At 28.8% G+C, this 138,889-nt stretch overlaps 13 protein-coding genes, 1 long non-coding RNA gene and 1 pseudogene across 21 annotated transcripts in view; 3 read left to right on the forward strand and 12 right to left on the reverse strand.

The window, feature by feature from the left end:
* Positions 1–6,943, forward strand: part of LOC145192419 (oxysterol-binding protein-related protein 9-like) — a 10,967-nt gene extending 4,024 nt beyond the window's left edge. Inside the window, exons 7-23 of the mRNA XM_090073571.1 lie at positions 1–148; positions 645–670; positions 1,075–1,119; positions 2,158–2,234; positions 2,515–2,600; positions 2,805–2,886; positions 2,976–3,068; positions 3,157–3,244; positions 3,580–3,690; positions 3,797–3,860; positions 3,957–4,053; positions 4,275–4,318; positions 4,397–4,478; positions 5,196–5,287; positions 6,172–6,241; positions 6,344–6,409; positions 6,526–6,943. The exon at positions 1–148 is cut by the window's left edge and continues 289 nt beyond it. Of these exons, the coding sequence (XP_089929697.1) occupies positions 1–148; positions 645–670; positions 1,075–1,119; positions 2,158–2,234; positions 2,515–2,600; positions 2,805–2,886; positions 2,976–3,068; positions 3,157–3,244; positions 3,580–3,690; positions 3,797–3,860; positions 3,957–4,053; positions 4,275–4,318; positions 4,397–4,478; positions 5,196–5,287; positions 6,172–6,241; positions 6,344–6,409; positions 6,526–6,621 (1,367 nt within the window). The 3' untranslated portion in view covers positions 6,622–6,943. The remainder of the gene's footprint in view (positions 149–644; positions 671–1,074; positions 1,120–2,157; positions 2,235–2,514; positions 2,601–2,804; positions 2,887–2,975; positions 3,069–3,156; positions 3,245–3,579; positions 3,691–3,796; positions 3,861–3,956; positions 4,054–4,274; positions 4,319–4,396; positions 4,479–5,195; positions 5,288–6,171; positions 6,242–6,343; positions 6,410–6,525) is intronic.
* Positions 6,944–9,047: 2,104 nt separating this feature from the next.
* On the reverse strand, positions 9,048–22,503 carry LOC145192194 (uncharacterized). Of its 3 annotated transcripts, none has more exons than XM_090095385.1 (16): positions 22,030–22,503; positions 18,179–18,372; positions 17,515–17,788; positions 17,121–17,420; positions 14,469–16,985; positions 13,970–14,179; positions 13,607–13,809; positions 12,499–12,928; positions 11,985–12,184; positions 11,656–11,833; positions 11,222–11,473; positions 10,749–11,081; positions 10,411–10,610; positions 9,979–10,291; positions 9,412–9,723; positions 9,048–9,274 (listed from the first exon to the last, which is right to left on the reverse strand). In XM_090095385.1, the coding sequence occupies exons 1-16, from the start codon at positions 22,265–22,267 to the stop codon at positions 9,216–9,218; spliced, it is 6,213 nt and encodes a 2,070-aa protein (XP_089951511.1). In that variant the 5' UTR covers positions 22,268–22,503; the 3' UTR covers positions 9,048–9,215. The 3 variants fall into 3 exon arrangements, with proteins under 3 accessions (XP_089951511.1, XP_089951526.1, XP_089951518.1); XM_090095400.1 differs by lacking the exon at positions 22,030–22,503 and adding an exon at positions 20,937–20,994; XM_090095392.1 differs by lacking the exon at positions 22,030–22,503 and adding an exon at positions 20,901–20,994.
* Positions 19,410–20,813, reverse strand: LOC149894819 (methyltransferase-like protein 22). Its single transcript, XM_090095412.1, has one exon. The coding sequence runs from the start codon at positions 20,396–20,398 to the stop codon at positions 19,421–19,423; it is 978 nt and encodes a 325-aa protein (XP_089951538.1). The 5' UTR covers positions 20,399–20,813; the 3' UTR covers positions 19,410–19,420.
* A 3,417-nt stretch (positions 22,504–25,920) lies between the features above and the next one.
* LOC145192195 (disabled homolog 2-like) lies at positions 25,921–32,815 on the reverse strand. Of its 2 annotated transcripts, none has more exons than XM_090100961.1 (9): positions 32,717–32,815; positions 31,613–31,679; positions 31,148–31,203; positions 29,626–29,697; positions 29,386–29,487; positions 28,458–28,589; positions 27,439–27,600; positions 27,270–27,335; positions 25,921–27,163 (listed from the first exon to the last, which is right to left on the reverse strand). In XM_090100961.1, the coding sequence occupies exons 2-9, from the start codon at positions 31,629–31,631 to the stop codon at positions 26,402–26,404; spliced, it is 1,371 nt and encodes a 456-aa protein (XP_089957087.1). In that variant the 5' UTR covers positions 31,632–31,679; positions 32,717–32,815; the 3' UTR covers positions 25,921–26,401. The 2 variants fall into 2 exon arrangements, with proteins under 2 accessions (XP_089957087.1, XP_089957082.1); XM_090100956.1 differs by having other exon boundaries at positions 32,612–32,792.
* A 4,838-nt stretch (positions 32,816–37,653) lies between these two features.
* Positions 37,654–39,728, reverse strand: LOC145192335 (uncharacterized). 2 transcript variants are annotated; one of them, XM_090098752.1, is made up of 2 exons: positions 39,561–39,728; positions 37,654–38,511 (listed from the first exon to the last, which is right to left on the reverse strand). In XM_090098752.1, exon 2 carries the CDS (start codon positions 38,459–38,461, stop codon positions 37,985–37,987), a length of 477 nt encoding a protein of 158 aa, XP_089954878.1. In that variant the 5' UTR covers positions 38,462–38,511; positions 39,561–39,728; the 3' UTR covers positions 37,654–37,984. The 2 variants fall into 2 exon arrangements, with proteins under 2 accessions (XP_089954878.1, XP_089954872.1); XM_090098746.1 differs by having other exon boundaries at positions 37,655–38,511; positions 39,503–39,726.
* A 1,430-nt stretch (positions 39,729–41,158) lies between these two features.
* LOC149894820 (uncharacterized) lies at positions 41,159–42,992 on the reverse strand. Its single transcript, XM_090071177.1, has 2 exons — positions 42,880–42,992; positions 41,159–42,127 (listed from the first exon to the last, which is right to left on the reverse strand). The coding sequence occupies exon 2, from the start codon at positions 42,023–42,025 to the stop codon at positions 41,558–41,560; it is 468 nt and encodes a 155-aa protein (XP_089927303.1). The 5' UTR covers positions 42,026–42,127; positions 42,880–42,992; the 3' UTR covers positions 41,159–41,557.
* On the forward strand, positions 42,334–46,490 carry LOC149894821 (uncharacterized). Its single transcript, XR_016446770.1, has 3 exons — positions 42,334–42,783; positions 43,013–43,074; positions 46,359–46,490. It is a non-coding gene; the product is annotated as an uncharacterized LOC149894821 (long non-coding RNA).
* Positions 46,491–49,455: 2,965 nt separating this feature from the next.
* On the reverse strand, positions 49,456–55,731 carry LOC145192201 (RING finger and CHY zinc finger domain-containing protein 1-like). The gene is made up of 10 exons (XM_090068121.1): positions 55,139–55,731; positions 54,730–54,849; positions 52,505–52,623; positions 51,076–51,154; positions 50,950–50,994; positions 50,648–50,706; positions 50,521–50,550; positions 50,236–50,356; positions 50,076–50,099; positions 49,456–49,914 (listed from the first exon to the last, which is right to left on the reverse strand). The coding sequence occupies exons 1-10, from the start codon at positions 55,196–55,198 to the stop codon at positions 49,600–49,602; spliced, it is 972 nt and encodes a 323-aa protein (XP_089924247.1). The 5' UTR covers positions 55,199–55,731; the 3' UTR covers positions 49,456–49,599.
* Positions 55,732–55,887: 156 nt separating this feature from the next.
* LOC145192232 (DNA-directed RNA polymerase II subunit RPB7) lies at positions 55,888–56,406 on the reverse strand. The gene has a single exon (XM_080069435.2). The coding sequence runs from the start codon at positions 56,404–56,406 to the stop codon at positions 55,888–55,890; it is 519 nt and encodes a 172-aa protein (XP_079925561.2).
* A 5,504-nt stretch (positions 56,407–61,910) lies between these two features.
* LOC145192720 (receptor-type tyrosine-protein phosphatase S-like) lies at positions 61,911–83,356 on the reverse strand. 2 transcript variants are annotated; one of them, XM_090092499.1, is made up of 23 exons: positions 83,199–83,356; positions 82,501–82,770; positions 82,128–82,415; positions 81,691–81,975; positions 81,304–81,597; positions 80,724–81,083; positions 79,612–79,841; positions 75,889–75,958; positions 75,496–75,586; positions 71,563–71,710; positions 71,381–71,471; positions 66,611–66,687; positions 65,993–66,029; positions 65,806–65,903; positions 65,530–65,649; positions 65,146–65,309; positions 64,835–64,970; positions 64,542–64,691; positions 63,958–64,269; positions 63,483–63,611; positions 63,115–63,269; positions 62,867–63,002; positions 61,911–62,777 (listed from the first exon to the last, which is right to left on the reverse strand). In XM_090092499.1, the coding sequence occupies exons 1-23, from the start codon at positions 83,287–83,289 to the stop codon at positions 62,700–62,702; spliced, it is 3,810 nt and encodes a 1,269-aa protein (XP_089948625.1). In that variant the 5' UTR covers positions 83,290–83,356; the 3' UTR covers positions 61,911–62,699. The 2 variants fall into 2 exon arrangements, 1 of the variants encoding a protein (XP_089948625.1); XR_016453984.1 differs by lacking the exons at positions 61,911–62,777; positions 62,867–63,002; positions 63,115–63,269; ... (6 more) ...; positions 65,806–65,903; positions 65,993–66,029 and adding an exon at positions 66,252–66,443 and having other exon boundaries at positions 66,501–66,687.
* A 5,949-nt stretch (positions 83,357–89,305) lies between these two features.
* On the forward strand, positions 89,306–95,733 carry LOC145192433 (PDZ domain-containing protein GIPC2-like). Of its 2 annotated transcripts, none has more exons than XM_090076968.1 (6): positions 89,306–89,442; positions 92,578–92,826; positions 94,050–94,419; positions 94,702–94,811; positions 94,893–94,974; positions 95,386–95,733. In XM_090076968.1, the coding sequence occupies exons 2-6, from the start codon at positions 92,584–92,586 to the stop codon at positions 95,535–95,537; spliced, it is 957 nt and encodes a 318-aa protein (XP_089933094.1). In that variant the 5' UTR covers positions 89,306–89,442; positions 92,578–92,583; the 3' UTR covers positions 95,538–95,733. The 2 variants fall into 2 exon arrangements, with proteins under 2 accessions (XP_089933094.1, XP_089933095.1); XM_090076969.1 differs by lacking the exon at positions 89,306–89,442 and adding an exon at positions 92,132–92,346.
* A 3,977-nt stretch (positions 95,734–99,710) lies between these two features.
* On the reverse strand, positions 99,711–108,056 carry LOC145192280 (pancreatic lipase-related protein 2-like). Its single transcript, XM_090065637.1, has 9 exons — positions 107,548–108,056; positions 102,610–102,834; positions 102,112–102,249; positions 101,777–101,932; positions 101,485–101,688; positions 101,162–101,401; positions 100,677–100,791; positions 99,946–100,098; positions 99,711–99,856 (listed from the first exon to the last, which is right to left on the reverse strand). Exons 1-9 carry the CDS (start codon positions 107,594–107,596, stop codon positions 99,766–99,768), a joined length of 1,371 nt encoding a protein of 456 aa, XP_089921763.1. The 5' UTR covers positions 107,597–108,056; the 3' UTR covers positions 99,711–99,765.
* A 685-nt stretch (positions 108,057–108,741) lies between these two features.
* On the reverse strand, positions 108,742–115,177 carry LOC149894822 (uncharacterized). 2 transcript variants are annotated; one of them, XM_090065646.1, is made up of 8 exons: positions 115,073–115,177; positions 113,027–113,218; positions 112,674–112,781; positions 111,615–111,670; positions 111,372–111,472; positions 109,918–109,995; positions 109,215–109,472; positions 108,742–109,068 (listed from the first exon to the last, which is right to left on the reverse strand). In XM_090065646.1, exons 1-8 carry the CDS (start codon positions 115,127–115,129, stop codon positions 109,019–109,021), a joined length of 900 nt encoding a protein of 299 aa, XP_089921772.1. In that variant the 5' UTR covers positions 115,130–115,177; the 3' UTR covers positions 108,742–109,018. The 2 variants fall into 2 exon arrangements, with proteins under 2 accessions (XP_089921772.1, XP_089921783.1); XM_090065657.1 differs by lacking the exon at positions 115,073–115,177 and adding an exon at positions 113,797–113,937.
* Positions 115,178–117,929: 2,752 nt separating this feature from the next.
* LOC149894823 (uncharacterized) lies at positions 117,930–119,047 on the reverse strand (annotated as a pseudogene).
* Positions 119,048–127,063: 8,016 nt separating this feature from the next.
* Positions 127,064–130,018, reverse strand: LOC145192722 (uncharacterized). Its single transcript, XM_090077625.1, has 7 exons — positions 129,779–130,018; positions 128,965–129,156; positions 128,605–128,712; positions 127,961–128,016; positions 127,771–127,865; positions 127,366–127,449; positions 127,064–127,212 (listed from the first exon to the last, which is right to left on the reverse strand). The coding sequence occupies exons 1-7, from the start codon at positions 129,833–129,835 to the stop codon at positions 127,166–127,168; spliced, it is 639 nt and encodes a 212-aa protein (XP_089933751.1). The 5' UTR covers positions 129,836–130,018; the 3' UTR covers positions 127,064–127,165.
* Positions 130,019–138,889: the final 8,871 nt, after the last annotated feature.

The following is a 138,889-nucleotide window of genomic DNA, read 5'->3' on the forward strand; positions in this document are numbered from 1 at the left end:
AGTTTAGTGAAGTAGCAGTTAGTGATTTTGAAAAAAATCAAATAAACAATGATACTGAAAAAAAACAGTTAAACATTTCCACAGCAGCAACAACAACAACAACAACAAGCATCTTATCTTCTAATCAGAAAGATACTGAAAGTAAAAGGTAGTTTGATTGCTATATTAGGATGTAATAAACGTTTTTTTTGTATGTTTAAATATATCATCTATTTAAATAATCTTTTGAATCTGTATTAAGATATACTATTATGGTTTGTAATAAAAATTAAATATAATTAGAATATGGTTGTCAGTTAAATTGATTTTTCATGAAGAACAAGAATGATAATTTAAATTTAAAAAAAAATGTTTTTTGGCTTTTTTTTGGAACATAAACCAAGTAAATTGTAAGTGCAAATGTTGTTTAATGCCATTCAAATTTAAATTCAAAATTCAAATTTGAACTTCTTTTTGTTTGCTCACTTCAAGTATGTTGTTTGTTATAAGGATATCACCACCAATGAAAATTAAATTTATTTCTTTAGAATGATCCTGAAGTATAAAACTAAAGACAAAACAGAAAATATAATTTATTTACAATGTAAATATTTTTTTACTTAGATCTTTATAATTTGTGCTAACATAGAGAATTACTTTTTTAGAGGAGAAGATAACCTTACTAATCAAGGTCAGTTTGTTATTATAAAAAATTCAAAGTTTTACAGAAAATGATGCAATTTTCATGTTTATATTTTAAAAAATTATAACATGATATAATATAAAAATTTTCTTTTTATTAGATTTGTTTAAAGAAGAAATGAAATATATTTTAAAAAAGCACAAAAATGTTTCATTAAAATTTTGAGCAGTTTTTATATACTCCTGATTTATAACTTATATAAATATAAACAAAAAATTTATATATAAAGACTGTTCACATAACTTTTAAAATAAACGTTGTTATATAATGCTGTATTTACTAGTACTAGAAATTGAGAAGTGTATTCTAGGTGTTCACTTTGATGTATTTCAAATGAATATTAAAATCACATTTTTAGAAATATTTTGAAAAGTTATAACCTTTTTTTATAGAGAGTGATTTCGAAGAAGATGAAGATTCTGAACCAGATGAGACGAGTATTCTTTTTTCTTTTTTCTTTTTTTTTTAAATATCTTTTTTCTTTTTGTTCTATCTATTGTATAATTTAAAAACTTTTAAAAATTTAAAAACTTCTTTTACTTTTTATATATTTGTTAAAAAGACTAATTATCAAAGTGATAATATTATAAGGTATTTAACAAAATATTTAACAATATTTGATTAAATATTGTTAGATATTTAATTAAATATTAAAGGTTTTTGATCAAAGTTTTATTTATGGTATTCATTGATTATTTATGAGATTTATACAATACTAAAAAAATTAAAATAGTTGAATAATGAAAATTAGTATGTAATGAAAATTTATCTCGCTTATCTATGCTTTGATTATTAAAAATAAACCTTTATGTATTAGTTTCAGTTTTATTTGAAACCATTAGAAAAAAGGAAACTAAATTAAATCAGTTATCAAATATGAGTTAATTATTATATTTCTTTGTTATGCTGTTAAATATTTTTGGTGTTATAATTTAATATTTCTTTGTTGTCTTATTTAACATATATATTTCTTTGTTATCTTATTTAACATATATATTTCTTTGTAATGTTGTTCACTTTCTTTATTATATTATTTTGTTTAATATAATAAAGAATGTTATTGCTACACCATTCAATATAAAATATTTCTTTGTTATGTCATTATATTATCACATTATATTATATTGTCATTATATTATCACATATTATTTCTTTATTGTTTTATTTCTTTATTTTTGTCAATATATGTGATATTGGTGATTTCACATATACTTTTTGGTTGAGGGGATTTAGGATCTTTTTATTATCTTCAGATGATTCTTTTTTCCTTTTAAATTCAAATTACAACAAACTTCCTCTGATATTTTATTCCCCTCCCCTTCCCCCCCCCCCCTCCCTTTTTTTTTTTTTTTCCCCCCATACAAGTTTTTAATCAACATATACATTTTCATTCGTTTTTATTCATTCTGATTTTTGCTTGACGAGAAAATAAAAGGCTATTTAAATTAAATATATCTTTTTATTTGTTGTTTTAGACGAAGATATGCAATCTCATGGCTCAGTTATTACACATTTATTATCTCAAGTAAAGATTGGAATGGATCTTACCAAGGTAATGATCAGATGATCAAATAACTTTGTTGTTGCTTTGATCATTCTTACCTTCATTCAAGCCTGTTTTATTCAATTAAAATGCTTCTCAGTGCAGCCAGTTGTAATATAAATCATTTATGAATCAGTTATGATATTAATGTTATTGCCATTTAAAAATATCACCCTTAACAAATCACATCAATTATCTTTTTGTTTTTTACTTTTATATTTACTTTTTATATATATTTTACTTTTATACTTTATTATCTAACTCATTTTTAAAAATTAATTTGTTAAAGGTCACACTTCCTACATTTATACTTGAACGCAGATCACTTCTGGAGATGTATGCAGATTTCTTTGCACACCCTGAATTGTTTAAACAGTAAGTACTAAGTATTTAATTATGATATCTTTATTTGTTATCAAGTCTAACAAAAAACTGGTCAGTTTATTAAGGTTTTTAACAATCTTTAAGCTCTATTTTATATATATTAAATCTTTCCCATTATAACATTTCATAATGATCTATTAGTAATAGCAATTTCAAGATTAATGAGTTTTAAGCAAATAGATTTTTTTTTTTTAGAATTCCTGATATTAAGGATCCAGGTGATCGAATGGTACAAGTTTTAAAATGGTATCTCTCTTCTTTTCATGCTGGTAGAAAGGTAATTTTTTTTACTTTTTGAGAGAAAAATGTTGATAAATGTTTTACTCTGCTATGCATCCTACTTCAATCATATTTGTTTTAATATAGGGTTCTGTTGCAAAGAAACCTTATAACCCAATATTAGGTGAAGTGTTTCAATGTTTTTATAAATGTAGAGATGGAAATGTACCAATTAGTCAGGTAATTTTTCTTATAATGTTCAGAATTCTTTTAAGTTTTGTTAAACAATTTTGATTTTGATGACATTTAACAGAAATGTTTTTTGAAGGATAATTTGGCTACCGATGGTCCAATTCCATGGGCAACTAAAGAAGATGTAACTTTTCTTGCAGAACAAGTATCCCATCATCCCCCAAGTAAAAGTCATTTGTTTTTATTTTTTGTCACATTTGAAATGTTTTAAAAATGGAATAATTTATTACATGCAATCTTAAAAATAAAATGATTTTTTGCATATAATCTTTATAAAACAATTTAGTGTACAAAATTAAACAAATGAAATATTTTTTAATTTGTTATAAAGCATCTTTATGGCTTTTTTGTTATTTTATTGTTTGTTTTATTATTTATACATCTTATTTATCTATTTATTATTTTTAGATTTGTTTGTAATACTTTTGTTTGCTATTCTTATGTACAATTTTGACTTAACATTGACTCATTGCTATTATGTTGGAGGTTTGAATTTTAGTCTCAGCGTTTTATGCTGAGTGTGAGAATAAGAAGATTTGCTTCAATTCCCAGATTTGGACCAAGTCAAAATTTCTTGGCTTATCTATTGGTGTTCATATGATAGGAAGTGGTAAGTCTTTCCCTTCATTTATTCCTCTAAACCTTAAAGTAATCAATCTGAGCACCTTGCATTTTGTCGCTCTATTTTAATATTAAAGGTACTTTATTTTGTCTAGGGAGTGTATTTGTAAGCGATCACAATGAAGAGTATGTTATGACATTCCCAAATGCATATGGGAGGTTGGAATTTTCCTTCTTTCCTAAACTTTTTTTTTTTTTTTGATAAAGTGCAAGTAGATAAACCTTTCTGACTATAATGAGTATCTTGATTATTAGATCAATCTTAACTGTACCATGGGTTGAGCTAGCTGGTCGCACTGAGATCACATGTGCCAAGTCAGGGTATTCATCACAAATTGAACTTCATACTAAGGTAAGTTTATTATTGTTTTAACAGCATACAGCTCTTTTTACTTTGATAAAAATTGAATAATTCTAAGAAATTTTAATCATCGGATGTAAATATTTGTTTGAAAACTTTTATGGTAAAATTAATCTTAAATAACATTCTAAACAACTTGTAGTTTTTAAAAGTTATAAAATATATTTGTAAATAATTTTGACTGTAAATTTATTTGTTGTGTGTATATTTAGCCTTTTTATGGTGGGAAACGAAACCGAATAACTGCTGAAGTTTTGTAAGTTTTTCATATTCTAGCATTCAAGTGTTTTAAATAGTTTATTTTTACTATGTGTAAGTTTTTATGCTGTTGCAGTGCACCAAATCAAAAAAGACCTCTTTTGACTGTTAGTGGAGAATGGAACGGAATTATGTACGCAAAGTTTGCTGATGATAAGGTTTTTACTGCTAATAACCTTTTTATTTTGTTCTTTAATGTACTCTACAATTTTTTTTTTGAAATTCATACACAAAGCATGTATCATGATCATTGTCATCACTTAAAAAACAGAACGACTTATGCTGAATGTTTGTTTCAGAAATTTCCTTTAAATATATAACAACAGGATGTAGTATGTAACAGATGTATGTAACAAAAGTTTTTGAAGTTAAAAAGTTTGCATCGAATTAAGAAAGTAACGAAAAAAAAAGTTTAGTTTAAACCAATTTTAAAGAACCTAAATAACTAGATATGTAATCCTGTTTGTCGTTAGTGGCATGGTTGTTCAGATACCGTTGTTTCAAGTCTTGAGATAATAAATCCAATTGATTTAGTTTGATATTGAAAGAATAAGGCAAGAATATTTCATGAAACTGTTTGTGAGATATAGTTAGTGGTTGATTGAGACAATAAGTTGACACTCCTAAATTACAAAAGCTTGTAATCTATGATTTTACATAAATGTTGTTATTTTTATTGTTATTTTTTTGTTAATTTTTTAAATTTTGTTGTTATTTTACAAAAATTGTAGAAGAGAAACTTAACTGAAATGTTGATAATTAGATTAGGAATGTGTTGAGGTAGAATAATGTTTAACATACAAAAAGCATACTTCAAGTATAGGGATTTTGTTTTTCTAAATTTATTTATTAATGAATTTCTCTTTAAATTTTAGGAGGCTACTCCTTTTGTTGACACTCTTAAAATGCCTGTCACAAAAAAGATTGTGAAGAAAATAGACAAACAAGAAGAATTTGAGTCTCGAAGGTAACTTGAGTTAGTAATATATAAGTGAAATGTTTGAGCGTTCAAATATTTTTCAAAAATGGCAGCATTTTTTTTCAGTTAACATTGCAATTGTTGTTGTAACTGCTGTTGTTGTTGTTGTCGCTGTTATTGCTTTATTATTACTTTGCTATATACCACTCAAAAAAATTGCCCAAAATATTTTTTGTATATATAGAAATAAACAACTAAACTGTTGATACTTTAAGCGTATTTATGAACTACGTAACTAATTACATAGAATAAGTTTTAAACTCGTAATCGTTTATTTCGGATGTTTCACAAAGTTAGCCTTTCCGTTTAGGAGTTTTTTAAATTTGTTCTTTGAAGTTTTAAGCTTCAAATTGTTCCACAAATTTCTTTAAATGATATGGGACCTTTTTCTTACCATTCTATCCAATTCATCCCATAACTTAATTAGGTTCAGACCACGGGGACTGGTGACCATACTATAATTTTGATCAATTCCTCATTAGAAATTTCTCTGAGTATCTGCTTAAACGTGTGTTTGAAAACATCTTGCTGAAACCAAAAGTCCCGCCCATTTGATTTTCCAATCACAACATTGCATCTCGATATTGATTTTCATCATTCCCTCAATCTTGAAAATGTTACCAGCTGCGTTGCCACCAAAACATCACACCATCACATCAATATCATGTCTAGTGAAGCCATCAAATACTAGATGTTTTCTTTCCCGTTGATCTGCCAGCAAAGACTCTTCATTGGGAAACATTTACATTGTATGGCAGTCTTCCAGTATTGAAGCGTCCAATTTTTATATTTTTTTATCCCTTGCCAACCATTGGTGGACAGTTACTTATAAGCGGTAGTGTAATTAGATACAAACTTATTTTTAATTTAAGGATGTGGTCTGACGTCACCGATAGTTTGAAAATCAACGATATCGACAATGCAACTAACAGTAAATTTAAGGTGTTTTTTTTTTGTTTTTTTTTTATCGCTTGATATTTTTTTGATGGCGTTAAACAGTACTTCAGGAATTCTACTGCTGTTTATTGTGCTTCACTTTTTAAGCTGGAAGAAAAACAAAGGTCTGACGCTCGTGTTAGAAAAGAAACAGATTCGAAATGGATTACTAGGGTAAGCTATAAGCGTAATATGTACATAAAGCGTACGTATCATGCGTTGCTGCTATGCGCGATTAGGATTCAAAGATTTATTACAATTGAATTCATAAATTTGTTAATCCTCTTTAGGTCTTTGATGAATGGGAAGAAGGCGAAGAACGGAAATGGTTTTACAAATGGCCATTGTACAAAAGACAAGGTCTACCGAAGCCTGGTTGCACGTGATATTTTTTTGAATCGCTATCTAGTTTATTTCGAATTTATCTATGACATTTATAGTAGTTTTTTACTTCTAATTATTTATCAGAAAATTCGCCATGCAGTAAGATTTACTACGAAAATCAGATTTGATAAAGATGTTATTAATATTGTAGAATAGTTGATGATGTTGGAATGAACAATGAGTAAATATACTAATTGTTCGTCTTGAGTCACTTTTCATGACTTAAACACGAAGTTATATTTTGCAACTTTTATTGTATAAAAAAAAATATGAACCAATCAAGTTATGTTCCTTTTATCAAATTATATACCGAAATATGCACAACATTTTGTTTTTCTATCTTAAAAATCTCGATTCTTTGTTGCTTTCGTGTTTTGTTAAATCTCTTTATTCTTTAGGATAATTTTTATATATAATTTTTGAAAATCCACATGAATTAGACCCCTAAAAGTTTTTTTTTTTTCTCTCTCTCTCTTCCCGTAGTCCTTAATTCTCTGACCAATAATTTTTGTATAATTATTTAAAAAATTGTTTAATCTATTTAATATGACAGATAACTGTTACGCTTGCAGTTACTGCAACTTATTCAGTTTGCTGCATACATTACTCAGTTTGCTGCATTCATTATATATGGTGGAAATTTGAGCCACATCTCCAAAACAAAACTGCATAAATTAGCTGTAAATTTTGACATTATTTTTGTTCTTTCAGTTATTATTTAGGGAGGTTTATTGCTGCAGGCAAGGACACTAAATGAAAGAACGTACAAAGTCGATTTTCTGACTTCGCTAGCAGAAGCCAATATTTTTTTCTTAGTTTCTTAGCTCGTTTATTATTATTTTTGGAGAAAACCAAAAATTTCAATTTGCAAATAAATGTGGAATTGTGATTTGTTAAGGCATTTATAGTAAACGTAGTAACTGTGCTTAGGTTGCCATTTTTTATTAATGCATGTCAGTGTATATGAAGCAAAAATGGATAAATTTTCTTCCCTACGCGAGGACTTTTTTTCATTGAGTCATCTTATATGAAAAACACAAGTCTAAAAAGACAGAAGTGGTTAAGCTGCTCATAGCCTACATTCGCCCAGCGTATTCACGTAGTGTTTTTTAATGTTCCTTCCTGTTAACCGAAGCCAGTGCTTCACCAGTTGAAAAAAACCTGAGGATCAGAAACTAAATTTTTATTTTCTGATGAAAGATCAAATAACTTTTTCTGACTTTTATCCAGAGTTACATAAAAGTATGGCAGCGTAGAAACATCTCGACAAGAAGACAAATTTATGTGCATTTCATGACAAGATTTCAAGGAAAGTTGCATGATGGTATTGTTTTAACAGGTGTACCTTTTACTCACCACTAATTTTTTCTGCTTGTAGAAATCGGATTACCGTTTCATTAAACTAAACTATTGAATCAAAGCAATTTTCTGATATACCACTTAATTCTTAGTTTATAATCGAATCTATTTTTTTTAAAAGGGCGAATTTGACAGGTGTTTTGTGCAAATCTGCCCTTTTAAAAAAACACTGATTCAATTGTAATCTTCATGTGAATGTTATTTAAAAAAATGACGATGACTCTTCAACCTGAAGATTTCTAACTGATGCTAAAAGGCAAAAAAAAAAAAGTTTTAAGAATTTGGTTAAACTTGTGACAAACTCTTCCCAATGCTGATTATTGTTTGTACTGGACCCTAAAATGTCAAGCTCCAATCAATGATCAAGATACTACTTCAATTGAAACATGTATCTATTGAGTGTGTTTTTGGCTGGAGAAAGGATGAACTTTTAGTGATAAATGAAGCTAAAAACCTGATTTTAAAGCTAACTTATTTCTCTTCAATTAAGCTGGTTAGAATTAGTTTACACTTTGTAAAGTAAGACTTAGAAACATTGTAATGGACTCAAGATTTTCGTTCAAAAAGAAATGTCTTTTATACTTAGTTCTTCCCTCGTAATATATTAATCGAGATAAGTCGAGCGTAAAATTATTAGCAAAAGAAAGAGAAGGTTTCATGATAATAATGATGCTGACGTTGTCGATCGTATTGCAGCAAAGACAGCTAAATACAGTGAATCTTGTGAATTTTCTTGCTAGTGACAAAACCTTTTTTAACATAATTAAATTAACAAACCGCTGTTTGTTTATGCTGACTTTTCAGGGTATAGTACAGGTTTAGATGTTTGTTTTTTAAAAAATGGGGGAGGAGGGTCTTGCACACTGTGTTAGTAGCGCCGGTACCGATAATATGAAAAATAAGTGATTAAAAAACAACACCTGTAAATTTTTTTCATAAAATCACTATTAACATTTTGTTTGTTAATTTCAATACAAATATTAATATTAAACATTAATATATATATATATAAAAACAAAGAGCTTCATAACGTTAACTTAACCAAATAACACAAATTAAAAACTTGATATTTAATAAATGTTCGAATTATTCTGAGTTAAGTAAATGTTAGTTAGAAAAGCACTTTCGTTAGGTTCTTGAAATTTCTAGGTCCCAAAGACTGTAATTCTGTCTTGCTTTTTAAGACAGAGCGTCTAAAGATCAGTGTATTTCATTATCAGAAATATTAAACTTGGAGTTAGGGAATCACCAGAGAGTTAGGGTCTTCGCTGCCAACATATTGTGAACTCACAGCACCTTAAAAGGGAAAAAAAAATCTACATTATCGAGAGTTTTTTTGTTGATGCATCGACAATTTTTTATCATCAGACTACACGTCACATGACGTTATTTAAATGAAAAAGCTTAACATGTAAACGAAGCAACAGAAATACCTCGCGGGCCTGCACCATCGCAAATATATTTCACTTCGACATATTTTATAATGCCAGGACACGGATTAACTTTCCACATAGAGTTCTTTGCAACAAGCTCGCAAGAATTTTTACCGTTGCATTCTTTTCGCGCAATATCTATAGAATTTGCTAAAGAGCAATTAGTTTCACGGTGAGTTCCCCAAGAACATGGTCGCTGAGACGTGCGACCATAGTTTGCGAATAATATCTCGATGAACTGATCACTAGGGCACAATATTGTACTACTTTGATATTCACATACAATTACTGTGTCTGGATTTAATGACGAAGCTAAAACATTCCATTGAAAAAAAAAAATAACGCAGGTAACAAGAGTCGTTAACAAATAAGAGCGATTAATGAACGAGAAATTTTAGCGATTAATGAACGAGAAATTTTAGCGATTAATGAACGAGAAATTTTAGCGATTAATGAACGAGAGGGCTCGTTAACAAAAATATAGGCAGTCAATATAAGTTGAAAAAACGTTCATAAAAAGAATTGTCAGTGGGTTTTCAAGTGGAACAACAAAGATTAAAAACTTACAAAAACCTTCATAACTGTTGGCAATGGATCTGCCGATGTAATAAGAAAACAAACGAAAACTTTCACTTCTAGAAGTATACGTCTTCAAGACCGTAAAAGTCGTTACTTGGAACTTAGTAAAGGAATTCGGATGATTAAAAACAGATTTCCCGAGAATAAAAGTTGTCGCTGCTGCCATGTGACTATTATTGTTTACAGACGGTTTAGTAGAGACTGCTCTAATAATTCCATTTATATAAAGAACAACGCCTTGGTCTTTTCGCCATGTTACCAAAACATAAAGCCAATCTTCACTTTCTACAGAAGTGTTAACCTATCCAAAAAAAAAGAAAAAAAAAAGGCAATGTTCAATTTAATACAGCGTTTACTACCTATTTATTGCATATCCAAACATTTTTTTAACTATTAGAAAGGAAAACATTAAATTCATACTTCCCAGGTGGAACTGTTTGTAGATAAAGTACAAAATATTCTTTTATTCATAACATATAACGAAACCCCCTTCCCATGGTAACCACCTGAATCAAGAATAAAATGTGGCGACGTGTAGTAGTCAGAGGTCTTGCTCAACCTAATTTTAACTGCTATTGTTAGACCACTTCTGGCTAATGTTGGATTAGTAATAAAATGAGCTAAAATATAAAGTATAAAATTGGTCTTAAAAACCATCTATAACACTCATTTCACATTCTTATTAATTTGAAAAAAATATATAGTATTAAAGTACAACTGGTAATAATTGTTTTATATTAAAAAGGAATGAATCTTACCTCCCAATTGAAGTTCGCTTGAATTTTGATGAAGTTTCCCTATGCATTGATAGCGAATATCAAGATATTTTACAATGCCAGGACAAGTGTTTCCCCATACCATATTTAATGCCTTCATAGTGCACTCATTTTTTCCATCGCACATCCCCTTTGCTTTTGATAGTGTTCCAACAGATTTGCAATTTGTAATGATATACTTGCGCCTTCCTTGGCAAGGTATATCTGATGTTCTTCCATAATTAGCATAAACTACTTTTATGATTTGGTCAGAGGGGCAACTGATATCTTTTTGGAAGTGCTCACAGATTATTTCTGCTTTTTCTTCTGAGAAGTCTAAAAAAAAAACAGCTCTGGTTTTTTGCTGCTTATTTTGATGGACAATGAGTAGATTATCATGAATTTTCAAAAAATCACTTTAAATATAAAATGAAACAGTAGTGAAAAAAAACTACTAAATTTGTTTAAAGAGAGACCTTCTAATAAATCTGTTTCTACCCATCCACTTTCTCCATCAAATGTTAAACCATTCTCTGTTGATTTAACATCACCAAAAACTCTCAAAGAAGGAGAAGTTAGGGTTCTATTATTTTGTATTAGCAACAAAAACCAATCAAATGTTGGATGCAGAACCAAAGGTGGAGAGATTTTCATAAGTTCATCAATTGAAGTGTAAGTGGGAAATAGTGACACCATTGCAATCTGAAATTTTCCATAACTTGTATCACCTAAATGACAAGTACAACAAAAATACAATAGCTAAATAATATAAAAAATACAAAATAATATAAAAAATACAAAATAGACATTTCTAATCAAGACATTTCTTGTAAAATAAAGAAACCATTTGCAAAAATGTTTACACATGTAGCTACTGAAAATATTCATTACTTGTAAAAAAAAACCAAACCTCTATTCACACTGCAGCCAACTGTAAACTCTTGCAGAGACCTAAGTTCACTGATAAGAAAACGACTTAATTTCTCTTTTGCAACAAGAGCACCATTTAAGTACATATATATTCCCATGTCCTCACGCCATGTTACTAAAACCAGGCACCAGGAGGTAAACACATCTGTGGTTTGTGCCTAAATATTTTTTACTGTTTAAGAAAATTTTACGATGTGAGAAAGTTAACAATATCTTTTTCAATAAAAAAAAATTAATTTTCAAAAATATTTTCATGCATTTATTAAATTAGAAAAAAATTTTTTAAAAAGTAAATTTTCATCGGCCTACCACCCACACACGGCCTTTGCTGCTAACAACTGCTGTTAGCTCACCACCAAGAACAAACAGAGAAACTCCATGACCTAACCATCCACCAGAATCAATTATAAATTTCTCACCACTCTCTTTCATTGCTGAACGGTCGTATTTAAATTTTACAACAAAAGTGAGGCCAGCAGGACTCAAACTTGGAATCATAACAAAGGTATCTGAAAAAGAAACTTTTTATAAACATCAAAGAAAAAAACAAAGTAGAGTCATTAAAGAAAACAGCCATCACTGTCACCATCATTTTTATCATCATTGTTGCTATGATGATGATGATCATGATCATGATCATGATGATCATCATCATTGTCATTGTCATTGTCATCATTGTCATTGTCATCTTCACCATCGTCATCTTCACCATTGTCATCTTTACCATCGTCATCTTCACCATCGTCATCTTCACCATCGTCATCTTTATCATCATCATCATTATATTTAGTTACAGCAAACATAACAGTAGAAATTTTCTAACCATTAAATTCTCCTGTATCATACAAATATGTTTGCATTCCATCAAATACTAAGACACCACGATTTTCAGTAACTGTTCCCACCACTTTAATTCTTGGATGATTTGTTAAGGCACCAGCATTAAGGGTAGAAAATGTTATTACAAAACTATCCTTCAAAACAGGTGCTGCATACTCTATCAGTTGCTTGTTGTCAACATAAACATTCATTATATCAATAGATGATAGGTACATTAAAAGAAAAGACTCTCCATCATGCTTGATGTTAGCGCCAAGGATAATATTGGAAGAAGTAGTATATATTGCATTGGTTAAAGTTGGTGACAGCGATTCACCAACTTTTAGACCATTGATATAAATAAAAAGACCATCTACAGGTTTCCAAGCAACAGACAAGTAGATCCATTCATCAATTGTAAGATTCGAACTTGCCTTAAAGAAAAGTAAAAATAAGTAAAAAAAATAAGAAAAATAGTAAATTAAAACAGAAAAATTTAAAGATTTTTTATGGTACATATAATACTTAAGAATTGGGTCATAATAGATCATGGAATTCACAAGTGCTGTTGATCCTAAAGTTATCATTTTAATATTTGGATATTCTAATACGATTTTTTGAGTTTAAGTAGAACCTTTTTCTTTGGAATTTGATAAAACTTACATTGAAAGTTTCAAAATTATCAGGATATTAAACTTTTTCATTCATGTGAAAGAAATTTTTAAAATTGAATTCATACTTCTTTATTTCATGATCATCTTAATCCTTTCATGCACTAGGTTGTTTTATAACAACAAATTAAACTAAGTTTCCCCAATGCAAATAGTGCATTCTAACCGATTGAAAACAATATTATTTTTTAAAGTAAAGTTGAAAAGGGCTGTAGAAAAAGTCTACTTTAACATTTCATAGTACCACTGACATTTTGTAGATGATTTTTTATGGGTTATGTTAGTTATGGGAAATTAATTGGAGCATCAAAGGGTTAAAATCCAAGTTGTTTGTAATGAGTTACATACTTTTGCTTGTGCACTAATTTTTGTTTTCTATTCTGTTTCTTTAATTGTAACAATTTAAAACAACTAATTTTTTAGGTAGCAAAAAAAATTTACCTCCCATGTTTGAGATGACATAGTCAAAATACTAAACAATGTGCCATTTTCAATAAACAATGTTAGACCTCTCCCATCGACACCACCAGCATCTAAAATATACTTTGGATGCTTGTAATGTTTGATGCTGGAATCAAACATCAATTTTAAACCAATTGCAAACCCATACTCCTTGGACAATGAAGGATCATAAAGAAATGGTGCTTAAAAGGCAAATCAAAAGATAATAATAATGATTAAAAAAGTTAATCAAACATTTTAATTTAAAAATATAAATAGATGAACAAAAATTCCCTTAGAAATATAGTTTTTCTAGCATACTACATAATCCATGACCAAAGTAAATGACTATAAATAGTTTACCATCAATTTTAGTTGCATTAATCCAAGATGTCTTGCCATCAAACTTTAATCCTCCTTGCCATTTTTTCACAGTTCCAAATACTTCAAGTTGTGGTGCTGAAGTAATTGTGTTACCTACAATATCTGTAAACAATATGGTCTTCCCCGAATGACCTGAAAATGTCTCTGCTGTGCCAGCAATAGGTAAATGATTTTCATTTTCAAACTTGTCTGATTAGAAAAAAAAAGAAGTTAAATTTTTTTAAGATTTTTCTCAAAAATTGTAAAAAAACTAAAGTTTAAGATAAAATACTTCATAAGTTGATCTCATGTAAAATTATAACATAAATTCCAAATTATGCATTAGTTATTTTTAAAAAATTCTAAACAATATTTAAAAAAGAAGTCTTCCATTTCTGAAAAAATGTAGAATTGTGAAAAAGAGAAAACTATCTGCCACAAGCAAAAAAGTTAGAAACAAAAATCCACTATTTTAAAAATAGAAATAAAAAGGGTAAACCTTGTTCCATCTGTGGTGCTGTTACGTTAGGCAGTACTTCACCAATAGTAATGATCATAGAATTTCTCCATAGTTTGTTTGGCGTTAACTTGGTGTACTTATTTTCTGTTGATACATCATCAAAAAGTTTTTCATGCTTAAATGGAGTGTCATTTTGTTCAACCATTTTTGAGCGTGTTTTTAAATATTGATTTTTCCAATTGACTACTTGGGGACTACCAATATCTCCAAATGTATTCACTGGATTTAGTGGGTACCCATTGAAAGTTTGTAGATTACTAAGAAATTTTTGATTGTATAAACTGTTTTGATTGTTTGTAATTGGTTGATTATAAAAGTAAGCTTGATTCAATTCAGGCTTTAAAAAAGTTTGTGTCTGAAATTTTGAATTCAATGAAGAGTAAAGATTTTGTGGAGCAGTCAGTGCTGTACTTTGTGGAACTGGCATATTGTATTGAAAATAATTAGGGAGATTGCTATTTTGAAAAAAACCAGACTGATAAAAACTGGACTGAGCTTTCTGCTGCTGCGGTAATACTTTAGGCTGTTTTTTAAGTAAACTAGCTTCATTATACTGCAACTGTGGTTTTGGGAGTGATGCAAAATACTTTTGTTGCTGTAATGATATCAATCTCTGCTTTTGTTGTTGCTTATAGTAAGTCGACAGTAAATTTTGCTGCTGTTTGTAATTTATTGCTGTTGCAAGTTTCAGGCCCTCAGCATTGTTGAATGATACAACAGGACTTTGCATCACATCATATTGGCCATTAACATTTGGAGATAACAAAATTGTTCCCGCTTGACCATAGACCTGTTCTACACAGTTAGGGTAAAAACAAGGTTTACCTGATGGTAACTGATTTCCAGGCTTAACATTTGCAGCACCTGAGACTGGTAAATATGCACCTGCTCTTACTAGTTGTAAGCAGCATGGTAAAATGAAAGCTGTAACTGGTCTACATATGCAGTTATTACTAAGAAACTTAACTGCTGATTTTGTTGGCTTTTTTGTTGTGGTATTAGTGACTTTAACAGCTGGTGAAGTATTAGTAATGTACTTTGTAACAAGAGGTGGTGGACGAGTTATCGGCTCAGTTTGGGGAATTATAACAGGCAAAGACTTAGTTGTCCTTCGATGAAATTTTGTAGTTGGAGTGAAAACTTTAGTAGTTACAGGAGCAGTTGTAATGATAGTTGTTGTTGATGATTTTGTAGTTTGAGGAGGAGGTGTTGATGAACATAGCTCTAAATCTCCATATTTAAAGCATCCAGCATTAGGAGGTTTTGGTGTATCCACAATTTTAAAAGTCCAATGAGAATCTTTATATAAAGGTAGCTGATGTGGAGGTGTCCACCACACATTGTAAAATGGTGTAGTTTTAGTAGGTGGTGGGAAAGGTGTGGTTGTTTGCCAAGGTGGGTATGTTATTTCTTGCTGAGTTAATGTTGTAGATACTGTTGTAGTAGGTATTGATGAAGTAGTAATTGTTGTTGATGTGGTTGTGGTTGGTGTAGTTGAAGTTGTTGTGGTTGTAGATGTTGTTATAGTGGTTGCTGCAGTTGGTGTGGTTGTAGTTGGTGTTGCAGATGTGGTTAGTATTGTTGTTGTTGGTACGTTTGTTATTGTTTTAGTAGTAGTTGGTGCTGTTGCAGATGTTGTAGTTAGTGTTGTGGTTGGTGATGTTACTGTTGTAGTTATGATTTCTGTTGTGTTAACTGTTGTAAAATTACTTCTCAGATCGTTGATTTCTTTGCATTTCTTTAGCCCGTCTGTGATAGAAAACTCGCTGCAATCAATCTTATCATCAAATAAGTTTGTTACATTGCTTGAAGATACATTTATGGAACCTTTAATTGCACTTAAGATCTTTAAGCCATCTAGCATATTTTCAATATTTGTTGCTTGTTCAGTAGAAATAGTGATTTCATCTGGTTTACATGTCTTGCATCCTGTGATATTGCTATTAAATGGAATTGAAAGATTTTCAGTTGATTCCACATGCCAATTATTATTAAAAATAGTAGTGTTTGAATCTAAACTAGTAAGTGAGCTAAAAGTTTCATTTTTGATTTCATTATTTATTTTGGTTTCATTTTCTGCGTGCTGATCTAAATGAAGAGTTAAATCATCAAAAGTTTTGCTCTGATTTTGGGTAAAATTCCGTGACTTCTCATTTACAAAAGTAGAATTTAGTTGTGTCTCAGAACTGTTTAGAAAAATATTACTTGATGGACTTGTCAAGGTATTTGGTGTTAAGGTAAACACTTCCTTGGTAAATTCATTAACAAGAGGAACATTTTCTTGTTTATTTGTATTGCTTTGATCAGCTAAAGTTGCAGACAGATACTTGTGCTCCAAAGACTCCACTGAAGCACTTTTATCTGGGGCAAATGAGCTTGCAGATATGCCATGAACAAGTGTGCTATTTAAACTCAGCTTTTTTGTTCTGCTGGAGTTTTTTAAGTCATAATCTGGCAAGATCCCTTGTGTTGAGTAAACCAGATTATAGATAACATCTAAAAAAAAAATCTTCATTTATCATGTGTTACTTGATGTCAAGATTGCAAGAGTATATTATTCACTCATTCTTGCAAAACTTGATAATTTGCTTCAACCTTGAAGAATGAAAAAAATAAATAAACAAATCGAACCATCGCCAATATTAATTTCCACTAAAACTTGTGAATCATCAGATGCTCCAACATGAATCCAATCTTTTCCATTCATCTGAATCACAGAACCTGTATCATTTTGTTTGACCATGAAATCCATTCCATAGGGTAAAGGTCCTTCACGTAAAACAAACTCTAACAAAGTAGATGTTTTTGGTGCAATTAAATACCCTGAATTCTTTTTAGCACCACGATCAGGAAAGATATGAATAAATTGATGTCCTTGGTTAATAAACCTTGCATTTACATACCTAATATTGCCTTCTGGTTGGTTAGGAGCTAAAAAACAAAATAACAATAAATGTTTTAAAATGATAAAGCAATAAAATAAATGATTTTATTCACAATGTAACTTAATGTTAATAAAACTCACGGCTGTAAGAATACGATAACATAACTTTTCCCTCTGGAACAAATTTGTTAAAAATTGCCACCATTTCTATAGAAAATTGTCCTACGGTTACTTCAAAATCATGGTTTGCTTTGCCTATTGTAATATGGCTTCCTACATCTATGGTAGTCACAGATGATTGACTTTCTCTGGTATTTGCAACAAGAGGACCATCCATAAATAACTTTAAGCCAAAAACTGAAGACCAGGTAAGAAGGATGAAGTGCCATCTTTTTGTTTCAAGTGGAATATTTAACTTTAAAATGAAACACAATAAAGTATTTAAAGTAATTAGAAAACAACCTTACTGTTCAGATTTGAACTGAAAAAAATGTCAATCATATATAGATAAATCATTTTCAAATTTTATGTTTTAGATCTATTTTCATAACTTATTTGCCATTTAAGTTAAACAATTCCAGACAATAAAAGTTGATTATGGTTTGCAAAAATAACATAAATTTGTGTATTAATCTAAAAAAATTTTAAGTGCAAAATCATAATTTGCATTAATACCGCTTATACTTATAAATTTTACTTGTAAAATTTGTAAATGCTATAAAGTTATAACATTTAGATTGAAAGTTATAGTAAATTACTTAGTAGCTCAGAGAAATTATTTTAGGAATAACATAAAAATATTAACCTGCCATAGCTTTTTTGATGAACCAACTTCAAAAAACATTAGTTTATTTTTTACATAAAATGAAACACCATTTCCAAGATGGCCACCACTATCAAAAATAAAAGCTTTATCAGAATTTTGAAAAGGGCTCAACTTTACTCGAAGACCTAATGACAAACCATCTTTGCACAAAGATGGTTGTGCGATGCACTGACCTAAAAAAAAATAACTACAGTTTTCTTAATAATAAAACATAATGATAAAACATTAAACATTTCTGAATAGTCAGCTTACTAATACTTTTATATGTGTACCCACCTATTACCAAGGTGATTTAAGTCTTTATATTTATACATTGTGTAAATTCTTAAAGATTAAACATTTAGGGGTTGCAAATAAAGGTTGTATAGTGTTTACTTACTAGTTCTATACAATACTTTAATTCTATACTTTAAACATGTTCTATACAATAGAACATGTAAAGTAAACAAGTTTAAATGTCTTATTTATTGTCTGATGACTTAAACAATCTTTGCTTACAATTTATATAGTTAATACAGATGTGCAATTCTTACACCTAGAAGACAGTTCTCACTACTTCAAAGTGATTAGTTGATGCATTTAATAAAAACTATAGGGATTGAGTTAAGAGGGCAGAAAATTGCAAGACAGTAAACAATATTAGATTTCAAAAGCAAGCAGCCAAAAATTTATCAAGCATGTAAAAAACATGGTGCTTGCTTAATCATTGTAGATAATAGTAGTTCAGAGAATCAAACTTAACTCCAAATTTATAGTCCCACAGCAGCTGATATCATTTCAGAAAACGATTATTGTAAACAAACAAGTCAAGGGATGTCTTGTTTAAGACTTTAACATGAAGATAAAAAAAAAAAAAAAGTTGCAGTTTTGTTAAGATATAAAGAATTTCCATGTCAAAGATTTATTATGTTAATTATGTTAATATTATTAATATAATTAATTATTTTAATTATGTTAATTATGTTAATATTATAATATTATATCATTATGTTAATACTATCAATTAGTAGCTAGTTTAAATAGAGATTATTAATAATTAAACTGACTATTAACTAATAATATTAACATAATGTAAACAAAATGTTTATGTATGCAACAATGAATTATTCTGATGGGGTAAGCGAATGAAATTTTAAAAATTACAAACACATTTAAGAATATTAACATTTACAACTTAAATTTAATATAAAATAATGAAAACAGACATGTGTTTTAAGAAATTTATTTGAATATATCGATTCTCCATAACTCAAGATATTTTGATCTTTCATAATCGATATAAATTGGAAAGTCAAGTGGGACATTTGCAACATGAATGTTAATTGAGTTACTTAAACTCTGTAAAGTATCATTAAAATGTTCATAAGAAGGAGCAGAAATTTCCAATTTGTCCAGAGTAAAATTTAGTCTTTTTTCAACAGACATGAACACTACAACAGGACTTGCATTTGAGAGGTCTGAGAGTGCAAATATCACATGAAATATTTTCTCAGTGAGAACTTCATCATATATGCAATCTGCAGCTATAATTACATTTGTCTTTTCAATCATCCAATTGTCATTATCTGTCCAGGACAACTCACTATGGTTGTCCTGAGAATTTAAATTTGAAGTAAATAGATTTACACTTTTTTTATCAGATGAATGGTTAACATTAAACCAATTTAACTTTCTGAAAGAAACATTTTCAACAAAGTTTTCTCTTTCTTCTTTGGAAGCATTAAATATAGGTCTAATAAAGGAATTTGTTGTATAGTTTTCTTTTGCTAGACTCAATATTTCCCCATCTTTATCAGTAGAAAATACATGAGAAGCTTTAAAAGAGGCAAGGATAGAGCAAATTCCAACTCCAGCACCAAGCTCGATGCAATAACAATCCTTAAAGACATTACTGTAAATAATGAAGTCTGCCATCAGCAGAGATGCTGCCCAGACTTGTTTGCCAACATCTTTTAAATTAGTACTGTTGCAATGAGTGATGGTTAGTGCTATAATATCATTTAACTCAGCTCTATTAATGTTTATATCTCCATCACAGTCATATTCTAATGCATATTCATTTGAAGAAGGTAACAAAGCTTCTAGCTCTTTACTTTTCAAGCATTTGATACAAAAACGAGTAATATAGTTTTCATCTGTGACTTTATTTTTACTTTTGCAGAGGTGAACTTCTGATAAAACAAGATCATCTTGATTCATTATCTTTTTAAACGTTAAACTATTATTATATGTTAAATAGATTTGTAAATATTGTACAGCAGCAGTATTATTTAACAACACTTGAGTGTTTAGAATTGGTTGTAATTGAATTACGCGTTTATATTAGTCTTTTGAAGTAAATCGAACTGAAGAAATTTTACATACTTAGAAATATTAAGTTATAAAGGTTCATTAAAAAATTTACTTTCATATTCTTTAGTTATGTTTCAACCTTGGAAAATATTGCGTAATAGTATTATTCGATAAATTTATTTTTCTTAAGTAGCATACAAATTTATCGACTGATCTGCATTGAAGGCAACTCATTTTTTACCTTAATTTTTTTTTAATTAAATGATAAAAAACGAAAAAAAAAAAATCGCTTTTATCAAGGAATTCTAAAAAAAGTAAAAGAAAAAAATTTCAGTGAATTTTCGGTTCAACCTCTGTACCAAAATTATTCTTCAATCTACATTTAATCTGATTCACAAATGTCACGTACCATCAATTTAGTTTCTCAATGAAAAAATCTCTTTACCATTTTTTTTTTAAATTTGCATCACAACTCAAAACCAGCCTTACATAAAAAAACATATTAAAAACTGTTAACACAGAAATTAAATGAGAAAATGTGTTTTTGCTTGATTTTAGGGGGTTTGCCTCAATACAATTCAGCTTTTGCATGTTTATGCTAAAGTTCCATTTTGATAAATTTCAGAAAAAATTCTTTTTTAAATGCTGATGTTGAAGTTAACACCTTTTATTAATCGTTATTTAAAAATATAGCAAAAATACTTCACGGCAAAATACTTCACTGCAGCGTTGACATATACAGTATGTAGTAAAAATACCACGTGCGTCTTTCCTATTCGCAACATGGAGTTTTTGGAGTCAAACGCCTATTAATTTTATAGTTCTCACGATTAACAAGACACCGTCGTAAAACATGCGCCAAACCATCATCTAACAAGATTGACGTATTTAAATAGCCAAATAAAAGATGGGACATTTATCATTTTTTAAAATTCAATATTTTTTGAAAGTTCGCTTTTATAACTAGATAGTTGAGCTTTTCTTATTTTTCCTAACGCGTTTTCTATACAACTCTTAAGATGGAAGATACAAAGATAGAAGGCGGCGAGAACTTATTTATCTTAATGTACTTGCACTTACAAGCCGTCTGAGCTCAAAATGTGTATTTTAGGAACCTTGTGTACATTAGGAACCGAGACTTGACCCTCGTTTACAAACGTGTAAAAACTGAAAGAACCCTTCAACAAATCTTATTTTCTAGGTGAGCATTTGTATAATACTAATAAGATTTAAAAATTCTACCAATATTTCAAGTAGTTACGTTATGTACGGATAATGTCAAACGCTTGCGGTATTATTTATTCGGAAAGGTTTGGTTTCGTATCAAGAAGTCATTACTCTCGCTTTTTATTTTAGGAATAATCCATTCATCAAGGGGATTTTACTGAGAGAAATTTAACGCTTTTGCCACTTGTTTTGCAAAGTTAAGAAATAGTTATAGTAAGAAGTATAAGAAATAATTGTAGTATAGTTATAGTTATAGTAAGAAAGGCTGTCGAAGAAAATTAGTGTTTGGTAGTAAGAGTGTATTCTGTTACCTGAAAAATCTCCTGCGTCAATCCAACCAGTCTTTCCATCAAAGTCTAGAGATTGATCTTTACCTTGAGTTACACCGCCATGAACCGCCATAAGAGGCGTTACAGGAACAGTTTCGTTATAAATATACGCCAGCGGCCATAAATAAGCAGGTAACACTGTACTTCTAACTGCTTGCAACATTGACGCTGCAAGAAAGAAATTTATAAATGTCATACTATAGGCGGGTGTAAGTTTCATAAATTAAAACAGAGCTTTTTCTTTATAAAATCTCCTCTGTGTTCTTCTTGCTCACATCATTAAGCAAGCATTTCTTCTTTGTTAATACCATTTATTAGAAAATGCTTTTAAAGTCCAGAAATTTCTTTCCTAACTAAGAAAAAAAAACAATCTCTGCTACTTTTTTGCAATGTAATGTAGTATTTAGCTGAATCGAGGTAATTTTCGCAGCGCATTGCAAATGCGCGTTATAACCTGGTTTTTTATTCGATACCCATGCATTCATAAGTAATTGTGCATAAAACTATGTGTGTTTTGCATAATTGGTTGCACTCAAGTGAAGTGACCTGGTTGCTACTGAAAGGTAAACAGTTAGCTGGGTTGGTTTGCATTATCAAATTTAAATATATTCTTATTAAGAACTTTATTAAAATAAATAGAAAAACTTCAAAAAAAGATTTTACAAATAAGTTTTAAACAATCGACTTTAAAAAAAATAAACAAACAAAAATAAACAAACAAAAATAAACAAACAAAAATAAATAAAAGAATTGATAAAAAAAAAAAAAAAAGTAACCTAACGAACATGTGATTTTTTGGAAAAGTGAACAAGTGATTTTTTGGAAAAGAAACAGTTTTGACAATCATTAATGGAAATTGATAACGGAGATACTGATTATGAGAATCTGCATGTTAAGCTAGTACCCAAATCAAGATCTCCGTGGTTGAACTTCTCAAAGTAAGATTAAATATTATTTGTTAATAAAGCATAATTTGAAGCTATAATATAAAGAACCTAATATGACAGAAATATCAGAAAAAGTTTGGGAATATCGATAAAATTGATTGAAATTGAGCTCAGCTAAATCCCATGTGGGATCTGATCATGGCATATTACGATAACTGTAAGAAACTGATTAAGCTATTTTAGAATAGACGAAACGAAGAGAGGCATAAAGCCTTATTTCAGAGCAATGAAGTACGCAAAACGAAATTCCGGACAGCTTTTTTGCCAATCTACATTTTGACCAATAAATAAAGACCAATGTACATTTTGCAAGTGTAAAAGCACATCGCACAAAGTGACCGACAGCTGAGAAGAAAGTCTAAAAAAGTAGTAAAAATCGTTTTTTTCCGATTGAAAGATTAATGACATTGGATTAAAAGGGGTGAGAAATATCGGAAAATTATAATGATGAAAACGTTTACAAGCCTACATATAAAATTGGAGCGATTGCTGTTCATACAGTGGGTTGTATAAATATAGAGTCACTACTTTTTTATGCGAAATTTTTGTTTTTTTCAAAACTTTCTTTGAAACCAACTAATTAATACGATTAAAAGCGTATTAAATGTGTTAATCAACTGATTCTCTATCGAATGGTATAAAACTCGAAATCGTTAGATTTACCAATCTTGAGTAAATATTAATTCAATTAGAACATACCTGTACTTCTAATGTAGAAAAAATATAGAGTCAGTTAAAATTTAACGACTTAAGTTGAAATATCTCAACGAAATGTAATCCGAACGGTGTAAAATTTGGTGGTTGATTTCTTTCGAACGATATAAGCGTTCTTGCGAAAATAAAATTAAGTTATCATTTTTATGTCTTGAGTTATTCGCCTTAGTAATTATTTGGTAAAGTAAAAAGACAAGAATGGGCAGAAAAGCTGTTTCAGACAACATACGATGACAAAATGTAGGTCTGCTAAAAGATAGAACAAAAAGCCAACGAGAAATTTCTCGAATGTGCAGTATTTCCCTTAAATGTGTACAAACAACGTTGAAAAACCACGAGCACAATGATGTCAAAGATTTACCAAGGCTTGGTAGGTCTTTAAAGCTAACTTTAAGAGACCAAAGTTATCTCTATCGAAAGGTTAGACAAGACCCAAAAATTTCTTACCGTGAACTTGCTGAAAGGTTCACAAATACGCCTGGTAACGTTAGTGTAAGTAGATGGACTGTACAAAGATTCCTAAATAAGAAAGTCTTAGATTGCCATCTCGCTAATCAAAAATTAATCAAAGATTAAAGTGGTGTAGAGAAAGAATTTACTGGTCTGTAGAAAACTGGGCCAAAGTCATCTTTGGCGACGAATCCATTTTGAGATGATAATTCGCAAGTCAAGATTAATCATCATGAGGCTGGCTGGTAAAAAGTTCAATGAGCGTTTTTGTGTACCAAGGATAAAAAGCGGAGCAGGATCAGTCAGAATATGGGGATATAAGACCCTGTCCCTTTATGGGAGAAGTCCCATAAAGGGACAGGGTCATAGAACATTTTTAACGGCAGAATTAACCAGTACAACTAAAAAGAGACCCTTGAAAGTAGACTTTTACCAACAGCCAGAGCTTTTTACGGAAGACAATACCAATGGATTGTTCAGCACGATGGTGCAACGGCTTACACTGTAATCTTGGTTAACCCTTTCATGCACCAATTATTTTTCCATAACTAACATAACCCATAAAAAATCATCTACAAAATGACAGCGGTACTATAAAATGTTAAAGTAGACTTTTTCTACAGTCTTTTTCAACTCTCATTTTTAAAATAATATTGTTTTCAATCGGTTAGAATGCACCAATTTGAATTGGGGAAGCTTAGTTTAATTTGTTGTTATAAAACAACCCAGCGCATGAAAGGGTTAAAGAGTGGCTTGATCGGAAAAACAGTACAGTCATGCCTTAGCCAGCTCATTCTCCAGATCTCAATCCCATCGAGAACATTTGGGCTTGGATAGATAAGAGATTGGTCAAAGAAAACATAACCAATGTTGCACAACTACAGCAGGCTTTGGAAAAGCTTCGGAAAGAATTTCCAAGAGAATTATGCATCGGACAAGTTGAATCTATGCCTAGACGAGTTGGTGCATGTATGAAAGTTCGAAGTGCGCATATAAAATACTACAATGCGCCCTGACTCTAAATTTTTGCTGTTTTTTTTTTTTTTTAAACAGTTGTATATATATATATATATCTCATGAAAAAGTATCTTAAATTTTTTTTTTTTTAAAAAAAAAAAATTTTTTTCTTATTTTGTTTATAATACCACTGTTAATAAAGTTTAAAACAATTTAAATTATTGACTTTTTTTGCTTGCTTTAAATTTTAAAAAAATCGTATTAAAAATCAACTGACTCTATACTTATGCAATCCACTGTAGTTTTGTTTAATTAAAACCGGTAGTTCAACAGGGAATTCTGGTATTTGTAAAACCTATCATCCGACTAGTATGGGTCTCCGCATTAACATCAAAAATGCAAAAAAATATTTAATTTTCTTAATGCACATTTTTGTGCCTTCCATATTTTGTGTCTATAAACTATAATGGTATTTTAAAATCAAATACAATAAATCTGCTCACCTTTTAACAAAATTTTCAACAACTTTACAATTTTTTTTTTGCAAGGAACCTCCATAAATTAGGATTTTTGCAGAAGCTAAAAGCAAGAACAACTGATAAATGGTATTTGCTACTTGTTACGATTTTATAAAAAAGGCGCTACGAGTGCGGTAACTTTAAGGCCACAATAAAATAAAAAAACTTATTTTAAACACTTCTTGACAAATACAAAAACTAAATGTAAAAGTTTTTTTTGTTTTTTTAACCTTAGTAATTTTTAAATTTTTTCACCCAAAATCTGGTTGTAAAAAGAAAAACAATAATAACACAAAAGTAAATCTATTATCTCTTTAAATTCATCAAAACATTTTTGAAAACTTTACGAAATAAAATATAAAATTAAATCGTTGATGAAATAACTTCTTTGTATATTGCGCGAAAAAAAGAACGAAAAACTACGCTATAAATCAAAGAAATCAAAAACGGAAAAAAAACAAAAAAAAAACATAAAAATAAGTAAATCAAAATAGAATTTGTAGGCTAGAAACATCAAAATATTTAAAAAAATATCTATGAGTATATAATTGCTGTAATTTACGCTTTTATATATTACGTTTAATTAAAAATATAATCTATTCTAATTCCTTTTTAAAAAAATATAATCATTAACAAAAAATCTCATAAAATTGTCGACAAAATCGTTTAAAAAATATATATATATAAAAACAAGTTTTGATGCCATGACATTTTGAAACGATAAATTTTTTCGACGGTCAATTTTTAAGATTTCCTAATGCTAAAATCTTAGCCGAGCAAATCAAATAAATCGTTTTTTGGTGTTGAGCTTTCGTTAAGCAGTTTTGGAGATGTTGATGAACCAGACCCTTTTAAACCGGTTTGGTTGTTTAAAAAAGCAAACGGATCTGAAGTATTAAGTTGTGACTTTTTAACATCTTGTCTTGGTGCAGGAGTTGGACGGGTGACTGTCCAGCCAGAATTGTCTTCTTGGGTAAAATTTTGAGATTGCTGGAAAAATGGATTGTTTGTTGCCGGACGATGAGGAGAAACATTGGGGGTACCAAAATTTGCAGTAGCTCCAAACGGATTGTTTACAGCTAATTGAGGCTGCTGGTACAAATTATTTGGAACTGGAACTGGAATACCAGTTTGTTGGTAATGAGTATAAGCGACTTTACCTATAGGAAATGCTCCCTGGTAACCGTATGTGTTTGGTTGTTGATAAAATGTGTGTTGTCTGTGCATTTCGTCAATGTTCTTCTTCAACTCTGCAAACGGATCACTAATTAATAAAGGAGCATCTATGACTTCATCTTGAAAATGTTTTTGAGGAGTAGAAGGTGGCGCTATCAAGGTAAATAAATCATCTGAAGCGCTATTATTTGTCTTTGCTTTTGTTGTGTCTACAAATAAAGGAGGACTTCCAAACAAATCAACACTTTCTTCAGGCTTAAACACAAAGTTGTCATCTTCAAATGGGTTAGGAGTGGGTTTTTGGATTTGAAAATTGGATGATGTGACTAGTGAATCTTCACCAACAAAACTATCCTAAATACAAAATATCACCAAAATAGAAATAATAATAAAAATAAAAAAAAACAAAATTTTTAAAATATTAAAATTTATAATTTAAAATAATTAACAAAAAACATACAGCTTGCATAAATTGGATTTGATCATTAAGTGTGTCCCAGTTCAACAAGGCTCCTTCTGTTCCATTCTAAACAGGCAATGTGATATCAATAGATAATAGATTGCATGTTTAATAAAAATCATTTACTACAAACAAATAATAGGTAAAGTATATTAGAAATCTTACTTACCTCAGTTTTCGCAAAGTTATCATCATGTTCTAGAACTTCATTAACTGGCTCAATAGCCTTTTCTTCTGACGTAGAGCTTTCTGTGCCCGCCTCTTTACTATTTTTGTAGCGATCAAAAACTTCTTGGAATAACTCTTTTAAAGTTTTTGTTATCAATTCAGCCTAACAAGAGAGAAGTTTTTCAATTAATAATCAACAAGATAGGTTTATTGGATATTACAATATATCAAATGATTGTATATTACAATATATCAATTCAGCCTAACAAGAGAGAAGTTTTTCAATTAATAATCAACAAGATAGGTTTATTGGATATTACAATATATCAAATGATTGTATATTACAATATATCAATTCAGCCTAACAAGAGAGAAGTTTTCAATTAATAATCAACAAGACAGTTTTATTGGATATTACAATATATCAAATGATTGTATATTACAATATATCAAATAAATGTATACTGCAATATAACAAACTATTGTATATTACTGAAAGTAACATAAGCATAACTGTAACATAAATTAAAATGACAAATGGTCTGGGTCCAAACTACAAATTATGAAAAGTGCTTTAACAAAAAATTGACACATTGAGATTTTTTTGATCAATATTTATTCAAAATACCATAAAATGAGAAACAATGAAGGTATTAACTTTTATTTGAAAGAAAAATTGTTCTTAGATAGAAGCCTAATTAAGAATATCATGTTAAAATAAATTTCACCAAGTTTCATAAAACTAAAAAGTTTTTTAGAGGCAGAAAAAGAAAACAAACAAAATGAAAAAAATTTTCCTTACTATATTTGATTAATGGCTTAATTTAAGCACTAAACTTTTCCTGTATTTTTTTGTACCTTTTGGGCCCAAATAAACATTGCTGTCACATGTTTTGTTACACGTTTTTAATACATTTCTAAAAATTCTTACAAAATAATAATCTTTTTGCTAAGACTAAAGTTATCCCGCATACCTAAGAATCAATCAAATTACCAAAAAAATTACCAAAAGTAACTCACCTCTTTTGGTGTTCGTATTGCAAATAGCTTATATCCATCTTTTGTGCCTACAATATACCCAAAAGTTCGTTTGTCATCACTGTCATGGCTAATAAATGAGATTCGTTGAATTGGATGTGCATGAATTATTTTCTAAATAATTAAAAGATAAATAGCCAAATTATGATAAAGTAAAGTAATATAACAGAAAAAATATGATTGATAAATTTATAAATCACAAGGAAAATCTGGAAAAGTTTTAAAGATCTGTTGTTGTCTGTATTCATACTTAAAGAACAGTTGTTGAAATTATTTCAGTTCAATATTTATCTATACAAGTAGCATGATATTAAAGTTTTCTACCCCAGTCAATTTTAGCATTGTTACTTTAGAGATAAATTATTTAACTTTTCTTATTGATTAACAGTCTTGGTGATTAACAGTCTTGGTAGATTTTGAAATAGTTTTGTTGAATGGGTAAATTCAGTAACTGTCAATCTGGTTTGACTTGTAACAGAAATAGATGTTAAATGTAAGTCATCAATGTTTTAATAAAGATAAATCTTAATGATAGCATAACTTGATATCTAAACACAATATTTATCTAAATTGTATTGAATAAAAATGCTTCCAGATCAAATGTTCTTCCTGTATTAGCACAAAGGGATTTTTTCTAGTTGTCAAGGGGACACACTTGGCAGTCTTGAGGGGGGTAAACTAATTGAAGTGTTTTTTAATTGAAAATCACTTTGGATATGGATTTGGACTGACACCAGGGCTATACTCCATTTCAAAGCTTAAACCATGAAGCTGGATTGCAATTCTTTTATTCTCTCCAGGCAAATTTCTGATTAAGAATAGGCTTTTTTAATAGGTTAATAAATAACATTTTTTATAATTTTCTAATCAAAGTTCTTGCTTCAAAAAACTTACTAATGATTAGCCTAACCTCAGTTTGCTCATCAAGTAATCGTATTCCTTTCAGTGTGATGTTAACTGTAATACGCTGCTTGTGTTCTCTTTTCTCCTTGTTCATTTTCAATGCATATTGCTTAGAAAGATTAAGTAAACAAAATCACTTTTCTTAAAGCAATAATATAGTAAAAATAAAATAATAAGTAAGCTTCAGCAAAGAAGGATTTAAACGAAATATTTTTAAAGGCAATGAGTATTTAGCAAGAGAAAATACCTTTAATTTATTCATAGCTTGTTGACAAACATCATCACCACGTGATGTTGCAACATCACAAAAACCAATTAACTAAAAGGAAAACTTAAAAATTTAAGCCAACTCCAATGTAAGAATTGCATAAATATATACAATACAGGTTTTAAATTTAGAAATAAAAGGAACACCATTTACACTTTAACTTTTTATTTCATCACTTTTTATAGGTTTTAAAACATTTTTTTGTTCTAAAAAGTTTTATATAAAACTTTTGTATCTATGGATCAGTATGATCTAGTTGCAGCACTTTACTCAGGAGCCTACCAACTAAAGATACAACTGTTAAAAACAATTACTTCTTTGTAGATGATTTTAAATTGAAAAATGCTAACTGTAAACAAATATTATAAAACAATTTACCAACTAAATTGATATAAATTGATCAAAACTTCAATTACTGCACACATTGGCAGTTTGCAACTCTTCATTTTAAACAAAATAAGGTCTAAAAACTAATTAAGTTAATTTCTGACCATTTAAAGCAAAGTATCTTGAAAGTTTAATTACTTCTTTTAGTTGCCTAAAAATGCATTAGGCTCAAATTCTGAAGCTGCAGCAATTTCTTGAAACTTCTTAAATTCTTGAAATTTTTTTGATGGTTGATGCATTAATCTTTGGATGGACCATACACATGAGTACTTGAATACTATTGAGCAACTTTATGCTTTTCCATGTATCTATAACACATAAGTTATGGGCTACACAGTGTTCCTGTGATAGATATGGATTGGTTCTTTTACTTGTAAACATCACCAATTTCTGAAAATCTCTGCAACAATACAAAACTCTCAAGTACAAGGCCATCAAAAAGAGTTTTGAGTACCTTTGAGTTTTTGGGTTTTCACCTAAAAGGCAGGATCAGACCTTTGTTGACACAAAAATATGTATTTTTAGTCATGAAAATCAGCATTGTTTACTTATCATTTCAATAAACTCATATATATATAACTTTTGCCAGCTGCCCAGAAGAGTAATATACTTTGTCATTTAATTATTGAGGTGCTGCACAAAAAATATGAAATTATTTATTTTATTGACTTAAAAATAGTTATCAGCTAACACTTTTACTTTGCCACTATCACTTTCACATCTTTTCTCTAAAGAAAGTTAAATCTTAAAAGATAAATCTTTCCAAAAAAAAGATATTTTTAGCTATTACTTATAGCTTTTTTAGTTTGAGAATGTAAAATAGCTAAATAAAAAAGAGTGAACTTCTCATAGAACACTTAAGCACTAGTAGAATTAAGTCAGAGCAGAGTTATCATGTTTTGAGTATGCTAATACAATAGCCTTATGTGCTCACCTTTTTCATTCTACTCCACTAGAGTTCACATTACAGTAGAAGAACATTCAACAAGTGCATGGAGGCAACCAGTGCATATAACAGCAATTACTTTATAGTTCCCATTTTTAAATGGGAACTTTTAAATAATTTTTTTTCATCTTTTTTTTATATCAGAATGATTAATAAGAACTAAACTACCTTGCATTTGAAATCAACTCCAAAGCCATCAAACTTGCTAATTTCATTAGTTAATTCTATCAAAAAAAAAAATGAAGAGGTTCAATTGTGCTTTTTGGGAACATCAAACATCAAATTTTTATAGTAGTAAAGAACTTAAAATTAGGTAATTTTTTAATCTACTAAAACTTTGTCTAAAAAGCAACCCTTCTGTTATTATGGTTTAAGAAAGGAAAAGATAAAAAAACAACTATGAAACCTAGCTATACATTTCTTTTAATGAAACTATACTTTCTTTATGCCCTGTGCTTTGAATTCATTCAGAGTACACCATATTGTTAAGGTTAGTGAAACTCAATCAATTAGTTACAATATCCAGTAACTCAATGAAAAACAGAAATTAATTCAAGCAATTTACCTTTCTTATCCCTATGCATATACTACCTTGTTGACTTACATTGAAAAATATGTTTTAAAATAAATTACCTTTCTTTGATTTTCCCATTTTTAGCCTTTGAGCTTGATATATCTAGTCAAGTTGTATTTCTTTATTCTAAAATAATATTTATAACTTATGATAAATGAAAAATAATTGCAACAATACATAAGTATAATATTGATAACAAACAATGTAAATAAAAATTGGACCCAAACACTAAATCATTATCATTAAGAAAAACCTATTAATAGAAATTGATTTTTAAGTATTTAGGGTCAAATTGGATTTTTTAATGATTTTAAAGTATTTGGGGTCCACTAAGGGTTAATAATAATTATACAAAAACCAAAATTGGATATTTTTAGTGTTTTAACCAGCTTCTTCTCTCTACCCCTTTTTACCACTATCTCAAAAAAAAGTTATAAAACACAAAAAGTATTTTTTCCTTAAACTGTGCACATATTTCTAATGTATGTTTTATCTCATATTTAGAATATTGGAAATGGTAAATCACTCTCTTCCAAATACGGTGTTTCAATGAGTCATAGAATAGATACTTTATATGAAATTTCCTTGTCCCCTCAGCAATAATATTTTCTTTATTCAAAGCTGATTTTCAGTTTAGCTTATCGGGACTTCATGTTTGGTAGATTTTTTATTATTATTTTTTTTCTGCTCACCTGTTGGTTACTATGCACACACCTAAAAAAAATGAAGGAAAAGGCAACCATATTTATTTATTGATGGTTATATATAAATGGGTTTTTTTCTTATCTTATTACTCAAACATCAGGTTAGATAACAAAACCCGAATTTATTTTTTTCAATTCTATGAATAAACTAACATAATAAATTCTCCTGAGAAGAATAGACCAATGAAGAACAAATATAATTTATAAGAATTGAGATTTTACTAACAAAAGATTTATGCACTGCATATATCACAGTGTAGATTTAATGATTTAGTGAAACGATTGACCATAATAGCATCAGACACAATAAAGAATGATTTAACATAATCACATTACAACATATTGCTAAAGTACCTAACAAATTGTTTTCCGCTATGAAACAGATGTCAGCGATTGTTTTAACTATGGTATAGTATTTTCTTCATTTGGTAGGTATAATATATATGAGAGTTGACTTACATTTATTGTGCAATTTTAGTTACTACACAGATAGAGATCAACGTTGTTTATTTTGGAGCGCGATTCCCACGTGAGTAATTAGAAAATTAGCCTGAACCTGACCTTCAAAACTAACTCTTTGATATTGATATTTTAAATATATTTTAGTCAGTGTGTCCAATTGATTTGAATTTACTTATTTTTAAACTACATGCTCTACTTAATGAAATGGGATACGACTGAAGCAATATACAACACTTAACCGCAAAATTAACGCACCACTTATAAATTCCGATTTATCTAGAAAAAAAATTATGTATTTCCCGATTTATCAATTACAAAGATAATGATGTTTATTGTTGTAACATTCAATAAACCACTTTATATGGAGGCGGCTCTGTGATGCTTTTATGGCGAAATATCTTGAACAGCTCGCATAGAGCTTTTCATTGTTGGTGGTGGGCGTCTAAATTCTGAACGATGCATAGCAGAAATTTTAGAACCTTTTGTGGTGCCTTTTGAACCGTACATTGGAGATGTCTTTCTTCTTATGCAGGATAATACAAGACCACGCCACATACTGTTACTGAATGCTTAAACAATCTTAATATTTAAGTATTTGAGCGACCAGCTTGCAGTTCAGATATGAAACCAATAGAGTGTCTTTTGTCGTAAATAACGTCTTCAAGATTCTAGTAGCGTGTTAACGCGTGTAAGGTGTTAATGTATGTAGGTGTTAATGCATGTAGGTGTTAATGCATGTAAGGTGTTAATGTATTTAATTTGTTGAAATAACGCGATTGTAAAACTATATAAAAAACGAATGGAGTTTGTAAAATGGCAAAGTTAAAATTTAGAGACGGGAAAAATAGTATCGATCTCATAAAGAAAACATAAACTCAGTAGTTGTCTCAGGGAAGGTTAAGAGAATTCCCCAAAGTTTGCGACAAAATGGGACGCCGTGTTAGAAGACAACATCGACCACCTTCGATAAAACTTTATTGCAGCTTATCTAAGCTTAACAGCTTAGATAAGCTGTGATTAAGTTTTATCCGCGTGTAGGAAGAAACGATTAGATCTCGAATTTAAATTATACCATGGCGCTGTCAGGCTGTAACAACATTAAGAGATGGTAGCACTAGTTATTGAGAAGTCAAAAATGTTTCAAATGAAGCTGTATTTGTGTGCATAACAATAATGATCATTTTACTTTACTTTATTAAACGAACCATATTTTTGGGTTTTTTTAGTTGTATATTAATCAGTTAGATAAAGATGAATTGATGATTACCATCAGCGCACTATGGGATAAAATAATAAAAACTGATCACAAAAATCAAAAATCACAATTTTTTTATTTTCAATTTAGATATGATTTTTTATTAACAAGGGATTATAGAAATTTGTAGCTAAACGAACTTTGAAAATATCTCTCACGGTATTCATATTGTAGGTTATCGAAATTGATATTTATTAATGAAAAAAAAAAAAAAAAAAAGAAAATTTCTGATATTTCTTGCAAAAAAATTGCACAAACAAGTAGAAGCTTTTCCCACAACACATATTTAATAGTTACAAATGTGATTCTTAGCAATTGATTGCAACTGATCAGATCTATATTTCTCCACGTATAAAACATTTTAAGAAATATTTAGAGATACGGAATTTGGGGTTATTACCATATTTTGGGCTTTACAAGACCCGCATTCTTTATAGTATCAAAAAGTATCAATTATTTTGGTACCAAATGAAAGATGAATACTCTGGGTTTCAAAAAGGTTAAGGTTATATACCCCTCAAAATCCCCGTTTGAGAGTTATAGAATTTCAAACAGAATGATGGAATTTCACAAAAACCTCAATTTGAGGGGGGTGTAAACTTAATAAAGTCATTAAAGCCGGATCAAAAAGATATTATTGTATCAAATTTGAAATTTGTTGATGAATATAAATAAAGTTTAAAATTAAAAAAGAAATAACAAACTTGACTTATTACCCTCATATTTGGGGCTGGGGGGCTAACATTTTGGGGTTTTTGTTGTTCCCAGTCTCCAATCAACGCAATTTTTTGCGTAGCATCCTCATTCCTTACATACATGAACATACTTAAATATGGAGCTTTCTTCGTGTTTCAAAGTTGCTTAGCTCAAACATCAAAAAATGTTGTCTATGGCCTTGCTAATACATACATGTGATCATCTTTACAATTTGATTTTATATCAAATATTATTTCTGAAAGCCTACATGCACAAAATATTTAAGTATAACTCGTTTTTAAGTAAAAATTCTTGCTGCCCTTAATTGTCACGAACATTTGGACTTTGAAAAATTTGGTTCTTTCTGCCATGAAACATATTCCTTATCAGTAAGTATAAATGGTTCAAAATGCCTGCCTCTCTTCATAAAATTCTTTGTCATTCAAAAAACATTATGAAACTACCATTATCACCTGGATTTTTTGGTGAAGAGGGAGCTGAATCTTGTAATAAGTACTATAGGGAGAGTTGTAGATATCTTCCGATGAACCTAATGCTCAATTAAAAACATCTTTGCTCGATGTTTTTTATTGAGCATTAGATTCATCGGACCCTATAGTGTCTTCAGCAAAACTGGATGTGAGAATGAAAAGGATTAAACATCAGGTATCAGGTGCTGTAAAAAATTTCCTATTATTTAAAAACTATGAACAAGAAGCTGATTGGGGCTCTACAACTGAGGAATCAAATATCATGGATTTAAATTAAGGTTCTCTTATTGACTATTTTGAAGACATGGACTTAGATATTTAGCAGTAAATTTTTCATATTTATTAATTATTAAATAACTGCAATATCTACCTACTTATAATATCTTATAATATAATTCTTAATGCCATAATAAAAAAACCCAAACTATTTTTCATTTACTTTTTATTGAGAACATTTCAAAAAATTGAAAATTGGATGGAGTTATGCAGAAAGGAACCAACCCACAAAATCCTTTCTCAGGACTAAGTCCAATCTCCAAATCTCTAATTTTGCAAATATTCTGATGAAAACCAATATGGGGTTTTTGTGATGACATTTACAGGCATAAACAAAAAAAATAATTATCACAAATATTTTTGTGCAAAATTTGTATATTTTTGTCCCATAGTGCAGCGGCCAGAATTGGCGGTCAACATTTGGTTTTTCCGTTAACAACGAAAAATAAAGAATAAAATTAAAACGTCCATATACCAGTTTTTTTTTTAAATAAATCGAATTTAAAATAATTTACATTATTTAATTTATAAGACAAGATTCCAGAAAAAAAAAAATCCTATATCTTCTAATTAAAACTTCAAAAAAAATTTTTAAGTCTCAGTTGGAAGTTTGTACTTTAATTCGTTATTATTCGCTGTTTTAACGTAAAAACAAAACACCTGTAACGACTTAAGTAAATCCCTTAGCGACAAAAATGTCAGATCGTATTTAATGTAAAACATATTGAAGTAACACATGCGCAAGCAAATGGCATTGTTGGGAGACTTATGCAAGTAATAAGGGGAAAAAAAAACATCTTACTTCATGGAAAGAAACTTCGTTATTATTTACCAAAGATATAAGAAGAAAATCGTCACCTGTAACGGCTGATAAATCACCTTCCGATAAATTTGACTGAAAAACCAAAAAAAAAATAACACAAAAATTAAGTAATATTTTGACAAGAAATATTCTACAAAGACAAAAGATGATTTAACGGAGGAGATGCGGTTTTTGTAAACGCCATGAAAGTGGCGGGGAGAAGCTAGACTCAAAATATTGAAAAATACTTGAATTAAAAGTGGATGAGAAGGTTTAATTACTGCAGATGAAGAAAGAACGAGTTCGCGCGTAGCAGATCTTTCATAAAGAAAATTGTAAAACCTGAAAACGAATTTAAAAGTATATATATACATATACTAAATATTAAGACTTTCCGATTAAGCTTGTTTTAAATCTTCACGAATAGGGAGAACTGTCATAATTCATCAAGCGTTACGTAAGATTACATTAGTGCGTTCATGCAGAACGAAATAAGATTCGTGATTTGGATATTGTTGTTTGCTTTTTATTGTTATTTGTGTTTTTTATAAACCTAACATGAGCCCTGATTCATTTGGAGATTATTTTTGATACCCACCTCTGCCAAAAACATCACTTAACCATAAATTGTTTCGTGCTTTACCAAAAAATACTTTTATAAACAAAAAATTATTTCCGTATCGAAGAATTTTTTAATCAATTTGATTGTTTTGAGGCTTTGATAATGACTTTTTATCTTTATCTTGACGTTCATGACGTGACTTAATGTGAGTTATTATCAGCTAAGGAATGTTTCTCTTGAAAAGCAAAAAGTTTTATATTTTTATTTAGCAGTTGAAATGTTTCAGATGGTTAAGCTGCAATATAATTCAATATCATTTTACATTCAGCACATGTTTTTTTTTGTTATTGTACTAAGTTCTTTTAATAAATTATTTCCTTCTGTAATTTTTTTAGATCTATTGACTGTAAGTGAACATAGAAATAATCTGTAGGGAAATACAATCACAAATAGTGCCCAAAGTCACCCCAGCTGACGTTAATAAATGTATTTTTTTGCTATGTGTAAAGTAAATCTTGTTAGGTTTTAATTGAAATTAAGGTTGCAAGCCCATTGAAACTGGGAGAAGGAGGGAAGAGGGGCAAGTGGCTTCCTAATGATTTTCGGAAACTTTAATGTGCTTTTTATGTTTAATTAACTTGTAATTTTTGTCATGAGAAATTTAAATCTTTTTTTTTTTTTTTTATTATGAAAGGAATTTTTTTTTTTTTTTTTTTCATATTAAATGATTTGCATTTTACAAGACTACTTTTTTAAATATTCAGTTCCTGTTTTATGTTTTAAGAACAAATGTTGCTCCGCCGATTTGGCTGGTTGGTAGTTGAAAAATAAAAAAGTCTGTTATAAATAAGTTGATAACTTGTCATTGGGGGTTCCAAAGCATGTCAAAACGCGTTTGTAAACGCGCGTTTGTCAACACGCGTTTTCTAAGCAAATTAGTTACAATACATGTCCAAAGTTCTCAAAACAACAAAAAAATATATATAAATATTTATTTATAGTTATAAAAAATGTTTTTAAATAATTAAAACACGTATTTTTAAGTGGGAAGTTTCCAATCTGGGAAAACTTTATGAAATATACAGCCCCTTGATTCATCTCGCTTGGTTAAAAAATTTTGGACAGCAAAGCTTGATCCTATCTTCTCAAAGCGCTTTTTTTATTCAACTTTTTCTCTTTTTCTTTAATAATCGCTCAAATAATTATCTATAGGAGAATAAGAGATGTCATAAGGCGGTGGCGCTGGAAAATCGGTCTGCGAACTCTCAACCAACACGTCGGGAAGGTCTTTTTTATATATTTGGTTTAGCTCAGTATAATGATCATTTGGTTTAAGTTCTAACAACACAAAGTCAGTTTTTTTAAAAACTTCACTTCGCTTACTTTTAATTTCCTGTGGCACTTCGTATTCATTCTCTTCCAGATTTTTTGATGAAGGTATCTGGTGGCTCAGTCGTTGTACGACACCAGTGTCAGGTAAAACCTGAGTCTTTAAAGGTATTCTATCACCTCCGGGAACTGACTTTTTTCGTGCAGTTAATGTTTTTATAAATGTTGCATTGATATTACAAACTTGATAAAGGTAAACTACGCCAGATATTATACACATGAATATAATAATTGCTAAGAAAATGTACATCAAAGTGAATGCGATTGACATTTTGTTATTCTTTAATCTAATTATTTAAACTCGGAAAAAATACGGCTGACCTATCAAAAAAAAAAAATCAACTGTAAAGACAATTTATAAGGTTTTATGATTTATTAACAACTGATAAGAAAATGTAAAAGAGAAATAAGAATAGTAAAAAGTCTATAAATATTTTATACATAAAAGAATAAATTATAAATATATATGTAAAAACTTTATTTAGATAAAAACTATTTCACAACTTTTGATTAAATGGCTAATCCTTCTGTTTATAGGTTGATCGGTGTCGTTTTTTAATTGGTACTTTAAAACAGTCTATTAGGTAATATTTTTAAAACGCCTTTTAAAAAGATAAAAATCAAAAAAAAAAGTACAATAAAACGAAGACGTTTAAGGATTTTGATTGTTTATTATCTTACATCTCGTTAATAGATTTTCGTTTAATGTCGTTAACAATTAATTTCATCGTTTATTAAATTTCGTTAAATAATAATATTCGTTGAACTGTGTAATTTTTTAAAGAAGGTGTTCACACACAACCAGTGGTTTCCCGCTAAAATTACTTAGGGATGACTAAAAGGTGTGAGTGAACATCATCTTCACAAACATTCGCCGTCCTTCTGCCAATCAACATCACAAGTGCAGGATTGTACCATACTTAATCTTAGTTTGAAACCAGTCAAATTTCTCGACCAGTTTATAAACCTTTTAAAAATATTTTATTGAAACAAGAAGCCATGACAAGATTTGTTTTGATAATAAAAATCAATTTTTATTTCGGCATCAAATCTTATTTTGAATTTTTACTCTCTAAACACCATTTGACTATTGTTGATGACCAGATTGTTTGCTTTATTGTATTTTTCTAAAATTGGTAACTTTTTCTTGTATAATTTGTAATAAATTTTGCATGTTAGCAATAAATTCTTTATTTATTTTTATAATTCTTTATTTAATTTTACTCGAAGAGAAGTTTAACATAGAAAATTATAAATCAGATAATGGAAATAAATGTGTTTAACCAAAATAGTAACAAACAAAAAGTCATACCAGTAGCTATCATAAACACCAGCGGAAATCTTAGATACCTTTTAATAAACCCGCTCACCTTTTATAATTGTAATGAATGTCTTTTGTAACCGGAAAATGATCTTATTTCTATGTATAAACATTGCCATGAAATGTTGAACCTTTTGTGACGCTCACAAGCCGTTTTTGTGACATAAGGATATTGGCTTTCACTTCAGTTTGTTGCACGTGTCTGGGATTTTAATTTGTTAAAACAAACTAAATGAACGAGTTGAGACTGGATTTAACATTAATAGCATTTCTTTCGTGAGATTAATTAATCTAATCCAAAACTCATTCAACTCTTTGAAAAAAAAGAAAGAAAAAATCACCCTTTATCAGTTAGTACTTAAAATATTTCGCTTACCGTTTCTTTTCAGCTTGAAGTTAAGCCTAATTGGCTTTTTGTTACATCGTAAAAATTTTTTCTATCGTTAATACTCAGAAATAATAAAATCAAGTAAAGCATATAAATGCTTCAGGAAAAGTTCGCAAATCAAAAAGTTTGTTATTTGAAATTACTTCCTTGAACTTTAATTTCTATTTTTAATAAAGAGTGATATATTAATCGAAGAAAAGACTTCTTCCAGAAATAATAAAAAGAAAGAAAAGGAAAGGAAATATTGCACTTTTTTTATTAGGGCGAGTCAATAATAACTAGTTTGAACAGTTATATGACAGGATGCTAAATATTTTGAATTATTTTTGAGATTCGCAGTTAACTACAAGTGAATGATAGGAACAAGAAGCATTTAATGCCTTTAATACCACGTCCTATATTTTAACTTTCGTGAATTTTTAATATGAAGGACTAATCTATTCTTCTTTTTTCTAAATAAAATTTTTCGATTGCAAGAGACCAAAAGAGAGAAGAAAAAAAAATTGATGGTCTATAAATGTTATTATACTGTTACGATTAATATTTTTATTATTATTGTTGTTACTATTGTTATCGCTATTGTTATAATCATTATTTTTATTTGAAATTTAAAAAAAAAATTGGGTCATATTTCAAAAGCAAAGTATTTCAACACATCAATAATTATTTGTTTTTCTTTCATCAACTTTTTGTTTTTAAAAAAAATTACCACACAAATTGACTTTAAAACACTTGTTGCATTTTTTGGAAAGAAACTTTGTTGGGGTTTATGGTTTTAATCTTTGAATGCCACTGTTAGGTCATCCTTCTTCTTCCGCTCTAAAGACTTTGTAACAAACACGCGCTATCGAGTAACATTTGCCAAAAAATCTTATCTTAAATCTTAGGAAACAATTATTAACCCAGATTTGTGCCACTAGATTTGTAAATGATTGTAACATCATGGGTTTTAAATGTTACAACTCTTTTTGGTGACTTACTTGATGGTTGTAAGCTTTATCTCTCGGTATCAATTTGAATGTTTATCGAAGAAACTATTTTATAATTAATCACGACGAGATGCTTTGTTAAGCTGCGCTTCTTTTTGCTATGTGTACGTGCTGTAACTCGATGCATCTTTCAATTTTGTCATTGTTTTGAGTTAACTTTTTATGAATTTAGGTTTTTGTGCTGGAAAACTTGTTTAAAAAAAAATAAATTTTAATATTCATAATAAATACTTAGTGGTACTTCGTAGTCCTTAAAGAAACCTACATCACTTAACGTAACAACCATTTCTCGATTAACCATAATAATGTATGATAAAATAATTAACAAAATTTTATATCAAATAAATAGTTTTTTGTTGCTTTAAATTTGGTTCTTTTCCTAAAAATATAAATAAGTTTATATTTATCATCTAAGTGTTTTTCCATGAAACTGTTTAAACAAAAAAAATTTTATGAGCTTGTCGTCGTTTTTTTGTCGTCGTTTTGGTCTAAAGTTGTTTAAGTCACTTTTCTTTAAAAAGTCCTTCCATTGTTTTCTTGTTTAAAAACTCAGATGCTTAAATTAAGAAGCTTATGGTTGGAAATATTTGAGCAAGTCTTCTACAACCACACAAAAAGTCCGCATAGAAATACTTCAGTTAGCTATCTTTAACAAGTTCCTTTTAGCTTTTAGTAATCGCTCAAATAATTGTCGATTGGAGAATCAGCTGCAATTATTTCTGGCGGAGGCGGTGGAAAGTCAGCTTCTGTCTGAATCTTTTCACTATCTACGTTGACAGGAAGTTCTGTACGTTTCATTGAATAGTTTACTTTAGCATAACAAGCTGCTTTTAGCGAGTTTCGATTGAAAGAAAATTTTTTTTTAATATTTACTACAGGAACATCATTTTGTAACTCTACTGGTTTTTCTGGTTTACTATATTCGACAGTTGTAGACGAAGGAGATCCACTATTACTCTCTTCGAGTGGTATGGTTAAAAACACTGTATCTTCTTGGTGTACCTCTTTTTTTTGTTTTGAGCACGCTTTTAAACAATTTGGAATAAGATAATGGGGAAACTTAAGTAGTTTGTATATGACGGACATAATCACAACTAAGACAATGAAAATGATCACTACAATTAAAGCAGCCGCCATTTTTAAAAAATTTTTCTTTTTTTTTGTTCTTTTTTTTTTTTTTTTACTTCTTGTTGAATGCAGATGCACAATGATCCTTCAAAATAATCTTTCAAAAAATACCTGTAAAAAAAACCAAAAAAAAAAGTTTAAATCAGTCTAAAAAATTAAACAAAAAAAAAAAAAGGAAAATCAAACAATAATAAGGAATAGGTCAATAAAACCAATACATGGATAAATAAGCATAGATAAACACAAATAAGCCTGGGTTATTTAATTTGTAATAATCCATGCTACCCTTCTCCCTTGTATTAACTTGGTTCAACGAAAAAATAATTACAATCAGAAAAGTTACTCTACACTGATAGATGATCTTGAAACAAGAAACTCAAACATCAAATAAAACATCGTTGCGTTTCGAAATACTCAAGATGAATATCTCGCCTTTTGATTTACCATTTCAAAATTTAGCCGGATACGTTTTGTTTTTCATAATAAGCGTCTTCAAGTTTTAAATCTCTTGTGACGCATGTGTTAACGTCGTAAGATGGATGCTTTTTTGCTGGTCGAGGTTTTTTTCCTTCCTGTGTTGATGTCGTTGGTTTAAAAAGTTATTCATCGTCCTTCTACGAAATTGTTTTTGTTAACAATCGCCAAACTACCTTTTTGTTCGCAATGCTAACCGCTATTTTGCTTTCGTCATGTTATCAAATTCATTCAATCCAGTTTAAGGACTTGAAATTAAGCGTTAACTTTTCAACTCGATTGAGTTTAAAAAAGTATGTTACATTATATTTCGTTTATTATAATACGATTTTTAGAAAACTGTTTTTAGAAGTATTTCAGAAAATGCGAAAAATTTAATGAGCTCTTACCTTTAATATTTGCTTACTTTGCTTGAAAATTTAATATCTCTTTTTTTATTGTAAATAGGTTTTTGCTGACACAATTGATATTTCTTGTCACTAGATATTTTTTAAATAAGATATTACAAAATTTTAATCGCAGGACTAAGGAAGCTCATTCCCATTCTTCACATGCGTTAGGGGAAATAATATCCTAGGACAGAGGTTGGTTATTTACGTATTTACAAAAGTTGGAAAAACAAAATTCTCCATAGCAACAAAGTAGTTAGGAATTCAAAGTAATTGTTATCGTTTGTGAAAAGTGGCATCGTTGCGCCGTCGAATATTAATCGATGTTTATTGTTACCCCCCCCCCCACCCCGTTAAAAACACAATAAAAAATTTAAAGCTTTCATAGTTAATTTTGTATAATCTTTTTGACTTAAAACTTTTTTTTAGTTTTTTTAACAACTCGTAAAACAATTTTTTGAAGTTTTTCATCTCCATCGAATGAAGAAATCTAGAAAATTTAGATGGGAATTCGCATGTCAGTTGCTTGAAAGTTTAACAAAGAAAAAAGGCGTATTTTTATATTTAACAATCAAATGGATGAACTTTAACGCAGATTCGATCATCGAAAAATTCATCAAAGAAAGTAACTCCTTTTTTTTATTAGCGATACACTTTAACGCGTTTAATTTAACGCGCTAAGTTATTTAAATGAAGAACTAATAAGCGCGCAATATTTAATGACGAACGCTAACGATTTGTCACGCGTCAGTAACACCAAATCTTGGTTCACATTTCTTGATAAAAAGGATAAATTACACAGTTATTGTCATACTAAACTTATGTTATCATTTGATACATGTTAGATCTTAAAGATTATCATTTTTTAAAACAATAATGATCGACTTTCCTGATTCCAAATGCGAAGTCCGTTTTTGCCCACCAAAGTTTTTTATTGCCTCAAACATTTTCCGATCCATACTATGCATGGCCACACTATACATGGCCACATTAAGCATGGCTACACTATGCATGGCTAGAAGACTTAACAAACTCCTCTTTTCTTGTCTTAACACAAAACCCTAAGATTTTCCCTTATAATAATTAGAATTTTTCCTTGCATCCATTATGCTGATCACAAATGGGCAATCTGCACTGACTTAAGAGTTATTGCTATATTGATGGGGCAACAATTAGGATACACGAAATACGACTGTATTTTCCTTTAGTTGATTGGCAAAATGTCACATTGTCACCTCTACACATAAAACTAGGTTTATTTAGGCAACTGGTAAAGGCCTTTGATAAGGAAAGTACGGTCTTCAAATACCTGATTCAGAATTTTCCTCGATTGAGCTTGGACAAAATCAAAGAGAGAATTTTTGTGAGACCCGACATAAAGCAGCGACTTAATGATTACAACTTCCAGCACACTGCTTTGAAAGTATTCTGTTTAATTTCCGGTGAAAGGTTTCAAAAGAAAGAACCTGCGTTACGCGACTCAGAGCAACTTGATTTTTACAAATTTTTATATGCCTAATGTATAGCTAATGACTTTGTGAAGTATGATATCTTACTTTACATGCAGTTTTAAACGTAAACTATCACACGTTTCCTCGTTCACGATACATTTACGATACGTTTCCTCGTTCTACTGGATTTACGCATTTTACGATTGTAAAGCATAACCAGTGTAACACCGGTAGGCTAGAAATTCACTCGCCCCGTTGATTGTGGCTGTTTTTCTGAAAAACGTTAATTTACCAAAATATGATTAGTGTGTTTTTTTTAAAAAAGGGGAGTAAAAAAAGGGTGGGTAAAAAAAGGCTGAAGGCTCAAAAACGAATTTAGATATGAAATCTGCATAGTCGAGTTACTTTAACACAGACATGGCTTTCATAAAACGCGTTCCTATTTGAGTGATACATTCTAATGCAAGCTACAATATATTCTAGTGTAAGTTACAATATATCACTCAAAAAGGAACAAATTCAAAAAGGTAAGAAAATTTTTAAAATCGTAACTTATTTTACTTTACTCGTAGCTTATCCAAACCGTAAGTACTACAATGAAAATTTTACGACAATTAATCGTGCATAAATTGTTGTAAACAGTAACGGTTGATTGATTTTAAATCTTAAGCACATTTACAGTGTAAAACGTGTTATTTCACATGCATATATGTGTTTTATTTAAATAAAAAAAAAAAAATAGACGCAAACAACTGATATATATATTTTAAGAATTTTAGTTTTCGGCATAGGGTACCGATAATTGAATATTTCATTGATTACATATACCATAACTATTGTTGCATGTTAAGATTTAAATTTATTTTTCATAAATCATCATAAATCATCATAAATCATCGAGTTAAGCGATTATTTGCAACAAAGTTAATTATATAAAATTGTTTTTAGAAAAAATGTCCAAAAAAAAAACTACTAATTTCGAAACGTCGATGCTGCTTTATTAATTAATGGTTCAAAAATCAAATCGATTTTTTGGAAATTTGAAATTGCTCGATCTAATCTTATCTAATTAAAGAAATTCTGATGAACAAAATTTACATGTGAACCTTCAACTGTGGTAACTACCATTTGAGAAGAAACACTGATAAAGCGGTTAATTGACTCTTGTTAAAGAGGATTTCCTGAAAGGCGTGAAGACTTACAAAACAGTGTCAAATTATTTTTAGATGAACAAGAAAAGTCAGCTGCTTTTAAAAATAGCTTACCAAGCAGTTACCTTATATTGTTTTAACACTTAAAAAATAATTAGGTTAAAAAATTTTTTTAATTTAGGAATTGGTTATTAATTTCAGTGACTTTCACTTTTGACCGGTAACTTTAACTTTTGTAAGTATCAGTGTTAACGAACATAATATCAAAAAATAGTTTGGTGATACCCATGATTATCATAAGGAAATTTAGTTAAAGATTTTAAATGATGATTATAGATTCGATTGGAATGAAAAAGGTTTTTAACTTTGTCCGAAAGCTAGATGTGTCTTGGCTCCACAAAGGTCCAAAGGCATAAAAAGGTTAAAGGTAACGGTAAAAAAAACACTGCCGTAATGTTTTCATTAAATGTAGATAGAGTTTCTGAGATAATATTTAAAGAAAAGATTTCCGTAAAATATCTTGGATTCTATCCCTCCTAATTGGGGTTTCAATTGGTCAGACACCGGATGGATAAAATCTGAACTATTTTATTATTACTAGACTAGATTATATAGCTAATATATCTTAACCCTTTGTTGTTTAAAGCGGTATTGAATTACCAGTAATACTTTTTGTTGATACTCATAAAAGTCGTTTTATATCCCTATGCCACAGGGATTTCTCATCCTGCTGATGTTGCACCATTTAAACTCGTAAAAGCGGGTTGGACACAGTTTGATTGGCAGGATGACAATACAAGTAGTACGGTTTAAAGAGAATACAGTGATTTCTAAAGTTTTGATAAATGACTTAAAGCCTTGTGGATTTTTTTTCTAGGAACTTAGACAATATTAACTTTAAAAAGTGTATGGCGAAAAATCCAAGTACAGATGACGATGACTGCAATAATAAGTAATAAAGCCGATGCTGTAGCACTGTGACAATCGAAAAAATTACGAACAAGAAAAATGAAATTTTAAATGAGGAATTTACCCTGAAGAATTTTTTGTATTTCACAGACTAAATAAAAAGTAAGAATAAAAAAAAAAAAGATAAAAATGAAGACCAATTATTAACCGAAAATAAACACGCAACCAGCTCTTTATATTTTTAGGCTCTTCAAATAATCTGAGTCAACCACAAGAGAAAACAATCAATAGTCTAGCAACTACAAAAAGTACAAAAAATCCTGTTGATGGTAAACAGTTGAGTATATCTCCAATTAAATCTATTCTTATATGGGTATTAAGACTTTAGCGTAAAGGATTACTGTAAATGATCGAAAATTATATGAAGGAAAAAAAGGGAGATCTGGTGAAGAAAAAAAAGAAAAGTTAAAAAGCAAACGCTTTAAAAAAATCAAATATTTTGGGAGATAATTTTGAACCTTTAACGTAAAAAAAAAACCCATACAGGCTGCAACTGAAGAGTTAACACAACCATTTATTAAAGAACCTAAGAAAGATTTCAAAGTTCGATGGTTTTTCAAAAATAAACTGAACTTTTTTTAATTGGTGAAAGTGATATATATTTTATCGTTTTATTGATTCTTATAATATTTTATTCTTATGTTAATTTTAAAAATGTTGTCGTTGCTATCGTATTATGTTGTTATTCTTTTCATAAAACGTTAGAAAATCCCTACTTTTGTAACAAAAACCTATAGCTGCCAATAACTGTGGCATATATTGCCGATGATAGAATCAATGTGCCAATATCTGTATTTTTTATTTATTTTGTAAAAAATTAAAATGAAGTATTAGACCTATACCATTGCGGAGATAAGAAAACTCGAAAGATAACAACACTCTTGATCGATAGAATTGTTGAGAGATTTATAACCATGGTAACAAATGAAATATGCTGATTCAAACCTGTGTTTTCTAAATGGGCCAATAACTTTACTTTTTACTCTACAATTAAAAAATATATTTTTTTATTCTGTGAATCAAAGATATTGATAGGACCTTAGACATTTTTTCATTTTTTTCATTATTTTTTTTTTTCGCATTGCAAAGTGTTATTCCTACAACTCATTCTCGACCCCCTCTTGCCGTAAAAATTAATTTGGCACTTTTATCAATAACATTACAAGTAATTTCTCTGATATGCTAAAAGTTTTTACCTAAGTGAATTTAGGAATCTATCAAAGTTACTTTAATTTGAAGGGGAAAAAATGAAAAACAGCATTTCTAGGTTTAATACTCAAAGCTAAATTTTACCCATCCCTTCCTTGATACTAAGAAAGTCAATCATGGCTTGATAAGCAGACAAAAATACTCTGTTACGATATTAGACGTTTTTATCTGTTTGGGCCAAAAGAATGAAAAACATCTAATATCGTATCATTAAATGTTTTCATCAGTTCGGTCCAAACGTCTAAATGAATTTTAACGAATTATATATAAATATATTATATATATATTATAGTATAAATATATTATATATATATATATATATATATATATATATATATATATATATATATATATATATATATATATATGTATATATATATATATATATATATATATATATATATATATATGTATATATATATATATATGTATATATATATATATATATATATATATGTATATATATATATGTATATATATATATATATATATATATATGTGTGTGTGTGTGTGTGTGTATATATATATATATATAAAAATAACGCTTTAAACGAATGAGATCATGTAAATCAGCATGTTTTACTTTTAAAAGTGTGAAATAAAAGTCGTTAAAAATAATTTCATTATATGCCATTTTTAATTCATTTTGATTCATCGATTTCTGATGTGTTTTGATGAGTGCATAAAGAAAAGTATACATAATCCTTTAAAAAAAATTTTTTTTTTCACTTCTTTTGATGCTCTTTTTAAAATTGTTCGCAGACTTTTTCTTGGAGTTTACTCGTTTTGCGTTACCCCCAACTTTGTTTGCGAAATTTATTTAACTATTGGGAAAAAAACTGACAATTTTTTTTCGTTTACTTATTTAAAATAAAATAAATTATTTTCGTTTAAATAGTTTAAATGACATTATTCGAATCACAATATAGTCTGAAAATATTTTAAGATATAATCAATTACCTAGCTATAGTCTAGACAATATATAGAATGTAATTTCAAAAGTACATAATTTTATCTTGGTGCTGACTCAATGTGTTACTCTGCCCTTAGTTAAAAATGTTTTGAGATTTTTTCGAGGTGATTTATTGTGTTTTTTGATGTGCCAGCCGCCGGTTGTCGACGTGGTGAATGGTAAATTATTGGAATACCTTGGTGTCGACCACCGGTGGCTGACACGGCGGTCAACGTGTTAAGAATGTATTGCTTCAACACTTTTTTTGTTTCATTTACACTCACTTTTGAGCAGTCTTAAAGTCTTACTGCTCTTTCGGGAGGACCATTCCCTACATGTAGCTTATAAGTCCAATTCTTAAATAATTTGCTCGAACAAGGACAACTAGGAATATTCGAATCTATGTCTTGCTCTGGGACTTTTGACGATATCTTCTTGAGATTCAGAGTTAAACAGCTTTTTAGCAACACAAAGTTTGTGTTCAAATTTTCCGGTTTTTCTAGGTATGATAAGTTCTCAAAATTCTAAAATGCAAGCCATTCTGAAATACATAAATATATTTACTTTCAAACGCGACTTTTTCACACTAGTAATTATCACTTATATCAGACGGATTTTTATTATGAAACGACCTCTGATCCGTGTAAACGTATCACGCAATTTCGAAAACTTAAAATAAGACACGGATTCATGCAACATGTGGTTGAAAAAAAGATTTTTATCCTATCAGCTTATTTAACGTGCAAAATATCGTGATATAAAATGACTCATTTTTGTTGTCATTTATCACGTGATACATAAAGTCATAATAAATTCCTTAGGCATTAAAAAAATTCCTACCCAATTAATTTCCATTTCATTTTTTACTTTTAATTTTCAGAAGAGAAAAACTTTTAAGCCAAAAAAAAAAAACAAAAATAAAAAAATTTGGCCTCGATGACGAAGTTGAAAGATCAAAACTCGTAAAATATAAAAAGTTCAAAAACCATCACTCGGGTGGAATTTGCGTTATTGAATTTTGTCCATTGGTTGTATAATTATTTTCTGAGGGCTCGTTAACTAAAACGGGTGTTAAAGCGGCGTTTGAAGTATTCGTGGAGTGGTCTCCATTTTCAACTTCTTCGTCGCTAATCGTTTCCCAGGATTGTTCTAATTCTGAAACTTCTAACTGACTTGCTTCGAAAAAAACTTGCGACTGGCTCTGCTCTTCTGGCAGAGGATCATCTCCTCCTATTCTGGTTGTATTGTAGCCTCCGCACTCCATACATTTTAAAGCAATGACATGGAAGGATACCTTGCTTTCCTAAGATAAGAATAACAATAGTAGATCTTAGTAACTGAAAAACACTGAACAAACAAAACAAAAAGCCATCTCGAATGTAAGTTAAATGTAAATTTTGAAACTATATCTCAAATTTGCAACTAATAAATACAATTTAAAATTAATACTAAAAAAATACGAACCTTATGACAATCTCTGCATAAGATCTAAATAAAAGACAAAAGAAATCCACATTACAATTCATTTAATTATAAAGCGTTTTAGTCGCTAAATAGTCTCTTAGATGCAATCACTAACATCTTCCAGTAGAATGTTTATAGATGAAAATACACTGTCACTTACATTAACTTTATAATTTTGATAAACAGCAGGCATGATGGTGAGGTTAACTTCTTCATCTAGTAACTTCCAGTAGTTTGTCATATCGCAGAGTGATTGATAACAAATTGGGCAAGTGCTTAAACTTAACAGAATATTTACGGTTTAAACAAATTTTCATTAATGAAAAAAATAAAGAGCGCGACAATAAATAATTGTTGTTACTTATTGTTGCAAAGTAAAATCATGATCACGAAAAATTTTACTATAGAATGGTTTGACAAAATTTTAAAAGGAAAAGGGACTTACCCATTTTTTAACATCCCATCAAGACACTTACTAAAAAGAACAATACAAATAAAACGTTTAAAAGGAAAGCAAGAAATATTTACACAATTCAAAAAATTCAAAAAAAAACAAAAAAAAAAACAAACACCCGTGAATAAGGTGAGTACACTTGGGAACATGAATAGCCTTTCTGCTGGTATGAATGTCCTGTAAGAAACAAATAGCACATGTTATCATTTGAGAGATATTTCTTATAAAGTCCTATTGGTTGGGATGGTTAATTTTTACTAACTGTGATATTGAGAGGTGATAATATTTGAAACATTTATATTAAGGGGTGAGTTCAAAGAGTTTTACATATACAAAGCCTGATATAAAAAAATCAGAAGGATGTTTTTAACTTTATATTTTAAATCACCAAGAATATTAATGAAAAAAAAACTTATTTACCTCAAGACAAACTGGACAGTTTCGATGAGAAACTTTCTCCAAACACTAAAAAAAGATTCTAAAATACTAAATGTTAATGAGACATTCAAACACTAAAATGTAAGATAAAAAGTAGCAGCCAGTAACCTTGTGATTATTTCTTAAGTTTATCCCCATGCACATATCGCACTTGTCACAATGGTAAAAGTTTTCCCCTCCACCAACCCTAAAAAAAATTTTCATAAAAAAAATCAAAAATCTTTTGACTACAATTTAAATTGGCTTTACTTAAGGAAACATTGCTAAAATACAATCTCTCTAATTCGAATCATTCGAAAACCTCCATGATTCAATTCAATGTAAAAATCACTGTGAAATGCGCTTAAGAAAAGTCAACTTTCTATGACTTGAAAATCTCTCTAATTTGAACTTTTATTTTTCCCCAATAAATTTGAATTAGAGAAATTGAACTGTATAACCAAGAGCCAAAAGTTTTCTGAACTTTAGAATATTTGGTTTTCAGAACAATAGCCTAGAATGGTGTACACAGGACAAAGACTGAACTTCAAATATAACCAAGTTTACACAAGTCAACAAAATTTAACTTCTTTTCTGCTGCTTTTAAGTTTGAAGACTGATTAAATGGACTAATTTCAGAAATGGCATCATTTTAGTGCTATCAAGTCAAGCTTTTATTCTAAAGGTGGGTCTACTCTGGACCTAATTTAACAAAGCTTAAAGAAAAGCAGTACACATGATGTTTTTGTAAACAGTGCATGAAATTTCTATCTAATACTTACTCTTTAATATGCAAATGTAAATGTTACATTGCAAGGAGTTAATTTCCATTACAAAATATGCAAGCAGTCAAATATGCAAATGGAGTGAAACACAATTCACATGTTTGACTGTTAAACTATTGACATAGTCATTAAAGATGTAAAATCATCATTTTAATCATGTTTACTTTTTATTTTTAAATAAAAAAATTAAAACAACACAAATCATATGCATGGCATCAACTCGTAGACAATACTTGAAGCACTTTGATTAAGATATTGTTTTGGAGAAGAGTTATCAAGGCCACTGGTACATACATATGCTTGCAAGTTGGAATAGTCCAGATGAAAAACTCCAGATGGTCTGAATGAAGTGCTTCCAGATGTTCAAGCAAATGAAAATTTGTTCCATGAATAAGTTGTTTAATGAGTAACTTAATCTTTACTACTTTTATTTTTATTATATTATATTTCTTTATAATGGATTTGCTCAATAAATAAAAAAAATGAAATCATAGTTTTTTTTTTGAATCTTTACAAAAAATTTTAAAATAGTTTCTGTTTTGTGAACAGAAAACTTTTGCGATGAATTTCACATTACGATCCTTTATATTTCAGGCAATTAAAGTTCAATCAGAAATTTCAACAAAATTTTCCATCATAGAGATGGAATCTCAGATGAGCTGCAATTTAACTTTAAACTCATGGAAACTAATTTAGGAATTTTAAACTTTACTTAAAAACCATTTTAAAAACGCAACAAGAGAACAAACACATGCACACAACAAGAGATGTACCTGCAAATTCCACAGCCATCACAGTGAAATTGTTTCTTGTCCACATCGTCAAATAACTTGCATTTTAAACAAGAGTACTTCCCAAAAAGAATTCCACAGTTTGAGCAATTTCTTCCAACCTAAATGTTTCATACATTGTTAAATAAAGCACAAAATATGTTTCTTTAAAAAATATCTTCTAAAAAACCAAATAAATTTACACTGCAATAAGGTAGATTAAATATAGTATTAGCTTTGTTGATTTGCTCATGAATAACTTTCTTCTGCTGTGTTGGCATCAATAACAATGCACAAATGCTTAATCAGCAAAGCTTCAGTGCTTTTTAAAATGTCTTTTGAGCTTTTTAAAGGTTATGCCACACAGAAGTAGGCATCCGCACATTCTTTTCATGAAAAGTTTTTTTTTAATCCGAAAATCTCTTCAGAGCTTTCAAAAAACATTAATCAGAAATATAAGTTTGTATGTGCTTTGATCATGCACCTCAAAACCCATATAGACATTAAACCTAATAAAATATCAATGATGCAACTTAGGTATTTCATGTTTGGTATTTATAATAAACTATGTTTGAGTGGTTTCATGTAATTCCAAACTAAATTTTTAGGAATTACCACAGGTTACTACAAAAACTAAAATATTTCATTATTGTAAATGACAGCCAAAAGAAGTGTAAAACTTATTCAAGGCTGCAATTCACATTGTAGTCTTGAATAAGTTACAGAAGATCAAGAGCAGAAACAGTATATTTTGCAAGTAGTTGTTAAATGTTGAAAATTATTTCCAGACACACTGAAATATACCCTCTCAAAACTTTTACTATTTACTTAATTATGTATATTTGGATATTGATTTGTTCCAAACCTCCTGGTTGCCCTCTCCTTCTCAGTTTGAAATAAATATTTTTGGAATGTAAAAAAGTACAATTTAAATGAAAGGGTTTGCTGTAAACTTGCTATATTTTAGTTAATGGAATATTCCATGTTTGCAGGAAATACTTTGGCTTCATTTCTAATTTTCTGTAACTTAATAATCTCCTGTAACTTATTCAAGACTACAATGTGAATTGCAGCCTTGAGTAAGTTTTACACTTCTTTTGGCTGTCATTTACAATAATGAAATATTTTTCAAGTCCTTTTAAAAAAAAATTCAGGCTTTAAAATGTCAATCAACAGCTATAATTCTTAGTTGGGTACTAAAGTAGCAATTCATCAATTTAACTGAGATGAACATTATTGTCATCCATCTGACATGATGCAAGGTACCTGGCGCTCTGTAAGAAATATTTTCCAGAGTAATACAACCTAAAAATATCAAGCACAACTAATTGAATTATTAATTATTGTATTTGGGCTGATGCCATTTCTTTTTTGCAATTGTTCTGAGAGAAAAATTTTTAAGATAATTTGAACTTAATTTAACCTGTTTATCAACAGACCATTTTTATATATATATTTTTTTGTAAATTTTGTAAGACCCTGTATGAAATCTTTTCAAATTCAGGGCCAGTGGAAATGTTTTATAAAACAAAAAAAATGGCTTTCAGCATTACTTCTTAAATATGGTGGTGACATGCTCTAACAATATACAGTTTTTTTCAAACTACTTGTATTGACACTTGTCATGTCGAAATTGATTTCGTTTTTTTCTATCGCATACTTTTATTTTCTTTCCTTTTAATGTTGATTTTCTAACGATTCTGATTCATAACGATGATGTTCCACAAAAAACACTTTATCTTCCAATCTGGTCTTTAATCAACAAACAAAAAAAAAAAAGAAAAAGAATAAAAAGTTTGACAGTGGAAATTTTTAGAATGTCAGGAATATTTTCTAAAAAAAAATAAAAAACAACGATGACTGCTTTTTAATACTTAAGGACGGGCCTGATGAGACATGTTTTAACATTATCCAGTCAAACTAAAAATTTGCTGATCTCATTTTTTCAATAACTTTCAACTTTTTATGGGTTTACACCAACCATTTGAAAAAAAAAAAATTTCTGATAATGTCTTGCAACAACTTTAATGTTCAGAGTTTAATATCACACTAAACCCTCTAACACTAAAAAGTAAGCATTGAGTTACTGAAAGTTTTCTTATAAAATATTAAAAGTTAAAAAAAAAATATTACAAGATTTCTGATGGACATTAATAATAATTTAAGTGAATGCAAAAATGTGGCATTCAGTGAATTTATTTCTTAAAACGTTATTACAGTCATGTTACCTCTTGGCGCTTATCACATTGTAAACAAATTACTTCATTAACAGCATTACGATTAAGAATGTGGTCTTCTGCTTCATCATGACATACTCTACAAATATATGATTTTGAACAGCAAGGAGTCTAAAATGTTTAAAAAAATAAAGAAAAATAATATAAATAGGAACATCAAGTTTTAATACTTAATAACTTTTAATTAATTTTAATAACTTAATAACTTTTAGTTCAACTGTATTTATTTTGACAGCAACTACTTGACATGAGAAAAAAAAAGCATTTGAAAAACAATGGTAATAAGAGAGGCAATAGAAGCTGGCATAAAAAGTCATTATTTTATATTTAATTTTACATTCCAGTTTCCATTGTCTTTTTAAAATTAAAAAACCAGTAAACTTATCAATAATCATCTTACCACAAGGGAACACTTTCTCATGTAATGCGTACAATTGCTACTGTATTCTTTAGAGCTCATCTGAAAACTTTCTTTTTTGTTTAAGTAAAATAATTAAGTATAGAACTCATCAAAACATGTCAATCAAAAACACAAAAAGATCTCCTGATGATTTACTCCAGATTAATGTTTTTTTTTTTTAGCTTTTATTTAAAATAAAATGTAGAATAAAACTAGATCAGGTTAAATGATGGAAACTAGTTTCACCACACCACACAGAAAACTAAAAAAATAAATATGAACTCCTATTCACTAATAGATTTTTCTTTTCTAAAATTTCAGTAAATTAAAAAACCATCAATAAAAAAAAAAAAAAAAAAAAAAAAAAAGATTAATTTTCTAAAATCAAAGTAGCAGAAATACTTTTCTAGCAGGAATAATAATTCCAATGATTCACAATTAAAATAAATGCTTTTTAAATATTACTGTGAAATCTTCTAATCAAAACTATATAAGTTCATTATATACTTAAAGATTTAAGGTTAACTTGAGGTATTTCTTAAAATATTTTAGTATACCATTTTTACTATGCAAAAGAATCTGTTTAAAAAAATATCTGAAAAACAGAATGAGGTTATTTAATACTAACAAGTTTCTAAAAAAAAACAACTTATAACCTTAAAAAAAAACTTATTTCCTATAAGGAAGCTATGAATTTAAGCTATGAGTTTAAAACTAGTATTTATAGGAAACAAAATTCATTCATGTTTCTAGCTCACAAGCCCAAGAAAATCATCCATAAGAGTTCCTATAGCAAATATATCATTAGCGTCCACTCGTGTTCCTACAATTTTTAACCTGATTTCATCATCTTGTTGAATTACTACCTCTTCATCATGAGTTTTGTAACATGGTGGACTTGAATTAGGATCAAACTCCATATCTGTTGGTATTGAATGTCGTGAAATAAAACAAGATAAAGGTCCAACTTCTGTAAATAATCCTGCTTTATTGACTTGAGTAACAACTGCATCTAAAACTTCTCCCTTAAATGGTCGAAAAACAATAGCTTTGTATTTCACTGGATAAACAACAAAGCCACGACTTGGTTGAATATATCCAGCTCCTATATTATCAATTGTAGTAACAGCAATTACAAAGCCATATTTACCTGTGCATGTCCCTTCAACCTCTGTAAAAAGCTTTTGCTTAACAGTTTGAAGAAGGTTGGGACCAAAGTATCGAGGATGAAGTAATATTTCATGTTCAAGAGATATGTGATAAAACATGTTTTTGAAATTAAAAAATCTAAAATAAATGAATTAAATATGAAACTTTTTTTATAAATCCAGAGAATTTACAGACATTATCCAGAATTTAATTGATTATATGTAAACTGAAAAGATAGCTTGCTGAACAAGATTTGGAATATTTGAACTTCAAACCCTATTTTAATGTTTAATTAAAGTGTTCAACCAGTTAACTGTACTTATTATACCACGCTTATTAAATCAAAACTAAAACAAGGAGTGTAAATTTTAAAATCACAACGATTTAAAAAAAGAATTATATTCAATGTCAAAATTATATTCAATGTCAGTAAAACTTATGAACAGTTATAGGTATAAAAGCATATAGTAGATTTTTCTAGTGTTCTTAAACCGGACTGACAGAAGACAATATTTTGATGATTTATAGGACGCTAGTAAATGTAAAGTGGTGACATATTACGTTATCAATATGCGTCAGGGTATCTTAAAATCATTTCTCCGAAGAACGAAAAGTCTTTAGTTCGTACAGGTTCACATAAATTAACACTAAAACAGTGGAAACAAGTATTGTGGTTATATGAGTAGAATTTTAATCTGAAATTTTTAAAAGGTAAATGAAATGTGCGAAGATCAGTTGCCAATCGAGTTAAAAGTCTTTTTAGAATTAGCTCTCCAGAATTGAATCAGAACCTAAAACGATTAAGTTCTGGAGATTCAAATAATAGCTTTTGTAGACAGAAATGTAGACGTTTCAACAGCACAGTGATCCCAAACGCACATCAAAACTCGTTGAGTCATGGTTTGATACAAATAAAATTACTGTGATGCAATGACCTGCACAATTTCCTGACCTAAGTTTATATGAGAACTGATGGAAACAACTTGATTATAAAGTACGTTTGCATAGTAGGTTCAAGGTGAGTTTCCACTCACCCGTTTTTTGCTACGGGAAAGGGGAGGGGATGGGAAAATTAATCTCTTAAGCATGCGCAGTGATTAATTTTCAAAATTATATTAAAAACTGCGCACGCTCACGTGATTAATTTTCCCTTTCCTTTCCTTTTCCCTAAGCAAAAATGAAAGAGTGAAAACTCACCTTTAGAAATGTTGAAGATAAGATCAGAAACTTCAAACTGCCAGTTCACAAATGAAATAAGTTCTCTAGTATTTTTTGATCGACAACGACGATAATCTCGAAATGGTTTATTGAAGTAATGAAGAGACATATCTAATATGAGAGCAAATAATTTAAACTTGTACAATTTTACAGCCTATTTAATGCTGCTTTTAAATTATTTTAGAAACCTCCTAAGATTTCTCAACAAAATCTTAATTTCCCACAGGCTGAAAAGACGTTTAACGATTGTTGTGAATGACGTCATCCATAAACAGTAAACTCTCGTAAGTAAACGACACAAACTGTTTGGATTTTGTTGTTGTGTAAAGAAACTTATGTTAAATTTTTTTCTAACTTTCTAATTTTAGTAACTTGTTGTGCCTGCAAGCATCGGATTGCGTTATTGTTAGGTATAATCTGCATCTTGCGAGCGTGTGATGGATAAAAGGAGAGAGTACGTGCGGAGGTTGAATGCAGATTTCAATGTCAAAGTTTTGTTAAAACACAAAATTGAAAAACGTTGCTTGTGGTTTAATGTAAACGAAGGCAATTTCGTAAGCGGTATTAAAATTTTGCTTTTGAAGCAATCGAGCAACATAAATAAAAAAGTGTTAAAAAGAATTTAAAAAAATAGGAAAAAAAGAGAGATATGAGAAAAACGTGGAGAAAGCCAGAGCTTTCATTACTTGGACAAAAGGCGTCGGGAAACGAATGTTTATTGATGATACCTTTTATATTTTGAATCCGACGGAAAACACAGCTGTAGATGCTGAAACAGAAAAAACCATTCACAGTCGGTTTTTTTACTTTTAAAGAAAAAAATAACGTTTTTTTTTTCATTTTCTTGCTTTCAAATTACAAATACATTCAGCTTACTTTTAAGTGTGAACGAATACGTACAAGGAACTTTTTTAACGACAAATAAAACGTTTAAAGCGAAACGGTGATATCGATAGAAGAAATCAAATTGATAATGATGTGCCATTGTCTCTGTGTTCTCACGCACAGAGACAATGGCACATCATATCGAAATTAGGACATTTGATTGTTTTCAACTAAAAGTCGAAAAAAAGTTTGGAAGCAGATGACACAGGGAGGGGGGGGGGGAGAATTATTGATAGTTTTTGTTATCAGGGCCATTCATTGCAAAAACGCCTAAGAAGAGGGGGGAAAGCAAAGTTTTTAAAATGGTGTATAGTTCGTCTGTTTTTTTTGTGAAGCTGTTAGAGTCTAAGAAAATGAAATGAACCTTTTCATACAATAACATTAACAAGTTTCAAGTTTAAAGATGGACAAAGTGGTTGGTGAGTGGTGGTGTTAAGCGACTTTATGTGTAAATTCGTGACGACAGAATTCTCACCATGATGAGAGTTGCCATTGGCAGCAGAAGAACTTTTACCAACATCCAAAGAGAAAAACGATCAAACCAATCGCTAACCAATATCTTTCAATGACGAAGGAGATGAGGACATACAGCGTTTGCTTTTTTTATAACTTCAAGAACCAGACCAAAGAGAAGAAGCGAAACATTGACGGTTGCTCGCTGATTTAAAAACTTGAACGCCTCAAATAGACAAAAACCCAACATTTACGCTTACGAATGGAACGACAGATCGTGGATCTGAGTGCCCTAGGTTGATACGCTGATGCGAATACAGCTTCAAAAAGCGTATGCTCCATATGGTTCCATTGTTCCGGACTAAATTCGTGCTCGTTTACAGCGGCATGTTTAACAAAGGGTGTTGTTTTTTTTATAGCAGCAATTTGATCACTCACGTGGCTCAAGCGTACAATGTAAAAAACGTGAGAGGTTGGGTTTAAATATGGCTGGAGCACGAAAACTAAAATAAGCTATAATAAGAAGAACAGCGTCGGATCTTGTTAGAGAAAAAAAACACGGACGAAAGTCTTATTTGGAGCTTGTTTTAGAGAGGCATGTTGGAGTTAAAAAAACCATTTGCAAAATTGACTTTGGAAACGTTTGTCGAAATCTCTTCTTATCATACGTCTCCGTCTCATTTTTTTCTTTTTTTTTAAATTTATCTTACATTTATACTTTATACCTTTGCTCTTGATACTGTGAGCTGGGAGAATTAAAATAAAAATAACGATCGGAAAAGACGTACACAAGATGACTCGTCAACTCTACATATAAATAAACGATAAATTGGAAAAGAAGAAAAGTTAAATACAACTGGGAAAAGACAAACACGAAGACGCATAAACGATAAAAAGAACGGAAACGCGTAGACTCATCAACCTACCACATTAATAAATGGTAAATATCGCAACCAAAAAACAACCAAAAAACAAAAAAAGCTCAAAATTTTTAAAAAGAGAGAGAGAAATGTTGTGATTAAAAAGTTATTTGATGAACAAGCAGTTTTATAAGCAGCTTAATAAGCAGTTGAGTAAAAGAGGAAAAGATAAAGAAATGTTTAATAAGCAGTTGAGTAAAAGAGGAAAAGATAAAGAAATGTTGAGTAAAAGAGGAAAAGATAAAGAAATGTTGATTAAAGAAGTATTAAAGCAGTTTAGTAAGCAGTTGAGTAAAAGAGGAAAAGATAAAAAAATGTTGATTAAAGAAGAATAACTAGAAGTTTCAAATAAAGAAGAAAAATTTGTATAAAAAAAGAAATCTCCTCTAAGAAAACTCTTTTTAAAAAAAAAACGTAATACTCCTTAAAACCTTTGCTTAAAACAAAAACCCGAAAACAGAAAAATCCATCATCATCAGAGATGCTGAAACGGTTAAACCATCTCAAATGCTGTTGAATGAATACATTCAAGATATTTTACAATCTATTGAATGTTCACAGTTTAATTTGACATAATTTAAAATGTCACAAGCTTTCTGATGGAGATCATTAAAAATGCCAGTGATGTAATGTCAGCAATATCAATCTATCACCAAACATTTCGGAAATTCTAAATATAGGAGCATTGGCATAATTTTGTGGTGTTCGAAACGATCCCCGTAATCCCCCGTAGGATATGGTTCCTAAAAACCCTTTTCAACTTTTTTTTGTTTTATATTAAACTAAATAAAAATTCATTAACAGATTTCAAATTACATAAAAAACCAATTTTTTTAATTAAAAAATTAATTTAATTTTTCATTTAAAAACTAAAGCCATTTAAAGTTATTTCAGGGGGTATTTTTAAGCTTTAGATGGTTATAAATCTCAAACGAAAAGAGATTTTTTGATGAAATTTGAAATCTGTCGATAAATTTCGATCTAGTTTATAACAGACCAAAAAAAAATTTTATGATTAAAGGAGACTAAGTTCTAGGAAAGGGGTAGTTAGGAGTTGGTTTAGCTCCAATTACCCTAATTTTTTGCGAGTCATCCTCATTCGACACCAGTATCAACATGCTAGAAATTTGGGTATGCCCCATGTCTCTTAGTTATCTATCTTGAACAACAAAATTCCTGGGCACTCCCCTAAAATATGTGATTTCTCCCCAGGCCCCCACTAAAAAAAGCTGTCTTTTACATTTTTTGAAATAGGAAATGTTTTCTGATGATTATCAACAAAAAAACTTCTGGGGATGTGTTGCAAGGTCTTAGAGCATGTTCCTATGCACCGTGTATTCTGAGGGGAAAAAAATTAAAGTCTATAAACATTGTCTGATCCAGCTTAGTTTATCATAATTTATCATAATTAGATAATTCATAACAATTATGCAAATAGTTATGAGTTATCTTTGGTTTAGTTTATTACCTTCCGAAAAAAGCAATATGCTTGATTTAACTATTCAAAAACAATCGAAGTAAAAATGTAATCAAAAGATTGCAGACAGAAGCCATAATTTAGAAATTACTAGAGATGCTTTGATTTCAAAGCATAGACTTTAAACTTTATTAGTTTTATTGATAATCTCCCTGTCTCTGCGACTAAGTACACAAAGAAAAGCAATCCTTGACAGTTTTTTTTTTTGCTTCTTTGCATTTATTTTTCCCTTATAAACCTGTTAATTTCTCCAAAATCTCTTAAACGTTACAAAAAAAACTGGGGAAAAAAAAAAAAAATCACTATAGGTTGAAGAGCATAATAAAGTATAAAAGTTTAATTTATAAAAATAATTATATTCACTTGAAAATATTTAAAATATTAGACTAATTTTAATTTTAAAATAACTTTAAATGTTGTACTTTGAAAGGCCATCGCATTTTTTAAAACAGTACTTAAAAACAAAAACCATACAAGACTTTTCACAGTCACATAGTCCATTATAAAACTAAAAGTTGGGCGAATCTTTTTTACAGAAACTTTGAACAACTTTTAAAATACAACCATCCAATGCAATGACCGCTTCAAAGAAAGACGTCATTTAATATTCATTTTTATTTTACATAAAATCCAATAAATGCAGAAAAATAAAAAGAGCTACAAGGGCACATTTTCAGATCAAATGCCCAAATCAGGGTCAAACGTGAGACTTACAAGTTTTATGCACACAAATAAAAGCATGTAGAAAATATATATATATAAACATTATATACACGAGCTCCAACTCAACGTAAGTTTCAATAAGTTAAATTTTAAGAGAAAGTACAGTTTACTTTTTTTTATTCAGTTTTGCTATCAAATCGAAAGAAAGAAAAGAGCTTTTGAAAGTTTCTATGCACGAGTTTTTTTTATTCAGTGAAAACTGAAAACACATTTTTATACTCTTATACCTTCGTTTATACATAAAAAGACAAAAAAAAAAAAAAAAGAAGAAGAAAAAAAAAGAATGAAGTATTGGACTAAAGCTTGTGAAATTAATTCGACATTTTAATCGATTAAAAACGATATCCACCTGTATGAAGAATATGTCAAATATTTAAAGTGTTCAGATATCATATATGTAAGTTATTTGTTAATAACCTGAAGAGATACAATTAGTCGTTGGCAAACAACTTGAGGTTTTTATTCGTTTTGCACACTCGTACTGTTTTTTTCCCCACTTGTAAATTCACAACATATTTTGATCTACTTTGCTTTACCAAAAGTAGCGTTTTCTAATTTATCAAAAATAAGATTCTCTAACTTTGGCTCAAAAGTGTATGACTCCAGCACGTTTACTTACTTTTACTGTTACTGTCGCATTTTTTCCAAATTAGTAGGAAAGGGCCAGGACCACGTTGATGTTAATTCAAGATAGACATTTTGATCACCGGTTCTCTTCTTTTAAATATATTTCCTATTAGCATTTGGCAACTGCTATTAAGTCAAACGAGTCGAGGTAGTCTCTCAGTGCTTGATAACAAAACATGTACTGATCCTGTAAATAGAAAAAATCTTTTACTCAAGTATCAACAAACGCAGGAGCTATGGACTTATGTTCATAAATCATAATAAAAGTATACAAACCACTGTTTGAACCATAGCTGTCCTTTGCAGTCTCAAGGCTCTAGTTGTTTGGAATATATCTACAACACCTTTTACTTTTAACCTTTCGATTGAATTCAAAACAGCCATAAACACCCCTGTACGCCCAGCTCCACCGCTAAAACAAAAAGGCGTTTTTTAATTTTCTGATAATGCTTTAAAGAAAAAATAGACTTCACTTCGCAACTATCTTCAGCTATCAATTTAAAAAAGTTAAAACTTTAAAAAACCTGCAATGAACAAGTATCGGTCCACTATCTGTGTTTGACTTTTTTGTTTTTTGAACCAAGCCGATGAGTTGTATAAGTTCAGATCCTGATTCTGGCGAGCCATATTCAGGCCATCCCAAGAACCAGAAATGCGTGATAGTCCAAGATCGACCAGTCTATACCAAAAACAAAAAAAAAAAAAAAAAAATGAAAAAAAAAAAAAAAAAGCTAATTTACATTCAATTAGTATTCATGTTTATGCTAACTTAATTTCATGATAGGTGAAGCAACTTAGTAAAGGATTTTGATTGACAAAGCATTTTTATCAATCCATATTTAAATATTAATCATTAGCAATGAATATCTAAAAGTAAAGCTAAAAAACTTACCTCTTGATTTGTTATTCGCAGTTCATGAGTGAGCAGATTATCATCATCATTCCTTACATTCAACAGTTCTACATGTATTGAGCCGTAGGATATTGCACCAGCTTGTGGCCAGTATAAATAGCACTTTTCCTAAAATTGTGTATATAAAGATTATGTAAATAAATTTAAAATTAACATTACTACAACTTTAGTAAAATGCATTTTTAATAGAGGAGCTTAATTATATTAAGCTCCTTTATTAAAGTATCAAAACTTAAAAAGTTGTGATACTTTAAAGAGACTATGAAAAAATTACAGTTAGAGGATTATATACCTTCGCCTATATTTTGAGGTACTATTATAATGGCCCTTTTTTACAATATAAACAAAGCATAGAAAAGATTATTTTTTATCGCTGGCACAATACAATAAATGTAAATAAAAGTCATGCATATAGTTTTATTATCTAAAAAAGATCTTTTATAAAAATTGACACCTGTCCTTTTTCTTCAAGTTTAGTGAGCATTACTATAACAGAGATTTTCTTCTCTAAAATCATCCTCCAAAAATCTTTAACTGTATTTTCAAGAGGGGCCTGTGCAGCAATAAAAGCATTTTTTTGTTGGAATCCATCAATTACACTTGCGTTAATATAGTCAGACTGTCGGCTACCAGCGATTGGGAGAAGCCGAACTCTATTTTTGTCATATGGTAAAATATTAAGGTATCTATTTTTCTGTTTATTATCATGGTGAGCAGCATCACTAAATTGGTTGGTTTCACCAGGTGATATTCCTGATTCCAGACGCTGCAAATGACAAACAAACAAAAAACATTAAAAACTTATATAATTGTAAACAAAAAAATATTAATGTGTATTTAGAGAAAACATCCTCAGTCTTTCTCTGTCAGACATCACTTCTGCTTTCCTAATACTATTTAAGAGTAAAAACTATGAAATATAAAACAAACACAAACTTAAGTAACAGAATATATATATTAAAAAAAAAAAAAAAAAAAAAAAATTATGTTAGAGAAACAATTTGAAAAAAGTCTTTAACAAGAAAAGCTCAAACAAACTTTAAATTCAGAAGCAAAATTTGATGCATTAGTTTCAGGGTCTTGTTCATTAAGAAAGCGTATTTTGGCAGGTAAATCTGCAGGAGCAATCTCTGTGTTTCCACATACAACACTATCTAACAAGGCATCATATATGAAAGTGTATTGTAGCTAAAAGAAAAAAAAAACAATAAATGTAATAATAATAAAAAAAATCTTCTAGCTAAAAAATTTGAACAACTCTCTTCCTTTCAAATTTATAAACGTTTCTCATAGAAATCAATTAAAAATTTAATAATAAAAAAAGAAACTACCTCAGTCTGGACCATAAAGTTACGCTGTGTTCTCATTGAAAACACTGAGCCAAACACATCAACTTTATTTTCTGATTCAAGTTGACGCAAACACATCTCTATAGCAATGAATGTTCCTGTACGCCCAACGCCAGCTCTAAAAAATAATAGCAAAGATTCTCATCATCATAATTACTATTATATTTACAAGTGTTTATAACTACAGATATAATTACATAGCTATCAGTATAAACATCAACTGAAATGTTCAATTTTTTAACCAAAATTTTTCCAGAACTTTTAGGCAATAATAGAATAAAAGTATTGCTTACGAGCAATGAACAACACATTCTGCATTTGACAATGTATCCATATAGCTCATTATATGGCGTGTAAATGAAAGAACTGAGGTAGGGTGAGATGGGACACCATGATCAGGCCAAGTTGTATAATGATATTGGCGCACTTGACGAGATCCAAGTTCAGGGCATTTAAACTTATTTTTAAAAATAAAAAAATTGAAGATAAATATGTCAATAAAAAGTTGAATTACCATTTTCTTTTTAGTTAACAGTCACAGTTTGGTGATTGTTATTGCAATTGCCAAACTGCAACTGTTAAATAATTTTTGATGCTCTTAAAAACTAGTGGCTAGGTGACTAGATTTATCAAAAATCAGTTGCTTAACAATTTATAAAAAGGTTTTAATTTTTTACCTTTTGTATTGTAAACATTCTGACTGTATAATCGGTCATTTCACGAACTGAGTCAACAGTAACAATAATATCTTTATATTGAAGTCCTTTTCCTTCAGGCCAGTATTGTTCACATTTCACCTGGGAAGATTTTTTATAAGTATAAATTTTTATCGACAAAACAAATCATGACAATTTTTACATATAAATTTTTATATACATCACTATACACAATCTTATCAATATAATTCTTATGTATATATACAACTACTGCATAAAAGAAGATTTATAGTGCACCCTGCTATCTTCTACAAGATTTGTAAGCATAACAATGATTGCACTCTTTGTTTCCCAAATCATTCTCCAGAAGTCAATCACAGTTTCAGGTAGTGGACCTAAATAGAAATTGTATTAAAAAGTAACCAATATCATTTTGTATTTAACATTATTTTGATGTTATGAACTTAAAGCATAAATATGATACCTTGAGTAGCTATAAATGCCTTTGGTTTTTTATAACCCTAAAATAACAGAAAGTTACTAAAATAACAAATTGAGCATGTAATAGCTTAGTTTTTAGCAAGAATGAAAGTTAAATTTCAATTAAACTTAAGTTTAATGTCGACAGTTATGAGAAATCCTTGAAAAAGCAACAACATAATTTATCATTAAAATTCCAACTTTTTGCAAAACTCATCAATCTCCTGTCAACACCAAAGGACTTATTTTGTCTTTGAATCTTATTTTTTTTTCTTTCTGAAATGAATGTAACTATATAAAGTTAAGATAAGGAAATAAGCACCATTTTTGTAGATATTTACTCTCCATTCTTTGGTGCACAATACTCAAAACAACATCTTTATCTTGCAGAACTTTTTTTAGATTGTTCAATAAAAAAAACGAAACATTGGAAACTCTTGCCCTAGATTATTATACTCTTTAAGGAATTCCTTGTTTACATAGATTTTCTTAAAGAGTATAATAATCGTCACTTATATTCTTTAACTATAACTCTTTTATCTCACAATAATTGCAACAAGAATAAAACTTGTACTTGACATAGAAAATGCTAAAAAAATAACAAAAACACAAGAGAACTTACATCAATATAACTTGCATTAATGTAAGTTGTACTTAAATCATTATTTAATGCAGACAATATAACACGTGAATGATCATCTAAAAAACAATAACAGGTAATAATACTTGTGTCGCAGAATCTTACAAAGCAAATCAAACTCATTTAAAGTGTTTGCAAAGTATTAGAATAGTAATAATATTTTAAACAAATTAAACTGGTCAACAAAATATATATCTTTTTTTTAACATTTACTTAAATAACTATTTATTGATTCTTTATATAAAAATTTCTTTTTTTTTTACTTTAGAAATTTGCTTCTGCAATTTTTACAACAAGTTTTGGTTTTACTAAGGGTAGGGATGAGGAGGTGAAAAGCAAATGGCATTTCACTTACATCATTCATAGTGCATGCAAATTGTAGCATTACAACCAGGGCTGTGGAGTCGGAGTCGTGGAGTCAGAGCTCATTTTGGCTGGAGTCGGAGTCGGAAAAATTGTACCGACTCTGACTCCGGTTTAAAAAAAATCTTTCTAAGTTTCATAATTTTCATAAGGATTTTATAGATGTTATTCATTAAAATATTTTATTTTCAGTCAGTCTATAGCACAGGTATCAAACTCTAGCCCTCCAGTTGTAACAAAACTACAAATCCCAGGTTGCTCTAAAAGCTAACACAATTGGAGCTGTAGTTTGCAACAACTGGAGGACAAGGAGTTTGACATGTTAATTTAAGGCCTTTAAAACAGGGGTAAGCAATAGGATATTTTGCTGCTTATCACTGAGAATCATAAATCACCTCCCTTGCGCTCTCCTCTACCTTCCCTTTAACTAGATAACTTCATGATCCCCCAACTCCCAACTTAAATTGTCTGGCACTGTGCTACATATTTTTAGTAGAAAGCTAGGAGTGCCACCACCAAGCACCAAAGAGCTGCTCCACAAACAGAAAGACTGTAAATATTCAATTAACTTTGCATTAGAAAAACTGCAAGTATTCAATTAACTTTGTTTCTCTGGAGAGAGAGTATTAGAAAATTAGTGATTGAAGAAGCTGTTAAACAAAAAGAAGAACTTAATGAATCTCTCAAGGGACGCTTTGTGTTTCTTAACATAGTGAACTATTTTGAAATCAATGTCTAATTTTTTTTGAAAAAATGAAGTAGTTACCAAGACATTGGCAGTAAAAGAAAACAAAGCTAATCACATCAGTGAATTTTTCCAGGTCTTAGTAGAAAAGGTTCTTAAAGAGTATGAACCTAAAGAAGAAAAAGTTCTTTCTGTCCAAATGACAGTATTTTAAACATGATTTTGACAAATTCATAATGTTATTAGTGACTGCATAAGAGTTTATTGCATAACAAGAGTTAAGAAAAGTTTTTTGTTTAGAAATTGTTTTCTAATAAATATTGTTTAAAGCCTTAAGTGATTGGATTATTTGTATCGTAGTGATGAAATAGCCAATGTTAACATTTTACTACAGTATATTTGTTGTTACAAATTGGTTACTTATAAAGGAGTCGGTCCATGATAAAATTAAGGAGTCTGAGTCGGAACAGCAGCTTACCGACTCCACAGCCCTGATTACAACACATTTTGTATGATATTGTGAATGAAGACAAAGTGCAAAAAGTTGTAAGCAAATCAACCATAATTGTTAAGTATATTTTGTAATAACGTTTAGAAAACTACATTGAAAGTGTATATATTTTTGGTTTATAGTATCTAACATGCTAAAAAAATATAATTTTTTGTTATTATTACAGACAGTTCTTCTAAAAGCTAAGAAGCGATCATTTTTCAACAATGGAAACTTACTTCTCTTTATTTGACTTATTCCACAATTCTCAAAGTAAATTACGAAAGTGTGACAAAGGTGCTTGAGAGTTTAAAGAATTAAGAGTGGAAAACTGGGTTTTAAAAGAGTTAGGAGGATTTTAAAAGAGGATTTTAAAAGAGGATTAAGAAGAGCTCATTCTCAAAAACTAACATTATCAAAATGCTACAAACCAAATTGGATATTGATCTAGTCAATGCTAAATAGAGATTTTGGAGAAATTCAGGGGGAATAGAGTTCTTCATTCAAAGTTTATGAGTTATTGAAAAGTGCCCATGCTCAGATTTTTTTAAGATATATCTTTGATTTAAAAGGTCCAGTACCTATGATTGCATCAATTATCTTTTTCTGTAAATTTTTTGTACACAATCTAAGCAAGTCCTTCAGAAAAAGCAAAACAATAAATGAAAAATAATCATAACCCCCTCATGTAAATTACATAAGTCAGGCTAAATTTAAAAAAAAGAAGAAAGAAAATACTATGTGCATCTTTTAGAAACAATTGCGGAGATTAACCATGCTTATTTTTTGGTTATTTTATTGCTAAAGCTATTCATCAAGATTTTGAAGCTTTTCAAGCTATTCATCAAGATTTTGAAGCTTTTTAACATTTAAAGAACAGTTTTACAAGTTATCTGAAAACAAAACAAAAGATAGTATTATAATTTAACAACAAATAAAAAAAATAATGGTTAGTGAAAAATTTTAACAGCGGCTCACAAAAGGCAAGCTGGGACAGCTTGATAAAGAGCAGATAATTACAAAAGCTCATTTGAACTATGATTAATAACTTCAAAACCATGGATGGCTAAATATTCCTTAAATTGCATGTTATATGTTCACTAGAACTATTTTAAATGTAACATAAGAGCCAATTTGGAAAAAGCAAGGTGAACATTTTTATCAAGAATTAATGGACTTTAAATGCTATTATTAAGGGGAGATTTTGCGGAATGAGTCCAGAAAATCTAAGAAGAATTATGAAAAATATTTATTTCTAAACTTTTTTTAGATTTAGATAAGAATTTAATAATTCTTAAATAATATGTAACACAATTTTTGTCCTTGGATTCAAAGTGTTATATTTCAATTGGTTACATCTAAAGACTGTTAAAAAACAACTACATTGAGAACAAGCTTTGATTTTATGACCACAGAACAAAGAAAACTTGTTTTTATTGAGATAGAACAAGAAAAATTTTATATAAAAGTTCAGTGGTTATTTGTTTTAAATGGTTTTCTTAGATAAAACTAATTAAATTTCAGCTGACAAAAATTTTTTTAGCTGATATAGGTTTAAGTCTAAAATACAAAACACTGACAGCATCATGAAATAATTGTGCATTCAACCTAGTATACAACTTAATGAAAAGGTTTTTAAAAAGGCAACAAATTAAACTAAATTATAATTAAGCTAAAGTATGTTATCAAACTTACTATCTGCTATTAAACTTACTAAGCATCTGCGTCTTATTATTTTTTTATTTGAGATAAGAAGATGATATCCGGGACACAATTTTTAAATTCAGAGACAAAATTATTGTCCCAATTTATAACTTTATTCTGGGATATTTTTTCTATTGTCTCGCTATTTTTTTCCATTGTCTTATTATTTTATGCTTGCCCTGGTTCATTTTGAGAAAACGATTCCGAAACATAGACCCTTAAAACTTACTATTACTATAAAAAAGGTAATCTTATATTACTATAAAAAAGGTAAAACTAGTTTACTTATTTTCTTAAAGGTTTTCTTTGTTTAGCATAGGAACAAAAGCAGTGTATTTGGGCATTTTAAAAAATCATGCCATTCCTTCAGGAAGTCAGACAATCATTCATTCCTCAAAAAGTTAAAGATCCAAAGCATTTCTCAAAACTTTATAGGAATCGCTTAAATGAATTAGAAAATGATAAAATAGTTAAAAGAATGAGTTGGACTCCCCTATCACCCAATCTTTCCCCTATCAAATTTTTATGGGATGAATTAGACAAAAATGTCAAAAAAATGATGTCTAACAGCGAATAAGATGTGGCAAAACTTAAAAGTGAGTGGCATAAAAAATACTTTCAAAAAAAAAACTTAGGTAGATATATTGGTTAAAAATTATGCATTTAATAAACTTTTTTCATGTAAGCTTACATAATAGTAAAATATTATATGTTTCAAGAAATTTTCTTTTTAAATTCAATTGGTAGGTTAGATATTCTATTTGTCATGAAACAGGTTGTTGACTGCTGACAAAGATGAGTTTATTTATCTGATGTAGTGAATATGATCAAGATGAGTTAAGATGAGTTTATTTAATCTGATATAGTGAATAAAGGGTTTTATCCTAAGCCTAAGCTTTTTCTGTTTCTAATAAGAAAAAAGAAAATTTTTTAAATAACTGATTGGTTCAGTACAGTTGGTTACCTGACATACTACATTACTAATTACTGTTTGTTATTATTAGTATTACAAAAAATACAACAACAAGTAATGCCATGTTTCTAAGTATCATAATAAAAGCTTTTGCTTTAATCAAATGTCTAAATATGTATTTAATTTGCTTTTATCAAATGTCAAAATATATTGCTAACTAGTTACTCTAAAATTAATTTTATTAAAGTTGACTTAACCATTAATATAAGGTACTTTATTTGGGCAACCATAATAAGTTAGAGGTTCTGAATATTTTTCATGAAAGGAACTATCAGTGTTTATCATTATAATTGTTAAATAGCAAAAATTAAACAGATAGTAGCTAAAGAAGTAATTATTAAATTTATGAACCTCATGGATGTTAACACCTTAGAGAAAATTTTATTCTGCTGCATTTAATGATGAGTGAGGTGATACAGACACAGCCCTTTTAAGGTTTTTGATCTGGCCCTGTTGTCTTATACTATCATCATTTATTTATCAGCGCAGTAGCTAAAATACTCCAAAAACAATGACTAAAAATTATAAAACTCTTACATGCTACAATATTACTATATCTGTTCTTTGGTTGATTATAAGGCATTTGACTGTGTTCCCATGTAAAATTATGTGGATACGATTTTAATAGCTAAACAGAATAAGCAACAAAAATATTTATTTGAGTATAAATAAGAGCAGCATAAAAAAATTTGAAAAAAAACAAAAACACAATGCAAAACCTCGTATTCTTGTTGAAAACCATGATCACTGTTTGCATGCTGTTGAATGCAATATTCTTTGAGATATGCTTTTTCAATTGGCTTTGTATGTGTGTAACCGTCAACTTCTATATCATCTGTTCGTACATTTTTGTATTTACGCTGCCTTCTAAATGAATAACAAGAAAAGAAAAATTTAGTGAAAGAAAATATTTTGGAAAAGGAAATATTTCTACATAAAGTGTTTTTTATTAAAAGTCTTCTTCGCTTTATTACATGTTTCTGAACTATTTTGACAGAAAATTAAATTACAGTCATTTAGCATTAATGATTTCATGCAAATTGGCTAATTTAAAAATTTTAATATTTAAATTTTTAGTTCTTTGTTAGAAACAGTTTTTCCTTTCAATAGAAATTTAGAAAAACAAGTTAAAAAAATACTTATCTAAGTAATAAATCAATGAAATTTTGTAATTATCTAAGTAATAACCATTGAAATTTTGTAATTATCTAAGTAATAACCATTGAAATTTTGTAATTATCTAAGTAATAACCATTGAAATTTTATAATTATCTAAGTAATAACCAATGAAATTTTGTAATTATCTAAGTAATAACCATTGAAATTTTGTAATTATCTAAGTAATAACCATTGAAATTTTATAATTATCTAAGTAATAACCATTGAAATTTTGTAATTATCTAAGTAATAACCATTGAAATTTTGTAATTATCTAAGTAATAACCATTGAAATTTTGTAATTATCTAAGTAATAACCATTGAAATTTTGTAATTATCTAAGTAATAACCATTGAAATTTTATAATTATCTAAGTAATAACCATTGAAATTTTGTAATTATCTAAGTAATAACCATTGAAATTTTGTAATTATCTAAGTAATAACCATTGAAATTTTATAATTATCTAAGTAATAACCAATGAAATTTTGTAATTATCTAAGTAATAACCATTGAAATTTTGTAATTATCTAAGTAATAACCATTGAAATTTTATAATTATCTAAGTAATAACCATTGAAATTTTGTAATTATCTAAGTAATAACCATTGAAATTTTATAATTATCTAAGTAATAACCATTGAAATTTTGTAATTATCTAAGTAATAACCATTGAAATTTTGTAATTATCTAAGTAATAACCATTGAAATTTTGTAATTATCTAAGTAATAAATCAATGAAATTTTGTAATTATCTAAGTAATAACCATTGAAATTTTATAATTATCTAAGTAATAGCCATTGAAATTTTGTAATTAGTGCGCAAACCTACAAATAATGAATTTCATGTTCTGAACTCAAATGTAACAAACAAACTTGTCATTTGATTTCATGCTTTTTTATAGTTTCATAGTTTTTGTGTACAGGTGATAACTAAATGCATAAGTAATAACTACAGGTAGTAAAAAAACTTCATATGTATAAACCCATATATTTTTATTAAAAAAGCTACATGTTATTGGTAGCAATAAATGCAATCTATTGTCTATCATGAAAAACTAAGTAAACAAGTTCAAAAGTATAAATTTCTTGTTAATCTTATCTTCAGTTTGTTCCTTCCAAAATATGTGTTGACCAGTGTAAAAAGTTAAAAAACCCATATCAAGCACTTCACAACAGTTTACTTGATAAGAATATGCTGTTTGGATTTCTTCACTTTTTGAAATTAGTTATAGCTTTACTTTCCTCGACAATTTAATTGATAAACTCAGTTTTATATGCTTGATTTCCTGTCAACTATAGGTGTTGGTCACCTCTCATCACTAGTGTCAGCACACTTAAATATCTCATAAGCTTAGTGTTAGTTTTAGTCTTTAGTTGTAAGATGAGAGTATAGCTTGTATATACTACAACTATGAGTACATGTGAATAATGACATGTATTATGATTTCATTAGCCACATGTCACTCACTGCTCCATAATTTGATGGAACATTCTCACTTACTAATCCACAATTTGATAGAAAAAAAGATAAAAATATAGAAAAACAAATTTTTGAAAACATGTTGCAACCAAGAAAACATCTTCGGTGAATTTTTCAACCACTTTTAAAGTGAAGGTGTAGAAGACTCATTCCCAACCAAGCATTGAACAATTCTTGATTTGCATGAATGAAAACAAGTGTGATACTCAAAGATTTGTTTTGGTTCCTAATTTGCAATAAAATTTACAATTTGTAGGCTTTTTAATCACAGTTGTGATTCTTCTTTTTTGTGATGCAAGAGTACTTTCAAAGTCGATATAACTTTATTTACACAGCTTCAAGGCATATTTAAACATAGCATAAAATAGCATTTAACCTTTATCCAGCCATTAAGGGTCCAATGGACCACTTCTGCAATGTATTGTAATGTTGTAGCACGTTCCTGTTGTGTAAAAATTTTGAAAAAATTGGAATTCTACAGCAACATTATAGTGTATATTTTTAGTATATGGCTTCCTCAAGACCACTGACAGACAGACAGATGCAGTGAGCAATACAAAACATTATTGACCATGGTTTGGACAGCAATAATGAGTTACCAGTGAATGATGATATTGACAATGACATTGACACAGATGGTGACGCGGATCATAAAAGTGACGCTTCAGAGGTTAGTGACACTGAAATTGCATCTGAATACAATGATAATTCTAATAGGGATGGGAGTGGCACTGTGAATTACACAGCCAAAAACAGGCAGATGTGGAACAGTCAGCCACCATCCATTGGAAAAACTCGCACCCAAAACATTATCAAGGGCAAAATGCAAAAAGTTATTCTCACACCAGGAAAAGTTGTTGAAGATGTATCTGATGCATTTAGTTTGATTATTGACAATGATATTGTTGAAGAAATCATAATACAAATCAAGAAGTTGAAACTGTCTATAAGGAAAAACAGATCCAGAAAAAGTGGAAGTCATGCGACATTGAAATCAGAGCTTTTATTGGATTGCTCTTGACTGCAGATCACCTGAAATCAAATCATGTAAATATTAATGTGTTGTGTGATGATATTTATGGTCCACTTATTTTTTGCACAACAAGGAATAGGAATAGTTCAAGCCTCTCCTGTGCTTTGTCCAATTTGATGACAAGATAATGCGCCTTGAAAGAAAATCTATAGACAAATTTGCTTACTTTATTGATATCTGGAACAAAATAAACAGAAATCTACAGAAACACTATCTAACTGGAGAAAAGGTCATGGTTGACAAGCAATTAGTGACTATTTTTGGACAATTGCTTTTTGGGGAAAATGTCTTTTCCAGAAATATATCTCATCCAAGCCAGATAAGTATGGCCTGAAAATGTGGTGAGTATGCAATTTAAGACATTTTGGTAAAAATGTCTTAAATTGCATACCCACAACATTTTCGAGAAGGCAAGTGGTCAAAACTTTAGTGGAACCATATGAAAGAAGCAACTGGGATGTTACCTATGATAACTACATATTTTGACATGGCACAGTCACTGATATCTAAAGGTCTCACACTTGTCAGCACAGTTTGCAAGAACAAGGAATTCATCCCACCAGAATTTCTTTACAATAAAAACTGTCCAGAACACTTGTCAGTCTTTGGATCCACAAAGAATGCAACCCCTGTTTCCTATGTACCGAAGAAACTTTTATTGAAATATTGAATCATATTGGTTAGTGTGACAGTTTTCTATTGGTCACAAATACTAACTATTTAATCTATAGTGCAAGTTGCACCGGGCATTTTATAACCATATTTTACAAGCCTTACTTTATTGGGAGCTTATTTCACAAAAACTGAAGTCAATATATATTTTTAAGTGTTAATTTCAATTTGAAACTTATATAGGAACTTTTTACCAGTAGATTTTTTTAACTGATATTATGCAGGTTAATTTGACCTCTTGTATAAAAAAAAAAGGCATATTAAACTCTTTTTGACACTTTCTATGACATTTATTTAAACAATTACCTGGACACAAGCATTATAGTCATGATAAGAGCAATGAGTAAAACAACTGCTAAGAAAGCGATCAAAGCAAACATCCATGGTTTGTCAAAAACTGAAATATAAAAAAAGTAAATTAACTGTAAAATATAAAATTATTGGACTTTTTAATACAAAAACTTAATCATAAATGGCGAAAGTTAATGGTTACAAATGGTTAGGCATGCAAATAGATAATTAGTTTTTCTCTAAAAGTTAATAACATTACTTTCATAAGTATATCAACTCATATTCATTCCAAAGATCAAACTTTACACTCATGTCATTTTGTAGTTTACATTCATGCTATGCTGTATGGGTCTCACTCAACACAAAATGAACTAACATTTTTATATAAGTTTGAAACAAAAGCCTTACTTGCTGGAATCTTTTTGGTGGAAACATTTATAGAACTTAAAAAACCCATGTACTCATTGTCAGCTGCAATCTAAATAACATAAAGTTCAGAAAAGTCAAAGGTTAAAAGCAATTTAAAAAACTTGGCATCTTCATTTAAATTGTTAAGAACAAGCAATACTTCAAATTACTCCTTATTCTTCAATTATCTAATTTTTGAAAGCAAATTTTAATTAGGGTGAAATAGCTTGTTATTATATTAGCTGTTTCTTTATGATATGTTCTAAAAGAGCTTTTTTGGGGTTATAAAAAAACCATCTGTTAACCTACATCCCATTATCCTACATCCTGTTATGCATTCATGCAGATGTGAATACAGGGTATATTACTCTAGGTATAATTGTAGAGTATTTACAGAATAAGTTTTAAGCTTTAACACAATGATCCTTAACATCACAAAAGAATTTGAGAAATAAATACCAAAGCAAGTGAATTGAAGATCTTTCTAATACCTTACACATGAACCTAAGTTTTAAAAATCTGAGTCTCGTTAAAAACTTTGTTCTCATTGGTGAGCAAAGTCCATTCTTGTCTTTTTTTAAATTTAAAGCCAAAGTAACAGTTTAAGACCACAACTCAACCAAAACTTATTTTTGAATTAACTCACTTCAATACAAATTTCTGATTCTTTGAGTCAACTTTTTCAGTTGCTGGTTACAAAAACAAACTGCTCTTAATTTCTTGTTGTAGCTTTAACCTTTCTGACCATGAAAGATCTGGATGAATTCCAATCTGTTTGTAATGCTGTATTACATAACGTAATAATGAAATTCTTTGATATTTTCAGGTTTGCTGCAATAGCGCATTGAGATTTTTTTCATTGTGTAATGTTAAAATAGAAGATCGCTTTTTAAAACTAGTTCCAAAAACTTTCCCCATGTTTGTGATGCCTTTACTTTAAAAAAGTCAATCAAAGACTGTAATAGTGTTTTTAAAAAGTTATATTTATTCTCACTTATGCATTAACACTGATCACATTGACGATTTAAGACATACTTGTATACATATTTTTTTCCAAAATAAAAGAAATCATAAATTCTTACTCAGACAAATTTACTGGCCTAAATAGTTTTACACTACCACTATTTGTAAATAGTTATATACTTATACACATCTAGTGGTCTCAAACATATGGCTGAAATTATCAACCTCATCCTCATAAAAAAATATTTATCCTCTAAGGCTTCTTAAACAAACTAAACAATAAGAACTTGTTAGTGAATATCTGGATCCCAACAAAAACATAACCTGACCCAACCTGAACGAGTAACAGTTGACAAGAGCAAAAAAATATTCTCAACCTCCGATTATCTGACTGAGTATTACCTGATAGCACTGATTTAATTGGGCATTTGAAAATTTTAATTACATACAGCTTTAATAAAAGGGTTTAATGAAAGAAAAGAATGTGCACTGAAATTTTTCTTTAATTTTTCTTTAATTTTTCTTTATTTTAAACATGAGCTAACACTTGAATGTTAACAACTTCTGTTTGAAAAAACATTTGTGTTTATAATTTTAGTTTCACAGCTTTTTCCAAAAAAATGATTTTCGGAATTTTGATTTTTTTTCAATGATTTTTGGGGTAACAATTCCTTTCTCATCTTATAAAACTGCAAAGTTTTTTAATTTAAGAACTCAAAAAAAACTAAAAATTTTTAAAATTGTCCACTTTTTTTGAAAGACAGTAATAGCTGTATAATGTGGACTAGAGTCGCAATAAATCTAATAAAATAATCAATATTTTAGATGTACACACCATTGACGAAGACAAAGAACTTGTCAAAAAATATTAAGAAAATTTTGTTCTTAACTTGTTCCATTTCATTTAATCTTCCTTAGTGTACCTGTAGTACTTTGATGAATGAGGGGCTGTTTATATGAAAAGCAGGCTAGCTTGTTTGCAGGGCTAGCCCATTTACCAAGATCTCAACATCGTCCTTATTTCAATTTAATTTAATTTTGCGTTTATATGAATGAGAGCTGGTCCTATAAGTGAGATCTCACTATTTTTTGCCAAGATCTCGGCAAACGAGTTAGCCTTTGTCCATGTAAACAGCCCCTTAGTTGATTCAATTTGTGTTGTACTTTTGAATATTCAAGAAATAAAGCTCCAAAACCACGTTATTTAAAATTTACTAATATCATATACTCTAGCTAAGTACACATATTCTGGTTTTTATTTCAGCAATGATTACTGCAATTTATACAATTAATTGCAACTTTAGTAGACACTAAACAATTTTAAAAAGCTTAATATAGTTTAATCCACATTTTCAAAAATATAGAAAGCTATTTCTTTTTAGAATTATTGATTATCATTAATGTTTGTTTTATCAAGTACCAAATGAATGGTCATTATGTCCAGTATTAAATGGGTAGCAGAATTTCTGGCATTGAAAAAATTAACACCTAAAAAAATACCCTGTTATATTTTGGTTTCTGGCCCTCATTTGTAATTGGCCACTAATCTGATTGATTATGATTTTGGGTGCTCTGTTTAATAGGTGTTTACTGATTCTTTCACCATTTGGATTGGGATCCTGAAAAAAAAAATTGCTTATTCAGTGGTCTAACAGGATCCAATAACATTCTCTAGGACTTGCCCAAGTGGATCTTGTTGTCTGTAACCTAATTATTAGTAAAAACAACTTAAATCTTTTAATATTCCTTTCTTCAACATAAGAAAATCTTTTCTTCTCTGAGATTTATGTGAAGACAGATCTCCTAGTAGCTTGGAGTAGCATTTTTGACTGCAACTGTGTGATATAATTTACATATTTTTTTCATCAAGTTTACTAAGTTTTCAGCATTTTCCTTAAAACTATCAAAACTTTAAAATGGAGCAATGAAGCAGAAAATCACTTAGATAACTCTGACTGAATGTAATGAAAACATTTTAAAATTAGTTAAAACTTTTCCAAAACAGATCAAATAATGTCCGGTTTGCTACATAGAAAATCACAACCTTTAAAGATGTCCAATAATCAAAATATGATTATAAATTTACCAATTATTTGTTGACTCTGATTAAGTTTTACAATAATATTGCATTAATATTTTTTTGAGACACTTCAAAAAAAACGTATTTAGATGTGTTCATCTATATAAAAATCTCATTAAAAATATAAAATCGCAAACTTGCAATTGGAAATGTGTTTATTTAAAAAACAGAAACAGCTACAATTTTATTGTGAATAATTTTTAACACTCAGATTCATGTTTGTTAGAACTTTAGCCTTATCAAATTAGATAATTCTCAATCCCTTTTTTAAAGTCAAAAGTTATGTTTATTTTTTGTCAACTAGTATTTCAATCAGACAGAAGTAATAAAGCAGTATTTTTTTTTCCTCCCCACAATTTTTTTTCTTTCTTTAAATAGTTTTTTGAAAAATGTCATCACCAATTTACCAATTTATGTTTTTAAAAACCAAAGCAAGATATTCAGGCTGTGTGAAGCCATTTTTGCTTGATTCCCACATGTAAGGAATAATGGGAAATTTGTAGGAGTTATGGAGAATTTATATGGAAATTATAGAGAACTTATGTCAAAATTAAGGAGAACTTATGTTGAAAATTAAAAATTTTTAAAAACGAAATTAACTCTTCTTGAATCAAAGAAAACTTGCTGCATCACTTGTTACTAGATAATTCTAGTTTTTTTAACAAAAATATTCAACTAACCTTAACAATGTATTTTGTTTCACTTTGAAGCTGTGTAACAACCAAACTTAATGTATCAGTAGTGTTAGAAACATAAAATTGGTCCTCTTTTATAAACACTTCATCCACAGAATATAAAAAAACACGGTAAAGCGATATATGACCATTAGCAGATGCAGGTGGAAACCACTTTAGAGTAATTGAATTGTGACTTGAAGTAGTCATGGTTACACCAACAGGGGCTGATGCTTCTAAAAAACAAGAACAATATAAACTAAAGTAGGCTTAAAGGTCATATTGTGTAAATTCATCTATAAAAATATCCATGTGTCTTAAGATCCTAATAATTTCTGGCACAAACACCTAAAATCCTGTGCAGTATCATAAAATCTACAACAACAATTTTTAAACCATGGGATAAGGAGAAAAAAATGGGTGGAGAAAGGGAAAAGAATAGGATGAGAAGGGGAAAAGAATGGGATAAGAAGGGAAAAAGAAGGAGATGTTGCCCAAATCTTTAACCAGCAGGTCACAATGTAAGCAAAATTATTGTAAAGAAAAATAACTATATTTCTTTAAGATTTAGTATTTGTATTTTAACATGAACCAACACTTAAGTAAAACATTTGTGTTTATAATTTTAATTTCACAGCTTTTTCTTACAAAAAAAAAACAAAAAACTTTTTCAAAGTTTTTGGGGTAACATTGCATTTAATGAATCTAAGGACTAAAATAGATTACTATAATTTATAATACTGTCTGATAGATAAACTTTAAATTGATAGTTTAAAATCAGAGAGCATATGAATTGTTTAAAATATGAATTTGCATAAATTAATTTGCACCTGAAACAATTCTTTAAAAAATCAATTCTTTAAATTGTACTTATACTAAAGGCAAAACTGAAAAAGTATTGATTGAACAAAATTTCTATTTATAGTTTAAAAAAAAAAAAAGAAAAAAAAAAAAACAGACTTAATAATCAGAATTATATTTTTATTACTGGTGAACTTTAAATAAGAATGTAAAATGTTTTTTTTTTTTTAAATAATAAAAACATTTTACATTTTTTTGAAAATTAAATGGATAAAAAAAAAAAAAGATAAAAAAACTGCTTTACCAAACATACTTACTGCCAGGTTTTGTCACCATTTTAAATTCTTTGGAAAGCTCGCCCCAACCTGCCTCTGTTTTTTCTTGAACTTGAATCTGATACTCACTGTATGAGTCTAACTTTTTAACAATGTGATGATAGCGCTCTGGTGTATCATTTGAAATGGTATTGGTCTCAGAGTATTTCTCATTTAATTGCATTTCACGCTTGCACTTCTTCTTGGTACATCTAGAAATCTTCCAAAAAACAATTTTATAATGAGTTAGTTTGCCATTAATTGATACTGGAGGATCCCATCGTACAATAATTAGTGGTGAAATTTCGTTATCATGCTTAATAACATTAGATATAATGCTGATATTGGTGGGAGATGACGGCACTTTTCAAAAAAAGAAAGAAAATATTGTTTAGTAATTATTTACTAAAGAGCTCACTTTTTAAATATACTTCAATAGCATAAAATAAAATATGTAACTTGAATTATTGTATTACAAATAAGGAATTACACTTTTTTTAAATATTAAAAAAAAAAAAAAAATTTTTTTCACTAAAAGTTCTTTACATGTGAACATATCAATATTTATAAGCAAAAAAGCTACCTCCTTGAAGTGTATAAAATAATAGCTTAGCAGTTGGACCCCTTGCACCTTCCTTATTTACAGCTTTTAAAGTAACAGAGTAGTTTGTATAAGGTTTTAAGTTTGTCACAGGTCTCTCTATAATTGATGTAGAACTAACATTAACAAATATAGATGGCTCAATTGGTATGAATTCAAGCACATAACCATCAAGATCTCCACCACGTAAATGCAAAGGAATTCCTTTCCATGAAAAAATGACTGATGAGCTTGTTTGATTATAAAAAGAAAATTCTCTAGGAGATATTTGAGGTTCTAAAAAAAATATTTTACTACTTTTTATCTATTCCTACTAAATAAAACATTTAAAAAAATAAAAACAAAAAAAACAAGGTTAGGAAACAATACCTCCTTTTTCAGTTTGTACAAATATGGTGCTAGCCTGCCCATAAACTATTGTTTTGTACCTAACACTGATTTGATACCATACATAAGGAAGTAAGCCAACTATTTCAAATTGAGATAACTCATTTAGCTCTATTTCTGTTGTATTACTGGTGTTACTTACATTGAAAACATAAGTAACAAGGACTTTTGTTATGACCCCATTCAAAAATTTAGGCTTCTTCCATTCAATAATGATAGATTTAGCTGTTTTGGCTATTAATGTAAGAGATTCTGGTGCATCAGGAGCTTTAATAAAGAGTACAAAAAAATGTTTGTAGTTAAATTTCAAAACGTAAAATTAAAAAAATACTGAGTACAGCCGTATTCATTTAAAAATATAGTAGTAAAATAAAAAAGCATACTTAAAGAGTTAAAAGAAGATAATTGTAAATTAAAACCTGACTGGTCAGTTTCTACTGTAATTTTGCTTTCTTGACTATGAACACCATCCTCAAAGTTTTCTCTTACAGTTACAGTATAATTCATATAAGGAATTAGGTTGCTTATTTCATAGCTTGTAGTATCAAATGAAACATTAATACTATGTGATATATTTAAACTATTTGTTTGTTTGTAAGTAATTGAATAATACTTGTTGAATACATTGAATGGACGCTCCTCCCAGCCAATTGTTATACTACTAGAGGTTTTATTCTTTAACATAATTGTTAAAGGATCAGGAAGAGCTAAAAATAATTTAAAAAATATAAAGTACAATAATTAAAAATCTTTACACTCTAATGAAAGAAAAAATAAAAACATTCCTTTTACCTATGACTTTCACATAGATTTTGTGAGATACATTTCCATTCAGATTGATACCAATACACAAATATTCTGTGTCTTTATTGGAGATTACATGTAGCTCACTCACTGAGACATTGTTACCAAGGTCTTTTATTACAATAGCTTCATTAATATCACTATTGCCTGTTTGCCATCTAATTAGAGTAGCAAATCTTATAGAACATTGCAATGTTGAAAACCCACCAGCAAAAACTGATTGATTGGTAGTTGCATTAATGAACAATGGTAGGCCTCCTAAAAAAAAATTTTAAAAAGTTGGTTCATGTTAATTAAACATACATTTAGACATAAATGTATTAGCTACAATGATTATTATATACTTTATATATATTACATACTCATATATAAATATAATACTTACATACAATATATATATGATATTTATATGTGATAATTATGTAATATTTATACATGATATGTATGTATATATGTATGTATGTATGTATGTATGTATGTATGTATGTATGTATGTATGTATGTATGTATGTATGTATGTATGTATGTATGTATGTATGTATGTATGTATGTATGTATGTATGTATGTATGTATGTATGTATGTATATATATATATATATATATATATATATATATATATATAGATTAATAAATAGATAGATTGATAGATAGTTAAATAGATATGTAATACTAAAAGATTTCCAACCATTATCTTCAGTATCTGTAGAACTTGTAACAGCAATAATCCAAATACAAAAAAATAAAATCAAATGCTTAAAAGAATAATTTATGACCATTTTTATAACTCATCTATAATTCTTCATAACAAAATTTCATAATTATATTTATTAATTGAGATCTAAAAGAATAATTAAGACAAGGTTAAACTAAATAAGGAATCATGCAAGATAAAAAAAGTTTTAAAATTATATATATGTTTGTATATATATATATATATATATATATATATATATATATATATATATATATATATATATATATATATATATATATATATATATATATATATATATATATATATACTTTTTCATTTTCGTGATTCCCTTTCCTATAATGTTTGGTTTGTTTTTTTCAAAAACACTTTCAGTAAATCTGTATGTAATCAGTAAATATGTATGTGACAAGAAATAATATTTTAAATATTCAGAAAATGTGACATTTTCTATAGATTCCTTTACAATACTTAAAATACGATCAGCAAACAATGCTGAAATCATATATTTATTCATACTTATGCTGCATGCAAGTCTTGTCAAAAAATAATATGATAAATACCATAGAAATAGCAAATGTAGTAAAATTTTATTAAAAGACCAAAAATCTAAAACTTATTTACTCAGTTATATCAACTGAAATATTACTTTTTTTTTTTGCTACGTATGTGTACTTGTGGTATATAAAAGAGAGCAATCAAATAACTAAATTTAAAGCGGTACTTTTGAAGTAAGGTCAATATTTTCCAGACCCCGATATTTACGGTAATAGATTGTGACTTTCTTTCGGTTCCTCTCCTTCAAGTGTAATTTCGAAACAGTAGCCCAATTCCCAAAGGGTAACTTACACAATCAAATAAAAAAGTTAATTCGCTTTTTTAAAGGACTTCTTTAATTCGGAGCTAATTACATTTTACTTGAACGCAATTCTTTACGGAACTTATCTTGTGGGCATTTAAGTTTATTTGTCTTTGATATTCCCTGGAAGAAGATTTACAGCCATAATAACCATGATGCTCTCTTGCAATCATAAAAAATTCTGCAATCCCTACTTCACATTAAATTGCAGGCAAAATAGCAATTCGTTAAAAACTGCAATCAAGTTATCATAAAGAGACGGCTGGCGCGTTTGCAGTGCTACTGGTGAAATAGATGTTTTTATCGGCAACTCTGTTGAGTAAAGCTTAAAACTAAGTCTTTTTTAAAAAAACTGCTTTAAAATTATTGCAGTTTACGATACAGAATATCATTCAATCTATAGTACTTATGTTGCAACTTCTTTTGACCGAACAATTGAGACTGTCAGTGAGAAACGTGGAAAAGACGATATTGGATGACTAACTTTGGAACTTAGTTGGTAAAGACAATACTATTCAAAAAAGACAAATACTATCCAATATGTACATCTAAAGTTTTGGATTCTTTTAAGTTTATGTTTTTTGTTGTTTTTATTAGTTTTAAAAATTGTACGAATTTTTTTCTGTAATTATTGTGTATGTGTATTAACGCATTAATTTATACAAGTTTTAAATACATTTCCTTATTTTTATGAACGTTTATGATTCATTAATGATAATTTTTATGAACTTTTATGATTCATTAATGATAATTTTTATGAACGTTTATGATTCATTAATAATAATTTTTATGAACGTTTATGATTCATTAATGATAATTTTTATGAACGTTTATGATTCATTAATGATAATTTTTATGAACGTTTATGATTCATTAATAATAATTTTTATGAACGTTTATGATTCATTAATGATAATTTTTATGAACATTTATGATTCATTAATGATAATTTTTATGAACGTTTATGATTCATTAATGATAATTTTTGAAATCAGCCGTGTGACAAGCTTCTAGAGAAACAAACAAAAATAAAAAACAAAAAAAAAAAAAGAAAGAAAGAAAGAATAGCTAAAGAAGGATGACAATTTGTCGCGTTACGTTACTTATTTTATTAAATAACAATCAAAAATTGAAAGAAAGTAACGTTTCCGGTTGTAAGTCAGATTTAAAGATATTTATCAGTCAGTTTATCTTTAAACAAATGTTTCTCTAATTCGTAGATAAACTGCATAAAATTAATAGTGTGCCCCTAAAATATCTTTGGAATGTGCATATTCCAAGAAAACCCTACTTTTTCTGTTTTTATTTCTCTTCTTGTTGCTCATCGGAAGTTTTTTAACTTTGAGTATACGTTGCTTTGTCCGACCGAATGAGCAAGACAGCCAAAATGTTTCGCTTAACCATCTGGTGCTTAAACTTTTTTTTTTCTTTTTATTTTCCACAAAAACGTTTTGTATGGGACAGTTTATAAAACGAAATATAACTGTACACTCTTGAAATTCCAAATCCCGGGAGGTTGATAAACGAAACGAACAGAACGAAGAAAAAAAGAAATAAACTTCAAACACCGTTGATATTTAAGTTTATTCTAAATTTTCTATTTAAATTTTGATAGTATTACAACATAGAAAAACATGAACAAAAATATATATTTTTGTATAAAAAAATACTTTGAAACAAACCTCCTCTGGAAAAAAACTAGTCAACGGTTTAATTTTTACGAACAAAGCGTCGTAAATTTTTTATTAGTTTTGAAAAATGACCAATAACAAACAAAGCAGCTGTAATTTACAGCGAAATAAAACCTTTTCTTTCTGATTATTTTCTATTTGTTAAGATTATATTTATATTATAAATAGAACTAATATCAAAATATGATTTAAAACACTATCTAGCAATTGTTCCGAAATCTTAATTAAAGAATTAGATTCAGTTCTTAATGAATTAAAAAATTAGATGCATTTCTTAACGAACTAAAAAATTAACGATATTAAGTTCTAAAAGATTTATAAGAGAGAAGAGAATGAGTCACAACAAATACTATAAATACATTCTGTATTTTATAGTATTTGTTGTGACTTGGGGTTTTACAACATTTTTTATTTCTTTATAAAAACTTCAACGATGTGCATACTCTTTCAAATAAAAAAATTAATCGAATCGGTGAGTTCAAAAAACAGTACTAGTTCAAAAACCTTATTTTGATACTCAATAATCAGAGTTTTAATAATAAGATGTGTAAGACTTATAGACATCTGAGTCTTTGTGAAGCCAAAAAATTGTTTGCTTTTTTTATCTCACAGATGCCGTTCTATATCTATTTATGTTAATTTTCGCAAAACGAACAAAAATAAAATAAAATTATACTGTTTTTAAAACCCTGTTTCAACTGTATACAATGGTTGACAAAGGGCAAATATTATAAAACAGTTTACGGTCGTAATACATTTCGAAGCTAGCTTGTAGGTGCAATAAGTTGCTTAAAATATAAAAGTTATAATGTTTTTTAAAATAAAAACTAAAGATTTTGACTTGTTTTAATGTTCTTATTTTGTAGAAATTTATAATTTTCATATTTTAAGTAGCTTCGGAATGCGTTACTACCGTAAACTGTTCATAACATTGGCCCAAAGAACGTTTATCTATAAGTGGTAATTTAAAAGAAAAATAAATGAGGAGTATAATCTCCATCATATGCACAAAATAAATGAGGAGTTTAATCTCCATCATATGCACAAAATAAATGAGGAGTTTAATCTCCATCATATGCACAAAACCGGTAAAAGATCAGCGAACAATTTCATATTAGAAACCAATTTACATTTGATCAAAAATCCTTTCTTTAAAAAGTATTTGTTAAAATAAAAGAGAATAGAAGTCTAGGACAAACAGAAAGGATTCTTAATTTTGAAAAGTGGAAAAGTGCTCTCAGTAACATTGTTGATAGATACAAATTCACCTGATAAAATATTTGTTAAATGCTGTTTTGGTGTTTTTTCATATGTTAAAAAGGCATCCTCAGTATGATGTTGTAGTACGAACGCTTCTTTTTTAGTATTTTATATGATGTAGCATAACAATAGCAATTGCAGATACAAATACCAATATATGATTAATTTATTGTTAAAAAATTTGGTACAAAAATACATGATATTTGTCAATTGGATAAAAGGCTATTAAATCGCATCTTCATTAAAGAAACCTCCTTTTTTTTTTAACAACTACCTCACACAGTTTTGGCATTGTCAATATTTTTTCAGAACAATGGTTGCTAGATTCTTCCAGGCATCTTGTTGAAGGCAAAAACTTCTGACCAGTCTTCTACAGATCAGAACAATTTATCTTTATACCGCTTACGTCATCTTGATCTATCTTTCATTGATAAAAGTAGTTTTCTAAGTGCTGATCCTATTTTTGGTTCCTTAACTCTTTTCTTTTTGCACGAACACCTCGTAACTTCTCGTTTTGCACGAACACCTCGTAACTTTTTGTTTTGCACGAACACTTCGTAACTTCTCGTTTTGCACGAACACCTCGTAACTTTTTGTTTTGCACCAACACTTCGTAACTTTTTGTTTTGTACGAACACCTCGTAACTTCTCGTTTTGCACGAACACCTCGTAACTTCTTGTTGAACAACTCGGCTAAAATAACATTACTCAACATAGGATTAACTCTTACCCTGTTAAAAATGTAGCTGATGTCTCGGTGCACTTACAGTGTTTATAGCCTCGTACTTCGTCTTTGCTGTTCTCACGCATATATCTGATACACTAACTCTTTTGTCACCTGTTAGACATGATATTCATTTTTGTAAACCAAAAATTTGCTACTTTACTTTGTCTGATTCACTCATTTTAGTTCACTTCTTTATTTACTATGGTTTACAAACTCAAATTACAATCTTTAAATCTTGATTTTTTGAAAATAAAAAAAAAAGTCATGATATTCAAATACTAATCAATTTGTAAAAAAAAAAAAAAAAAATAAAAAAGTAATTCGGAAAAAATATCCTGTTAAAATGAAATGCGTCTAAACTAAATTGGTTTTGGAGAAATGCGTCGTTTTTTTTTTTTATTAACACACATTGCCATCAAACTATTTAAATTACAAGCAATTTTACTTTAAAAATTGTTCATCATCCTGAATTAAACAAACTTACTAATCAGCAAATCAAAATCTTGATCAATTTAAATTTTACTTGAAAAAAACAATTCAATATTTTATGAAATGTGCTTCAAAAAATAATGGGGCAACTGTATAATACTTACTTAACCTCAACTTAAAAAATTATGTAGTGCTAAAACAACAATTGCTTTTAACTAATTTGAATATATATATATATATATATATATATATATATATATATATATATATATATATATATATATATATATATATATATATATATATATATATATATATATATATATATATATATATATATATATATATATATATTACACGAAAGTATGGGCTGTTTTCAAAATTTTGGTCGGTAATGTACAAAGTTCGGAAAATGTTCCTGTATAAAAAGTTTAATTTTAAACAATTATCTACGTTGTGTTTTCTTTCAATAAATAGTGTGTTTTTAAGAACTCTAAATTCCGGTTGAAACTCTAAAGTCAATCTACCAAAAACACCTGTGACATTCCGTAATTTATTAAAATTCAGCTAAAACGCTAGCGTTAAATGCGAATATTCCATGTCCTATTACAGACCTAAACTGACTTAAATTATATGAATTATGGGTTTGATATTATTAATTTCTATAGTTTCTTTTAAACTCCTTTGGGAAAAAGCTCTATTGAACATAATAACTGACGCTCGCCTCTAAATAATTTGTTATTTTATTTTTGAAAGATTCCAATAAAACTATTGTTTGTTTTGAATATTTTAATCCACTATTGTGTTGGGTTGTTATCAACAAAACTAAACATAGGAATAAAAATACGCAAATAAATGTCTGAACCTTGGTGTTAAGTTGTCAGTTATTATTTTTGTTTTACATAAAAAAATTGGTCAAACGTTTGGTATTTTGGGTTAAATGCTTAAAGATTACAGTGATAAAGTTACTGCAACCAGTAATGTAGGTTTAAACCAGTGTTTAAAGGTATTGGTTAGAACTAAGCAAATGTTATAGATTGCATAGTTAGAGATTATTTACATAAAAAAATGATATCCAGGTTTACATATGTTTTTATTACTTTCTATTTATCTGCAAAATTTAAAAAAGAAAGTTTTTAAACTAAAAATAGAATGGTAAATAGGTTGGTCCAATAGACGTGTCAGAGCAAACGTTTTAAAAGGTTGAGACTCGCTTAAGTTTGAAAGCCTTAATCATGCAGGAATAAAAAGGTTTGTAATTTTGTTCTAACATCATTTATTTGTACAAATATTTCATAAAGCTTTCTGCTAAATTTTCCAGTCTCTCATTGGAATACTTTATATCTACCTGGTAAAATTGGAGAAACTTTCGATTCTATAAAAAGAAAAAAAAGTAAAATAAGTTGTGAAAAAAATGATTACGTATTAAGGGCAAACTTTTTTGTGCATCACGATATTTTTACGATATTTTCGCAGTTTGATCATTTTTACGTCTTAACGAAATTCCTAGTGTAACAAAAGTGAAAGCTTTATAATATCGACCCCAGGGGTCTGTGTTGTAAAGTTACATACGTAATTGACGGATGTTCATGAGTCATAAAAATATTCATGGTTTACGAATCTGGATAAAAATAATGCGCTCGTGAATTGCGGCCATTTGCTCGTAGATTGCGGACTGTTTTCACGCATTGAAAAAAACCCAACGTACCTACAAACATTTGTTCGTAGCTTGAACAAATCATGCAAATCAAAGCCTTTTAGCAACTGTATTCTTTTTTACTTTTTACAAATGTTGCATTATCACGTAAACTTTATTTGAACAATTAAACTGTGTTCATCTTGTGAGAGAAATATTAGGTTGAAACTACAAATAATTTTAATGCAAGTAATAATGGTGTGATGTGAGAATACCTGTCTTTAAACAAACTAATATGCTTTAATTGTAATTGATAACAAAAACCAACTATCGGTACAGTGAAGATAATTAATTTAAACACTTTGGGACAGACATTAACCAATCAATAGCAATAAATGTTAGTCAGTTATAAGCATGGGACCTTCGTCCAAAAATGAACTTCGAATTTGATATTTGAAGAGAAAAAAGTTCGACTTTGGCGAACTTCGAAGTTCGTTCAACCACTGTTGGACCTTCTTCGAAGTCAGACGAAGTTGGGCGAAGTCTGAAAACAAAGTTTTAGCGACGTTTAACGACGTTTAACGACGTTTAACGACATTTAACAAAGTTTAAACGAAGTCTGAAAATGAAGTTTAACAAAGTTAGACGTAGTGAGACGAAACCGAAGTCGAATTCGAAGTTGACTTTGACTTTCGTGAAGGTTTAGACCAAATTAACTGTAGTTTGACGAAGCTGAAAACTTTGGAAAATACTTCGAACTTAGAGAACGAATTTTAACGAAGCGAAACGATACGAAATTTAACGGTAATGGTGGTAGAATTCCACAAATGATTTCACTGTCTTTGTACTTTATAACATCAGGAAAAGCTGGCCACTTAAAAAGGTTCCTGACTGCAGAAGCATACTTCATACAGCTCACCATGTAACCATCACTGAAAACCTAACATGAGTAATGATGCAACAATGCATTAAGATCAAAAACATAAGGATATGTAAAACTGATTTATTATGCAAACAATGACATAATAAGCTTCGTTAAAACTCGTTCCCTAAGTTCGACTAAGTTTTTCTCCCATGCTTAGCCTGTTATAAGTCCTTAAAATGAGTTTTAAAAACTGATTACCGTGGTGTGACCTAACAAAGTCTTATGCTTTAAGAAAGTCCTAATTTAAGAAATGACAAATTTCGTATACATAAAATAAACATTTAGAGAAAAAAGTTTAGTTATTTTATCTAGCTAGATATCTAGTTAAAACAACGAAGTTATTTTAAGCAAATGGACTTTCTTAAAGCATAGGACTTTGTTAGGTCAGACCACGGTACCTTAGAAACAAATTTGTGCTCTTTACTTGTGAAAAATTAAATTTCCGTCTTTCGTTTAGTTTGGCGGAAAAATGAAAACCTTGGTTTGTTTATTACAGCACTTTACGGAGAAATGTCCGTAGTTGCGAATGTTTTTAAAACACAGAATTTTTATAGCACGAACAAGTGTTCGTATCACGAACAAATATTCGTGTTACAAATATTTTCATCGTTTATAATATTGCTTGTACGAATATTTCTCCGTGAGCAAACGTTTGTCCGCAATAAGCATCTGCTTCTCGTTATTTTTTTATTCGAGACAAGACGATGATATCCGGGACACAATTTTTAAAATCCGAGACAAAACTATAGTCCCGATTTACAACTTTATTCTGGGACATTTTTTCAATTGTCTCATTATTTTTTTCCGGGACATTTCTCGTCTCGTTACACTTTTCCCAGTTCATTTCGAGAAAACGATTCCGAGACGCAGACACTTAGTCCGTGACACTACCATTTGTCCGTGACAAAAAAATTTCGCACTCCTTGTTCAATAGGGACATAAGTGTAAAAAACAGAAAATTTCACGCCGTATCTTCAACTTTAAACATCTTAGGTTTCTGATGCAATACTGCCACATTTAATAAAATTCAGTTTATTGTATTGTTCAATAGTTTTGCAAACCCTTTAATCTGCATAAGTATGTTACTAGACATTTTAGTTCATTTAGTTGTAATATAAAAAAATTTGGCTTTTTGCACTTATGTTCCTATTGAACTGGAAGTGCTATTTGTCCGTGACACGAACGTCTGTGCGTGCCACTAATATTTTGTATGTATTTGATTTTTGTAACACAGAAATAGGAATTTACGGACATATGACCGTCAATTATGTACGTAATTTGGTTTTTAACACAGGCCCCAGGTTGCGTATGCGTAATGTGCTAAGTTATGGGCAAGAATAGGTGCTTAGTGAAAAGTAACCTTTAATAAATTACAAAACAACAAATCGCGTCTAATAAAATTAGGCTGAACTTTAGACATTACCTTAGAAAAAAAACAATTTGTGCTTTGTATATTTTGTAAGTTAAATTAAAAAAAGAGAATTCATGTAGTTCTATAAACAAAAATTGAATAATTTGAAATATAGTTGTTAAAAATCATTTGTGGAAGTTGTTCTAGTTGGCTTATAAAAACGATCTTTAGCTGTACATACAGGTCTGCTTAAAACATACAATTTCTAAAAACTGTAGAAATATCGAGCTTTTTTTCTCAAAATTTATTTATCCATATATGTTGTTTACTTAATGAAAATTACTGTCTTATAATGTAGGTAATTGATAATATTCTATGTTTGCATGTAATTTTAACACTAAAATTAAACTTGTTACTACTTTTGTCAATTTCTACCTTTTAAAAGTAAACTTCACTAAAACATTTTTCTTCTAGATAAAGATGCCATTATTTTCAAAAAAAGAAAAAAAATCCACAAAATCAGACAACAGCACCTTATCTGAGGAGGATGAGGAAAAAATTAAAAAAATACAAGATGATTCACGTGCACAAAAAATGGCAAGACAACTTTCATTTAATGCACAACTTGCTCATGGTAGTCCAACTGTAAAGATATCAAATTTTTCCAATGTAAAAGAGTTATATCAGAAGATTGCTGAAGCTCTTAATGTTACTGAACAAGATGTATGTATATGACTTTTATTAGTAGTAATTTATTTTGATTATTATTTCAGTTATTGAAACCCAAATTACCTTTGTTGTTTTTTGATAACTTGTTTCCAACAAAGTGTATTAAGTTCATATATATATATATATATATATATATATATATATATATATATATATATATATATATATATATATATATATATATATATATATATATATATATATATATGTATATATATATATATGTATGTATGTATATATATATATATATATATATATATATATATATATATATATATATATATATATATATATGTATGTATATATATATATATATATATATATATATATGTATATATATATATATATATATATATATATATATATATATATCTTTGAGTTAAGTGCAAGTAAATCAACAACTTCTTATTGTCAAAATGCTATATTACACAATGTTTAAAAAAAGGAATCCCCAGTCATGCTAGTTATATTACCTGTGTTTACAAACTTACCTAACAAAACTTTTTTAAAAATTTTGCTATATCTTATACTTATGCATTGATTCTTATTACATGATTTATTAGTTATAGGATAAGATGCAGTTTATGAATTTGGATGAAAATTATTTCTCTGTTATTTATATTCTAACTATTTATTCTTAACTGCAAATGAAGATAAGTAAAAATATACATTTAAATAATGTTCTCTTTTAAATTAGTTCTAAATTCTAATACTTAAATATTGTTTTGCATCTTAATCTAAGAGGGTAATAAATACTATGTTTTCTTAAATGTTTGATTTATATCAATCATGATTGTGCTTTTATTTTCCATGATTAATTTTATAGTTTAAGGAGCTAGTCATTTTTTTAAAAAATTACAGTCATGATAGATTTTCATTTTTAATTTGTTTTATCATTTAAACTCATCTTACTATCTAGAGCTTAGCTAATTTTCTCAAATTCTTCTCTTTTTTTTTATGTTCTTTATATAATGATGATTAATTTGGTATCTTTAAACTTTTATTACAGTAAAAAAAATAAATTTAAATAAAAATTTTTTAATATTTGTCTGTGGAAATAATGAATTTTATTTTGTCTGTAAAAATAAGGAAGGAAAATTGTCTTGTTACTGTAACTAATACTGTACAACAGGACTTTGTAAGATAGTTACTTGGCGATTTTATATTTTTCATATTTTTGTTAGTTATTGTTTAGCTTTTGTTAAACCTTTGTTTAGATATTGTATTGTACTTTAAATAGTCCAAAAGTTGACATGGAAAAACTCCTTGGTGGCCAAATTGGACTAGAAGATTTAATATTTGCGCATTGTAAAGGCTCCTCCAAAAGTGTTACTCTTTTGAAAGATGCACCAACTTTGGGTTTAACTATAACAGATAATGGAAATGGTTTTGCTTTTATAAAACGAGTAAGAAAGGAAAGCGTTGCATCGCGTTATGGGAACATTTGCGTTGGAGACCAAATTGAAGAGATTAATGGTGAAAATGTTGTAGGTGCTCGTCATTTTGAAGTTGCAAAAAGGCTCCGTGAAATAAATGAGGGAGAAGAGTTTTCTTTGAAATTGTGTGAACCAATCAGAGGTGGTTTTGGTAAGTTCAAGTTAATTTTTGCTTTAAAAAAATTTTTAAGCATGCATAAAGGTTAATATCTGTGTTTTTTTGGTAATATAAATAAGAATTTTTATTGGGCTTTGGTGTATTTATTTGGTTTGACAGTTAGTAATATAATTACTCCAGATAGTAACTCCATTACATGCAGTTGAAAAGTTTGCATCCGTGATGATGAATTTGCTTATTTTGTGTACCTTAAACTTTTTTTGTTTAAGCTAAAAGAAATAATTTTCTTTTTAAAGTATTTGTATTGGTATCTAGATGAAATTGCTCCAAGACAAGGCAAAGGCGGTGCAAAAACATCTGATAATCTAGGATCTGGAAAAGCAACTTTGCGTCTGCGTTCAAAAGGACCAGCTACTGTTGAAGAGGTTTTTTTAATACTCCTTTAAAAAGTGTGTCTAGTTGACAATGATTAATTAAAGTTTGATTAATGATAGTTTATGTTTTAGGCCCCAAGTTGGGAAGGACCAGCTATAGTTAAAGTAGATGATTTACTTGAAAAGTTTCTAGGGATTAGAGATCCTGAATTAGGTTTGTTTTTTACTTAAATTTGACAATATTTTAATTAAGTGTAGTTACCATAAACTCATGGTTAGTCTATGGAAATATAACATATTTGGTGGGGTCATTTTGTTTGCAGTAATATATTTGGTGGGCACATTGTTTACAGTAAATGATAAATTAAAGACTATCAGTACTTTCAAGTTTCTAACTTTCAAGTTGCTTTGTTTTTTTGTTTTTTTTTCAAACATTACTTCCGAAACTAGCTCACAAAATATTTTACCAAAGAATGGAAAATCTAGTTTCAAAAGCACTTAGCAACCAATATTCCTCTTGCTAATAAATATTTGAAATTACATTAATAATTTCAAGTATTTGTTAACAAGAGTTAAATAACATTTGAAAGTTTTTTATTAAAAATTTACTTTTGTAAATTTATAGCCAACACATTGATTGACCTTGCAAAGAACTTAGAAAATCCCAGCAATTATGCAACTGCGGTCGAAGAACAGTTAGGTGATTTTGGCTTTCCAGACGAGTTTATTTTTGACATTTGGGGTGCATATATGGATGCTAAATCTGGACGGATTTAACTTTTGGCAAAAATGTTGTCAAATTATAACAGACTACTTTTTTTTAATTTGATGCTCTATTATCAAAACTGTGCCTTTAAATGAATTATAACTTTCAACTTTTACACCTACAGTAAGAAAGAAGTAGTTTTTGTTTTTAGATTTTTAAAAGGTTTTTGTATAAAACATAGTATAAGTAGATCAACAGTCGATTTTTTAAGTTATATGAAACTGATTGGAAGATTACTTAGAAGATTTTGTTACCATTGATTATGTTCAATTTTTTCAATATTTATTACTGTCACAATATGAAAATTATTTGGTCTATACATATAATTTATAAATATTTATATTTATTTACAAGTTTTTTATTTCAATTATTTATTGGTGTTTTGGATTTCAGAAGTTTTAATACCATTATTTATTAGTTGTCTACTTAAACAATTGTATTTGATCAGATTTATGAAAAGATTGAAAGCTTAATGTAGAGTACACTGCTTTACTCGTTTTCTTCTTACTTTCCTTCTACTCTTCCTCCCTCCCTCCCTCTCTTCTTTTCACCTTCACTCTTTCACCTTCCCACTAATTTTGATTTTAATACTGAACGCCCACTAGTTTATACTTTAGCGGTCGCATTGTTATGTATTATAATATTCTTTGTAATTTTTGAACCAACTCTCGTGCAAAAACCGTGGTGTGACCTAACAAAGTCCAATGCTTTAAGAAAGTCCTAATTTAAGAAATGACAAATTTCGCCTACATAAAATAAACATTTAAAGAAAAAAATTTAGTTATTTTATCTAACTAGATATCTAGTTAAAACAACAAAGTTATTTTAAGCAAATGTTTCTTTTATATATACGAAATTTGTCATTTCTTAAATTAGGACTTTCTTAAAGCATTGGACTTTGTTAGGTTTAATTTTTGAACCAACTCTCGTGCAAGTATATTCTTTGTTAATATTTTTTATATGATGATTAATCCTAACATATATCTCTATGAAATGGTTTTGTAAGCGAATCTATTTAATCGGATTTTATGGAATTGGGATTGGTTCGAGAGGAACCCCATAACGTATCCGTTGGGGTTCCAATGAAAATCATAGACTTTAAAAACATTTCATTTTTTTTTTTTGTAAAAACGCTTTGAAAAATTGACTTTTTCATTTTTTGATTAACAAATGATAGTTTTATGCAATAAAATCTAATTAATTTCTTATAAAAAAATTATTTACAATTTTTTTTTTGTTGCTTCTTAAATATTAGGTACTCGTCAAATGATGAAGGGTCTTGAGCTACACCTAAAAATAATTTTTAGTAGTTTTCAAAATCCACAGTCATTTTATTATATAGGTGGTTCCTATTTGTTCCGCTCAGATTCGAATTTATTTACATGGTGTGACCTTTGAAAGCGATGAATAATTGGCTATTGAAAATTGGTTTGGTTTAAACAATGCTGCTTTTTACCGCCGCGTAATAACTGCCGAAACATTTGGAAGAAATAGTAAATGATGAAGGGGAACATTTAATCGATTAACTGCGCTGAATATGTTTTTATGTTAAACTAATAAAATAGCAATTTGTAGTTTTCTGAGATGTTTTTGCGGTACGAATTTATTCGACAAACCAAAAAAATAGCATTCGAAAAAACGAACTCATACTGTAGTAAGGGTCTGCGTCTCGGAATCGTTTTCTCTGAAATGAACCGGAACAAGCATAACGAGACAAGAAATGTCCCGGAAAATATTGACGAATAAACTGTCCCGGAATGAAGTTATAAACCGGGACAATAACTTTTCTTTCGGTTTTTAAAAATTGTGTCCCGGATATCATCGTCTCGTCTCGTCTCGAATAAAAAAAATAACGAGACGCAGATGCTTATACTGTAGTTCCTAATTTGTTGTTGTTTTTTTTGCTTTTCTTGACTTATCACGATCAAATTACTGATTGGTTATAGTTTGGTTAAAACAACTGATTGGTTATAGTTTGGTTAAAACTACTGATTGGTTATAGTTTGGTTAAAAATGGTTATTAAAAGTTAAGTTCTTACAGCTCCCAGGTTTTAGTTGTCACCTTGATAAAAATCATGATGAAAAGCTTGAGAAATTTAAAGCGGATGATTGCTTAAAAAATCACCAAGAGCAGCTGATCATTAACCTACGGATCATTCTGCTTACATCCAATGGTATTTCAAAACATAAAACAACAAAATCTGCTTCGTTCTGATGATGACATTGGATTTGCGTAGGTTACCAACATCTTTCTATATATATATATATATATATATATATATATATATAAAGCACACCTACCAATTTAACGAAATTTTACTACTTTTTAGACCATTCTAGTGGTCAGCATAAAACCTGTGTAAATATTTTCTATTTTGTTTGAAGCATTTAAGAGGTTAAAGGCCAGAGACAGAATATAAAGACCAATCTGTTCAAAGTATTTACAGCAGATTCCTTTTCTGGTATTGCTTCAAAAACATAAAAAATACAAGCAAGTGTTACAAGCCTGCAAATGTTTTTGCAATTTGAGGTGTATTAATCTCAGCGTTAAGGTAGACACGAGGGGCTATCAGCATCATTTAAGTGGTCAACGCGAGAAAATTACTAAAATTATTTAAAACCCTATTGGGCGAACTTTTCTTAAAATTACTGGTATAGAAACATAATTGCTTTAAAATTAATTTTAAAGCAACCCCAAAAGTGAAACAATTAAACAAAAGTTGTTCAAGACTTAAAAAAACTTTTTTAAATTGGGTTTTCTCAGAAGTTTGAAATAGTCCTAAACGGAGTAAGGTCACACGTAAAATTGCCCTAAATGAACTAAGGTCACACGTAAACATTGTTTGAAAGGACATCCAAAACTCATACTTTTTGAAATTTTTAAAAATTATATTTTTACTTTGTTCGTTATTAAAAAAAACCATTACTTACTAGCTTTCTGTTTTTAATTATCAATAAAAACCACTTTATTTACAATTTTGCAAATCTATGCCGGTGGTTTTGAGAAAGGTGAAGTCAACGCAAGTCTCTTTAACAGAGGATATCACCGGAAGTATAGGAAGTTGAGAGCTGGATATTTCTACAACTGAAGAGTTGTTTTTGGAATAAAAAAGTTCTTACAGGGTTATTAAAAAAACATTATCAAAAATATTTTGGTCGTTTTGACGTTGAATGACCCATAAATTTTTTTGACGTTGAATGAGGAATAAACGTTTTTGACGTTGAATGACCCATAAACGTTTTTGACGTTGAATGACCAATAAACGTAAATCTTTTGAAAAAACGTAAATATTCATCCTTTTAACGAATCCATTAAAAACATTAATCGTTACATTAATCCATTACGAACATGAATCGTTACACAGTCTACTACAGCAGTGACGCATGGATTCTGTATGATTTTTTTTTTAGATAGTAACAACGATAGTAGTTACGTCACCAAAAAAAAAGAATTTACAGACAAAATAGTTAAAATGATCTCAGCTTTGACAAAGGTCTTTTTTTGTTCGCCTCAGAAAACAGCGCTCGAAAGTAAAATATTTCCCCGTAACACAAAACTCGTGAAGTTCTTAAAAATCGAATAGTTGCGTTTAACTCTAAGAAAAAAAATTAATTTGAGCAAAATGCAAAAGTTGTATAAGAAAAAAGGTTCCTTGAAAGAAAAGAGTTCTTATTTTTCCTTTATTGTTTTAAGTCCAAGACGTTATTTACTTTCTTTTGAAGAAAAATTAGTATTACAAGAAAAGTTACGACGATGGTTTTAAACCATTGTGGTAACTCTTCAACTGATGACCAAGTTTTAAAAAAAATATTTTTTATAAAACTAGATTGAGTCTTTTACACAGTAAATTTGAACGAAAAACTATTGGAAATGCTACTCATGTTTAGTTTTAAATTCCGATTCAAGAAAATGTCATTCTTATTTCAAATTTCGATTTCTAAATTTGAGAGGTTGATGCCCGACGGATCTTAGCCTTGGTTTTTTAAGACCATTTCTAAGGAGTAAAATTCCAAGTCTTACAAGCAGGTCCATAGAAAGCTATAAAATAAAGACAAGCTTGCCTAATAAGCCTCTATGAAGTTAGCAGCCTTATAGCAACGGTAAATATTGCCACAAAAATTTCCGATTGTTCGTCCGAACTAAAAGATCAACTTTTATGTTTTAAACTAAAAAAACCTCGCGATCAAATTTTATTCACTATCAAATTTTATGACTTTTACAATTTTACTCGTTGTCCTTTACAACTCAACGCACGTTTGCGATGAACTCAAAGTGACGCTTTCTTCATTTGGTCCACTCTTTAACCATTTGTTGTAACATGCCTGGTACCTAAAAGATTTTGTTTAAAGAGTATTGGTATCTAAGGAAATACAAGAATTAAAGAAACCTTTTTTATATTATCAAAAAGGAATGCATACTCTTCTCCAGAACTCATGTGTGTAACTGATAAAGAGATCAAGAACCAGCTATCAAGTAAACCATCTGCCGATATGTCTATCTTTTTTAGCTTTCCTATCTCCTTTTCTCCTGTTGCCATAATCACTTCTGATGTTCCACTTTTATAACTGAGACTGAAAAAAAAAAGAAAGAAGATCACTACGATTTTTATCATCTCAATAATAATAGTTGTTAAGATTATCTCAATAATAATAGTTGTTAAGATTATCTTAATAATAATAGTTGTTAAGATTATCACAGCTACCAATGGTTTTAAAATTTTCTTCGTTCTTCGAATTTCTCAAAAAAATTTAATCGCACATTTTTTTTTTGACAATTAAACAATATAATGTTCACTATGTTGCAAAAAGTAAAATTTTTTTTTCTCCTTCGAATTGCTTAATCAAGATTTTGCAGAAAAAACGGTTTTCACTGATTGTCATGCAATCCATGTTAAAAGTAAAAAAAAAACTTCACCTAAGATTAAAATGATTCGAGGTTCCCGGTTGTCAAAATTTCAGTTTAAAAAATCGCTGAGCCAAGTATGTTTATACTAACTTTATGAATTGCATACATGAATGGGAACTAGCATAGTAAAATGAACGGGAATTGCACGGCACAAAAGGTTTAGTATCATGATTTTTTATAACAACTTTATATTATGCACAAAATTTATAACTATAACTATAATTATACATAAAGTTTATCTTACCTTGGCAAATATAATGCATCAGATCCATTTTCTCCATAAAGTGTAACAGTAACTTTCCCACTGAACGCAGCAAGAAACTTTGTACCAGTCCTCACTTTAAGTTTGTAATGAATTCCTGTTACAAGACGATATTTATTAAAATATATATATATATATTATATATATATATATTTTAATAAATATCGTCTTGTATAATATATATATATATATATATATATATATATATATATATATATATATATATATATATATATATATATATATATATAATGTATCCAACTAAAAATGCTTTATGAATATTTATAGTAAACCAAGTGATGATGTTACTTTCTCTTAGAGAAAGTAACGTCTTGGGAAACCTCCTCTGCATCAACCTCAACCGCTATATCAAATACATATTCAATTTTACAAAATTAAATACACGGAAAGGTTACCAACAAACAAAAGACTTTAAAAACATTTAAAATGCAATCAAAAAGGATTACCACAAAATGGAAATTCGCTGCGTGTTTCCATGTAATACCTCATGGAGAGTAGTGTTTTCGGTTTCTTTGCATGATAGCCCATCACAGGACATCCTTCTTTTGGGCAGGCACATTTACCAGCTTTAAATTCTTCATATGATTTACATGGATAAGCTTCATAAAAGCAACTCTGAGATGTAATAGATTCTACGAAGTACCGAACAGAACGATAATGACTGCATACCATATACTGTGTTACACCTAAACAAACGAAAATGTTTATAGAATGTTTTGATGTATTGGTATCTACCTATGAATGGTATTAAGCCATTTTTGTAACTTACTTATATCAAATTTTTCGCATCCTTTCTGATAGTATCCCCCATTGGGATAAAAGTCCACATGACCCATTTGTTGCTCCGCTCCAAAACCCAATACCACCAATGTGTTTGTGTCAGTATGTATGACATCAACAAATTCTGCATCTGAAGGGTCAATTCTGGTATCTGTATGCTGGTATTCAAACAATGGCGCTGCTGGATCAAGTACTATTGAAAAAAGATACTTAAGTATAAATGCTTCTCGCTTACACTTTGCTTTCGTCACCACAAAATTACAAAAGTTTCTTTTTCTAACCTGTAATGCGGGGAACAATTAAGCCTTTCATTTTCAAATAACGACCAGCATAACCAACTAAATGTGCTCCAATAGAAAACCCAATCAAATGCAATTTTTTCCAATTTATACCTGTATCATTTCTTATAACCTCTATCATACGACTGAGCTGAGCACCTAAAACCCAAGAGATATTCAAAATAAATCTAATGACCTAAGTGACCAAAAAAAAAAACACAACTTTAACTCATTTACTTTATATTACAGCCATATGTGATACTTTATAATGAACAAAATTATGACACTTTTTATTTTTATTAAACATTTAGTTTAAAAATGTGTATTAGTATATATACCAACTAAGCGGATGTTTCCATAAGCTTGATGATAAGGAAAACCGGAACCACCTGACCAGTCAACAAATACAACATTCATATCTTCATATTTGAGCAACTCATCAATAAACATTTGTACATACCATTCTCTTATTGACTCTATAATAAAATATTTTCAATAACTTTACAATATTTTCATGCTTTTTAATTTTTGTCCTTGAAAATAAGCACACTTATACCCAACCATAAATATCACCTGTGTATGGAAATTTCTGATTTTTTACTTTACTTTTGAAGCCACATATTTATTTTTACATATTTATTTATATTTATTTTAGATTTATTTTAGATTTATTGGTTAAAATAAGTAATGACACTATACTCAAAAAATGAAGCTATACTCAAAAAAAGATATAAATACAATACAAACTATGACAAATATCTTTCGTTTGAACGAAACGTTTCTTTCAGTATGAACTGTTAAATAATTTTTTAAAACGAACAATTGGGAAAATTTACCTATGTAACCGTGAGTTAGAAATACTGTTGTTTTGTTAGGATGAAAGTTCACACTCGAAGCAGATTTTAAAAAAAGAGGGTTGAGACGAACATTTTTTTCTCTTCTTGTATGAAGCGTAAAGATAGTATTAATTTTATTTGGAGATTCTGGAAGACGTGCAAGAGGTCTATCATATGGTTGGTCATCGTTAAAACATCCATATGGTGGATAACAGACTTCAGCACCTAAGAAGCATCTATATATTAATTTTCTTTTAAATAAAAAAAAAATTAATAACATTACAATAATAGTTAAAAAGGTTAATTCAGTTTTATTGTTATTATTATTTTTGAGTTATTAAAGTAGAACCTTAAGCCGAAACTAAATTTTTCATCAAGACCAAAAATTTGACATTTTCAACCCAAATTTTTAAGATTTTTATAGATTTTTTATAGATTTTTTTTAAGATTTCTGATGCTAGAACATTTTCTGAAATTCGGTTTTAGTATTGGCATTTCCAATTATAACTCTTTAGATGTTAACAGCTGTAAATTGTTGTAAATCCCTCTCTCCAAATATTTGAACAATTTTGATACCAAAAAAATACCCAGTTTTTGTGGCAATATTTACCATTGCTATAAGGCTGCTAACTTCATAGAGGCTTATTAGGCAAGCTTGTCTTTATTTTATAGCCTTTTATCTGCTTGTAAGACTTGGAATTTTACTCCTTAGAAATGGTCTTAAAAAACCAAGGCTAAGATCCGTCGGGCATCAACCTCTCAAATTTAGAAATCGAAATTTGAAATAAGAATGACATTTTCTTGAATCGGAATTTAAAACTAAACATGAGTAGCAGCGAATTTTTCCAAAGTATTTTTCCTTTTTTTTTCTGGAAGTGACGAAAAATATTAAAATGTAGCATCAAAAATAAACGACTTCAAATACGTATTAGTTGACAATAATGAGATAAGATGCACTGTTAACATAAACTTAATTCAGCAACAACTATGAAAAACTAATTTTACTTTTCCAGTAACAAATTTTTTGCCTTTAAGTAACAGATTTTTTTATCTGTTCGAAATTTATTTGGAGTTCTAAAAACCTTTTTTTTTTTAATTACTTTTATACTTATTTTTTTAATTACTTTTATACTTATTTTTTTAATTACTTTTATACTTATTTTTTTAATTACTTTTATACTTATTTTTTTAATTACTTTTATACTTATTTTTTTAATTACTTTTATACTTATTTTTTTAATTACTTTTATACTTATTTTTTTAATTACTTTTATACTTATTTTTTTAATTACTTTTATACTTATTTTTTTAATTACTTTTATACTTATTTTTTTAATTACTTTTATACTTATTTTTTTAATTACTTTTATACTTATTTTTTTAATTACTTTTATACTTATTTTTTTAATTACTTTTATACTTATTTTTTTAATTACTTTTATACTTATTTTTTTAATTACTTTTATACTTATTTTTTTAATTACTTTTATACTTATTTTTTGTAAGTTAGACACCAAAAACGGTACCAAAATAGAGTTAATAGCCCAAAATATATTTATCAAATGAGATCGAATCTGAAGATCAGATTTTGAATCTTTTTCAATCACTACTTATTTCTCAGTGATTAAAACATTTTTAAAAATCAATTTGGGCTTCAAAATGATATTACATAAGTTGGATGGCCGATATATGGTTTACATTTCTGATAAAATGCAACAAGTTTATAAAAAAAAAATTTTTTTTAAATGATTGTGGTCACCAATCTTTAAGAAGTTTTACATGGTCACCCATCTTACAAAGTTTTGTAAAAATACCAGGAATAAGAAACTTAAAAAACTGTAAAGATAAACTGGTAGGTGTTGACCGGGTGTTAAAAACCTTTGGAAATTTTTAGCCCAATTCATACCTGATTTTCTTGAGTTTTTATGGATATTTGATGTCATTTTTTTATAGTTTTTATAAACTGTGCGATGTCAAGTTTTAAAAATGTTGCACAAGCTTAAATCTGAAAGATTTAACACGACCTTGTGAGCAAATAAAAGATTTAAAAATTTGGACTATAAAGCTAAATATGACTTAAAACGTACTGAAAAATCTGAGAAAAAAATGGTGCTTACGAAATTTATCCTAAAATTGAAAGGCTTATGGTTTTGAGCTGACGAAAAGCAAAGGATTTGGTAAAACAGGTAAAACAGGTAAAAAACAACTTTCAAAGGTCTCAGCAACGATTAAAGCAAAAATTCAAAACCGCTCTGCGTTTTGTTTAATTAAAAATTATTATTTAAAAACACATAAAAAGCTGTAAAAGTAAATGTCCAAAATGAACTGAGAAACAGCAAGAAAGTTTCTGAAAAACGAGAGAAAAATTTTGAATGATGAAAAAAAACTTTTCTTTTAGTATTTAATTGTTTAAGTAGAATTGGAAAAAAGTTTCTTCATATGTGTTTTTATTTCGTCAGATCCAGAAATCCGTTATAAGATGCATTAGAGTGTTTCATTCCGTTATAAGATGCATTAGGGTGTTTCATTCCCGACGATCTTTTGAAAATGATCATGTTACTCGCATAACGAGGTAAATAATGGGTAAAAAAAACTTTTTTTTTTCTTTTTTTTTTAAAAATTGGTATTTTCTCTTGTGGTTACCATCTTTAAATATGAGACACCATCAATAAAATAAAAGCATACATGAACCTAAAATAATTGTTTAGCGCCACATTAACAAAATACCATAAAATACCCTAAAATCAGTGTTTAATTCCATATTTCATCTGCAGATGCTTTTATTAAGAAACTGAAACTGCAACATTTGCATAGGTAAATGCAGAAACTCGTTAAAACTCAATTTACATGGGCAAATGTTTGCTGAAACTCGTTGAATTTATTGGTAAACTCCATGAAAGTAATGATTTTATATTTCAGACCAGATGTTGTCTCTATATAAAAAAGGGTGTGTCCTAATAAGTTGTTTGGATTAAGAGGTTGAGGAGCCCAAAACAAATAACTATTCAACCTTGAAAAAATATTTACAGATGTTTAATTTTAATAAATACTTGTTTACGAGTTGTTCGGGTTGTAGGAATTCTTAAGCTGTGATAATGATATTTTTTTCACGTGAAATCCATATGAACATCTATATCATCTTACTCAAAAGTATTTCACTCACAGATATGATGATGAAGTGAGCAAAAGTGTTAAGATTTTAATGACCAAATAGCAATGCTACATAATAATGACCATTAGGCCAAAACTACGATTCAATACATGCACCTAATCTCACGATAGTAAAGCATATAAATACATCTTGGCAAATCTAAATCATTTTATAAAAGCAATTTGGGACACTGTAATCTTAAAGGAACTTATCGAGATTTTAGAATCTTTGGCTGAAACAACTAATCTCATACAAAGTGATGATTCACACCTGTCCAAAATTGGTCCCAACCTCAGCTTTAGGGACAAAAAAGTGAGCTATAAGGGATTTTTCAACAAGGTTTCAGGTATTAAGTAAGGCACTGTTATAGGAAAGGTTTAATGGTTTTAATCGAATTGCAAATTTTTTCTGTGGAATTTTACTGGTTTGTGTATTTAAATATAAAAATTATTTTAAACCATATTTCAAATAACTGATATAGAAGCTTGTACTTTGTTCATTTATTACTCGTTAAAAACCAAAAAACCAAACGCTAATGCTTATTAATAACAACTTATATACAACTTAAATATGATTCAGGATTTTGTAAAAAAATTTCAAAATTTATATTAGAGTTTCGGGCTTTTGTTTTTTTTTTTAATATAAATTACATAAAAATTTGTCGTGATTATTTTCTTGCATTGAAGTATCTCCTAAAAAATCTTTTATTTTTTGACCAATTTTATCCCACTGTCTAAAAAATAAAAATACAGTGCTTCTTATTCTAAGACCATCTCAGGTGTTACCAAGTTTTTTCTTAACAATATGAACTGTTTTCTGACTAATACCAATTTTCTTAGCTTTTTTGGCAATTTTCTTCACTTTGAGAGAATTCATGTCTTAAAAGGGCTGCAACTTTGCTTTTTTTTTCTCGGCTTTGGGTCAGTTACTATACCCATTGATTATCATCATAGAAAAATGCTAAACTTTTAATGATTCAAAATATTAACTAAAAAATTAAATGTCATAGAACAACTAGGTACACAAATCTCTCTCTCTCTCAGGTACACAAATACTGTCTTGCAGTCATAAACAACTTGAAGAATAACAGTAGAACTGGTTGAAATCGCAGAATATAAGTAATTTTCTTCAAGTGTATTGCACTCCAATTTCAATTAGGACATAATTAAAAAAAAACAGAAAATTTAAATAACCCCTTATTTTTAACTATAAACATTTTATAATTTAAATATCAATAGAGATTTATTTTACATTTTAGAAAACATAGACATAATTTAATGTGGCTGCATCGCATCAGAAACCTAACGTTTTTAAAGATAAAGGATACGACGTTACTGAAATTTTCTGTTTTTTGCACTTTTGTCTCTATTGAACTGGGAGGGCGAAATGTTGAAATTAGCAAATTAAACAATAGCTAACTTTATCTAAAAAACTAAAAATCTCATGCACCAGCCAAAGATATTCTAACCTTTGACGGGAATTTTATCTGATACACACATATATATACATATATATATATATATATATATATATATATATATATATATATATATATATATATATATATATATATACATATATATGTATATATATATACATACACATACACATTTTATATATATATTTACACAGATACATATACAGACACACTCCACTCATATAAGAGAATTAATTTTTCATCATACAGTTCTCTTTTTTCATAGGTTTAAAGTTTTTTATCAAGAGTTATTCAAGCAAAAACATTTGTAGAATTTTTGAAGCTTGTTTATTTCATTTAATTTACCTACCGAATATAGCTGATACCACCGAGAACAACCAAAGGATTGGAACCACCATTTTTAGTAATGTCTTCAATTTAAATGGTGACCTCAACACTAGATACGCCAGGTATTGCAAAGAAAAAAGTTAAGATTATCTTTACATAAAAAAAAAATCTGAAATAACAACTCAACAGCTGGTTAAGCACTCTTATTAAAAGTCAAACAACCAACCAAACAACCAACCTGTGGCCATTTTGATTAAAGTCTGATCAATTATTTTTTCAAATGCACAATTTTTCTGTTTTGCTTAAGAAATTTTAACGAACTCAAAATATGAACTAACTTTTAGAGATGGAGAGTTAAAGAACTGGTTGATGTGGTCCGTAAAATTAGATACAACCTTCCGCCATGTTCCTTATGCATCAGAGTACTATTTTATGGTGCAACAACGTACATGGTAAGATGACTAAGATTTTAAGCTTTTTTTGTCGCACGACATTTCTTCACACCGTGTAAAGAACAGCATTACTTTCCCATTTTTAATATCAGCTGCCTAGTAACAGTATTTTTTAGAATTTAATAAACTATTACCGTTGCTATAGCTTTGAATGCTATTTTTACAGACATCTTTAATTTGCGTTTGAATAAGACACTTTAAAAAAAAAGTTCCTTTTTTTTTTTAAATTTAAATTTAATTCGAATACTTAACAACAAAAAATGCTTTATAAGAATAAGAAAAAAAAAATTTTCACAAGAGTAAAAAAAAAAAATTTAAACTGTACATGGAATAAATAAACAACATTTAACTAACAAAAAAAAAAAAAAAAAAAAAAAAAAAAAAAAAAAAAATAAAATAGGGACAGAAGAAATTCACGGTAATTCACATTCTTATTAAGAATTCTTAACAAGAGTGTGGCATTTTATTACTGTGCTTTTTACGGTTTTCTTCCTTTTTTTTTTTTTACCGTGAATTTCTTGTCCCTTCAAATAAATAAACCTCATTCGCCAAATAACTAAACTGATTTTTACCAGTGGAAAGGTCACACAGGGTTTCTTTTTAAATTTGATTTTTTTTTAAAGACCAGTTTGACTTTTATTACAAACAACGAAATAATTGCATAATAGTTATAATTATAAAAATGCTTCGATGTATTTAAAAAAAAAACCTTTTTATTTGATGCATTCTAAAAAAACTTTTTATTCGATGTATTTAAAAAAAACTTTTTTATTCAAAAAAAAAAAAAAAAAAAAACTTTTTCAAATGAGAAGATTGATAAATTTTAATAAAAAGTAAAAAAAAAAAAAATTTAAGTTTTAGTTCTCTTTATAAAGAAATATTTCTTTTATAAACACAGCAATAAAAATAAATTCCATAAAATTAATTCAATAATAATAAAAAAAAATTTTTTGGATTCTCATACCGGTATAAAATTAAAACTTACTTAAAAAATGAAACGATAAATTTCCGCTCGTACGGAAAAAATCAACCATAATTTTATCAAATGAACTGAATAATCAAGGCAGATATAAACGTTACCACATACGAGGCTAAAGAAATATTATTTTAAATTTAAGAAACATAATCATTGAACATTAAAAATTATTATCGTTTTATAAACTTCAAAAAAAATTTTACTTCATTCTACAGATCTTCTAATTCATTGTGTACTGAAATATGGAGAGAAAAAAGATACCTTTGCACATGAATCCAGTTGCCTTTGGTGTGACAGAGTTATCAGAGCTAATGATTAAAGAGGCACTTGAATTGGTTGCAGCAATCCAAGAAGTGCTTTTAGTGGATGAAAAATAAATTGCTGATGAACTATTTGCTAGTGTAGAAACTGTAGAAACAGCACCTGCTGTAACTGGAATGCTTGTAAGAGCTATTGTAGGTACAGCATTACTAACAGTAGAAGATACTATTGGAGCATTCGACGAATCGATGGTTATATCTAAAGTAAAGAGATAATTAAGATGTCTGCACATTTCAACCCAAATTGAGCAGCAAACTAAAAATTTAGAGTTTTTTATTCAGTTTATCAAAGTAAGCAATGAAAAGCTTATTATGCAATAAGCTTTTCACTGCTTATTTCACTACTTATTTCATTGCTTAGTATGCAGCAATTAAAAGCTTAATAAAATAACAAAAATTCCTGTCATTGTAGAACTAAATCTACACAAAAAATATTAGCATAAAGAAATTGCAAATAAAAAAATACTCCGAATGTTCTTATTTAAATAGCCTATTTGTAATTATGCTATGATGGCATAGTGTTATTTATCAATAATCTGCAGAAAAACAATTAATTATTAAAGTACCAGTTGATACTGGTTGTGTACTACAAACTTTGACTGTAAAAATGAAATAAAAACATGCAACCTTTTCCCTAAACTTACTCAGTTGAGGATTTTGTGTCCAATTTATTACATCATTAGATATGGTTTTGTTAACATGGTAATTGAGCTTTCCATCAACTAAAAGAACACAAAAAAATACAAAAAAATTTTATAAAGTAAAAAAAAAAAAAAAAAAGATATGAATCTCTGGAAATATTTAATTGTGATTTTTTTCCTGCAACAGAGTTGTTGATTGCTCTAAATGTGGTGAATGATTCCACCAAACAAAGTGTGAAACTGAGAAAAGATTAATGACACTACAAAGTATAAAAAACATCAAGCTGTTGAGGCCAGAAGATTTTTTTGATGTCAGTGTAGTTCTCAATGAATGTGGACCCAGTAAAATACTTAGAATTTTAACTGTCCAAGATGGTTAATTTATGTATAACATACTTTATATATATATACATATATATATATATATATATATATATATATATATATATATATATATATATATATATATATATATATATATATATATATATATATATATATAAATAAAATATAAGTTATATATGTTAACATTTCCAGTAAGAGTGCTCAATACAGCGTAAAATAAGTAGAGCAAATATAATAGTATTATTACACCAACTAAATAATTAGCTTGGTTTATATTACATTACCTAAAGTTTCATGCAATAGCGATCATAAGATGTTATATCAATAGCAATCATCAGATGTTAAGTCTGATGATTGCAATAGCGATCATCAGATATAACATCTGATGATTGCTATTGCATGAAACTTTAAGTAATGTAATATAAACCAAGCTAATTATTTAGTTGGTATAATAATAAAAATAATAATAATAATAATAATAATAATAATAATAATAATAATAATAACAATAATAATAACAATAATAATAACAATAATAATATATATATCACTATTTATCACATTTTGTGTTAATAGAGATGTTGCAAAAAACACAGGTCATTGCAAATAGCAATTCACTAATAAAATGCAAAGACCTCAACAAGATAAAGAAAATAAAAATTTAAAAAAATTAGAAATAAACTAATCATAAAAAATATAGAACTTACAAAAATTTGTAAATAACACCCATAAACAGACTATACAAGTATACACAAATACACAATACACAAATAATAAATTATAAAATATACATATACATAAAGAAAAAAAATATAGAAGTAAAGAATGAAGTTATGCATAACTTTTTAGGTAGAGATGATGGAGTGACTTTAAGAACAGATTCTTGGTTAGTTGGACCTTTTTTTAAAAACTTAAATTTTTTTTGAACTCCCTAAATCAACCATCAATAACATTAGTTAATAAAAGATAAACATAAAAACTTGTTGATGATATTGGTGATGATGCTTGTTAAATTATCTATTATATGAGTAATATAAAAGAATATTAACTGCATAATTTTTTAAGACAATATTCTTTTTATGCAACTAACTTAATATAAATATTTTAAATACCCTTTAAAGTGCTGCCATATGCAAGAGCAGCTAAGTAAAGGGTGTCATTCATTGGAAGTAAAGTGTCAGCATATATCCCGACATCCAGAGGACGTGAGTACCTTAACAAAATATATATATATATATATATTTTAATATATTGAACAGATTTACCCTTCTAATTAAAATCTTAAAATAAATTGTTATTATCATTATTTATGAAGTAGTTTATAATGCATAAACTCTGAACTGTTAACAGCTTACAAGCAAGAAAAGTAAGTTCCATTTAAGGTGCTCTCCAACAGCTTCACACTTGTAATCTGAGTAAAAAAATAATTTAAATGCTGATGGAAATCTTAATAACTCACTAAATTCATGAATTTCATTACAATACATTTTAAAAAACTAAAAAAATAAAAAAGATTATTGTTAAAAAGTAAAATCTCTTTTTCAGCTTTTCAATTTAAAAATGAGAAATTGTAATAGCAAAAACAAGAACAAGAATTAAAAACTAAATTTGCATTTTATAATTAAACTTTTTGTATTGTGTTTTTTAACATTTATCAATTTTTTTTTTTATTTTCAAATATTTTGTTTACAAATATTTTTTCTCATGTACAACAAATTAATTTTAATAGAGTCCATTTGAAGCTTGCTAGACCAATGGAAGAATTTATAACTGATATAGTTATGTGTATAAAAAATTAAAAGTAAAAACAATACAAAATGATAAGATTATTTGTAAAAATCTTTTTAAAAATCATTTTACAATTAATGACAAATTTTCCTTAAGAACATTTAGAACATTTTTAAGACCAGCTTTAGAAATATGTTAAAAAAATCTTTTTTTCTTTCATGCAATTGTATAAAACATTAAGTAGATGAAGCATACAAGTAGATAAAGCATACAAGTAGATAAAGCATACAAGTAGAGAAAGCATACAAGAAGATAAAGCATACAAATAGATAAAGCATTAAGTAGATAAATCATACAAGAAGGTAAATCATTAAGTAGATAAAGCATACAAGTAGATAAAACATTAAGTAGATAAAGCATAGAGAAATAATGGTTTATAAGACTAAAAAAACTTGAGAATTTTTGCAAATTATGTTCATTCATGTTGTAAAGAAAAAAATATATACAAATCTTTGGCTGAAGCTTAGAGGGCTAATTGTCTGTAAAAGAAACTCAATTTTACCCTTTCAAAACTGTTGTAAAAAAATATAATATAAACTGTTATAGAAAAAATATTAAAAAAACCTATTAATTTCATATAAAAAAAAATTAATCTTTTAAAAAAAAAAAACAAACATTCTATTAACCTTAGAAGTATCAACATATTTTACAGCAGCAATTCCAGTTGATATAAATAAACCAAAATCAGGTACTTGATTACTTCCTTTTATACAGTAAGCTCCATATAAATTTGTCTATTAAAAAAAAAGAAAACAATCCATATAACTTAAAAAAACTAAAAGAAAAATATTAAAAAAAAAACAGTGGTTAGCTTGTTAATATGATTTATGACAACTTTATATATAAATATATATATATATATATATATATATATATATATATATATATATATATATATATATATATATATATATATATATATATATATATATATCACAAAAAAAAGTTTTGGAAAGAATAAAAGAATTAGCATAATCACCATTTTATTAGTTGATGTTTGCAACACCTGCCCAAAAGCTACCCATGCTTCTGTTGAAGTGAGTTGTATCTCCAACTGAGCAGTTCCTGATTTGTAATAGTAAATAGCAACAGACTTGCATGTTGCAAAACTTGTACAATCCAGTGGATACTTAAGGCAGTTAACTGATTTACCACATTCATCAAATGAAATCTGTAAAAGTATTTATAACCATATGTTAACATGTAGAGCAATAACATTAATAATAATCTAGTGTATTTCAGGGAAAAAAGAAATGTTTTAAGCTAATTTGGGATCTTTTATTTAAATATAACACATTCTTAAAAACATCTATACTAAATTGACCAATAGTCATCTTTTAGGTAGGACAGTTCTTCTTTTGTAAGTTCTGTCCTCCCTCGAAAAGTGTAAGCATAATTACAATATAAACTGCAACAAATGTTTTTATTATGCATATCATGTTATAGTGTATTATTGTTGCAATCAACGTTTCTTTTAATTAAGATATATTTTTCCAATTTATCTTCCTTTTTTTTTTTATAAAAAATTGGTAATCTTATTCTTTACTCATAATTAAATTTTGGTAAAGTGAATTGACAATTCTCAATTTTAACGATTTATTCTTGTTAATTTTAGCCATGCCGTAGTAAGGAAAAAATTTATCTATGGTGGCGTCTTACTCCTAGTTAATTGTTTTTAAAAACTGTTATTCTTATTCAAACAGTACATAAAGGAGCAAAAAAGTTTTTATTTTTCGATGAAAAACAAACCTGGTGACATTTTAAACGCAGAAGTTTTTCGTATTTAAATGATTTTTAAAGTTGTTTCTTTCGCATCCGCTTTAATAAGTTATCATTGTTGTAGAATTAGTGAGAACAAAGAAGTTTAATCAAATTACAACTTTTTCGTAAATAATAATCAAACTTAATGCACGGTACTCTCGTATTCAATTCGGAAAAGTTGTTCATTTTTTATTAGAAAATAGACTAGAACATGACCCAATCAGTATTTTCATCAGTAGAGAAACAATGGGATTTCATCCTGCTGTTATTTGTTTTAATGGTGAGTGCAAAGGTATTTTGGATGCTCTAAAACATATAATTCAAAAGGATATCTCAGTTGATTAAAAAGTCCATCAGTTTGCCAATACGTAAAGCAGATAAAGCAAAAGTTAATGTTTTAATGTGTGAAACAAGTAAAAAAGTCGAAATAAGCCAAAGGTTGCAATGAATTAAATCAAAAGAATTAGATGAATCATGTGTTCCTGGTGGACAATGCAAAAGTATTATTTTGTACTTCATTGAGAATTGAACGCAAAAAAAACTTTTTTTTTTTAAATTTTAAAATTTTTTTTTTTTGGATACTAGTGCAACTTTGAAACAAAAATATCTATTGGCTGACAAGATTTTTGCGTGAAATTTTCAAGGCATACTCAATGTGATATAGAAGTTCATTTAACCAATAGAATTGTTTCTAATCCAATTACAAATTTACTTATACAAAAATAGACAAATCACTACAACCGCAAGCTTTTTCAAGAGAGGTTTGGAATACTTAAGATAAAATGATTATGCAACAATTATCATAAATATTTTTATACTAGGCGTACTGCTTATAATAGCTGTACCAACTTAAAAATTGGCGATGCTAACATCGCATTTGTTCTATAACATTATTTCAACCTTTGAGAATATCGCACAATAGCAGTATTCAACTAAACCCATTAGATTTATTTTTCAAAAGTACGAAAGAAATTTTGCTTTTTTTAAATGAATTTACTTGAGGTAGACGGGAGAACTTATTTCTATGTAAACCCCAAAATACCTAATGAATAACCTTCTAGTATTTACTCTCTCTCTCTCACGAAAGTATAAAAAAAAAATATCGCCATTTTCAAAAAGGTTTATATATTTTTTAATACTTCTGACTCTGAGGAATCAATTATAAATGGCCAAATTGTGTTTATAAAAACCGTATATACTGTTAAACATACTAGTGTTTTTATATATGCAAACGCTATAACCGTAATTAGATAAAACGACTTACAGCCAATTCTCCGACTTCAATTAGTGAAGCTATTACCAGAAATAAAAAACTTTTCATTTTTTTTTTTTTACTGACAGCTGCACTTGATTTGGGTGAGAGAAGAATTAATTCCATTTTGACAGAAATTTAGATTTAAGTATTGGTTTCCAGCCCTCTAAGCTTCCGCCTATATTTGTATATTTACTTATTCAATTTACCTCAAAATAGCTCTTTTGATACTGATACAGTATTAAGGAATTACTTTAATTATGAGTTTTGAAGAAGATTTTTATTTTTTTTTTGGAAATTTTTTCCAACCGCATAATCACGACTACCCAAGTTTGACCACATTTCTGAAACTTAAAATTATTTTGTTTTAAACCTAAATATTTTAACTTTGTTTTTAAGTTGAAAAAAAACCACTCTGTACCAGGTGATTAAAATATATTTCTTCTCCTGAAGAGTAATTAGTAATCAATGACGCATCAGTTATTAATCAAATCAACTGAACTTGATCTTTTTGACGCCAAAATAAAAATGCCGCAACAGAGATTACGGTAATTGATGTTTTTTGTATAAATTATGGTAATAGATCTGTTTTTAGTATAAATTTGATTATGTCTTTTCTTTAAACATCACCCTTTCCAAAAAATTTTTAGTACCATAAATTATATATAAACACATATATAAATTTATATATAAGTTGTATATAAACATTATAAACTTATATATAAACACATCAGCAACAAAAACAAATCATATTAGTAAGAACAAAACACCGCATCGGTAAGAAATAAGGTCATATAAGTAAGAAAAAAGGATCGAATTAGTAAGAAAAATGATCATATTAATAAGAAAAAAGGATCGCATTAGTAGGAAAAAAAGGTTGCATTAGTAAGAAAAGAAGATTGCATTAGCAAGAAAAATAGCAGATAAGAGCACTACACTTTATGTTACTAATATAAAAACAAATGGCAATGTAAAGGTTTTTAAAATAACTAAATTTTGTAATTTGATTCACAAAAATTTTTGAATTTTTGTCTTAACCAATTTTTGTTTAAACTCGATTACTTTTCTATTTTTGTTACTTTAACTGCCCACTCTTTCAATTCCTTTGACTTATAAATATGTTGTAGCAATAAAATAATGATGACGATAAATGTGGGTTTCTAAACATACCTTCATCATCAACCTAGTTGATAATGAATGTGGGTTCAGAAACCACGTTCATTGTCTTTCTGTTTCGATCATAAAGTTTTCTGCCTTCTATCAATATTACGATAAAATCGATTAAGATGTATTTTTCTCTTTGCAACAACATGAAACATGACTAAACAAGACAGTAATCTGGAGCTGTGATCAAACAATTATTATTAGCATAGTTTAGTTGAATAAAAAGGAATATTAAATGAATTATTTGAAATACCAGAAGATCAAAATTTGAATCTTACTCATCTTTACAAAATACAATTTTATTAGTTTATTTTATAAGGAAGATAAGCTATTTTAAAATGATAATAGGTAATTTCAACCTGTATGATTGGTATTTGCTATAACCAACCAGACATTGGGAAGTATTTGTATTTTAAATACACATACGTATTTTAAATACAAAATACTATATTTTTGTATTTGTTTTTTTTTTTTTAGAAAGTATTTTGTAATTTAGTTGAAATACATTTTTCGAGAAGTATTTGTATTTTGAACATTCAAAATACATTTCTCCTTTCAGTTGAAAAAAGGTTTTTATGGTGCTAATATGAAATGTTTGCGTCAATAAAATTATTTTGTTTATATGCATAATCGGTATTGGATAGTTTTTTGTAGTACTCTAGGCAGCTAACCTATTCATTACACTTCAGTTCATAATGCTTAGCATGAACCATTAGTATTACTATATAAAGTCTCATACTTGCCGAAACATTCTAGTTTAGCCTAAGACACGCAATACCTTTTGGTGCTGAAAACCTGTTAATCTGAGTAATTCTCTTGAAGTACTGTACATATTGTATGCTGAATTAATAAATTTTTTTCACAGCAGGGTATGTACTTTTATTGAAGGTCATAAACGACTGTTTGAGCAAAAGTAATTTGAAAGTATTTTGAAATACATTTCAAAGTATTTTGTATTTGTATTTAAAATACAATTTGAAAAATATATATTGTATTGTATTTGAAATACTTTTCAAAAGTATTTTCCCCAAGTTAAAAGTCTGCAACTAAAAATATAATAGAAGTTTTAATGTACTTTTATTTAGGACTTCACTTAAAATGAATAAAAATTTTTCATTTATAAAGTCTTTTTCACAAAGAAATAATGTATTAAACCTTAAACACGAATCAAAAAATAAAAAATATCGATTGATGAAATATTTTTTAAAAAATTAAGGTTCATTTAGTTAAGACGATTAACAAATATATATATATATATATATATATATATACTTCCAGTCTCCTTCCAATACTATATAAATATATATACTTATATTGTATTGAAAGGAGGCTGGAAGGTGGTCACAGAATGTAGAAAGGTGTGAAAATATGAACTATCCAAACGCAATAACTGAAAAAAAGAGACACGATTTGCTATTGAAATATATTTCACAGCGTCCACAAAAAAGAGTACATGATGATATTTTTAATATAATTTCTGCAATACTGATGTGCTTTTTAACATGCCCTGAATAAATTTAAGGACTGTCTTCTCCGATTCCTTTGGATATGTCCTCGGACAGCCGCTAAAAAGAGAAAATTAATAAAACAATAATAGGTAAAAAAAATCGTTGCTTTTTTTGGAAAGCAGCGTTAGAAGACACTAGATAATTACACATTTATAAAGGTGGGTTTCTTTAAAACTTCTCTTTCCACCTCTCCACCCATCCATGTTGAAATTTATCATTAGCGAACAATGTAATTTCTAAATTCGATTAGTTTCTCAGAAATCTGTAAAATATGTGCTTGTAATATCCTAGCCATAGAACCTTAACAGAAATAATTCAAGATTCTTTTAACAACCCCAAGACATATCAAATGCATATAGTCAAGACAGAATCCAGCTGTAATAGGAGACTTTTATTTCTGATGTTGCTTATACGACTGGCAGCTAAAATTGTAATCTGTCCGCTTGCAAATTTCTTGTTCTTTATTAAACGCTATTCTTCCTTTCCAAGTACCACCTTTGATAATGCACCTTTCACAAAAATAATATTCAGTAATACCAACGCTCCTTTTAAAAATGATTTTGCTGGGGCATCACAGAGAAAAGCTCTAACTTTAACGGTGTGTACAACTGATTTCATTGTCAGACCGGATAAATTTAAACCATAAAATTCTTTTAAAAATTGATTAAAAATACATCAAAATTTGATGGTTTATATTCCCCTGTGTATAATGCCACAATAAAAATCTTAGAACCACTAATTTCACAAAGAATTGGCCACATTTTAGTATTGTATGATTTAAATAAAGGTTGCCCATCAATACTGAAACGAAGTGATATTTCTCTTTCAGACCATATAAAGTCGTTTTTAATACCTGATTCTAATCCAAAATAGTAATATGTACCACCCCATTTTCGAACATACTGAACTTCTTGTGGTACTTTTAAAAGCGTTCTAGCACCTTTGGGTAGCATGTTACCATGTCTTCGAAGTATATCGAGTAAGCTATTCATGGCTGCAGTTAAACTTTAGACACCAGGATGCTAGCTCTCCTGAGAGGTTTTCTTTACTGGTGGATGGATTAAAAGACTCGCTATCGCTAAAACTATCGGACCAATACTCAGGGGAATTCCGTGACTCTACTTCCATATTTTCTTCCACAGTTAAACGACTACAACTCTGACTGCTAATATGAAAAGAACCTCTAACTGCTTCTTATTGAGGTTGTGCACAGCTTTTTTTGACGTTCATCCGCACTTTCGTCTCGAACTTCTTCTAAAAATGATTTATTTAACTTTCTGCAATTTCTTAAATAATCTTTTCTTAATGTAGACATAAATTTAACCACTAATTTTTAACGTTATAACTTTACAAAAAAATGAAAGTTTCTGAAATTAAAAGAAAATGGTAAGTACTCATCTTCCACAATTGGAACTAAAGAGGTATTTAAAGACGGAATTAAAGAAGGAATTAAAGCATAGACGTAAAAGATGGGCGTGGAACTTATTGTTTTGCATCAAAGAGGCTGCAGAAATCAGCGAGCTATACGACTTTTGACTAACTTAATTTTCCGCCGTTAACAAAAAATCTGTTAAAATGGTTGCCGACAGATTTAAAACTCTTATCATGTGACATTAGTTTAAACTTTTTTAGCATTTGTTTAATAAGACTGTTCAGGATAAAGTAGCTACTTCACGTGTTGACAAGTTACCAATCAAATTACACCAAGGTAAAGGAAATTAGTTGTCAGCACGAACAGATTTTATCGTTTTTTCAAGATGAACATTTAAAATTTGGGAACTTTTTTCGTGGAAATAAAACCTGTCAGTGATAAAATAGACCTCTAAGGATAATTCTAAAATGACTAAAAAAAGGTGTAGCAAAATATAAAAAAGCTTAAATAAAATTTTTTGTCAAAAACTGGTTTTATTCAATTTCTTGGTCCTTCATTCACCAGCCTTAAATTTGTGTATTTTTTAAGTATTTTTTTTGATATGTCACCATTTTGCCTTGACTACTCTATAAGCTCCATAATATATATTCCACTATGAATTGTTTTTTTTTACTAAAGTATTCAAGTAAATGATCTCAATTTCTTTTCATTATCCGCATTATTTCTTAAAATATCAAGAATGTCTATCTATATAAAATTAAGCTTAAAGCTTTTTTATTGTTGTTATTAAGCTTAAAACGTTTTTAATGTTGTTATCTTTAGTAAGTAAAAAGAAGCTGATGTGACTGGTTAGGTAAGACCAAAAAATCTATCTAACATTTGATGTATTTAAGTTCTCTTTAAAAAAAAATCATCCTTGGTTCTAACTGTTCCAGTCTTATCTAACTTACATTCAATGTCTTTCATTGGCACACATGCAATGTCTTTTACACGAGGTTTTTTAAATTTATCAGTCACTTTCTCACTTTTTTTAAAAACTCTACTTCCACATCTTCATCCATGCCTACTTCCTTCCTTACAATAGCAACATAAAACAAAACAGAATTTTTCACACCATATTCACACAAAATACTATCATCTTTTCTCACATTGTCCACATTTTGCATATTTATTCAAATAGTAGTAAATGTCACGTTTTCTAAATCAGAAATAAAGCCATCTAAACTACTATCATTGGTTATAAATCCAACTCACTGTCACTACTGTCACTTTCAAATAATACTCTTTTTGTTTTTTTTTAAAGTATTTGTCGGTGGATGTAGGTATGTCAAAGAATGTAAGTTCTTGAGATGTAGGTATGTTGGAGGATGCAGATCCCTGAGGTTTAGTGGAGCTATCTAAAAATGAAGACCTAGATGTTTCAAAAGGAGCAGGTCTGTTTGTTATATTACAAGGCAAAAAGTCAACTTCAGTAAAAAACATCTCAATCGAAAGGCCACATTCATTCTACTGGCTTTAAAGTTTGACATTATACTTGATGGGGAAGCAGCTTTCACATAGACCCCACCACCAAATTCAGCAATCTGATAAATTGATATCTGCTAGCCAACATTTCTCAGCACTCAAGAATCCCCAGGAACATTGAATGCTGTCTTCAGCGGTCCAAAAATAGACCTGCCAAGTGGTTGTATTTTATTAGAAGTGGGTGGAGGCGACGTGACAATGTAAATAAAATGTTCTTTAGCGAACACCAAAATCTAATGTTAAATTTCGTGGTTGTCAATGACGAGTAATATTTGATGAGTTGCAGATGGACGAACATATTTAATGTTTTTAGTTGCAAAAAAAAATTAATGTCATCCATTCTAATGAACTTGTGAGTCTTAGTGTTCCCCTCTGGTGCTCCAAAACAAGCAATCTCATGTTTAACAATCGTATGTCTGTTCTAAGGTTATCAAAAAGTTTATTTACGTTGTGCGGGTTGACAGTAGTGGCTCTTGCCAAGAAAGTAGACTCTGTCTGACGAAGAAAATGCGGATGGAGGATTCGAAAACTTAAAAGCCATTTTTTTCCAGAAGATTTCTTGTCATGTCATGATTGTGGTATTTTTATTTTGTTCACAATGGATATTTCATATGCCAATGATCTCACATCAGCTAATTTTTGCTCGTAAATCATTATGGAGCGGTTCTCCAAATATTCTGCAAATAAATTATTTTCTTCTAACGCAAACACCCCTGAGTGCTTGTAATTTGGCGCCAAATCGTCAGTCGATTACATTTTTTAATATTGTTGAATAAATTTGTCTGTGGAATGCCAAATTAAATAACAGCACTACGAATGCTTATTATAATACTGTGAAAACAAAAAATAAACTTTAATTATACTCAGCCAGAGTGAAAAAAGAAATTGATTGAAAGCTTTATTTTAAAGTTGATATAAAAAAAAAATAACTTAAAACATTCTTTTATTCATTCTTTTCATTTTCCTCGTCGCAAAACTTTTAATACTTCGCGATACAAATGTGCCATTCCAATATGATTTATCATAATCTAATATGACACATAAAAAAAGATTTCCCTTATCTCTTAGATAATTAATTGTATTTGTTGAAACCTCCATGTAATTGCTAAAAAACTTTGACCTCTTACTTGAGGTCAAAATTTCAAACATGCATAACATCCTAATCAATGTGAATCTTAACCAGAAACTCTACATTTACATTTCAGCTTAAAATTCGTGTATAATTACACTAACAAAAGGTTAGTTACAACAAATGAAAACTTTGAGATCACTTTAAGTTCACAAGGGTTAAGTGGTTCACCCAGGATAACTCTATGAAGGTCCTTGATAAAAATTTTGAGCAACACATACACACAGGCACACACACGCACGCACGCACGCACGCACGCACGCATACACACACATACATATAGATTTAGCTATGCATACTAGTATATTAGTAGGATATTGTATCAATATGATACCATATTGTAAGAGCGATGAAAAATGTGAGGTTGTGCTGATAAAATATACAAATAGTTTGAACTATACATGTATTAGTATGATATTATGTTAATATAATGTCATACTAATATGATATCATGTTGTTAGAGCAGCAATAGATGCAAGTAGTGCGTTTTCTTTGTTGCTCTGTTTTGTAAGAGGTTTGGGTGTTTTTTTGTTTGTTTGAATTGCCTTCAGTGTGCGTGAGAGTATAAGTGTTTCGTCGAATATTTCGTGTATTATTCGTGTATTATTCGTGTATTATTCGTGTATTATTCGTGTATTATTCGTGTATGGTTCGTGTAATACTTGTGTTATGGTTCGTGTAACGAAAGACTCATTGACTTTTAACACTTTAGATCTATGTAAAGCATTAACAACAAAATCTTAACGCAACTAGTAGCCAATTCCTAAATCGAAATACATATAACGACAATACTTATTACAAGTCTTTCTTATCTTTGATAATAAGGGTTTCAAACGACCACAAATATAGTAAATAATACAATTTTTTGTATTATTGCTAAAACTCAAATTATTGCGAACTTAACAAATTTTTGATCATAGGATCAAAAATTTGTTAAGTTCGCAATAATTTGAGTTTTAGCAAACAAGCATTTTTAAGGAACTTTAACGAACTCAACAAACTTATGTGATTTTTCCAAAATTTTAGCGAGGTTTAGCAAGCGATAGTGGAACTTTCCGAATTTTAACTAAGTTTTTTGCTTTTATTCTTGTGATCTTTCCATAACTTGTTCTTATTTTTTTATCAAACCTTCTGACTTCAATAAAACTTTTTCAGAAAGTGTTAATCAGTTATTACTAAGACTCCAAGTACCTTTAACTATGATTGTAGACTTTCTAGAAGTAATTACCCAGCAAGCACACAACGTTGAAACAACGTTGAAATAACGTTGATCAACGTTATTTCAACGTTGTGTGCTTGCTGGGTCTAATTACTAGTAAAACTATTACTGCCATTATTTAATTACTGCTAACTTTGTTCTAATAACTAGTAAAAACTAGTAATTAAAACAAAGTCAGCAGTTTGATAATTTAAACTGCTATATAATTAGTGTTGTTATCGACTTCGACTAAAAGTCGACTAGTCGAAAGTCGAAATTAGTCGACTTTGAAAAGTCGAATACTCGATTTAATCGACTAAGGGTTTCCTATTAATCGGCTAAAAGTCGATTTAGTTGGGTAATCATCCTAACATCCTTATTTCTATTTTTTCACTTGATTTAATTTTATCAATCTTTAATATTGTTATGATGCCGACCAATTAGTAAAGAGATATTTTTATAAGTAGTTTATCTTTTAAAGATTAATTATTTATAAAAAATGAGCTAAGCCACAGTGAATCGTCTAATACAAGTCAGCTGGACAAAAAACATTTTCTTTACCAATTTGATTGTTCCAGTGATTGAAATAAATAAAACTTTGCTGTTTTATTGATTAATTACCTAGGGTTTAATACCTTAGAAGTCTTTTTTTTTTGCAGAGGCATTGGGCAAACCTCCTCGGTCACAACCCCTTCCTCCTTTCTCATCGCAGCGACAACTGTTATAATAAAAAAAATGAAGAATAAAATAAAAAATATATTTCAAAAACAAGGATACATAAAATTATACTACAAAAGTAATATTAAGTTATCAGAAAACTCATAATTTTACTCCTCCGAATCTTCATAAGACTCATCATTTGAAACATTAAATGATTCATCGGAAAAATTAAAACTTCCTTTTTTTAGAAGGGGGACAATCAAATTCAAAACCTTATCGGGCAATTTTTTGCTTCTTTTTGCAAGCAGTGGTCTAAGTAAATTGATGACAAGGTGAGATGTTATTAAGAGCATATTCAGCAAATCTATATTTTTAGAAATACGCGACTTTTTCCTAGTATGATTCTCTCGAACTCTTCAGCAACGTTTACTTCGTGCTTCTTGTAATTTTACCGAGAGCTGGCCAATTGGAAGAATACAAGACTTTATAATTTCAGTACTATACATTAAAATTTCGTGCATTGTAACAGGCATACAATACCACGAATACAAATCTAAATAAAACATTCAAATTTCAGAACAAACTTTTTCAAATTTGACGCAATCAATGTCATGGCCAGAAGATAGGTTTCTTAATAAAACACTAAATTTTTCAACTAATTGGGCGTCTAATCCTGTAATCTCTCCGCTAATTCCTGAATTTAGAAAAAACCTGCGAGCTATGTCGCCATCATTTGTATTGCCATAACGAGGTTTCGGTTTGTCTACAATAAGTTTCAATTGTTTTTAAAACTTTTGCTCATTGCATTTAGCTTGCCACTTTTATATGTCCAAGCGATAGCTAACGTGCAGCAAGCATTCAAAGGTATTGATCCAAGTATGCAAGGTAGACAAATCAAAACTATAATTTTCTTTTTTATCAGCCATGCCTTTTAATTCACCATTCATCATTCTTGGAGTAGCATCCCAGATATAAAATTTTTGTGTTGAACGCGTGCCTGCTAAAGGATTGCACACTTTTTATCGTAAGTAACAGATTGTGTTTCACAATAAATTTAAATTCACCAACAGTACAAAACTTTGTTAGTCTCAATTACAGTAAGTTCATGTGTTTCTTTTGAAAAGATGAATTAAATTGGTCGGCAATAATGTTTTGATGGTGGCCGGGGATTTTGCCAAATAATGGTATGACAGTCATCACTCAATCTCAATTAGAGAAATGCAAATGTAAACAAAAATTCATCATTAACATTGGAATTCTTAAATCTTTGTTTATATGTAGTGTTGCCAGAACTTCCTTCATATCCCCATTTGCTTATTCATGTAAGTGACAATTTAGAGGGTTGATTTTTGAGAAATCGACTTTGTGTTTCCATTAGCTGTTCAGCTGTTTTATTCGTTATGGTATAAAGTTTAATTTCAGCTGCGTTTCTGAAGCAGAAATAAAGTCTACTGTTGGGTAACACGACATTTTATAAATTATGGTAAGACAAAAATACTTCGTGTCCTGCTTTTAGAGACCACTTTCTTGTTTGTTTATAAGAGTGGCTTGTACACTTGGAATCTACATAGTAAGCTAATGCCTTATCGCTACTCAACTGTCTGCCGCCACAAATCACAATCAAAAGATTTTCTTCGCTTGAGTGTTTTTGTACTTTTTCCAATAGAAGTAGCTACCCAGCAAGCACATAACGTTGAAACAACGTTGAAATAACGTTGATCGACGTTGATCAACGTTATTTCAACGTTGTTTCAACGTTGTGTGCTTACTGGGTACGCTTCTTTGACCCGATAAACGATGTGCTGTTTCAGCAACTGTGGTTAATTCACTGGCACTCCGCAATTACACAAAGTCTACAACTCTGGGCCGACCTTGAGGCTGACTTTCTTCATATTCCAGCTTTAATTTTTATTTAAAAAGTTATCAATTGTTCTATTGGCTGCATTCCATTTTTCTAAAAACTTTAGTGGATATGCTTGTAATTTTTAATTGTATTTTTTTATCTTAAAATAATTCTAATTTTGTGATAGAATACATAGTATTTTTTAAAATCTACAGGACACTATGGGGGACGTTATGCCACTTATTTGAATTAAATTTTTGATAAAAGACAAAGTACCTACCCTCTAAAGTAAATTTCATCGCAACAGTTGTAATTATTACTCAAAATAAATTTTCTATAACCTATTGCTACACTGCAAAATTGCAACTAACTTAATAACAAAAATATGTTTATCTTAAGTGCCACTTAAGCGCTAATAATTCAATACAAAAAAAAATTTTTACGTCAAAAGTGTCCGCTCGCGATCGTTTGGAATGAAATTTCTGAAACGAAAAATATGATCGGGATCGTTTGAAATAAAAAACGTTGCTAACGCAAACCCTTTTATTTGATAATACTTAACGAAATTTTTCCAAATAGTTAACTTAAATATATTCTATTAATATTTTATAAATACAGATAGCTATATTCAATTAAATCTTATTCAAAAGAATTTTCTTATCACCTTTGGAACTCATTATCACTTTTGGAACTCATGGCCAAATTATCTACTTTTATTAGTACTATTCTCAACGTAATAATTTTACACTTTCTCTTTGAAAATATCTTTTTTTCTTTAATTCTTCTTCCCCATGCAAAAATCTCTCTTAAAAATCTCTTTTCTCACTTTCCCAAAGCTTCTCTTTCAAAAAATTTGCTAGATTTTTTCAACCCTTCTTTTTCTATGTTTGAAATTAAAATATTTCTTAATCTTCAAGTTCCTTTAGTGTTTTTATTTCAACCTTTGAACCATGGTTTTCTATACCAGGATTTGCCAGTTATCTTATGATTAACATTTGTTTCTCTGTTTCGACTTGTTAACAAAATTATAAAATGTTAACAGGACTATCCCAATGATAATGCACAATTGTCCACCTTGTGTTTCGGCTGTCCCGCACTTTTCTTCGATCAATAAGTAATACGTTTGAGTTGAGTAAAACTTAAGAATTATGCTTGTAATTTTTTTCTTTTTCTCTCCTTAGAATATTTATATGATATAAATATGATATCTTCATATTATATATGTTAATAGGAGACTAATATCATACCTATGAAAGTAAATTTTTTATAACTTTTACTACTTTTTGTTGGGAGGCCACAGCCCCTCTGGGTGCACCACTGGATATATTCTTTGTTGAATTTATTAGATTAAGTGAGAAAAGGAAAGATATCCAACGTTGGGAGCTTTTGCAGTAAGGAGATTTTAAATCGTACAATAGGTTTTACTTTCAAAATTAAATTTAACATTTATTATATTGATTTGCAGTAATTAAAAAGTTCTATTCATTCATCGCCTCTCCTATTCCCACCTCTTGTTTTCACCGATCCTCTTCTCCAATAACTCTTCCCTTACCCACTTCTTATCTTCCCTGGGAAACTTTGCATAAAGGAAATACTCTTTTAAACTTCTATTATTCTGAAATTATACATACTTCGTAATCATACTAAAATCTTACATGCTTCGTAATGACAAAAAAACGTCATATAAAATGATTTTGCACGTAGTTTTTACCATAATCGTTTCTTGTTCTTTTTTATCTGGATGTCTTTAACATCTGTGAAAAACAAGAGGTTTTTATTCATTTGTGACACTATGTGAAAAATTGAACAACTTTGATTGTGATATTAATAAAAATGTTACATATGAAAATATGTGATTCGAGAACATCTGTTACATTCAAATAGTTTAACCCTGTTTTTTTACTTACTATTGCTCACAGGATTCTGAGTCCAGTTGATTACATTTTCAGACGTCATTCTATCTCTCGCATGGTAACCGAGGAGTCCGTTTGCTGAGACGTAAAAAGTTATTATGAATTAATTAAAAAATACATTGAAATCTGTAAACGAGATAAACTTCATAACATTTTCAAATTATTCATTAAAAAATAATGTTTCAAACAAGTTCACATTTTAAAAACAAAAGTTGCAAAAAGTATCTCTAAGTGTTTTTAAAAAATTTTAAATCTCGATTCCGCTGCATTGAACGTCTCAATAGCAACTATTGCAATCACCTCTAAGAGGTCCTTAAAAAGTGGTAGCTGTAAATTGAGCTACCAACGTTAAAAAAATACTTTTAAAAGAATTTAAAAATGAGGACTTTAAGATCTTACATTTTTTAAGAGTATTGCCATTTGCGATCACGCCCAAGTATAAGTTATCATTCATCGGATGCAAAAATTCTGCGGCATCCAGTGGACGCGAGTATCTGAAAAAAAATGTAAAAAACAAAAAACTTTTGAAACCATTTTTTCTTTTTATAAAAAATTAAAAATACTTTCAGGGATTAAATTGCAAACTTACAAGCAGGTAATGAGATTCGCCTTCGACGAGAGCTCTAAAACTTTGACGCCTGTAACCTGAAAGATTAAAAAATTTGAAAAGTTATCATGAAAGTTATTTTTTACAATAAAACTTGAATAATAAATAATAAAATAAATAATAAAAAATAAAACTTGAAAAATAAATTGGTGGATAAGATTATTTATAAAAGTATTAACGTTTTTATATTTTTGTAAAAGAAACAGTAATATTAGGAATATTGCAAATCGCTAACTTGTAAATGGTGAACTGTGTTTCGAACTACGTTCCTGTTGGTTATTTTTACCTAATCTTTTGTAGCAAATTGCAGATTTGCGGTTTGCATTTTACCAGGGAAAATTTACCCATTGGAACTAAAGCTTTGTTTTGGGTTTAGAAATGGGTTACGTACACAAAATAGGTTGAGTGCCTGAGTAAATACTTTTTTTGATTTTGGGCTATTTCCTCGGGGGATAATTGGCTAAAATCATTTTAAACAATATAATTAAAAAATTGTGGTAATTTAAAAAAGCTTCATGCACTGCACCGCGACAAAAAACTATATGACTTAAGTGTGAAAAATTAAACTCATGACCACAAATATAGGCAATTGATGCACTCTTAAAAGAAAATGAGAAAAACCTTACTTCAGAAACATTTATGTAGTTTACAAATCCAATACCAGGTGAAGTGAACAAACCAAATTCTGGTTTGTTATTATTTCTATTGACACAATATGCACCATACAATTCAGTCTAAAAAAAAGATAGTAAATATGTTGCTTTTAGTATATTTTTTTAGGGGGTTCAGTATACGTACATGCATACATACATACATACATACATACATACATACATACATACATACATACATACATACATACATACATACATACATACACATGTGTATGTAAACATATATACATATATATATATATATATATATATATATACATATACATACATATACATATATATAAATAATTATGCTTGTTAATATAAACTTACCATATAGTTAGGGGCTGTTTTTAATACTTGCCCAAAGGCTACCCACTTGTCTCTTGACGTGAGTTGTATATGTACTCGACTGGTTTCTTTATTAAAAAAATAAAGAGCAACGGCCTTGCAAGTTGTAAATGTTTTACAACCTGGTGGAAATTTTAAGCAATTAACCGATTTATTGCATTCGTCAATTGAGATCTGTAACAGCATAAAATATATTGTGATAGTAACATTATATATGGGATGCATACTACGCGTATTATATATTTAATATTTCATTGAATTTAAATTTGTTATAAGAAATCATTTATGCTAAAAAATGGTGACATACGTTTCTATTGTGATTTGTTGCGCTTGGCAACAAATTGAAAAAAAAATGGCCGTTAGTTCATAAATTTTTGTAACACTACTGGTTGCGAGTTTGATAGCGAGTTACGCATTTTGCATATTTTCAAAATTGTTCACTATTAAAGATGCTTTCATAGTAATTATATTGATTATGAAAATTTAAAAAACAAAACATTTTAAAGGTATATTGGATGCGCAAGTATTTTACCAATATACTGAAAAATAAAACAGTAAAAACGCAGTTTAAATCGCAGAAAATTAGAAACGCGAAGATGAAGTGATTGTGAAACAAGCATGCTGTTAAAACTTAATAAAGAGACAAACTTTACAAAAGTTCCCAATAAACAAGAAATACAAAAAAGAAATTAAAAGATCAGTTTATACTGTTTGTAGTTTATTTAATAAAAACACAGTAATTTATATATTCCGCATATATTTGTATAACATTTATTTCTATGAAATTTAAACTTACGGCGAAATCTCCGACTTTGAATAAGAAAAATAGCGCAAGGATCACCAAACCTTTCATTTTTTCGAACAGACACGTTTGATGCAGATGGAATTATGTTTTGTAAAAAAGACCAATTCAAATTTAATCACTTTTTCTGTTAGTTCCCAAATCTACAAACTTCCTCTTCATGCTTTTATAGCTGGTGTTACTGAATATATTGGGAAAATGTGGTTGCTCTTCGGTAAATTTTCCGGTTAACTTTTGTATGTGTAAAGATCAGTTGCATAACAATGATTTAATCAGTGTTGTTTCCAAGCAACCATTTCTCTGACTAAATATTTATAATAACATTTTAAAGTAATTATAATGACTATTTAAAATGTCGGTATTTTACATTTTAAATCTTTTTTATACAATTGAATTAAATACAATAAACAAATATTTCATTTACAATCATTTTCTTTTGCAGCATTGTTATTTTATACAATATATCAACAACATTATTACTATGTACAATATATTATTACATATTAGATTTCTTATCAGATAAAATTCTACTGCAAGAAGAATGGTTGGTGAAGAAGAATGGTTTGGTGTAAAACTCACTTAAGAAGACAGGCCAGCTTTTAAAAAAGAATTTTTTCTATCGTTATTTATTTCTTAAAACATTTTTTTTTTTATCATTATGTCGCTCAGAATATGGAATATCAACATTTCACTGATAATTACATAAAAAGATGTCTGTCATCACTTTGGATTTTACTGATTGACAAGTTCAAATCCTTTTTAAAATCATCTACTATTCGAATTAAAAAAATGGTCTATAATCTGGGCGCAAAAATAACAATAAATTTTTGACGGAGCAGAAATTGTAACTTTTTAATTGGTATATGCATTAAAAAGTAAATTCAATTTTTAAATGAAAAGACTTTGAAAAGGCTTTTGTGTTTAAAATTGACAGAAATTTAACAAATTTTTTGTCGAAGGACGGCTAAGATTGCGATAATTTGTTTAACGGAAATATATGAGTTTCTAATTATTGGTGTAGCCCTGTGAGGATGATAATTATTCCTGCTCTTAATAGTTAAAAAAGATTGTCCATCATGAATGTGTGAAACACGGAAATCGTTGACCGCGAAATTTGTAAAAATGTTTGTTAGACATTTGATTAAAATTGCATTAAAAAAAAAGCATTAACAAATAGATAATAAATCGTTATGAATCTAAAACTTCAGTTATTAATTATTTCTTTTAACATTTAAATATTTTTCACGTTATATAAAAACAATAGCAAGTTTTATATCCCGTGGGATGAAAATTCCATGTAATTAAAAATAAATTCTTTAAAAAGATGAAAGAAATGCTATCACAAAACTTTAACAAGAATTTTTATGCAGATTAAAAAAGATAGATATTTGTTTGTTTTTTTTCTATTTTATTGGCTCGAGAACTTTTCGCTTTTTTTAAAAACACGTTTTTTTTTTAAAATTTATTTAATCTCTTTTTATTTGTTTCATTTACTTGAACTACTTGTTATATAAATCACTAACAAAATTACTTATTCTATTTATATTATTATTTATATATTACTTATATTATTTTAAACCTTCTCTACGTTTTTTTGTAATGATACTCTTTTTGTGAATATAAAGAGGATATTATAGGCATCTTCACATTTACTATACATCTTAAAAACATTTGGGTCTTGCTCTATACCAAATGCCTTAAAATGATTCCTTTCAAATCTAAACTAAAAGCCAGTTAGTTAAAGATCATATTATTTTAAGGACCATATTGTTTTATGGATCATGTTTTTTAAGGATTTTATTATTTTGAGGTCAAATTGTTTTAAGGATCAAATAATTTGTTTGACGAGCTGTTATTACCTTACCATTGTGAGAGATAAAGTGTGTATTAAAGGACGTATCTAAGCGATGTTTTACATATCCACTACATAGTGATGCTTGCGAACTTGGATTCTTGATAACTACAAACTTGTAGGAAAAAGTAGCATTATTTTCAAATAATCACTAAACTTTGAATTAGTTGAAACGAGAAGATCCTCATTTCCAAAATTTATATGCATAAAATTTAGATGCATAAAATTAAAAAAAAATTTACACTTTCTTTACAGATAACAATAAAGTTTTTTTTCCAAATTAATCAAACTCTTTGGATTAAAAGATTTTTCAATTAACATTTCAATACTGGAAATTTACCAACAGCCGGAAATTTTATCATAACTTAAATTAATTCCTGTTATTAAAATTTTGAAATTTTGAATGCTTATTGAAAATTTAGCTTAGCGCATTTATCTTTCACCTATTGGCATTTACTACAAGTTGTAAAAAGTTTGATTAATGTTATTTGTAACCAGCACGAAATACCAAACATCGGGGTAGCAGTCCTGAGTTCTTTCTTAATTTTGATAACGATTGAACTGAGCTAAGCAGTTAAACTGAAATAAGCTGAGTTGTGCATTTGTGATAGATTTAAATGCTCATTTGATCTTAGTTATTGCTCTAGTTTTAACTGCTGAGAATGACGTCTTCCAGTGGGCGAAACAACATTAACAAGTATATTTTGTTATAATGATGATTTCGTAATTATGTGTTTATGACTAAGGTTAAACTAAACGTATTTGTGTACATGTCGTGGTTTGTAAAACTAAATAAAAGGGCTTAAAACTGTAAGTGAATTTTATTAATTTCACTGGTAATAAGCTAAATGGAAATCATTATTAGTCAATCACATACCAAACCGCAGAAAAACACTCAGAGGCTAGGAACTAGGTTGTTAGATTTTGAAACCTTTGCTCAGAAGTCTCAAGTGCAGCTCTTAAAAAAAAAAGTTGCATTCATAGAATAGAAATTCGCCATTCCATCTGGTTTGACATGGCAATTAAATTTTCTGAGCAAATGCTTTTGTGAATATGTGCAATGATTAAGAGCACTATGGTAGAGCATCATTCAGAACTTTTGTTTTCTTCAGAAATTTTTGTGACAGGTGAAAAACATTTCAGTTTAAATTCTGTACTTAATTCCATGATCAGCTAGAAGTTGGAACCTAGATCGTTCACTCATCATCTGCGTGTTTCTTCTTGATTTTCCGATTGCATTGTAGTTTCCCAATTTGTACCTTTCCACTGAAGGTTTCAGAAAACACATCACTGGGTGATGTTTGTAATGACTCTTGGTGTAGCTTCAATGCACCCGATTTAATCTTCAGCCTTACTTGTTAAAGTTCCTTTTAAAATTTTGGGTTAAGACTTTCCAGATAAATAAATGAAGATGTTGTGAATGAATGTATGAGAATAAATATAGTTTTACAGGTTTGACAGGTTTTACAAGTTTGCTTTTTTTTACACCTTTTTCATCCACATTTGCGAAAAAAACGACGGTTAAAAAGTTAATATCGCCATGCCTGTTCACTAGAGCTGTTCTTTAAGTGAAAGACGATGTTGAGCATGACGAATTAAAAATTTTGTTGTGCAATTTTAAATCGAAAATCGACTTTGTTCAAAAAAAAACTTAAGAAATAACAATTTAATTTATTTAAATTTATTTTTGATTTTGTTTGGAAAAAAAAAATCGACTTTGTTAAAAAAAAAAATCGACTTTGTTCAAAAAACAAGTTAAGAAATAACAATTTAATTTTTTTTAAATTCATTTTTGATTTTGTTTGGAAAAAAAAAAAGGAAGCTGTGAATTTTAATTCTTGTAAGAGTTATGCGAGAATTAAAAGTAGAAAAACTAAACTTTAAAACAAGAAAACATAAAACAATGGATAAACTCGAAAAACTCGATAAACTCAATAAACTCGAAAAACTCGAAAAACTCGATAAACTCGAAAAACTCGATAAACTTGATTAAAACTGATATGAAACAATATCATAAACTTGAGAATCAAATTTATCAAGCTTTTTTAGTAACCCGTCATATTTTTTTCTTCAAGTTTTACGAGTTCATATACAGCTTGACAATTTTTGATTGTCAATAAGTTCAACTTTAACTGAGTTTTTATACAGTTTTTCTGGACTTAGCAACTTTGTAGGGGTATATGCATGGCCGCCGAGAGAGGGGGGTGGACGGGGAAAATTCATATAGAGTTCATATACAGTTCATATACAGCTTGACAATTTTTTGATTGTCAATTAGTTCAACTTTAACTGAGTTTTTTCAAATTTATCAAGTTTCAAACTCGAACTTGCATGTCCCAATATTTTGTATGATATTATGTTCAAAAGGTCAACAATATTGATTTATAAATTATAAGTTGCAGTGAAACTATAATTTATACGTTGCTTGGAAAATACAATTTGGCGGAGTTTTGTTTTTCCGCAAATAACAGACGCAGAATTAATTTACTTGATTAAATCTGTCAAACTCATTTCTCAAAAACAGTAAAGTATGAATATAACCTTGTCGAAAAACTTTCACTTAAAAGCATGAAGAGTTTTGTTTGAACAAAATTCAATTTAGCTTCTAAGACCGAAATTTGAAATGAAATGAAATTTGATTATGAAATTTTTTAGTTTATTCGTTATTCGCCTTTCTGTCCCAAAATACTTTTTCCGATTTTTTTTTTTCCAGGTCTTTTTTATGGAATCGGAACAGTATTTTGGGACAGGAGTATTTGTTGTTTAAAGGAAAATCCGTTGATGTTAAATCGTAATTATTCTTTGCTTTAAAATTATAATTCTTGCGTTACTTAGAAAAAATGTGAAATGATTTTTTTCAGATCTTTAATCTTAATTTTAAAAATACTTTTATTGCGCTTTTTTTAAAAAAAGACGTTCTGATTTTTTTTACCCTTGAATAAATATTATAGTCGCGGTTTATTTCGGCATTGTAGATTAAAAAAAAAAAATTTTTGATAATTGCACCGCTAATATCATCCTAGCTAGCCATTAATATTATCCAAGCTAGGCATTAATATCATCCAAGCTAGGCATTAATACTCCGAAAAAAAAATGTAGGAAGAAAATGTTACGCAAGTATTTTCTTCCTACATATTTACAAATTTGATTAGAAAAATTACTTAAAATAATTATTTTTTTCATAACTGTGTTTAAGTAATTGTTTTTGTAGGTCAGTATTTTATTTATTTTACACTAAGTTTCCTTCCTTAGTTTTATTTTAGAGCGCTCGTTATTCATTAATCTATAAAGAATATCAAAATTTCTCTTCTTTTAATATTCTGTTTTTATTCCTCCGCCATGTACATCATCTTAAAGAATGGGATTTTTTTAAAAGATTGTCCTCGAGGACTGTATCTCTGTGAAAATCTGACGGCGCTTCTTAAATAGGATTTGATAAGTAAAATCTTACAAGAATTTTAATGCTTCCACGATCAGTTAAGTATTAAAATTCTTCACTATTAAAATGAATGTTTTGGGCCCCCCTCTCTCTCCGAAGTGTAATGCTGTTTTTATGCGGCTCTTGATACTTTCCATAATTAGAGGACTTACGTTAGCTTCATAAAACAGCACATAAAGCTTGTCCACTTTATGAATGTGAAAAGGATAACGTTATCAAAATATTAAAATGAAACACTAAAGCTGCGACTTAAAAACCAATTTAAAGCCAAGTTGAGTATTAATATTTAGAGCCCTCCAGCGATTGCCTTGCAGACTGCCCATTCTTCTCCAGGGAAACTGTTAGCAGGGGGGGGGGGGGGGGGCGAAACTCAGGGTTAACGTGCTACGAAGACCCAGTAGCATGTCGACCCTGAGTTTGCCTCCCCTTTGAAGAGCGGCAAAAAAAGAGAAAAATATCAGTTTAATACAAGCACACCGGCCAAGACCAGCAACACTCGATCTTAGCCATTAGGCTGAGAAGCAAAAGCCAAGTTGAAGATGCTTTTTTAAGGGTTTTTTTTGCAATAAAACTGTAAGTAGGTTATGTTTACGACGCGAAAGTTTTACTAATATTGAATCGTTTGTATTGCTTTGTAATCTTAGAATTAATATTAGATTTTTTAACTATTAAAATCTATTTGATTGTTAATAGAGCTATTCAATATCTTAAAATAAGAATGTTTAAACTTTTATATTTTATGTATCTGTGCTGCGTAGATAAACTAAACTTTGAAATCAAGTAAGTAACTAAATCAAATAAGCACAATAGCTAACTAAGCCAAGTATTCAGCTACAAAACTAGTTATGTTATGTAACTAACTATAGATCAAGATCGATCAAGAGTAACTACTGCCAAAGATGTCATGGGAACGATAGCTTTCAACTGACGCTGTTAGGGCAGAACGTTGTTAGTTCAAAATATAGTTAGGGCAGAACTGAGTTTCCCAAAAGAGTGAAATTCTGATAATTATAATATTGAGATACATGCAAATTACATAATTTTTGTTTATAGGTCCCACAGAGTTTGCAAAGCTGCATTGCGTTTTTTTGGTTTTACATTAAGTTGCTTTTTACAGTTTGTATAAAGTAATTGAAGTAGGACAAATAAAATACTGAAGTGTGCAAGACTATGAATTAGGACGAATAAACTACTTGCAATAGTCACGTTTAAGTCTCAGTAGTTAAGTATCTTTATATAACGGATGTTGCAACAAAACTGTAAAAAACGTTAATATAATGTTAGGTATAAAAAAAATATCAAAGGTTATAAGGAAGTATATATTGTATTATCACTACAAATTATAAATAACGCAATGACAGCGTGACTGACATGTCTCAAACAACAAAGCAAAGATTCAAGTTTGTACAAACTTTGCTGCAACATCCGTTGCAGAAGGTAATGCCTCTCTGTGAACTGATTACTAAAATCTTGGTGGAAGCAAGTATTTTAAAAATATTCATGCTCACACATTGCATATCTTTACCTAAAGGCAAGAACAATAGGTGATGGAGAACGGTTTCATTTATTGGTGCGGGATTTTTTAAAAACACATTAAACACTGGCAACACTGCATTTGAACGAAAAGTATATTAGTTAAACTAGTTAAACTAGTTAAATGAAAAACTAGTTAAACTAGTTAAATGAAAAAAATGTTTCTAGCAAAATCAATCTGCACCAATCCGTTTCATTTTTTAATACTTGTAATAGTGTTAATGTATCATAATTATTATTTGAATAGACTTAATCAACCAGTCTTAATTGCCATTGTAAAAGTTACTTTTATCAAACAAATTAAATTTGTTGTTGCAGATTCACGATTCAATATTTGTTATTATAAGTTTTTCATGACTTCAAATAAGTTGAGTGAAATGATAAGAAAAATGTGAAAACATACAAGAAGAGATGTATCCATTACTAAAACATATAGCAGTTATACTTGACTTCCATCAAAAAGTGGCATTATTTATCGAGAACATACCCTTTTGAAACAAATAATAAAAAGGATGGTTTTGATAACTGATGAACTTTTTTTTCTTTAGAAAAAATTTCCAATATTTTGATAAAGCAGACAATAATAAAGGGTACGAGAAAAATAAAAAAGAGAAAAAAGGATTTATTCCTAGTTAAAATAAAAACCTATCAGACATAAAAGCAGAAAGAAACTGTGCCGAGGAAACAAAATAACTTTACGATGTTCAAGTTGAATCCCAGGGTAAATTGGCTATACATCAAACTAACATCAAACTAGTCCGAATACAGCCTCATGTCATGTCATTTCTAATGATAAAGAAGGCGCATCATCAACTTATGTTAAAAGTGGAACAACTGTTACTGAAGCAGAGTGTGTACCAGAAGAAAGTGACTGCTAAACGAAAATTAGTATTGCGTTTTTCTACCTTATATGCAACAATGATGGAGGCAAAAACGTCACTTTCAACTAGCAAAGCTATATTTGTATATGCTAGCTGAATGGTGTTTAAATTTTTCAATCCAACTTCTCCAATAAAACCCACTCTAAGCTATAAACTTGTAGATGTTGTGGTAAAACGTTATTATAACGTGCTGCAAGCCAGAAGCTGAAATGGAAATTGTCATAAATCCTGGTTAAAAATAATATTTCCATTTTCTTTTTGTAGAGTAATCCCTTTCTTTAAAAAAAAAAAAAAGGTACACACACACTCAATAAATGCCGTACATTACCCCCTCTACGGAACGACAGATAGAATTCACCAGCTATGTATGCTGTTATTTTTTACTTTAACATTCCTAAATAGAAAATGACACTGGAACTACCATGCTCTTTCATCTACAAAATATGGTAGAAAGCGTGATTTTCAAACTAAATGTTCAAAAAGTTATTTTTACCAAAAGCTTATGAATGCAATATTTTAATTAAATTGCTCTGGGGCTTTGTAGTGAAATACAATATCATGGAGCTGTTACAAATCCATTCTAGATATCCCTATATCATAATTTTATTTCAACTACTAAAATTTAATTTTGCTTAATGTACTTAATTGTTAATTAAGTTTGTTATTATTTATAGAGATTTTAGCTAATGCTATTTGGTGCGGGAAATTTTACTGAAATTGAATACAATAAATGTATTTTTCTGAATCCTTTTCAAAAGTTCATTGAGTTCTACTTTAAAAAAAATTCTTTTTGGTCATAACCCTAATGGAAACTATTGGAATTCCTAATCCTTTATTAAATAAATTTTGGAATTACCAGTAGCCTGCTGAACCATTTTATTTGAATTTAGATGATGCATATTCAACATCCTGATTTCTCCCTAATTCGTCTAACGGTATGTCTTTTAGACTGATCAACCCAAAATATTATAAATGGTCCTTGTATTTTTAATTCATTTCTCATTTCCGGTACGAATTTTAACTACGACTTAAAGCTAATCCAAAAAAGCTATTTGCTGTCTCACCACTAGGTACGTATAATTTTGTTTTTAAATAACTTTTTACACGAAGTTGGAAATTATCGGAACGACATGTTTGTTTAATTTAAAAGATGGCGGCTCGTCACCAGTCGGTATATTTTCATAAACTAGAATATAACTTAGAAAGTGGCTATTATTTTTTTTATAATGTAGTTATAATAAATTTGCTCTCAAAATTTCTCCAAAAATTTTTTAAAATTTATTAAAATTTTTAAATTACAGATTAATATTTAAGATAAGTAACAGTGGTTAACCTTGCGTTCTTACCTGGATTATCTTGTTTAAAAAATGTTTTTTTGTATGTTAATTTGTTTATTTCAC

The sequence above is a fragment of the Hydra viridissima genome, unplaced genomic scaffold, assembly GCF_058129835.1.
Source record: "Hydra viridissima isolate aposymbiotic clone 2 unplaced genomic scaffold, HvirCarnegie_v1 scaffold_1, whole genome shotgun sequence".
In the NCBI taxonomy this organism is placed as follows: domain Eukaryota; kingdom Metazoa; phylum Cnidaria; class Hydrozoa; order Anthoathecata; family Hydridae; genus Hydra; species Hydra viridissima.

Bases quoted from the DNA above. Each gene is read 5' to 3' on its own strand.
- LOC145192335 (XM_090098752.1), bottom strand. From the start codon at position 38,461: ATGTCAATCGCATTCACTTTGATGTACATTTTCTTAGCAATTATTATA.
- LOC145192720 (XM_090092499.1), bottom strand. From the start codon at position 83,289: ATGGTCATAAATTATTCTTTTAAGCATTTGATTTTATTTTTTTGTATT. The intron at 79,842-80,723 runs GTAAGTATGTTT...CTTGTTTTTTAG, and splicing joins AATGGTGACAAAACCTGGCA to AAGCATCAGCCCCTGTTGGT. The intron at 63,003-63,114 runs GTTTTTTAAAGT...TTTTTGTTTTAG, and splicing joins CCGATACTTGTTCATTGCAG to CGGTGGAGCTGGGCGTACAG.
- LOC145192201 (XM_090068121.1), bottom strand. From the start codon at position 55,198: ATGAGCTCTAAAGAATACAGTAGCAATTGTACGCATTACATGAGAAAG. The intron at 54,850-55,138 runs GTAAGATGATTA...TAAACATTTTAG, and splicing joins TGAGAAAGTGTTCCCTTGTG to ACTCCTTGCTGTTCAAAATC. The intron at 50,551-50,647 runs GTGTTTGTTTTT...TGTTCTTTTTAG, and splicing joins TGTACTCACCTTATTCACGG to TAAGTGTCTTGATGGGATGT.
- LOC149894819 (XM_090095412.1), bottom strand. From the start codon at position 20,398: ATGAATCAAGATGATCTTGTTTTATCAGAAGTTCACCTCTGCAAAAGT.
- LOC145192195 (XM_090100961.1), bottom strand. The intron at 29,698-31,147 runs GTAGTTTAGTTC...TTTTCCTTTTAG, and splicing joins GAGTTGATTTCAAATGCAAG to TTAATTGGTTTTTGTGATGT. The intron at 29,488-29,625 runs GTATTTTCTCTT...AATCTTTCTAAG, and splicing joins AAGCTATGAATAAATTAAAG to CAATATGCATTGAAAATGAA.
- LOC145192433 (XM_090076968.1), top strand. From the start codon at position 92,584: ATGCCATTATTTTCAAAAAAAGAAAAAAAATCCACAAAATCAGACAAC. The intron at 94,420-94,701 runs GTAAGTTCAAGT...ATTGGTATCTAG, and splicing joins ACCAATCAGAGGTGGTTTTG to ATGAAATTGCTCCAAGACAA. The intron at 94,975-95,385 runs GTTTGTTTTTTA...GTAAATTTATAG, and splicing joins GATTAGAGATCCTGAATTAG to CCAACACATTGATTGACCTT.
- LOC149894822 (XM_090065646.1), bottom strand. From the start codon at position 115,129: ATGAAAAGTTTTTTATTTCTGGTAATAGCTTCACTAATTGAAGTCGGA. The intron at 113,219-115,072 runs GTAAGTCGTTTT...ATACTTTTACAG, and splicing joins TTGAAGTCGGAGAATTGGCT to ATTTCATTTGATGAATGTGG. The intron at 111,671-112,673 runs GTTAATAGAATG...TTTTTTACTCAG, and splicing joins AATATGTTGATACTTCTAAG to ATTACAAGTGTGAAGCTGTT.
- LOC145192722 (XM_090077625.1), bottom strand. From the start codon at position 129,835: ATGAAAGGTTTGGTGATCCTTGCGCTATTTTTCTTATTCAAAGTCGGA. The intron at 129,157-129,778 runs GTAAGTTTAAAT...ATGCTGTTACAG, and splicing joins TCAAAGTCGGAGATTTCGCC to ATCTCAATTGACGAATGCAA. The intron at 127,450-127,770 runs GTAAGATCTTAA...TTTACGTCTCAG, and splicing joins TGGCAATACTCTTAAAAAAT to CAAACGGACTCCTCGGTTAC.
- LOC149894820 (XM_090071177.1), bottom strand. From the start codon at position 42,025: ATGGCGGCTGCTTTAATTGTAGTGATCATTTTCATTGTCTTAGTTGTG.
- LOC145192194 (XM_090095385.1), bottom strand. From the start codon at position 22,267: ATGAAACTTACACCCGCCTATAGTATGACATTTATAAATTTCTTTCTT. The intron at 12,929-13,606 runs GTAAATTTTTTT...CTTTTCTTTAAG, and splicing joins TGTCATCTCAAACATGGGAG to GCAAGTTCGAATCTTACAAT. The intron at 10,292-10,410 runs GTATGAATTTAA...TTTTTTGGATAG, and splicing joins CAAACAGTTCCACCTGGGAA to GTTAACACTTCTGTAGAAAG.
- LOC145192232 (XM_080069435.2), bottom strand. From the start codon at position 56,406: ATGTTTTATCACATATCTCTTGAACATGAAATATTACTTCATCCTCGA.
- LOC145192280 (XM_090065637.1), bottom strand. From the start codon at position 107,596: ATGGTGGTTCCAATCCTTTGGTTGTTCTCGGTGGTATCAGCTATATTC. The intron at 101,933-102,111 runs GTATATATACTA...CTTGGGTTTTAG, and splicing joins TGGAAACATCCGCTTAGTTG to GTGCTCAGCTCAGTCGTATG. The intron at 101,689-101,776 runs GTTAGAAAAAGA...TTTTTTCAATAG, and splicing joins AATTGTTCCCCGCATTACAG to TACTTGATCCAGCAGCGCCA.